Here is a 144,179-nt window from a genome sequence, read left to right on the forward strand (position 1 = left end):
ACTCACATACAGTGCGGGTATTTGGCTACGGCCCCCGCAATGTTTGAGATACTTTAAAGGATTGTAAAAGGTACTCAATGATACTACCAAAGATAATTATTAGCTGTTATAAACTTTCATTAGTTGGGAACACAGATAAGTGCTTCAAAATATTAATGCTCAAGAGCTTCTTGAATATTTTATTGCATTTCTGCAGACTAGCATTATATGCGTGGGCAAACCAAGTCAATGGTTCGATAAAAAATAATTAAAAAACAAGTAAATAACATATTTTTTATATTGCTACCAGTGACCAGGGTGGTAAAGATTGATTTATTGGGCACCATGGTCACAGTGCTGACTCTTCCGGTCACAGAAAAAAGCTCGGTCACTGCTGAGGACGACAGGACAACCGAGAAGACCGTACTAGAAAACCCAACATAAAACAAAAAGAAAAGTGGGTGGAGCCTAAAAAGAAGAAAAAATACAGAACGAGCACAAAACGATGGTTTGAGTAAAGTTGAGTAAACTTGATCAGGGTTGTACTCGCATGTTCTCTTCATGTTTGCTTATGGTTTATTGACTATCTTACATGTATGCCGATGTATATTTATTTATTTGAATATACCTTTGGAGTTTCACACTCTGTGTTATTGCTTGAATGTCTTGGGGAGAGTAAATAGAACCATAAGTTTCATTTACAATGTTTTCTTTTTTATGCTTTTCAATATCTTTATTTTTATAATATTTCTAATAGCAGAACTCTGTTGACTTAACATGTTTACAATAAGAATTTTCCTTTTGTCAATAGCCTCAATCTGTAAGAAATATTAATATACAATTTCAATATTCAATAAAAATATACAATCCATATCTCAATGATTGTCACCTAAATTGCTGCACCTCAACCTTTCTTCAAACATCATTGCAATGCGCACAGTTTGGTTTTACAAAAATGATTTATTATACTATAGTAGTTTCTTGGCAATAATTTAATTTCAAACAGAAACGTTTTTCAATTTATGCCATACAGCAACAATAAATCAAAAAAAAAGAAAAAAGGGCAACGGTTAACCATTAAAATAAAATAAATAGCTTGACAAATAGGGTTTAAAATACCTTTCTCTGCTACGAGAACGGATATTACATTGTAGATAGAAGATTGTTAAAGCAGCTGGCGATGATATTTTCAAAATAATTGTTAGAGACTGTATGCAATTTTTATGTCGCATGAGTTGAAATTATGCGAACAAAGTTCTAACTGTCATGTAAACAACGAGGACACAAACCTTGAAAAATCTTGAAACCTAAAATTGAAGTATAATAAACATTTAGCATAAGCAGAGTAAGAAGGTGGAAAAAATTTGGAAATATCATTCGTTGGAATAATTATGCTAAAACACGGATATAGATTTTTTAAAAGTCAAAATGCTTTTTTGCAACAAAAATAAATCCTTTTTGATATATCTTGGACTAGATTATAATGAATGTGCTTTGTATAAAAATGTTACCTGTAAGATACTCCTGGAGGAAATACAGACATTTATTAGCATCACTGATGCTTTCAATAATTATACTAGATTGAATAGTACAAATCCTTAATTCAACAAAATCTACTTTTGTTTATACATCTTTCACGACTCTGTCAAGATTTGCAGTTCTAAATTTGTAATTTAAAATTCTATACTAGTTTTCTGTAAGGCACATATTTGTATTGTAATTTATATGTGTGTTGATGATTATTATTCTCATGATAAAAAAATCTAATAAAGCGCATGTACATAATTATGAATTGACATGAAATCAACCTAAAAGCAACAGAAATATGCAACTAAACTTACTAAATTGCAAAAATGGAACCACTGTTAAGCCTAAAAAGATTTAGTATCAATGAATAGCTTTGGTTTGTAAGTTGTCTGTTCTTGAGCTAAATTTAAGCTAACAATTTTATAAGTTTTACAATGTGGTTATGTGATATATATATATATATATATTTATATATATATATATATACATTTTATTATATAATTTAGTCTTACATTGTAGTATATTATAGTAGACTTTACTATATTAATTTACATTGAATTATATAGTGTTGCAGTATTTTTTTCTATCTTATCCGGTACTATATTATATTTTATTGTATTATGATATTTTATATGATACTCTTTTATATTTACATAACTTTTTTAAACAAAAAATTAAACTGTAAGAATATAACACCAAAAGATTTTAGTAAAACTAAGATAGTGTAGCAATTAATTAAAGTAAGCCAAAGGGCTTGTCATGAACCACCCGTTTTATCTCAATAAATGGAACACAGCTGAGTTAGGTTTACTGTTTACTTAGGCTGAGTTAGGTGTACTAGGCTATATGGGTTGGGAAGATTGGCAATGCTTCATAGTTCATTTGACAAGCTTCTTCAATTTGACTAACCAATGAGAAGTCAACACTTTGTAAGAATATAAAGTTTTGAAATAAGCTATGTTCATATTCCAAGAAAGAGCTGATAGATTGCGATCACATTTAATGCAGGTAAAGTTTATTGAAGCTGCACTAAAGTGAAACTAACTTTTGATATAATGAGCACCCACTTTGTTATTTTATTTGGTAAAATCATAATTTATTAGTCAGTCATACTTTATCGTTACAGTACTCATTGTAGAATATATGTTACTCTGTTCATTTCTTAATATTATCATTTTAATAATACAATAAATAACTAATAACTAGGCATCTAGCTTCTTATAAACTAAACAAAACTTGTTTTTACCCTATTTTGGAGTATTTAACTGTTTGCAAAGAGTTTTTGGCATTGTTAAAGTAAAGACAATTACATTTTTTTGATTAGTATAGCACTTTGATGTCACTTATCTGCTCAATTTATTCTTTAACTTTAGGAGTTTTTTTAGAACTTGTATTATACTGATTATAGTAATTATACTTCTTCTTCAGCCAGTTTGTAGCCTAAATCAAAAGTTTCAACTACTCTACTCCTCATTAAAGTATTGATATAAATTTTATAGCAGTAACTGAATCAAATGTCGCAAAACATTTAAACCAAGTAAAATAATGTTCAATTTAAATTAATACTCACAACAAGCTTAAACAAAAAAAAACGTTAGTTTTGTATTCATTCTATTTCTGTGTTTTTTATTAATAAAATCAAAGGATATTTTTCTGTTTTGTTTTTTATAAAGATCAATCATTAACATCCAATTTCAACTCAGTCATTGTTATAACAAGTTTTGCTTGCTTCTCTAACACATAATTTTTCATAAAATCTTTTTACAGAGTTTAAAATTGAAGAAAAAAACTCAGCTTGTTATACAAATAGACTTACGGTAACTTGAGCCGTGATGCAAAGTAGATAACACAACATTTTTTTCAATTTTAAATAAATTATGTATATACACAATCATATCTGTTGTCTTTTATATCAAACCGATTTTTGTGTATTTGCTTGATTATTGAAAGTTCAGTGCAATACTGTATTTTGGCAAATAGCCTTTGATGAAATCACTAACAGTTGCTGTGATAAATTTGTTATTATAAAAAATTGGTTTCTTAATAAATTTTTAAAGCAGTAAATCAATCTTTTGTATTTGCTAAGTTAAATGTGAGCTTACCAAATGTTTCTGTTTTTCATCATTTGCAAATGTTTTTAATGTTTGAGGCAATCGTGCTGCCAGGACTTTTCAAAATTAAAACTGATAAAACTTAATTGCGGTTTAAATGCTCAGATCAAGCAAAAACACAATTATGACATCTATGGTTCCAAAGAATTAGACCATCTCAAACATCAAAAACCATTGTAAATGATAGAAAACTACCGATACTTTCGGATAAGATCTACCAAAATTGTATGTGAGTTCATCTTTAAATGAGGATTAGATGTAAAGCGTATGAGCAATCTAAAACAAGCCATTTATAAAACCTTGATAATTCATTAAAACATTATAACATTAACAAAAAGCTATACCATAGCTAAAGTGACTCAGTAAGTTTGTTTTATGATATACAAATTTCCTTATGTGCATGTTTTGGTCTCAGGCTGTGCGGTCATAGAGAGATGTTAGTCGATATAAAGAAGTACAAAGTGGGCTGAATTACAGGAATTGTCTAACTAGAAAATTACTGAAACATTATTTTATTCTTCTGTCATGTTATTATTGCTTGACTAGTTGGTTTTTTTTGTTCTCACATTTACTAGTAGTCTTGGCAGTTCCGGTCACTGTGAGAGATTGTCATGAGCAATCGGTATGTTCATGATTCATTTGTAAAGTGGCATGGCAATCGAGTGGTCTAGGAGTTACTGCATCAATTGGTGAAATGGAATGTCCCAGTTCAATTCCTGTGCAAGGGAATTGTTTTCCTAACGCTCTTAGCGTGGCTTCGGACAGATGGACATATAGACGGACAAAGACAAGTAACTCTGCAACTTCAATGCATTAGCTGATATCAACTATCACAACGATAACAGCTTGTGATGTCATTTTGAATGTATTTTTTCGGATCATTGTAACTGCAATAAAGTTTTATGGATTTTAATCTTGACACATTCTGGCAGTTAGAGCTCCTTAAACTTGAAAAGTTATTGTAAATGATAAAAAATACCGCTGCTTTCTGATAAAATCTAATAAAACCTTGTGGAACTTCATCTTTAAAATTTTTTTTTACTAAATTTGGTCAAAAGTTATTTAAGCTGATAGCTACTACTTTCATGAAGTATACATCTCCTTTATTTTAAACACATTGACCACTTAGAATCAGGCAGTCATAAAGAAGGTGACTCAGCAGTACTTTCAGCCTATTTTCAAGTGTTCAAAAATTCCTTTTCTCTTGCTAGCTTTTATCGGCAGCGCTTTTCAACTGTATGCCTTCTGAGTGTCACGGTTTTATTGAAGTTTAGGCTTATCAGATGTGCTTGGCGAATGTTGTTAGTTATCAAAGGCTTATCAGTGACTAACCATTTACGTTGTTAGATTTAAACTTACCATATGAGGTTAATGATAAGAAGGGGTTGAGTCCAGTTTCGTTGGCATTCAAGAGCTATGCAGGATGTACGTGACATTCAAATTTGGCATAGAAGCAATTTTGACCTTGACTGTAACTTTGATTTTAAACCGAATCATCCGGATAGAGTTATTCGACATACGAATTAGCTCAAAGTCTAGAAGGTCAACTTATACATTCATTTGTAAAGGTCTTATCGTTGAATATCCTGAACTGAAAGTTGAACTAGTTAAGAAAGTTCTTCAAGCTTCAATAAGAACTTGATTAGAGTTAAAGATAAACTTACGCAAAATTTTAGTAGATTTTATCAGAAAGTATCAATATTGTCTAATATACGCAATTATTTTTTATGTTTGAGGTGGTCTGACTGCAAGGATGTTTCAAGATTGCAAGCGCCAAAAGTTAAAATACTCAGGTCAAGCAAAAAATCAACTATCATATCCATGGTTTCAAAGAGACCAACAGAATAGAGACGCGTAATGCTGTAACTTGAACACAATAGCCAGTGGCAACTATCACAACGATAACAACCAGCGATGTCATTTTGCAAGTATTTTTTCCTGGCCATTTCAGCAGCGATCAAGTTTTATTGATTTTAATCTTGAAACATCTTGCCAGTCAGATCACCTCAAACATCACAAACAGTCCCAAATGGTTGAAAAACACAAAACCTTCTGACAAAACTTGCTAAAATTCTGTGCAAGTTTATCTTTAAGTGTTGTTAGCAACCAAGTAGGATCTGTGGTAGGTTATGAGTCAGAATTTTAAGGAAAGAAAGATTTATTGAAATCAAGGGCAGATAAAGTGATTTCAGTTTTTTGTTTCAACTCCATCTTGTTTATTAAAATTGATCTATATTGGTAAATACTACTTTGTCATTATGTCTGTCTGTTAGTCTGCATAAACACTGTTCCCTGTGCCTTCCACCAGCTAGATAAAAATATTTGGTTTCAACACACCGTCTGGGTCTTAAGAACCAACCTATTAAACACCCACCTGCTGCAGGATGTCTGATTGAAAATGAAAGGAATTCAGGCATCGTTACTCTTACTGCCAGTAGTAAATATTTCAATGTAGCTAGTTTTTCAAACCGTCAGAAACTATTTTCTGTCAGCAATTACTGTCATACAAGATGTCTGTAGCCACAAAAATAGGTAAAAGTTCAATGGTTCACTCAAAACTTTGGAAAACTTGTGTGTACAATTTATTTTTATGAACTTGTTTGTTACAGGTATACTAAGAGAACAAGCTACCAGCTGCCATTCTTTAATTCAACATGGATTTAAGAATCATTCTCCTTGTCTCTGGTAAGTTTCTGAAACAATGATATTTCATTAAACTTGCGCTATTTGCTGCTGTCATTTTTTATTTAGTTCTAAAAAGATTTCAGCAGATGGAAAATAGCCAGAAGGGAACTAGAAAGTGACCAGCTAGCAATTGCGTATACAAATTGTAGTACCGCGGATTAATTGAATAGACTTTTAAATTGTTGGTACCCAGAGTTATGCTAAAAAACTAATAAAGTTCATAGCTTTTGTGTATTGCAATAGCGAATTTAAACAGTGGAACGTATATTGAAATTTTCGAATGCATGACTAGGTGTAACAAAATTATCTTAATTGTTTTTCAATTGTTTGTTTTATAAATATTTTGATAAACAAAACTGGTTGACTTATTTACCTTTGTTGAGTCAACTAAAGGATTCCTCTTCCACTCAATTGTAAATTTTAGCATCTTTGGAATGGCACTAGTCAGTGTTTCACAAGTCGATACCTTTAGCCAAACAGTCATTAAAGAAATAAATAATGTTGTGAGTGTTTGTGTTTATGTGTGCAGGAGTGCATGGGTGTGTGAGTGTGTGCAAGAGTGCATGGGTGTGTGAGTGTGTTTGTCTGTGCAGAGGTGCATAGATGCCAGGAGTGTGAACGCATGGATGCATCCATGCATGGACGCATGGATGTGCAGGTGTGCATTGGTGTGTGCGCGTGTATAAGGGCATTTGTGTAAGTGTGCGTGCGTGCGTGCGTGCGTGCGTGTGTGTGTGTGTGTGTGTGTGTGTGTGTGTGTGTGTGTGTGTGTGAACTTGTAAATGCATGCAATTGGGGACTCACACCAGAATTTAACAGACAAATTGGGGACGTTCGGAAATTGGGGACGTCCCCAATCTTTTAAACCCTTTTTTCTTATAAAAAACTAAAAAATATATAGTTTAATCCAACTCCCGACAAAATCTGAGCACTGTCCCCAATTGCCTGCATTTGTACGAGAACATCTGTGAGTGTGGGTGTGTGAAAAAATATGTAAGTCCCCGTAAAGTTTGTTAAATTCTTACACACATTTGACCTGTTTCCATTTGTTAGTAGGCAAATATTTTCGGAGTTTTCTTCTCATAGAAACTTTTTACCTAACAATTGGGGACATTATATCTTATTGGGGAGCTAATTTCTACCTTGTAAAAACTCAAAATATTTGCGAGTAGCTACAAGAATGAAATTACAAGAGATGAAAACTCACAATATTTGTGAGTGAAAAGTCACAATATTTGTGAGTTTTTTTTTAAATGTAGCTTCGGAAGCAAATTGAGCGTTTACATTATTTTTGAACTTATGTTTAGCTAAAGGCTATATTTGCTCTTCTGCATTACAAATGTATTTTGTAGTTTAGCATTTGCAGAGTTTTTTTTACAATATAATGTATTTGGTCAGCAGTTATACACGCTCAGCAGACATTTGAAAGTGTGTCTCGTTTGCTTCCTTCAATAGCTCAGGCCTTTAATAATCCTTGAGAGCTCTTGTACTTTTTCAAATATTCTCACATATGCATCCTTCTTTACTTACTAGCTTTTATTTTTAGTATGGTTGTAGTTTATACGCAATTAAAAAAAATTGCGCTTTATTATTCAAAAGATTTGTTTGAATTCATTACATACATTTCTTACATAGGTTATAGCTGCATAAAATCTCAGGTTAATTTCACATAGTCTTAAGCATAAGATCTCTGTATATGTACTTTATTGACTTCAAATCTTGATCCATTGTATGTTTTTGCAAGAAATTTACTACATCATCATTCCTTGATACTTTTAGACTGAATAAAATATTAAAATAAAACATGTAGCCTCCAATGCTTTCTCTAACTTGTTACATTTTTCCTATATCTATGAATAATAATGGTCAAAATTCTGATTTAAAATATATTTTAAAAGCTAACTTGAATGTCTGATAATTTTGGTTCAAAACATTTAAAACAAACATTATTAAACCAATTTCAAGTGTCTCTGCAAATTTGTAATCTGAGATCTGTATGTTGTTAGAATTCAATGAAATTTTTTGTTTTTTTCTTTCTCAGACCAATGGTCCATCATTGAACTTTTTTACTATGTAGTATTCTTTCATCAGCTCTACTAAAAAACTTTCGTTGCTGTTTGACATGGTAGTATATCTTTAGAGAATGAAACAGCTAGATGGAAAATTCTGCCATACATTTATCGCTCCTTATTGAAAATACTTATAGTTGTTTTAGAAAATATAAATATTTCATCAAGTTTATATTGAGTATGTTAACAATACCAATCTTTTTATCTAAAGCTTGATTGTAATTTAACTCTTATGTCCCTATGCTTGCTTTTTATGTATGGCTTGAAAACAATGGAATTATACAAGTTTCAAGTTTAATCAATTGCGGTTATCAGTGTGTAAAACTAAGCAGCAGTGTCAACATTTAATGAATATATTTAATTCCTTTTGGCTTTTGGATTTTTGAAAAAGTGCTTGTCATCACCTCACTTGTTCTTTTTACTTTTGTTTATAATAGTTAACTCATGCTGACGCAATGTAAATATGTTGATGACTGGCATTGCTAGCAGTATAAAATGAGATACGGCAACAAAATTAATTCAGTAACATAATTAAATTTGTTGTCTGTTTATGTCATTCGCTAATGGCCTAACGCTGAGTTATCCTTTGTACATCATACATGTGTATCATCATTAATAGTTCCTAAAAGTAAATTAAAAAAGTGTCATAATATGTATATTTATTACTCAACAAAAATTTCATAGACAACTATAGAACTTTTGAACTGAGTTTGAAGTAGAAATGAAGTCATGCAAAACTTTTAATAGCATAATTGTGAAAGTGTGCACATGAGATTGCACATGAAATTGTCCACCAAGCACATGAAATTGGCAAAAAAATAAGTATGCAAAAAAGCAAAGTGTTTTTGCATACTCGCAAACAATAAAAAGATTTTTTTTGGGTGTTAAATGGTTGTGAAATACTGACCGCAAATAATCTTCAACATGAATGATTTTTTTAATGTTTATTTTTACTTCGTTCATGGGAATGCAACAGATTAAAATTTTTTTAATTTTATTGTAGTATTCATCATATATAATTTTAGCTGGATTTCAGTAGTGTATATATGTAAGAGCCTAATACGGTTCAGTGAATGCATGAAACTTTGTTTGTTATACGATACAAAGCCAAATGCGCTTAGCTAACGTCTCAGCAAATAAGCAATGCACACTGAAAATCTACATATAACTATCAGTGTCTTTTTGTCTTTTATTGTATGTTCATTTATAATAAGTATGCATTGTTTTAACATAACAATGCATAACTTATATGACTCTCTCATAAGCTTGATTGATATGATAAGCAAGAATATTGCAATCAGTAGAGAGCTGTAGTAAAACTGAAACAGGCACAGTATAAATTACACAAATATATAAAAAGTACACAAAAATAAATGCAGTACGCAGAAATAAAAAAAACACCTTCATTTGAAACCGTCATTTTTATTACCCGTGCAAAATCGGGCAATCTGCTTGTTTTATATAAAGCAAGAGAGGCTGCTACCTATTTGTAAAAATTCACAACAATAAAAAATCTAAAGAAGTTAGACCAATATAAAGAAAAACATTTTTTATAATTAAAACACAAAATGAAACCAAAACTTCTGTTGATCACCAAAAAATACCAAATAGTAGATCCTTGGTCAAAGATTTTCAAAATCACACTGGCAAAACTGCTAGCAATTTCTTGTTAACTGTTTTTTTAATTATTCTTGACAAAGTTATTACTTGCGCTGTTTTAATTAAAAAAGTTTACAGATAAACGTTTGTTATTTTGCTATTTTTAATTTTGTTCCAAAAACTTTGCAATTATTTTTTATAGATTGCATTGTAACAAACTAATTTTAGATATCAATAGCGATAGGGCAATAAATTAATTATGGTGCTGTTGTTATTGTGATTCCTAATTTGAAGTAAACAGTTTTATGAGAATTATTCTATAGCGCGCCATTGACTACTTCTGTTGGAAAGCTTACCTACAGTTTTAATGTTTGAAAAACCGACTCATTTAACTTTTTGTTGGTCATAGTTGCTTGGTTTTCTAATAGTTACTTTAAAAAACTCTCACAGCATTGGTAAAATTTTCGTGCTATTTGAGATTTGTTTGAGCCAACATGTTATCGCTTCTCAACCTTTGCCTGTCATACATTTAGCCTGTAGTGTCTTGCTTATGATTATGTAACACCGCAGAACCACAAGTTAAATATAGAGAACAAAGAAACTTATTCAGTACTGCTGGTCATCTGTAATAACAAGATTATAACATCGGATGCTTTACACACCAAATCAAAGACAAATAAGATGTTTACTTCCATAAAATTTGTGCTATGCAATTTACAAATATTCAATGAGTTTATTATTTTCCATTTACTCTATTCTATAATATTCTGTGAGTGAGACATGTTTTTAATAAAATAGTAGGTTGTAAATTTCACAGACACTGCAAATAATTTGTCAATAATTTACCTAGGCGCGAGATTTTAAACTTCATTTGCAATATCACCCAGTTAGCCTCAAACAGAACAAATTGTATTTGTTTTGTATTAATGATACTCATGTCCACATTCACTTTAAATCACATTGTTTTTACTATGCCAATCTTTTTAAGAAAATGCGTACTTATTTGCCAATATAAATAGCTTTCAAAATGCATCAAATTACTGCTCAGGCACCAAAGAGTAATGTTATATGTTTTAAATAGAGAAAATAAAGTGAACCACCTGTAATAATCAAGCCGGATCATATTTTCAAAATATTACATCTGAATTGATGTTGCTCACAAAGATCACTGTTATCATAAACTATACAGTCATAGATCAATGTTGTCAAATATTTCCCATGGAAACATCCTATTTGACATTCGCAAGAATATTTTATAGATTGCAGTGTAGCAAACTAATTTTAGATATCAATAGTGCAATAATTTACTTATTGTTCTATTGTTATTGTGATTGCTAATTTGAACTAATCAGTTTTATGAGAATTATTTTATAACTGGTCATTGACAACTTCGGTTGTAAATTTTATCTACAGTTTCAATGTTTGGAAAACCCATCTAATTGTACTTTGTGTTACTGATAGTTGCTCTTTTTTCCATAATTACTTTGAAAAAGTCTCACGGCATTAGTGAATATTTGATGCTGTATGCGATTTGTCTGACCCAACATGTTATCGCTTCTCAATCTTTGCCTGTCATACCTTGAGCCTGTAGTGTCTTGCTTATGATTATGTAATATCGAAGAATCAGGGGTTAAATCTGGAGAACAAAGAAACTTATTCAGTACTGCTGGTCATATACAATAACAAGATTATAACGTTTGATGCTTTATACACCAATCAAAGACAAATCAAATGTTTACTCTCATAAAGTTTGCTCTTGCTAGCATATATAATTTACAAATATTTGATGAATTTAGTATTTTTTGTCTACTTTGCTCTACAGTATTCTATTCTGCACAAAGCTTTATGGTTAGCTAAAATGCAAGCAGACTAAGCAAGTGAGACATGTTGTAAATGCTATGGTGGCTTCAAAATCCCCAGACACTGCAAATAGTTTTTAAGAATCTACCCAGGTGCCAGGTTTTAAACTTTATTTGCAACATCACCTAGCTAGCCTCAAACAGGAAATATTACATTTGTTTTTGATTAATGATAGTCATGCTCACGCTCATTTCAGATCACATGATTTTCACTAAGCCCATTTTTTAAGGAAATGCGTACACATTTGCCTATCTAAACAGCTTTCGCAGTGCATCAAATCACTGCATAGTTTCCGAAGAGTTATCACATGCATCTTAAATAGAAAAAATAAAATGAACAAAAGCTAACAATCAAGACAAATCATATTTTTAAAATATTTCATCTAAACTGATGTTGTTCCCATAGACTACTATTATCATACGCTATACTGACATAGGGCAATATTGTCAAATGATTTATTTGATAACATTATGAAAAACAAAACGTAATATGGAACACAAATTAATTCTTTAATTGGACTATCAAATTTACAAAGAGTTTAACAGTTATATTTTAAAACAAATATGAAGGGTATTTCTTATAAAACCTTTTTCAATTTCTCAAGAGAAATTTAGTAATTTGACAATTTTAATGCAATTTAACCATGAGCAACTTATACCAGAAGAAAATTATGATAGACAATAGAATTATATCACCCCAACTATGGAAGGTTTGAAGTCATGTATTTACTGATTTGCTTTAGTTTTTAATTTAAATTGCAATTGGAAAAAAATCTTTTAAACCCAAAATGCATGATTCTCAAAGTTGATTGTTGGAATATCACACTTCCAAAGTTTTTTTCTTTTGCATCACATTAGATAGTTCGGTTGATGTACCGGCTTGCACAGCAAGAACTTTAATAGTGAGTGATTATTGCAAAGTTGTTTTCTAGTGTCGTTGTTTTTGTAATAATTTTTGTTTAATATCCGTCGTTTTGGTATACTTTCAGTGTTGGTAGAGAATCTCCTGAACCAAGTAAATATTATTACTTTCCACTTATTTTCTGCTAAACATTAAGCAGCAAGGGTCCAGGTAATCATGATGCAACATCAAACAGCAACAAGATCTATTAATAGAACAAAGGAAATTATGCAATACGGTTACTTGCAGGCAATAATAAGATCATATGGTTTGCGACTTTTACACAGTCTCTCATCCAGAGAAGAAATTTTTTCTTTAAAGATATGCTCTCCATAACATACTACACTTAAAAATATTTAACGGTTTTAATTACAATGCTAATTTTATATGAAGCAAGAGAGGCTGATAATTGCTTATAAAATTCACAATAATAAAAAGTCTGCAGGAATGATACCAATTTGCAAAAGTATTTCTGATAATTTAGACACGAAGTTAAACAAAAACTTGTGTTGAGCACTAATAATTACCAACTGGTAGATTCCTTGTTGAAAATTCGCAAAAGCACACTTGCAAAATTACCTGAAGATCCTTGTCAACCGTTTGTTATTACTGCTGACAAAGTTATTACTTTTGGTCTTTTACTCAAGGAAGGTCACAAGCCAAAACTCCTGTTTTGTTAATTTGTAATTTGGTTTGAAAAACTACACAAGTCTTTTTAGAAATTGCATTGTAACAAAATAATTTTAGATATCAATAGCAATAGTGCAATAACCTACTTATTGTTCTATTGTGATTGCTAATGTGAACTAAACATTTTTTTTAGAATTATTCTATAGCTGGCCATTCACTACCTTTGTTGAAAAGCTTACCTATAGTTTTAAAGATTGGAAAACTCATCTCACTTTACTTTGCGTAGCTCATACATGTATATAGCCACCCCTTTTTATTAATAATTGCTTTGAAAAAGTCTCACAGCATTGATAAACTTTCTGCTCTGTTTGAGAGTTTTCTGAGCCAACATGTTTATCACTGTTGAAACTTTGCCTGTCATACATTGAACATGTCTTGTTCTGCTTATGATTATGTAATATTGAAGAAGGATCAATTAAACTTAGGGAACAAAGAGACTTATTCAATACTGCAATCAGTAAAATTCAGCGCTGCTCATGCACAATGACAAGATTATAACATTTTCTGCTTGTACACTAAATCAAAGACAAATAAGATCCTAAACTCTTATAAAGTTTGTGCTCAATAGCATATACGCTTTACAAATATTAAATGAACTTAACATTTTCCGTCTACGCAGTTCTATAATATTCTATTATGTGCGCGGCTTTATGGTTAGCTAAAATGTTGTTAATGAAATGGTAGCTTGTAAATCTCACAGACACTACAAATAGTTTGTCAAAAATCTACCTAGGCACAAGATTTTAAACTTTATTTGCAACATCAGATAGTCATGCTCACTTTTATTTTATATCACATGGTTTCCACTATGCCCATTTTGTAAAGACATGCGTACATATTTGCCAATCTAAACAGCTTTCACAATCTATCAACTTACTGCTCAGTTGCCAAAGAGTTATGCCATGCGTTTTGAATTGAAAAAGTAAAGTGAACAACAGTTAACGGTAAAGACGAATCACCTTTTCAAAATATTTCATATTATTGGATGTTGCTCACATAGATGATTATTATCATAAACAATACTGACTTAGTAAAATATTGCCGAAGGCTTCACACTGAAATGTTATACTTAAAATTTATTAAATACTTAAAGAATTTGATAGCTACTGTCTATTTTTATTTTTAAGAACTTCAATATGAATTAAAAGCCAAACAGGCATAGCAAGTGAAATGTGTTTGAAAGGTTGTATTCTGTTTCACAGATTCTGAAGATAATCTGGCAAATACCTACTTAGCGGACAGCAAATTACCTTTAGTTGCAATATTGTCTTTTAGCTGTACACAAATTATATTATATTTGTATTGCATTAGTGTTGTTGTCTTGTTTATGTGTGTCAATTATAGGCTCAATAGTTTCTATCATGCAAATATTTGAAAGAAAATAAATATATTTCAATACACCTAATAGTTTTCGTACAAGAATTGGTAAAAATCCCAAACTAATAGGTTAAATGTCATATCATACACACCCATGATAATAATTCCAAAACCAAAATGAGGATATATTATCGCAATGATATTTCTATTATTTGGTTAAACTAATGTTTGCAAAATTAATCGTTGAAACAACAAACACACCTCCGATTACTAAATGTTCCATGAATTTTTTATGGATGAAAGTATACTTAATTAATTCATTAATATTCTAAAAGTAATGGTTTTATTTTAATTAACGGTGTTGATAATATTCGTAGTTATTGAAACAGCATTGAGAAATTTTATGACTGTATGTACAGTTATGATATTTGCTTTAGGTTTTCAAACCAATGGCCATACAAGCAAATGTTCATGCACTGATATTTTTACCATCAATTTGGGAACATCTTATTACAAATGTTTTGAGATCGGTGGCGACTAATTGTGCTCTAATAATCATTGTGTATTGTTCCAAACTAATGGTTGTAATATAATAAGTATTTGTTGTGGTCTTCATCTTTCCAAAATAGAAATATTTTATTCTTTGTCATCAACTGTAACAACAAACTGAAAGAAACTTTTTGTAACATCCTTGATATGAATTAATACTATGTATGCACCAGTAAATTTTGACAATTATTTCAAACCAATGGTTAAAAGATCATGCAAACTCGTGGTTATATTTGAAGCCTCAAATTAGCAACAACATAGCACAATGGCGTTGAGATGCTATATCACTCAAACTGCTTTTGTAATAATTGCTCAATATCCCCAAGCAAATGGTTAAAAAATCATACAAGCTTTGTGGAGATAATGAAACGAGCATTAGGGACATTTTATTACAGATATTTTGAGCTGTTGTACGACTGTGAGCGGAGTTGCATATTGGCCAACTTCCCAGAATAGTTACATAATTATAAACACTGGTGATGGTATTTTAGCATCTATTTGGGGACATCTTGTCACAATAGCTATGAGATGCTTGATCACTGCGTGTAGATTGGTAATAATTGATCAATGTTTCAAACTAATGGAAGCAATATCATTCACAGTTGCAATAATAGTTTTAGCACAAAATTGGTCAAGTCTCACACATTCGCTTTAAGATGGTTGGCGAATAAGTGTGCACTTACAATTATAGATCAATTTTTTCAAGCTAATGGTTCAAATATAACTAAAACTTGCTGTGATATTTGTGCCATTAAATTAGAGAGATTTTCCCACAGCCCAGATGCTTTGAAATGATTAGTGACTGTAAGTGAACTTACAAAAATTTGTAAAGTCATATGCATATATGATAATAGTTCTGTGATCAGATTGAGACATCTTGGCATGATGAATTTACATGGCTTAAAACTGCACATTATTTTATCATAATTGGTAAATGCGACCATACAAATGTTTAAAATAGCGTAAACATGTCTGAGATATTTGGCTGTTAAATAACGGCCATCTTACAGCAACGGTTTTTAGATTGTTCATGACTGTGATTTCAAATAAAATAATCAGTCAATGTCCCCAAATCAATGGTTAAAATATCATACACACCTATGAGAATAATTTTACCATCAAATTGGGGACATATTGTTGCAATGGTGTTGACATTGTCTATGACTGACTGTGTTCTTTTGTTCTAATTGGTCAATGTGCTCAGGAAACTGCTTAAAAAGCATATTCATTGGAGTTGGTATTTTGGCATTAAACTTGGAACATCTTGCAGCAATGGTATTAGGAATGATGATGACTGTGATTTCAAATAAAATAATCAGTCAATGTCCCCAAATCAATGGTTAAAATATCATACACACCTGTGAGAATAATTTTACCATCAAATTGGGGACATATTGCTGCAATGGTGTTGGCATATTCTATGACTGACTGTGTTCTTTTGTTATAATTGATCAATGTGCTCAGGAAACTGCTTAAGAAGCATAATTATTGGGATTGATATTTTGGCATTAAATTTGGAACATCTTGCAGCAATGGTATTAGGAATGATGATGACTGTGATTTCAAATAAAATAATCAGTCATTGTCCCCAAATCAATGGTTAAAATATCATACACACCTGTGAGAATAATTTTACCATCAAATTGGGGACATATTGTTGCAATGGTGTTGACATTGTCTATGTCTGACTGAGTTATTTTGTTGTAATTGGTCAATGTGCTCAGGAAACTGCTTAAAAAGCATATTTGTTGGGATTGATATTTTGGCATTAAATTTGGAACATCGAGCAGCAATGGTATTAGGAATGATGATGACTGTGATTTCAAAAAAAATAATCAGTCAATGTCCCCAAATCAATGGTTAAAATATCATACACACCTGTGAGAATAATTTTACCACCAAATTGGGGACATATTGTTGCAATGGTGTTCACATATTCTATGACTGACTGTGTTCTTTTGTTATAATTGGTCAATGTGCTCAGGAAACTGCTTAATAAGCATATTTATTGGGGTTGGTATTTTGGCATTAAATTCGGAACTCTAGCAGCAATGGTATTAGGAATATTCATGACTGTGATATCAAATAAGATAATCAGTGAATGTCCCCAAATCAATGGTTAAAATATCATGCACATCTGTGAGAATAATTTTACCATCAAATTGGGGACATTTTGTTGCAATGGAGTTGACATTGTCTATGACTGACTGAGTTATTTTGTTGTAATTGGTCAATGTGCTCAGGAAACTGCTTAAGAAGCATATTTGTTGGGATTGATATTTTGGCATTAAATTTGGAACATCGAGCAGCAATGGTATTAGGAATGATGATGACTGTGATTTCAAATAAAATAATCAGTCAATGTCCCCAAATCAATGGTTAAAATATCATACACACCTGTGAGAATAATTTTACCATCAAATTGGGGACATATTGTTGCAATGGTGTTCACATATTCTATGACTGACTGTGTTCTTTTGTTATAATTGGTCAATGTGCTCAGGAAACTGCTTAATAAGCATATTTATTGGGGTTGGTATTTTGGCATTAAATTTGGAACTCTAGCAGCAATGGTATTAGGAATATTCATGACTGTGATATCAAATAGGATAATCAGTGAATGTCCCCAAATCAATGGTTAAAATATCATGCACATCCGTGAGAATAATTTTACCATCAAATTGGGGACATTTTGTTGCAATGGAGTTGACATTGTCTATGACTGACTGTGTTCTTTTCTTATAATTGTTCAATGTGCTCAGGAAACTGCTTAAGAAGTATATTCATTAGGGTTAATATTTTGGCATTAAATTTGGAACATCGAGCAGCAATGGTATTAGGAATGATGATGACTGTGATATCAAATAAAATAATCAGTCAGTGTCCCCAAATCAATGGTAAAAATATCATACACACCTGCGATAATTTTTCTACAACCAATATGGGGATATCTTTTCATGATAAGATTTCTACTAATTTGTTAAACTAATGGTTACAAACTTGCTGATTAAAATACCAAACATTCCCTTGTGTTCATATTGCCCTCTAAATAGTTGATGGTGAAAGTACAGACTCCCCATTAGACTAGCATTGAGCGAATTTATGATATCGTGTGCATTTGTAATAGTTTGTCAATTGTACCTAAATAACGAATATACTTGTATATTAATACAAACACACTTTTTTATGTTTACATCATACATCAGAAAAATTGTATGACAACATATTTGAGACTATATTGTACGGTTTGCAGTTACAATAACTGGCCAATTACTTCAAAAAACCTTGACTGTAGTATCATACATAATTTGGATGACGTACACGCCTTCAAATGGAACAAAGTTTATTTCAATAGCACCGGGATAGCTCAAATCATTGTGTGCAGTGATAGTATTTATTTAACACTCCCAAGCTGATGGTTAAAATATTTTGCGTACTTTTGGTCATATCTGCACTAAAAATTGAGTCAATCTTGTTATTAAACATTTGAATAGATTGCAATTAAATGTATGGTTTTTGCAAAAATGGGCAACTCAATATATTTTTAGGAAAATGTAATAGAAGGCAAATTTTTGGTACGGATAACACGTTTTATTAAACATAATGATATTTTTATAAGGTTAAAGTTATTGGGCTTACATTAGGCATATTGGAGATACCAATGCTTCATTTCCAAAGCTTGATTCTAATATGTCTCTGCCTATGCTTGGCTTTTCATGCATGGCTTACAAACAAAGGAATTGCACAAAAGTTTAAATTAAAAGTGGTTATCATTGTGTGCAACCAAACAAAAAAGTACGACTAAAATTAACTGTATTCAAATTTATTTGGCTTCCTGATTTAAAAAAAATTACTCACATTTGCTTGCCTGGTTATTTTTACTTTTTAAAAAAAAAGTTAACTCATGATCGCGCAATGTAAATTTTCTGATAGCTGCTTTTGGTAGTGATAAAATGAGATGTAGCAAAATACTTTATCTATTATAGTAATTAAATTTCTTGCCTATTCAGGGCTTAAGAGTTCTATGAAAACTATGTTAAAATGTTTACCTTGAACATACTCGCGTTAAATGTTGAAAAGTTTTAAATCTAGATAGACATCAGCCTGCAACCCAGGCCTGGCTGTTTGCACTTCAAAACCTTAACTTGAACAGATCACCGTAAATTCTGTGAAGCACTTGATTACACTGAATTTATTACTAAACATAAAAAGTCTAAGGTCGATTCAACCTTTGCGCACCATACATATGTAGAATTAGTACTTTAAATAGGTTTAATAAAGAACTATTAAACTTCTAAGTTGACATTTGGGGAAAAATTTAGTGATGGAAAACTTTTACAAGTACATTTACGAAAGTGTGGGAAAAGTATCACATACCGACAACTCCAAAATGGTTGAAAAAAACAAAAATAAGCCAGGGTTATCTTCTCTACGCAAAAGTCCCCGTTTATTAGATAAAAAATTCATACATGTGTGTGATGTGATGTCCCCAAAGTTAGTGTTAAATTCTCATGAGCTATAACTGAAAAACGGATAAGATGACAGCTCCAAAAATCAGTGCATTTGTAAACCCAACAAAAACTGTTTTAATATGTTATTTTTTAAAGCTCTTAATGATAGATGAAAAATGTCCTCAAAGTGATGGTAAAAATATCGCGTCCCCAATTGCATGCGTTTACAAGACTGTGTGTGTGTGTGTGTGTGTGTGTGTGTGTGTGCTGGGGTGCATTGGTATGTGAGTGTGCAGATTGGTATGTGTGTATGTGTGTGGCTGAGTATGTGTGTCGTTGAGTGAGGGTGCATGCATGTGAGTAATGGCACGTGTGTGAGCGTGTGTATACCGGCGTGTGTGCAGGTGTGCGTGCAGGCGTATACGCAGGTGTGTGCACATGTGTGTGCATGCATGAGAGTGTGCGCATGTGTGTATGTGTGTGTTTATGTGTGTTTGTGCATGTGTGTAGGTATATGCTTGAGTGTGTGGGTTGGTGTCTGCGTGAACCTTTACTCATGTGTGTTTTATGTTCATAAAACTTGCCAAATAAACTTATAGAGATGCTACAAAGATAATGTTTTTCTCTTTTTAAACACAGTTTATTGTTGTCTTTAACTATTTTAGTTATATTTGTACATCTACCAAGATAAAATTAAGTCTGTAATACTGGTATGAGCTCTGTAATTAAATTGAATAAGTGTGCCATACATTTATTTATCAGACTAGGTGCATGCAGCTATATATGCTTTCATCATATTAAATTGACTGGTGGTTATATAGAACCTTCCCTCAAACACTTTATAAACTACAATGTTTTTGGTTAACACATGCAAAATAAGGTAAGGTAGGTTTGATCTCCTGTGTCATGTTCTGCTATTTATTGTGTTTATTTGTAGTCATGCTTGTTGGAAGAAGCTACGCTATTTCCTGCTATTCCTGTAGCCCCTGTGGAACAACCTCTAATGAGAAAGTGGACTGCTCTAGCTATTTTAGCAGCGATTCTTGCTATGTGGCAAAGCAAGCAGGAACTGGTTAGTAACTTGTCAAACACAATTTTCCTTGGTCATTATGTTACACAAAGAAATGCAGCACCCTTCTTGAAGATATGAATCAAGGAAAATTTTAAATTTGTGCAATGTAAAATGTTTATTTTTAAAATGTGATAAAATAAAAAGCATAAATTTTGTGCTAAATTTTTAATCTAATTAATTTTTAATTTGATTAACTTTAAATTTAATTAAAAATCAGTCTTTAATTTTTTTGTTCTGATTTCTAATCAAAACTAATACACAAATGGATGTTTTATTTGTAAGCTATGAGCAATTATTTCAATCATAAATGTAAATTTCTTTCCACTAATAATTGATCTAAAAATGACAGACGGCCCTTAAGAGAAACTTTTTATTAATTTGATTCATTTGTAAATTATTAGAAGCTTTTGAAATTGTTGGAGAGCATTCTACTATTTGTAACTGCTATCATGGTTTTTCTTTAATCAAAATCATATGAGAAAAAAGGCAGCAAATTAGTGTGCTTGCATTTTTATGAATACAACTAATTCAGCTCAAAACACTGATTTGTTGTAAGCCCTTAAGCATTTTCAAACACTCAGTATAAGTAAACATTTCAGTTTCAGCATAACACATTTAATTAGTATCACCAGCTTATACTAGCAGATTACAAGGCTGGCCACAAATAAAAAGTGGCCCTCGGAGACAAAATATTTGTTTAAAGTAAATATTTTTTGAGTTCTTATATCTGTATACTTTCGTCTTGCAGACACCAAAACCTTTTAACAGTTTTGTAACTAACTATCTCAAACTTGTAAATCTTTAACCGCAATGACCGCAACAGTTAACCTGCAATGATATTATAGCATACATCCTGTTTTGCAATTTGTTAGAGTTTTCAATTTCTATTTTATTCTAGGTTTGAAGTCATGTTTTCATTTAATATATATATTTACCAATTTTGGATAATAGCTCATTGCACTCATTGATACATTTGCTGCAGTTTGCAATCAAACTTAGCTTTTTAAGTGCAATAGAAGAGGAAGTACGAGCGTCGAACAATTGTAAGATCGGATTACCTCAATGATGCTATCGAATAATATGCTATAAATCTGCAAATTTGTTAGTTATACAGTGACGATTTATCAAATGCTACAAATATATACTCATGAACAAGTGACATAAACAAACCATATTTATATTACATGCAGATACATGTACAAAAATTAACGTTTTATAAAGAAAAATATTTACATCGTTTGCTCAGATAGCTGCATTCTGATGGTTGCTTTCAATGGAACGAACCTTTTCTAGTTGTCCAATACTTTTCACGATGTTTTCTTACCTCAACTCTTCTTATGCACTGCTGAACTAGTCAATAATAGCGTCGGAACAATGTTTTGGCAGAGCAAAACTTTACTGCGTTGCATTTAGCACAAATGCAACAAGTAAAAGCTTTGCTTGCTAAACGTAACCTTTGGCCTAAAACTAGTCGTTTATTTACCATTGTAAATGTAAACCAGTTTTTATATACCAGTACTTTGAAGTATCAAGACCTAGTTAAACAAGGAATTACTATTAGTTTGAGACAGTTCTTAATTATTTGTATAAAGTTGCTTTCAAAGTTTTAATGAAAAAAGCGAGAAGCTTTGTCGTTGTCACTTGACATTATGGGTTCATAACATCAAAGATTGTCAAAGTGGCGACCAAACGGTGATGGCGTTCACATAGACGGTGGTACTCTATTTTTCAACCATTCTCTCATAGTGGTGGTTACATAGAGATGGCATTCAAATAGAGGTGGCGTTCAATTGGAGGCTTCACGGTGTTTTTGAAACTATTGTGACATGCCTGCAGGCAGTTGATTTGCAAGAGCGTTAGAGTGTTAGTCTACCAAGCTGATTGTCACGAGTTTGAATCTTATTTGAAGTAGTATTTTATCTCAACATTTATCAATGTCTTAGGGCAGATAAACAGAAGGTATGGTAAACATCAGGCCAATCATGCTAGGCATGTCGTTTGTCAACTACGACAGTGTAGATAAGGGAAGCATGAAAGTGATAAAGTGACCTAGATCCTACATTCTTGGGAGCAAATTGTGGACCTGAGAGGGTCGTGCTATAAGCTGACTAGGTCTTTTCTGAGCAGCAGTGATGGCAGCAGCAGTGGCAAATTGCAAAAAATATTTTGGCATTTTTACCCATCTATATTTATCCGCTGTTGTTCATCATTATACATGACATGGTGATGGTAATGATGGCGATGATGATGATGATGATGATGATGATGATGATGGTGATGATGTCATGTGATTCTGAACAAATGAGTAACAGTTCCCTATATTTATGGTTTTTCCAGTGTCCATGTCATGCGGGATGGACTTACTAGACAGCACTAGACTTTCCAATGGATGTCATAGTGCAAATGGGATTACTGTTTGTCGGTGCAAGACTGACTACTGCAACACCCAAGAACTTCTGGATAGTTCTGGAAAGGGAGTTGCTGCTAGTTTTTTTGTTACCCTTGTTGCTCTTCTGTTTCCCAAATTTTTCTAGTAACAAAAGTACTTGATGGTCATTAGATTTGCTTTGAATTGTTCTCTTGCTATTTTCAACCCAGTTGGAGATGAGTAAATGGAGCAGTACTAATTAACCAGTGTGTATCTTTTAGCAAACTCTCTATCTTTCTCTCAGACTACTTCTAATGATGACTGTAACTAGAGTCAGGCAATCATTGTATGTACTCTTTCAGTACTTCTATACACTTCCATAGTTTTAATATTAATATTTAGAAGCATTCTTTTTTCAAACTTTAATAAACTATTTCCTAAATATAACCTGATTGCTCTTATTTCGGCAGAAAATATACCAACATGATACACTTAGTAGGGTGACTGCATAATGAACATGACGTCTCAGGATCGATCCATGTATATTACACACTTTTTTGGGGATACCTGAACAAGACCCTTGCTTATATATTGGTATAACATCTATGACCTTTCTGAAGAGTGCAAAAACTAATGGCATGTCGACTTGGATGAAGCCCGGCTGGCTGAACAAGGTCCACGCTTGAATCATAAAAAATGGGCTACTTGTTTAAAGTGTATGAAATGACTCAGAATCATGATAAAAGCATCATTTAGAGCAACTTCATGATTGAACCATACAAGTTGGGATACATTGCAGTGATGCAAGAACTGTGATTAGAGATACATTTGAATTGCCTCTAACTACTAAACAATTTGTTGCGCAGAAAAGCAATTATAGTCAGAAACTTGCGGGTATTAAAATTGGAAGTAGATGAACCAAGTGACTTCTACCACTTACACACTAGTGTCTAAACACACCATCAAAAGAGCACACAGGACATCTTGTGGTGACTCCACTGATGATGAAGACATGTACATGTACTTGAGGTACGTGAGTAGCATTAAGCACCTCATTCTTAAAATTGATAGTTTAGACTCAAGGATGAAAGAGCTTAGAGGTTGGACCATCAACAAGCTCTCAGCTGCCTCTGGCCATGAAGGCGGGATAATGATCATGCTGTTCATTATCTTAACCATAATTATTCATATCGTTACAAAGAGTCATCGATGCAGGATGGCATTTGGCGCATCCTTTCAGTCTTCAGACTTTTTGTCTGTTTATGCAAACTAACCTGCATAGATGTCTGCATACTACTTGTCTACTAGTAGAATGCAGTAGTCTAGTACTACTGATTACTACATTCTGCTAGACTGTTATTTTAGTTAGACTGCAGTCAGACTATAGTCAGCCTGCAGTCAGATTGCAGGCTGACTGCAGTTTGACATCAAGCTGTCTGCAATACTGACTGCCTAGACACTGACACTAGACTACAACACTAGACTGCAGTCTGTTGCAATAGATTTGTGTTCAGAGTTGCCTGGTTGAGAGCACTTGATGTCATAGTTTGCAATGTTGCATTGGCTATTTGGTTAGCTTTGTTCAGTTTCAAGTATGTTTAGAGAAAGTCGCCGACTTCAGATGTTCACTGCCTGCTCCACACTTTTGAATTCTTTAGTATCATCTTCCCTACTAAGTAGGTTCTTCTGGCTTTAGTTAGAGTGCTCCATGCATAGTCAGCATATGTATACATGCACTACCCAAATGCCCTTCTAGTGCCTCATAAGCTTAGTCTAAATATTTACTAAACAATAGCAGTATTTTAAACCTGCTTAATAATTGTTACATTACGCTTAACGATCAACTGTGCTAGTTAATAGCCTCAAGTGTTTTAAGTTTGAGTATTTTACCCAATGTAATTAATGTAGTCACAATCATTAATCATTAATCCTTACCTTGAACTAAATAAGGTTTGTCGCTAAGGACCTAGGCTCATGATCATAAACTAAGTCATTGCTTCCATTGTAAAGTCAAAAGTATGAATTACAGGTTCTCTCTTTTTTGGGGGTTTTCCGCTCACGGATGTTAGATGATTTCAAGTTTTCAGTTTTTAGATCTGTTCCTGTCTAAAACATTCAATTTTGAGATTTCTATTAGAAAAATCTTCTAGAGCACAAGGCCAAACTAGCTGAATCATCATTTTTCATAAGCTGGATCAGTATTTGGAGACATTTGGCTATATTCCCAATATTCGCAGTTGCCAGATTTTAAACTTGAATTGCATCTGCTCTAATAATTGTATGACTTGAAATATTTTATATACCCATACACAATTAGCTTGTTTTCATTGTTCAATAGTTGGCTGGCATAAAAAACATGAGGTAAAACCACAGCTGTTAAGATTTTCCTAGATGAATCTGCCGTCATTTTTACATAGACCAACGGTTTTCACAAATTCCATTTCCTCTTTGGCGAGTTAATAGCCCATTCTGTTTGAGCAGTAAAGTTCATTTTAGAGTCAATTACTATTCACACAACTACATTTATTTGAGGTTACATTAATGGTTTCTCCATTAATAGTGAATCCTTGAATATTAATTGTAAAATCAACTAGGCCAGTCTGGGAACAATTCACTTTTATCATCAATTTCTTCATCTAATTTGAGGAGATTTGACAATTCTTCTAAATAATGATTTCCAGCAACTGTTCTTTTTTGTCCCATGTCATGAGTTTACAATTATTAGCAAAATGAAGTGGCATTGCTGAAGTGTTTCTTACAAATATTACTAGCTAAATGACCGACATTTGATGAGTAATTAAAATGTTTTTGCACAAAAAATTAATTTTCAATCACCATTTTTAATTATCATTCTAACTTTTAAATTAAGGGCTTTTTTATTGTTGTGTGTGTCTGATCAACACATAATTAAAAGATTTGAACGCACGAGGCATAGCTAAAGCAGATTGTTGATAAACATTTCTTATGCTTTATGCTATACATTAAGTTTACTCTTTATGGTAAAAAAAGCTCATAAAGTAGCAGATAATGTAGTTGCCATTGGCTAAGTTTATTTACACATTTAGTGTGAGTAACTTAAGCTAGTCTAAACCTTTACTATAATAAGAACCGGGTCTGTGCCGGTGTACAATTCAGCATTAACTTTGCCATGGCTTGTAATAATTGTCTGTATAATCAGTATGCATCATGATCTTTTATGCAATCATGATATTCAAATACGCAAGATTATTAGCATGCTGAGAAAAGCGTTGTTATGTCTCTGTAGAGCAAATAGGCTATGTAGTGTGATAAATAGCACGCTTGTCTGCCAAACTGAGGTTTCCATGTTCAATTCATTGCCAAGTTTTATCATTGCTAAAAATTTATCTCTATAACTTTGCGCATCTACATTTTTGACCGATTTAGTCCAAACTTTACACGAATTTGCTTTATGCTTTTTACCAGAGCTTCAAAAATTTTTGGTTTTCAAACTTTATCTGATTTCTGAAAACCAGCCTCATAAACATAGATTACAAATTCAAGAATGCATTAAGGACAATTGCCCACAATAACCCTATTCATCAATTGTTATCATAACAGCAGTGTAGCAACTTCTGTTGAAAATTTACGTACGTGCAGCAAGCTATCTGATTGAAAAAGAAACAACTTGAAGATTTTTAAAAATGAGAAATATATAAAAGATTGAAAACTTCGAGCAAAGCCGGGCCTACTGCTAGTTGCAACTAGAGATTACCTAAAAACTGTTACCATCACTCTTCAGGTAATTGGATGCTTTTTTAAACCAAGCGTATATTTTTTTAATACGACCTATTTGTCAGTATTTTAGCTTTTTATTTTGGATAGCTAAATCTTTAATTTGACCGTACATGTAAAAAGTATTTTAAAATGTAGTTTAGTTTGAACCTAAAATAGTTCCTAATATAAACAAGTCAAGTCCGTTAATATTGCGATATTTTTAATATTTTTGTTCATTACATGATTTCTGTCAGAATCAACGAAAAAATTAGCATGTGTGGCTATACCTTCACACCATCAACCAATACAGCACTCAGTCACTTTGCCACTGAAAGAAGTTGTTTTGCTCATGCTGATTACTCATGAAAATCTCTCAAGGTGAACAGGACTGCCAAGTATACTAACACTGATAAGAGTTATCATATTTTATGTATGAAACACACAAAACAAAGGGCACTCACTACCTCTTATAACATTTCATCATCTTGCAAAAGGTAAAGTAGGAGATAATATAAACACTTCAGGTCTGTTAGTATTGCACAACTCACATACAGTGCGGGTTTTGGCTACGAGCCCGCAATGTTTGGGATACTTTAAAGAATTGCGAAAGGTACTCAATGATACTACCAAATATAATTATTAGCTGTTATAAACTTTTATAACTAAATGCGTCTGCATGGCTAAAAGACTTTGAAACCTAGCCGAAAAAATTCAACTGATAAACATGGGCATGTTTGTGTATTGATGGAACAACGCACACAATAATAGGCAAAATCTATAATAAAATTAAACCAAGCAGAGAGACAGCACCCATGGTTCTTTTTCTGGTCTGTTGCCTTAGTATTATAAAGGTTACCATGGCAACTAATTGTTTCACATCATACTTTCTTTGATGTAATTACATTATTTACAGAGCAGTCGTAGCTTAGTAGTTTAGTGGTTTAGACTGTCTGGCTTGCAAACAACAGGTTGAGGTTGAACTCCTAGAAAAGGCAACTGATATTAACTACAAAAAGCCATTGGTAGAATGGTATCCACCATTAAATTGCTCTCAGCAACTAGTCATGTCTCCAGCCATCGAGGTTCCCTTGACACAAGATACAGGCATGTCATCCAAGATAATGGAGCCATTGTATGCGCAACAAAGCTCTTAATAAAAACAAACACTGTAAGATAAGCTTGCACATAAGGAGTTCACAAAGCATATGAGTCTCTGTCATCATAGAATTATAAGAATACAACCTATTTGCTTTTCTATCGCACCCTACATTTCCAGTCAACCCCGTTTCTCGTTATTATTTGCTGCACACTATTTACCAAATCCACTTTTTCCATCTTTAGCATAATCATGTTTTTAAATCGGTTTTTTTTTCTGGTTTTGTTTTCTTTTAACTAGAGTACAATAGTTCTCAGAATTGGCAGCCACCATTGATTCCCCAACTTAATAGCAATTGAATAAGGATGGCTTTAATGGTTGTATTTTGTCTCCCATTAAAAAGTCGGTGTTCTTTTATGTTTTTCTATAGTTTGTTCTAACTGTTGGAGTCCTCTTTTCTCTTTTCAAGCACATCAAGGAAGTTTGTTTTTCTTCGTTTCTGGTGTCAGGTGCACATCATGCTAGTATCAGCATTTCCTATCTTAATTTTATCTCACATCATTGGAAGGTGATCAGAACGATTTCTAATTCTGCTCTGAATCAATTTCCTCATCTTTTCTTCAAGTTCATTTTTCTAGATGAGGTATTACTGTGTAACCATGTTTAGTGTTTGGGTGCATCTGGTACACGGGTTCTTGTAGGTTAGACTAAGGTTTTAATTATTAATGGTCTGTTCCACAGTATGCTCTAAGCTTATAGCTTCAAGCATGGCAAAGGCGTTATCCAATTAGTGTCAGTGTGTTATTTTGCACCTAAAGATAGGTGAGGCGCAGTTTTGTCTTTCTCTAATCAGATGCATGTAGGAGAGAATGATTGTTCAGAAAGATAACTGTGTAGAGTGAGTTTGCAGTAGCTGACGAGGATTGAGAAGACTTTCCAGAACAGCCTCGTTCTTACCTTGAGCTGAATAAAGTTTGTCACCAAGAAACTAGGCTCATGTTTATAAACCAAGCCATTGCTTCCATTGTAAATAAAAAATGAGAAAAAAGAATTACAGCTTCTCCATTTTTTTCGGCTTTCTATTTACGGATGTTAGAAAAGTTCAAGTTCTTAAATTTTAGATATTTTACTCTCCAAGACTTCCAATTTTGATAAATCTGTCAGAAAAAGGTTCTAAAGCCCAAGGCCAAACTGGCTAAATCTTCATTTTTCATAATCTGTGTCAGTATTCTGAGACATTTGGCTATATTCTCAATATTCATAGTTGCTAGATTTTCAAACATCACTAGCATCTGCTCCAATAGTTTGTATGGTAGCCGTATGCATTATTTTATGTACAGGGAGCGCCATGTTGTTACACTATCAGCCACTACAGCACTCAGTCACCTTGCCACCACACGTACTAACACTGATAAGAGTTATTATATTTTATGTTTAAGGCTCACAAAGCAAAGGGCACTCACTACCTCTTATGACATTTTATCATCTTGCAAAAGGCAAAGTAGGAGATAATATAAACACTTCAGGTCTGGTAGCATGGCACAACTCACATACAGTGCGGGTATTTGGCTACGGCCCCCGCAATGTTTGAGATACTTTAAAGGATTGTAAAAGGTACTCAATGATACTACCAAAGATAATTATTAGCTGTTATAAACTTTCATTAGTTGGGAACACAGATAAGTGCTTCAAAATATTAATGCTCAAGAGCTTCTTGAATATTTTATTGCATTTCTGCAGACTAGCATTATATGCGTGGGCAAACCAAGTCAATGGTTCGATAAAAAATAATTAAAAAACAAGTAAATAACATATTTTTTATATTGCTACCAGTGACCAGGGTGGTAAAGATTGATTTATTGGGCACCATGGTCACAGTGCTGACTCTTCCGGTCACAGAAAAAAGCTCGGTCACTGCTGAGGACGACAGGACAACCGAGAAGACCGTACTAGAAAACCCAACATAAAACAAAAAGAAAAGTGGGTGGAGCCTAAAAAGAAGAAAAAATACAGAACGAGCACAAAACGATGGTTTGAGTAAAGTTGAGTAAACTTGATCAGGGTTGTACTCGCATGTTCTCTTCATGTTTGCTTATGGTTTATTGACTATCTTACATGTATGCCGATGTATATTTATTTATTTGAATATACCTTTGGAGTTTCACACTCTGTGTTATTGCTTGAATGTCTTGGGGAGAGTAAATAGAACCATAAGTTTCGTTTACAATGTTTTCTTTTTTATGCTTTTCAATATCTTTATTTTTATAATATTTCTAATAGCAGAACTCTGTTGACTTAACATGTTTACAATAAGAATTTTCCTTTTGTCAATAGCCTCAATCTGTAAGAAATATTAATATACAATTTCAATATTCAATGAAAATATACAATCCATATCTCAATGATTGTCACCTAAATTGCTGCACCTCAACCTTTCTTCAAACATCATTGCAATGCGCACAGTTTGGTTTTACAAAAATGAATTATTATACTATAGTAGTTTCTTGGCAATAATTTAATTTCAAACAGAAACGTTTTTCAACTTATGCCATACAGCAACAATAAATCAAAAAAAAAGAAAAAAGGGCAACGGTTAACCATTAAAATAAAATAAATAGCTTGACAAATAGGTTTTAAAATACCTTTCTCTGCTACGAGAACGGATATTACATTGTAGATAGAAGATTGTTAAAGCAGCTGGCGATGATATCTTCAAAATAATTGTTAGTGATTGTATGCAATTTTTATGTCGCATAAGTTGAAATTATGCGAACAAAGTTCTAACTGTCATGTAAACAACGAGGACACAAACCTTGAAAAATCTTGAAACCTAAAATTGAAGTAAAATAAACATTTAGCATAAGCAGAGTAAGAAGGTGGAAAAAATTTGGAAATATCATTCGTTGGAATAATTATGCTAGAACACGGATATAGATTTTTTATAAGTCAAAATGCTTTTTTGCAACAAAAATAAATCCTTTTTGACATATCTTGGACTAGATTATAATAAATGTGCTTTGTATAAAAATGTTACCTGTAAGATACTCCTGGAGGAAATACAGACATTTATTAGCATCACTGATGCTTTCAATAATTATACTAGATTGAATAGTACAAATCCTTAATTCAACAAAATCTACTTTTGTTTATACATCTTTCACGACTCTGTCAAGATTTGCAGTTCTAAATTTGTAATTTAAAATTCTATACTAGCTTTCTTTAAGGCACATATTTGTATTGTAATTTATATGTGTGTTGATGATTATTATTCTCATGATAAAAAAATCTAATAAAGCGCATGTACATAGTTATGAATTGACATGAAATCAACCTAAAAGCAACAGAAATATGCAACTAAACTTACTAAATTGCAAAAATGGAACCACTGTTAAGCCTAAAAAGGTTTAGTATCAATGAATAGCTTTGGTTTGTAAGTTGTCTGTTCTTGAGCTAAATTTAAGCTAACAATTTTATAAGTTTTACAATGTGGTTATGTGATATATATATATATATACATATATATATATATATATATATATATATATATATATATATATGTATATATATAAATGTATATATATATATATATATATATATATTCCTATATATATATATATATATATATATATACATTTTATTATATAATTTAGTCTTACATTGTAGTATATTATAGTAGACTTTACTATATTAATTTACATTGAATTATATAGTGTTGCAGTATTTTGTTCTATCTTATCCGGTACTATATTATATTTTATTGTATTATGATATTTTATATGATACTCTTTTATATTTACATAACTTTTTTAAACAAAAAATTAAACTGTAAGAATATAACACCAAAAGATTTTAGTAAAACTAAGATAGTGTAGCAATTAATTAAAGTAAGCCAAAGGGCTAGTCATGACCCATCCACCTTATCTCAATAAATGGAACACAGCTGAGTTAGGTTTACTGTTTACTTAGGCTGAGTTAGGTGTACTAGGCTATATGGGGTGGGAAGATTGGCAATGCTTCATAGTTCATTTGACAAGCTTCTTCAATTTGACTAGCCAATGATAAGTCAACACTTTGTAAGAGTATAAAGTTTTGAAATAAGCTATGTTCATATTCCAAGCAAGAGCTGATAGATCACCTTTAACACAGGTAAAGTTTATTGAAGCTGCACTAAAGTGAAACTAACTTTTGATATAATGAGCACCCACTTTGTTATTTTATTTGGTAAAATCATAATTTATTAGTCAGTCATACTTTATCGTTACAGTACTCATTGTAGAATATATGTTACTCTGTTCATTTCTTAATATTATCATTTTAATAATACAATAAATAACTAATAACTAGGCATCTAGCTTCTTATAAACTAAACTTGTTTTTACCCTATTTTGGAGTATTTAACTGTTTGCAAAGAGTTTTTGGCATTGTTAAAGTAAAGACAATTACATTTTTTTGATTAGTATAGCACTTTGATGTCACTTATCTGCTCAATTTATTCTTTAACTTTAGGAGTTTTTTTAGAACTTGAATTATACTGATTATAGTAATTATACTTCTTCAGCCAGTTTGTAGCCTAAATCAAAAGTTTCAACTACTCTACTCCTCATTAAAGTATTGATACAAATTTCATAGCAGTAACTGAATCAAATGTCGCAAAACATTTAAACCAAGTAAAATAATGTTCAATTTAAATTAATACTCACAACAAACTTAAACAAAAAAAAGTTAGTTGTGTATTCATTCTATTTTTGTGTTTTTTATTAATAAAATCAAAGAATATTTTTCTGTTTTGTTTTTTTACAAAGATTAATCATTAACATCCAATTTCAACTCAGTCATTGTTATAACAAGTTTTGCTTGCTTATTTAACACATAATTTTTCATAAAATCTTTTTACAGAGTTTAAAATTGAAGAAACAAACTCAGCTTGTTATACAAATAGACTTACGGTAACTTGAGCCGTGATGCAAAGTAGATAACACAACATTTTTTTTCAATTTTAAATAAATTATGTATATACACAATCATATCTGTTGTCTTTTATATCGAACCGATTTTTGTGTATTTGCTTGATTATTGAAAGTTCAGTGCAATACTGTATTTTGGCAAATAGCCTTTGATGAAATCACTAACAGTTGCTGTGATAAATTTGTTATTATAAAAAATTGGTTTCTTAATAAATTTTTAAAGCAGTAAATCAATCTTTTGTATTTGCTAAGTTAAATGTGAGCTTACCAAATGTTTCTGTTTTTCATCATTTGCAAATGTTTTTAATGTTTGAGGCAATCGTGCTGCCAGGACTTTTCAAAATTAAAACTGATAAAACTTAATTGTGGTTTAAATGCTCAGATCAAGCAAAAACACAATTATGACATCAATGGTTCCAAAGAATTAGACCATCTCAAACATCAAAAACCATTGTAAATGATAGAAAACTACCGATACCTTCGGATAAGATCTACCAAAATTGTATGTGAGTTCATCTTTAAATGAGGATTAGATGTAAAGCGTATGAGCAATCTAAAACAAGCCATTTATAAAACCTTGATAATTCATTAAAACATTATAACATTAACAAAAAGCTATACCATAGCTAAAGTGACTCAGTAAGTTTGTTTTATGATATACAAATTTCCTTATGTGCATGTTTTGGTCTCAGGCTGTGCGGTCATAGAGAGATGTTAGTCGATATAAAGAAGTACAAAGTGGGCTGAATTACAAGAATTGTCTAACTAGAAAATTACTGAAACATTATTTTATTCTTCTGTCATGTTATTATTGCTTGACTAGTTGGTTTTTTTGTTCTCACATTTACTAGTAGTCTTGGCAGTTTCGGTCACTGTGAGAGATTGTCATGAGCAATCGGTATGTTCATGATTCATTTGTGAAGTGGCATGGCAGTCGAGTGGTCTAGGGGTTACTGCATCAATTGGTGAAATGGAATGTCCCAGTTCAATTCCTGTGCAAGGGAATTGTTTTCCTAACGCTCTTAGCAAGGCTTCGGACAGACGGACATATAGACGGACAAAGACAAGTAACACTGCAACTTCAGTGCATTAGCTGATATCAACTATCACAACGATAACAGCTTGTGATGTCATTTTGAATGTATTTTTTTCGGATCATTGTAACTGCAATAAAGTTTAATGGATATAATCTTGACACATTCTGGCAGTTAGAGCTCATCAAACATCAAAAGTTATTGTAAATGATAAAAAATACCGCTGCTTTTTGATAAAATACAATAAAATCTTAGGAAACTTTATGTTTAAAAAAGAAAATTTTTATTAAATTTGGTCAAAAGTTATTAAAGCTGTTAGCTACTACTTTCATGAAGTATACTTCTCCTTTATTTTAAACACATTGACCACTTAGAATCAGGCAGTCATAAAGAAGGTGGCTCAACAGTACTTTCAGCCTATTTTCAAGTGTTCAAAAATTCCTTTTCTCTTGCTAGCTTTTATCGGCAGCGCTTTTCAACTGTATGCCTTCTGATTGTCACGGTTTTATTGAGGTTTAGGCTTATCATATGTGCTTGGCGTGTGTTGTTAGTTACCAAAGGCTTATCAGTGACTAGCCATTTACATTGTTAGCTTTAAACTTACCATCCGAGGTTCGGGATAAGGAGGGGTTGAGTCCAGTTTCGTTGGCTTTCAAGAGCTATACAGGATGTACGTGACATTCAAATTTGGCATAGAAGCAGTTTTGACCTTGACTGTAACTTTGATTTTAAACCGAATAATCCGGATAGAGTTTTAATTTTTATGATCTTGAATGAAAAAGCCCTGTTAGCAGTTACAAATAGTAGAATGCTCTGCAACAATTTCAAAAGCTTCTAATAATTTACAAATGAATTAAATTAATAAAAAGTTTCTCTTAAAGCCGTCTGCCATTCTTAGATCAATTATTAGTGGAAAGAAATTTACATTTATGATAGAAATGATTGCTCATAGCTTACAAATGAAACATCCATTTGTGTATTAGTTTTGATTAGAAATCAGAACAAAAAAATTAAAGACTGATTTTTAATTAAATTTAAAGTTAATCAAATTAAAAATTAATTAGATTAAAAATTTTGCACAAAAGTTATGCTTTTTGTTTTATCACATTTTAAAAATAAACATTTTACATTGCACAAATTAAAAATTTTCCTTGATCCATATCTTCAAGAAGGGCGCTGCATTTCTTTGTGTAACATATTGACCAAGGAATATTGTGTTTGACAAGTTACTAACCAGTTCCTGCTTGCTTTGTCACATAGCAAGAATCGGTGCTAAAATAGCTAGAGCAGTCCACTTTCTCATTAGAGGTTGTTCTACAGGGGCTACAGGAGTAGCAGGAAATAGCGTAGCTTCTTCCAACAAGCATGACTACAAATAAACACAATAAATAGCAGAACATGACACAGGAGATCAAACCAGTGAAACACCTTGTTTTTCATGTATTAACTAAAAACATTGTAGTTTATAAAGTGTTTGAGGGAAGGTTCTATATAACCACTAGCCAATTTAATATGATGAAAGCATATATAGCTGCATGCACCTAGTCTGATAAATAAATGTATGGCACACTTATTCAATTTAATTACAGAGCTCATACCAGTATTACAGACTTAATTTTATCTTGGTAGATGTACAAATATAACTAACATAGTTAAAGACAACAATAAACTGTGTTTAAAAAGAGAAAAACATCATCTTTGTAGCATCTCTATAAGTTTATTTGGCAAGTTTTATGAACATAAAACACACATAAGTAAAGGTTCATGCAGACACCAACCCACACACTCAAGCATATACCTACACACATGCACAAACAAACATAAACACACACATACACACATGCGCACACTCTCATGCATGCACACACATGTGCACACACCTGCGTATACGCCTGCACGCACACCTGCACACACGCCGGTATACACACGCTCACACACGTGCTATTACTCACATGCATGCACCCTCACTCAACGACACACATACTCAGCCACACACATACACACATACCAATCTGCACACTCACATACCAATGCACCCCTGCACACACACACACACACACACACACACGCACGCACGCACGCACGCACGCACGCACGCACGCACACACACTTACACAAATGCCCTTATACACGCGCACACACCAATGCACACCTGCACATCCATGCGTCCATGCATGGATGCATCCATGCGTTCACACTCCTGGCATCTATGCACCTCTGCACAGACAAACACACTCACACACCCATGCACTTTTGCACACACTCACACACCCATGCACTCTTGCACACATAAACACAAACGCTCACAACATTATTTATTTCTTTAATGACTGTTTGGCTAAAGGTATCGACTTGTGAAACACTGACTAGTGCCATTCCAAAGATGCTAAAATTTACCATTGAGTGGAAGAGGAATCCTTTAGTTGACTCAACAAAGGTAAATAAGTCAACCAGTTTTGTTTATCAAAATATTTATAAAACAAACAATTGAAAAACAATTAAGATAATTTTGTTACACCTAGTCATGCATTCGAAAATTTCAATATACGTTTCACTGTTTTCCATTTCAGTGCGATTTATTTCATTCTCACATCTTTCCCACCTTTTCTTCATATTAGTAAATTTGCTATTGCAATACACAAAAGCTATGAACTTTATTAGTTTTTTAGCATAACTCTGGGTACCAACAATTTAAAAGTCTATTCAATTAATCCGCGGTACTACAAGTTGTATACGCAATTGCTAGCTGGTCACTTTCTAGTTTCCCAATAAAAATCAAAAGTTAAAATCTTAACAACAATTGGTGAAATGGAATGTCCCAGTTCAATTCCTGTGCAAGGGAATTGTTTTCCTAACGCTCTTAGCGTGGCTTCGGACAGACGGACATATAGACGGACAAAGACAAGTAACACTGCAACTTCAATGCATTAGCCAATATCAACTATCACAACGATAACAGCTTGTGATGTCATTTTGAATGTATTTTTTCGGATCATTGTAACTGCGATAAAGTTTTATGGATTTTAATCTTGACACATTCTGGCAGTTAGAGCTCCTTAAACTTGAAAAGTTATTGTAAATGATAAAAAATACCGCTGCTTTCTGATAAAATCTAATAAAACCTTGTGGAACTTCATCTTTAAAATTTTTTTTTACTAAATTTGGTCAAAAGTTATTTAAGCTGATAGCTACTACTTTCATGAAGTATACATCTCCTTTATTTTAAACACATTGACCACTTAGAATCAGGCAGTCATAAAGAAGGTGACTCAGCAGTACTTTCAGCCTATTTTCAAGTGTTCAAAAATTCCTTTTCTCTTGCTAGCTTTTATCGGCAGCGCTTTTCAACTGTATGCCTTCTGAGTGTCACGGTTTTATTGAAGTTTAGGCTTATCAGATGTGCTTGGCGAATGTTGTTAGTTATCAAAGGCTTATCAGTGACTAACCATTTACGTTGTTAGATTTAAACTTACCATATGAGGTTAATGATAAGAAGGGGTTGAGTCCAGTTTCGTTGGCATTCAAGAGCTATGCAGGATGTACGTGACATTCAAATTTGGCATAGAAGCAATTTTGACCTTGACTGTAACTTTGATTTTAAACCGAATCATCCGGATAGAGTTATTCGACATACGAATTAGCTCAAAGTCTAGAAGGTCAACTTATACATTCATTTGTAAAGGTCTTATCGTTGAATATCCTGAACTGAAAGTTGAACTAGTTAAGAAAGTTCTTCAAGCTTCAATAAGAACTTGATTAGAGTTAAAGATAAACTTACACAAAATTTTAGTAGATTTTATCAGAAAACATCAATATTGTCTAATATACGCAATTATTTTTTATGTTTGAGGTGGTCTGACTGCAAGGATGTTTCAAGATTGCAAGCGCCAAAAGTTAAAATACTCAGGTCAAGCAAAAAATCAACTATCATATCCATGGTTTCAAAGATACCAAAAGAATAGAGACACGTAATGCTGTAACTTGAACACAATAGCCAGTGGCAACTATCACAACGATAACAACCAGCGATGTCATCTTGCAAGTATTTTTTTCTGGCCATTTCAGCAGCGATCAAGTTTTATTGATTTTAATCTTGAAACATCTTGCCAGTCAGATCACCTCAAACATCACAAACAGTCCCAAATGGTTGAAAAACACAAAAACTTTCTGATAAAACTTGCTAAAATTTTGTGCAAGTTCATCTTTAAGTGTTGTTAGCAACCAAGTAGGATCTGTGGTAGGTTATGAGTCAGAATTTTAAGGAAAGAAAGATTTATTGAAATCAAGGGCAGATAAAGTGATTTCAGTTTTTTGTTTCAACTCCATCTTGTTTATTAAAATTGATCTATATTGGTAAATACTACTTTGTCATTATGTCTGTCTGTTAGTCTGCATAAACACTGTTCCCTGTGCCTTCCACCAGCTAGATAAAAATATTTGGTTTCAACACACCGTCTGGGTCTTAAGAACCAACCTATTAAACACCCACCTGCTGCAGGATGTCTGATTGAAAATGAAAGGAATTCAGGCATCGTTACTCTTACTGCCAGTAGTAAATATTTCAATGTAGCTAGTTTTTCAAACCGTCAGAAACTATTTTCTGTCAGCAATTACTGTCATACAAGATGTCGTAGCCACAAAAATAGGTAAAAGTTCAATGGTTCACTCAAAACTTTGGAAAACTTGTGTGTACAATTTATTTCTATGAACTTGTTTGTTACAGGTATACTAAGAGAACAAGCTACCAGCTGCCATTATTTAATTCAACATGGATTTAAGAATCATTCTCCTTGTCTCTGGTAAGTTTCTGAAACAATGATATTTCATTAAACTTGCGCTATTTGCTGCTGTCATTTTTTATTTAGTTCTAAAAAGATTTCAGCAGATGGAAAATAGCCAGAAGGGAACTAGAAAGTGACCAGCTAGCAATTGCGTATACAATTTGTAGTACCGCAGATTAATTGAATAGACTTTTAAATTGTTGGTACCCAGAGTTATGCTAAAAAACTAATAAAGTTCATAGCTTTTGTGTATTGCAATAGCGAATTTAAACAGTGGAACGTATATTGAAATTTTCGAATGCATGACTAGGTGTAACAAAATTATCTTAATTGTTTTTCAATTGTTTGTTTTATAAATATTTTGATAAACAAAACTGGTTGACTTATTTACCTTTGTTGAGTCAACTAAAGGATTCCTCTTCCACTCAATTGTAAATTTTAGCATCTTTGGAATGGCACTAGTCAGTGTTTCACAAGTCGATACCTTTAGCCAAACAGTCATTAAAGAAATAAATAATGTTGTGAGTGTTTGTGTTTATGTGTGCAGGAGTGCATGGGTGTGTGAGTGTGTGCAAGAGTGCATGGGTGTGTGAGTGTGTTTGTCTGTGCAGAGGTGCATAGATGCCAGGAGTGTGAACGCATGGATGCATCCATGCATGGACGCATGGATGTGCAGGTGTGCATTGGTGTGTGCGCGTGTATAAGGGCATTTGTGTAAGTGTGCGTGCGTGCGTGCGTGTGTGTGTGTGTGTGTGTGCTGGGGTGCATTGGTATGTGAGTGTGCAGATTGGTATGTGTGTATGTGTGTGGCTGAGTATGTGTGTCGTTGAGTGAGGGTGCATGCATGTGAGTAATGGCACGTGTGTGAGCGTGTGTATACCGGCGTGTGTGCAGGTGTGCGTGCAGGCGTATACGCAGGTGTGTGCACATGTGTGTGCATGCATGAGAGTGTGCGCATGTGTGTATGTGTGTGTTTATGTGTGTTTGTGCATGTGTGTAGGTATATGCTTGAGTGTGTGGGTTGGTGTCTGCGTGAACCTTTACTCATGTGTGTTTTATGTTCATAAAACTTGCCAAATAAACTTATAGAGATGCTACAAAGATAATGTTTTTCTCTTTTTAAACACAGTTTATTGTTGTCTTTAACTATTTTAGTTATATTTGTACATCTACCAAGATAAAATTAAGTCTGTAATACTGGTATGAGCTCTGTAATTAAATTGAATAAGTGTGCCATACATTTATTTATCAGACTAGGTGCATGCAGCTATATATGCTTTCATCATATTAAATTGACTGGTGGTTATATAGAACCTTCCCTCAAACACTTTATAAACTACAATGTTTTTGGTTAACACATGCAAAATAAGGTAAGGTAGGTTTGATCTCCTGTGTCATGTTCTGCTATTTATTGTGTTTATTTGTAGTCATGCTTGTTGGAAGAAGCTACGCTATTTCCTGCTATTCCTGTAGCCCCTGTGGAACAACCTCTAATGAGAAAGTGGACTGCTCTAGCTATTTTAGCAGCGATTCTTGCTATGTGGCAAAGCAAGCAGGAACTGGTTAGTAACTTGTCAAACACAATTTTCCTTGGTCATTATGTTACACAAAGAAATGCAGCACCCTTCTTGAAGATATGAATCAAGGAAAATTTTAAATTTGTGCAATGTAAAATGTTTATTTTTAAAATGTGATAAAATAAAAAGCATAAATTTTGTGCTAAATTTTTAATCTAATTAATTTTTAATTTGATTAACTTTAAATTTAATTAAAAATCAGTCTTTAATTTTTTTGTTCTGATTTCTAATCAAAACTAATACACAAATGGATGTTTTATTTGTAAGCTATGAGCAATCATTTCAATCATAAATGTAAATTTCTTTCCACTAATAATTGATCTAAAAATGACAGACGGCCCTTAAGAGAAACTTTTTATTAATTTAATTCATTTGTAAATTATTAGAAGCTTTTGAAATTGTTGGAGAGCATTCTACTATTTGTAACTGCTATCATGGTTTTTCTTTAATCAAAATCATATGAGAAAAAAGGCAGCAAATTAGTGTGCTTGCATTTTTATGAATACAACTAATTCAGCTCAAAACACTGATTTGTTGTAAGCCCTTAAGCATTTTCAAACACTCAGTATAAGTAAACATTTCAGTTTCAGCATAACACATTTAATTAGTATCACCAGCTTATACTAGCAGATTACAAGGCTGGCCACAAATAAAAAGTGGCCCTCGGAGACAAAATATTTGTTTAAAGTAAATATTTTTTGAGTTCTTATATCTGTATACTTTCGTCTTGCAGACACCAAAACCTTTTAACAGTTTTGTAACTAACTATCTCAAACTTGTAAATCTTTAACCGCAATGACCGCAACAGTTAACCTGCAATGATATTATAGCATACATCCTGTTTTGCAATTTGTTAGAGTTTTCAATTTCTATTTTATTCTAGGTTTGAAGTCATGTTTTCATTTAATATATATATTTACCAATTTTGGATAATAGCTCATTGCACTCATTGATACATTTGCTGCAGTTTGCAATCAAACTTAGCTTTTTAAGTGCAATAGAAGAGGAAGTACGAGCGTCGAACAATTGTAAGATCGGATTACCTCAATGATGCTATCGAATAATATGCTATAAATCTGCAAATTTGTTAGTTATACAGTGACGATTTATCAAATGCTACAAATATATACTCATGAACAAGTGACATAAACAAACCATATTTATATTACATGCAGATACATGTACAAAAATTAACGTTTTATAAAGAAAAATATTTACATCGTTTGCTCAGATAGCTGCATTCTGATGGTTGCTTTCAATGGAACGAACCTTTTCTAGTTGTCCAATACTTTTCACGATGTTTTCTTACCTCAACTCTTCTTATGCACTGCTGAACTAGTCAATAATAGCGTCGGAACAATGTTTTGGCAGAGCAAAACTTTACTGCGTTGCATTTAGCACAAATGCAACAAGTAAAAGCTTTGCTTGCTAAACGTAACCTTTGGCCTAAAACTAGTCGTTTATTTACCATCGTAAATGTAAACCAGTTTTTATATACCAGTACTTTGAAGTATCAAGACCTAGTTAAACAAGGAATTACTATTAGTTTGAGACAGTTCTTAATTATTTGTATAAAGTTGCTTTCAAAGTTTTAATGAAAAAAGCGAGAAGCTTTGTCGTTGTCACTTGACATTATGGGTTCATAACATCAAAGATTGTCAAAGTGGCGACCAAACGGTGATGGCGTTCACATAGACGGTGGTACTCTATTTTTCAACCATTCTCTCATAGTGGTGGTTACATAGAGATGGCATTCAAATAGAGGTGGCGTTCAATTGGAGGCTTCACGGTGTTTTTGAAACTATTGTGACATGCCTGCAGGCAGTTGATTTGCAAGAGCGTTAGAGTGTTAGTCTACCAAGCTGATTGTCACGAGTTTGAATCTTATTTGAAGTAGTATTTTATCTCAACATTTATCAGTGTCTTAGGGCAGATAAACAGAAGGTATGGTAAACATCAGGCCAATCATGCTAGGCATGTCGTTTGTCAACTACGACAGTGTAGATAAGGGAAGCATGAAAGTGATAAAGTGACCTAGATCCTACATTCTTGGGAGCAAATTGTGGACCTGAGAGGGTCGTGCTATAAGCTGACTAGGTCTTTTCTGAGCAGCAGTGATGGCAGCAGCAGTGGCAAATTGCAAAAAATATTTTGGCATTTTTACCCATCTATATTTATCCGCTGTTGTTCATCATTATACATGACATGGTGATGGTAATGATGGCGATGATGATGATGATGATGATGATGATGATGATGATGGTGATGATGTCATGTGATTCTGAACAAATGAGTAACAGTTCCCTATATTTATGGTTTTTCCAGTGTCCATGTCATGCGGGATGGACTTACTAGACAGCACTAGACTTTCCAATGGATGTCATAGTGCAAATGGGATTACTGTTTGTCGGTGCAAGACTGACTACTGCAACACCCAAGAACTTCTGGATAGTTCTGGAAAGGGAGTTGCTGCTAGTTTTTTTGTTACCCTTGTTGCTCTTCTGTTTCCCAAATTTTTCTAGTAACAAAAGTACTTGATGGTCATTAGATTTGCTTTGAATTGTTCTCTTGCTATTTTCAACCCAGTTGGAGATGAGTAAATGGAGCAGTACTAATTAACCAGTGTGTATCTTTTAGCAAACTCTCTATCTTTCTCTCAGACTACTTCTAATGATGACTGTAACTAGAGTCAGGCAATCATTGTATGTACTCTTTCAGTACTTCTATACACTTCCATAGTTTTAATATTAATATTTAGAAGCATTCTTTTTTCAAACTTTAATAAACTATTTCCTAAATATAACCTGATTGCTCTTATTCCGGCAGAAAATATACCAACATGATACACTTAGTAGGGTGACTGCATAATGAACATGACGTCTCAGGATCGATCCATGTATATTACACACTTTTTTGGGGATACCTGAACAAGACCCTTGCTTATATATTGGTATAACATCTATGACCTTTCTGAAGAGTGCAAAAACTAATGGCATGTCGACTTGGATGAAGCCCGGCTGGCTGAACAAGGTCCACGCTTGAATCATAAAAAATGGGCTACTTGTTTAAAGTGTATGAAATGACTCAGAATCATGATAAAAGCATCATTTAGAGCAACTTCATGATTGAACCATACAAGTTGGGATACATTGCAGTGATGCAAGAACTGTGATTAGAGATACATTTGAATTGCCTCTAACTACTAAACAATTTGTTGCGCAGAAAAGCAATTATAGTCAGAAACTTGCGGGTATTAAAATTGGAAGTAGATGAACCAAGTGACTTCTACCACTTACACACTAGTGTCTAAACACACCATCAAAAGAGCACACAGGACATCTTGTGGTGACTCCACTGATGATGAAGACATGTACATGTACTTGAGGTACGTGAGTAGCATTAAGCACCTCATTCTTAAAATTGATAGTTTAGACTCAAGGATGAAAGAGCTTAGAGGTTGGACCATCAACAAGCTCTCAGCTGCCTCTGGCCATGAAGGCGGGATAATGATCATGCTGTTCATTATCTTAACCATAATTATTCATATCGTTACAAAGAGTCATCGATGCAGGATGGCATTTGGCGCATCCTTTCAGTCTTCAGACTTTTTGTCTGTTTATGCAAACTAACCTGCATAGATGTCTGCATACTACTTGTCTACTAGTAGAATGCAGTAGTCTAGTACTACTGATTACTACATTCTGCTAGACTGTTATTTTAGTTAGACTGCAGTCAGACTATAGTCAGCCTGCAGTCAGATTGCAGGCTGACTGCAGTTTGACATCAAGCTGTCTGCAATACTGACTGCCTAGACACTGACACTAGACTACAACACTAGACTGCAGTCTGTTGCAATAGATTTGTGTTCAGAGTTGCCTGGTTGAGAGCACTTGATGTCATAGTTTGCAATGTTGCATTGGCTATTTGGTTAGCTTTGTTCAGTTTCAAGTATGTTTAGAGAAAGTCGCCGACTTCAGATGTTCACTGCCTGCTCCACACTTTTGAATTCTTTAGTATCATCTTCCCTACTAAGTAGGTTCTTCTGGCTTTAGTTAGAGTGCTCCATGCATAGTCAGCATATGTATACATGCACTACCCAAATGCCCTTCTAGTGCCTCATAAGCTTAGTCTAAATATTTACTAAACAATAGCAGTATTTTAAACCTGCTTAATAATTGTTACATTACGCTTAACGATCAACTGTGCTAGTTAATAGCCTCAAGTGTTTTAAGTTTGAGTATTTTACCCAATGTAATTAATGTAGTCACAATCATTAATCATTAATCCTTACCTTGAACTAAATAAGGTTTGTCGCTAAGGACCTAGGCTCATGATCATAAACTAAGTCATTGCTTCCATTGTAAAGTCAAAAGTATGAATTACAGGTTCTCTCTTTTTTGGGGGTTTTCCGCTCACGGATGTTAGATGATTTCAAGTTTTCAGTTTTTAGATCTGTTCCTGTCTAAAACATTCAATTTTGAGATTTCTACTAGAAAAATCTTCTAGAGCACAAGGCCAAACTAGCTGAATCATCATTTTTCATAAGCTGGATCAGTATTTGGAGACATTTGGCTATATTCCCAATATTCGCAGTTGCCAGATTTTAAACTTGAATTGCATCTGCTCTAATAATTGTATGACTTGAAATATTTTATATACCTATACACAATTAGCTTGTTTTCATTGTTCAATAGTTGGCTGGCATAAAAAACATGAGGTAAAACCACAGCTGTTAAGATTTTCCTAGATGAATCTGCCGTCATTTTTACATAGACCAACGGTTTTCACAAATTCCATTTCCTCTTTGGCGAGTTAATAGCCCATTCTGTTTGAGCAGTAAAGTTCATTTTAGAGTCAATTACTATTCACACAACTACATTTATTTGAGGTTACATTAATGGTTTCTCCATTAATAGTGAATCCTTGAATATTAATTGTAAAATCAACTAGGCCAGTCTGGGAACAATTCACTTTTATCATCAATTTCTTCATCTAATTTGAGGAGATTTGACAATTCTTCTAAATAATGATTTCCAGCAACTGTTCTTTTTTGTCCCATGTCATGAGTTTACAATTATTAGCAAAATGAAGTGGCATTGCTGAAGTGTTTCTTACAAATATTACTAGCTAAATGACCGACATTTGATGAGTAATTAAAATGTTTTTGCACAAAAAATTAATTTTCAATCACCATTTTTAATTATCATTCTAACTTTTAAATTAAGGGCTTTTTTATTGTTGTGTGTGTCTGATCAACACATAATTAAAAGATTTGAACGCACGAGGCATAGCTAAAGCAGATTGTTGATAAACATTTCTTATGCTTTATGCTATACATTAAGTTTACTCTTTATGGTAAAAAAAGCTCATAAAGTAGCAGATAATGTAGTTGCCATTGGCTAAGTTTATTTACACATTTAGTGTGAGTAACTTAAGCTAGTCTAAACCTTTACTATAATAAGAACCGGGTCTGTGCCGGTGTACAATTCAGCATTAACTTTGCCATGGCTTGTAATAATTGTCTGTATAATCAGTATGCATCATGATCTTTTATGCAATCATGATATTCAAATACGCAAGATTATTAGCATGCTTAGAAAAGCGTTGTTATGTCTCTGTAGAGCAAATAGGCTATGTAGTGTGATAAATAGCACGCTTGTCTGCCAAACTGAGGTTTCCATGTTCAATTCATTGCCAAGTTTTATCATTGCTAAAAATTTATCTCTATAACTTTGCGCATCTACATTTTTGACCGATTTAGTCCAAACTTTACACGAATTTGCTTTATGCTTTTTACCAGAGCTTCAAAAATTTTTGGTTTTCAAACTTTATCTGATTTCTGAAAACCAGCCTCATAAACATAGATTACAAATTCAAGAATGCATTAAGGACAATTGCCCACAATAACCCTATTCATCAATTGTTATCATAACAGCAGTGTAGCAACTTCTGTTGAAAATTTACGTACGTGCAGCAAGCTATCTGATTGAAAAAGAAACAACTTGAAGATTTTTAAAAATGAGAAATATATAAAAGATTGAAAACTTCGAGCAAAGCCGGGCCTACTGCTAGTTGCAACTAGAGATTACCTAAAAACTGTTACCATCACTCTTCAGGTAATTGGATGCTTTTTTAAACCAAGCGTATATTTTTTTAATACGACCTATTTGTCAGTATTTTAGCTTTTTATTTTGGATAGCTAAATCTTTAATTTGACCGTACATGTAAAAAGTATTTTAAAATGTAGTTTAGTTTGAACCTAAAATAGTTCCTAATATAAACAAGTCAAGTCCGTTAATATTGCGATATTTTTAATATTTTTGTTCATTACATGATTTCTGTCAGAATCAACGAAAAAATTAGCATGTGTGGCTATACCTTCACACCATCAACCAATACAGCACTCAGTCACTTTGCCACTGAAAGAAGTTGTTTTGCTCATGCTGATTACTCATGAAAATCTCTCAAGGTGAACAGGACTGCCAAGTATACTAACACTGATAAGAGTTATCATATTTTATGTATGAAACACACAAAACAAAGGGCACTCACTACCTCTTATAACATTTCATCATCTTGCAAAAGGTAAAGTAGGAGATAATATAAACACTTCAGGTCTGTTAGTATTGCACAACTCACATACAGTGCGGGTTTTGGCTACGAGCCCGCAATGTTTGGGATACTTTAAAGAATTGCGAAAGGTACTCAATGATACTACCAAATATAATTATTAGCTGTTATAAACTTTTATAACTAAATGCGTCTGCATGGCTAAAAGACTTTGAAACCTAGCCGAAAAAATTCAACTGATAAACATGGGCATGTTTGTGTATTGATGGAACAACGCACACAATAATAGGCAAAATCTATAATAAAATTAAACCAAGCAGAGAGACAGCACCCATGGTTCTTTTTCTGGTCTGTTGCCTTAGTATTATAAAGGTTACCATGGCAACTAATTGTTTCACATCATACTTTCTTTGATGTAATTACATTATTTACAGAGCAGTCGTAGCTTAGTAGTTTAGTGGTTTAGACTGTCTGGCTTGCAAACAACAGGTTGAGGTTGAACTCCTAGAAAAGGCAACTGATATTAACTACAAAAAGCCATTGGTAGAATGGTATCCACCATTAAATTGCTCTCAGCAACTAGTCATGTCTCCAGCCATCGAGGTTCCCTTGACACAAGATACAGGCATGTCATCCAAGATAATGGAGCCATTGTATGCGCAACAAAGCTCTTAATAAAAACAAACACTGTAAGATAAGCTTGCACATAAGGAGTTCACAAAGCATATGAGTCTCTGTCATCATAGAATTATAAGAATACAACCTATTTGCTTTTCTATCGCACCCTACATTTCCAGTCAACCCCGTTTCTCGTTATTATTTGCTGCACACTATTTACCAAATCCACTTTTTCCATCTTTAGCATAATCATGTTTTTAAATCGGGTTTTTTTTTTGGTTTTGTTTTCTTTTAACTAGAGTACAATAGTTCTCAGAATTGGCAGCCACCATTGATTCCCCAACTTAATAGCAATTGAATAAGGATGGCTTTAATGGTTGTATTTTGTCTCCCATTAAAAAGTCGGTGTTCTTTTATGTTTTTCTATAGTTTGTTCTAACTGTTGGAGTCCTCTTTTCTCTTTTCAAGCACATCAAGGAAGTTTGTTTTTCTTCGTTTCTGGTGTCAGGTGCACATCATGCTAGTATCAGCATTTCCTATCTTAATTTTATCTCACATCATTGGAAGGTGATCAGAACGATTTCTAATTCTGCTCTGAATCAATTTCCTCATCTTTTCTTCAAGTTCATTTTTCTAGATGAGGTATTACTGTGTAACCATGTTTAGTGTTTGGGTGCATCTGGTACACGGGTTCTTGTAGGTTAGACTAAGGTTTTAATTATTAATGGTCTGTTCCAAAGTATGCTCTAAGCTTATAGCTTCAAGCATGGCAAAGGCGTTATCCAATTAGTGTCAGTGTGTTATTTTGCACCTAAAGATAGGTGAGGCGCAGTTTTGTCTTTCTCTAATCAGATGCATGTAGGAGAGAATGATTGTTCAGAAAGATAACTGTGTAGAGTGAGTTTGCAGTAGCTGACGAGGATTGAGAAGACTTTCCAGAACAGCCTCGTTCTTACCTTGAGCTGAATAAAGTTTGTCACCAAGAAACTAGGCTCATGTTTATAAACCAAGCCATTGCTTCCATTGTAAATAAAAAATGAGAAAAAAGAATTACAGCTTCTCCATTTTTTTCGGCTTTCTATTTACGGATGTTAGAAAAGTTCAAGTTCTTAAATTTTAGATATTTTACTCTCCAAGACTTCCAATTTTGATAAATCTGTCAGAAAAAGGTTCTAAAGCCCAAGGCCAAACTGGCTAAATCTTCATTTTTCATAATCTGTGTCAGTATTCTGAGACATTTGGCTATATTCTCAATATTCATAGTTGCTAGATTTTCAAACATCACTAGCATCTGCTCCAATAGTTTGTATGGTAGCCGTATGCATTATTTTATGTACAGGGAGCGCCATGTTGTTACACTATCAGCCACTACAGCACTCAGTCACCTTGCCACCACATGTACTAACACTGATAAGAGTTATTATATTTTATGTTTAAGGCTCACAAAGCAAAGGGCACTCACTACCTCTTATGACATTTTATCATCTTGCAAAAGGCAAAGTAGGAGATAATATAAACACTTCAGGTCTGGTAGCATGGCACAACTCACATACAGTGCGGGTATTTGGCTACGGCCCCCGCAATGTTTGAGATACTTTAAAGGATTGTAAAAGGTACTCAATGATACTACCAAAGATAATTATTAGCTGTTATAAACTTTCATTAGTTGGGAACACAGATAAGTGCTTCAAAATATTAATGCTCAAGAGCTTCTTGAATATTTTATTGCATTTCTGCAGACTAGCATTATATGCGTGGGCAAACCAAGTCAATGGTTCGATAAAAAATAATTAAAAAACAAGTAAATAACATATTTTTTATATTGCTACCAGTGACCAGGGTGGTAAAGATTGATTTATTGGGCACCATGGTCACAGTGCTGACTCTTCCGGTCACAGAAAAAAGCTCGGTCACTGCTGAGGACGACAGGACAACCGAGAAGACCGTACTAGAAAACCCAACATAAAACAAAAAGAAAAGTGGGTGGAGCCTAAAAAGAAGAAAAAATACAGAACGAGCACAAAACGATGGTTTGAGTAAAGTTGAGTAAACTTGATCAGGGTTGTACTCGCATGTTCTCTTCATGTTTGCTTATGGTTTATTGACTATCTTACATGTATGCCGATGTATATTTATTTATTTGAATATACCTTTGGAGTTTCACACTCTGTGTTATTGCTTGAATGTCTTGGGGAGAGTAAATAGAACCATAAGTTTCGTTTACAATGTTTTCTTTTTTATGCTTTTCAATATCTTTATTTTTATAATATTTCTAATAGCAGAACTCTGTTGACTTAACATGTTTACAATAAGAATTTTCCTTTTGTCAATAGCCTCAATCTGTAAGAAATATTAATATACAATTTCAATATTCAATGAAAATATACAATCCATATCTCAATGATTGTCACCTAAATTGCTGCACCTCAACCTTTTTTCAAACATCATTGCAATGCGCACAGTTTGGTTTTACAAAAATGAATTATTATACTATAGTAGTTTCTTGGCAATAATTTAATTTCAAACAGAAACGTTTTTCAACTTATGCCATACAGCAACAATAAATCAAAAAAAAAGAAAAAAGGGCAACGGTTAACCATTAAAATAAAATAAATAGCTTGACAAATAGGTTTTAAAATACCTTTCTCTGCTACGAGAACGGATATTACATTGTAGATAGAAGATTGTTAAAGCAGCTGGCGATGATATCTTCAAAATAATTGTTAGTGATTGTATGCAATTTTTATGTCGCATAAGTTGAAATTATGCGAACAAAGTTCTAACTGTCATGTAAACAACGAGGACACAAACCTTGAAAAATCTTGAAACCTAAAATTGAAGTAAAATAAACATTTAGCATAAGCAGAGTAAGAAGGTGGAAAAAATTTGGAAATATCATTCGTTGGAATAATTATGCTAGAACACGGATATAGATTTTTTATAAGTCAAAATGCTTTTTTGCAACAAAAATAAATCCTTTTTGACATATCTTGGACTAGATTATAATAAATGTGCTTTGTATAAAAATGTTACCTGTAAGATACTCCTGGAGGAAATACAGACATTTATTAGCATCACTGATGCTTTCAATAATTATACTAGATTGAATAGTACAAATCCTTAATTCAACAAAATCTACTTTTGTTTATACATCTTTCATGACTCTGTCAAGATTTGCAGTTCTAAATTTGTAATTTAAAATTCTATACTAGCTTTCTTTAAGGCACATATTTGTATTGTAATTTATATGTGTGTTGATGATTATTATTCTCATGATAAAAAAATCTAATAAAGCGCATGTACATAGTTATGAATTGACATGAAATCAACCTAAAAGCAACAGAAATATGCAACTAAACTTACTAAATTGCAAAAATGGAACCACTGTTAAGCCTAAAAAGGTTTAGTATCAATGAATAGCTTTGGTTTGTAAGTTGTCTGTTCTTGAGCTAAATTTAAGCTAACAATTTTATAAGTTTTACAATGTGGTTATGTGATATATATATATATATATACATTTATATATATATATATATATATATATATATATATATATATATATATATATATATATATATATATATATATATATATATATATATATATATATATATATATATGTATATATAAATGTATATATATATATATATATATATATATATATACATTTTATTATATAATTTAGTCTTACATTGTAGTATATTATAGTAGACTTTACTATATTAATTTACATTGAATTATATAGTGTTGCAGTATTTTGTTCTATCTTATCCGGTACTATATTATATTTTATTGTATTATGATATTTTATATGATACTCTTTTATATTTACATAACTTTTTTAAACAAAAAATTAAACTGTAAGAATATAACACCAAAAGATTTTAGTAAAACTAAGATAGTGTAGCAATTAATTAAAGTAAGCCAAAGGGCTAGTCATGACCCATCCACCTGATCTCAATAAATGGAACACAGCTGAGTTAGGTTTACTGTTTACTTAGGCTGAGTTAGGTGTACTAGGCTATATGGGGTGGGAAGATTGGCAATGCTTCATAGTTCATTTGACAAGCTTCTTCAATTTGACTAGCCAATGATAAGTCAACACTTTGTAAGAGTATAAAGTTTTGAAATAAGCTATGTTCATATTCCAAGCAAGAGCTGATAGATCACCTTTAACACAGGTAAAGTTTATTGAAGCTGCACTAAAGTGAAACTAACTTTTGATATAATGAGCACCCACTTTGTTATTTTATTTGGTAAAATCATAATTTATTAGTCAGTCATACTTTATCGTTACAGTACTCATTGTAGAATATATGTTACTCTGTTCATTTCTTAATATTATCATTTTAATAATACAATAAATAACTAATAACTAGGCATCTAGCTTCTTATAAACTAAACTTGTTTTTACCCTATTTTGGAGTATTTAACTGTTTGCAAAGAGTTTTTGGCATTGTTAAAGTAAAGACAATTACATTTTTTTGATTAGTATAGCACTTTGATGTCACTTATCTGCTCAATTTATTCTTTAACTTTAGGAGTTTTTTTAGAACTTGTATTATACTGATTATAGTAATTATACTTCTTCAGCCAGTTTGTAGCCTAAATCAAAAGTTTCAACTACTCTACTCCTCATTAAAGTATTGATACAAATTTCATAGCAGTAACTGAATCAAATGTCGCAAAACATTTAAACCAAGTAAAATAATGTTCAATTTAAATTAATACTCACAACAAACTTAAACAAAAAAAAGTTAGTTGTGTATTCATTCTATTTTTGTGTTTTTTATTAATAAAATCAAAGAATATTTTTCTGTTTTGTTTTTTTACAAAGATTAATCATTAACATCCAATTTCAACTCAGTCATTGTTATAACAAGTTTTGCTTGCTTATTTAACACATAATTTTTCATAAAATCTTTTTACAGAGTTTAAAATTGAAGAAACAAACTCAGCTTGTTATACAAATAGACTTACGGTAACTTGAGCCGTGATGCAAAGTAGATAACACAACATTTTTTTTCAATTTTAAATAAATTATGTATATACACAATCATATCTGTTGTCTTTTATATCGAACCGATTTTTGTGTATTTGCTTGATTATTGAAAGTTCAGTGCAATACTGTATTTTGGCAAATAGCCTTTGATGAAATCACTAACAGTTGCTGTGATAAATTTGTTATTATAAAAAATTGGTTTCTTAATAAATTTTTAAAGCAGTAAATCAATCTTTTGTATTTGCTAAGTTAAATGTGAGCTTACCAAATGTTTCTGTTTTTCATCATTTGCAAATGTTTTTAATGTTTGAGGCAATCGTGCTGCCAGGACTTTTCAAAATTAAAACTGATAAAACTTAATTGTGGTTTAAATGCTCAGATCAAGCAAAAACACAATTATGACATCTATGGTTCCAAAGAATTAGACCATCTCAAACATCAAAAACCATTGTAAATGATAGAAAACTACCGATACCTTCGGATAAGATCTACCAAAATTGTATGTGAGTTCATCTTTAAATGAGGATTAGATGTAAAGCGTATGAGCAATCTAAAACAAGCCATTTATAAAACCTTGATAATTCATTAAAACATTATAACATTAACAAAAAGCTATACCATAGCTAAAGTGACTCAGTAAGTTTGTTTTATGATATACAAATTTCCTTATGTGCATGTTTTGGTCTCAGGCTGTGCGGTCATAGAGAGATGTTAGTCGATATAAAGAAGTACAAAGTGGGCTGAATTACAAGAATTGTCTAACTAGAAAATTACCGAAACATTATTTTATTCTTCTGTCATGTTATTATTGCTTGACTAGTTGGTTTTTTTGTTCTCACATTTACTAGTAGTCTTGGCAGTTTCGGTCACTGTGAGAGATTGTCATGAGCAATCGGTATGTTCATGATTCATTTGTGAAGTGGCATGGCAGTCGAGTGGTCTAGGGGTTACTGCATCAATTGGTGAAATGGAATGTCCCAGTTCAATTCCTGTGCAAGGGAATTGTTTTCCTAACGCTCTTAGCAAGGCTTCGGACAGACGGACATATAGACGGACAAAGACAAGTAACACTGCAACTTCAGTGCATTAGCTGATATCAACTATCACAACGATAACAGCTTGTGATGTCATTTTGAATGTATTTTTTTCGGATCATTGTAACTGCAATAAAGTTTAATGGATATAATCTTGACACATTCTGGCAGTTAGAGCTCATCAAACATCAAAAGTTATTGTAAATGATAAAAAATACCGCTGCTTTTTGATAAAATACAATAAAATCTTAGGAAACTTTATGTTTAAAAAAGAAAATTTTTATTAAATTTGGTCAAAAGTTATTAAAGCTGTTAGCTACTACTTTCATGAAGTATACTTCTCCTTTATTTTAAACACATTGACCACTTAGAATCAGGCAGTCATAAAGAAGGTGGCTCAACAGTACTTTCAGCCTATTTTCAAGTGTTCAAAAATTCCTTTTCTCTTGCTAGCTTTTATCGGCAGCGCTTTTCAACTGTATGCCTTCTGATTGTCACGGTTTTATTGAGGTTTAGGCTTATCATATGTGCTTGGCGTGTGTTGTTAGTTACCAAAGGCTTATCAGTGACTAGCCATTTACATTGTTAGCTTTAAACTTACCATCCGAGGTTCGGGATAAGGAGGGGTTGAGTCCAGTTTCGTTGGCTTTCAAGAGCTATACAGGATGTACGTGACATTCAAATTTGGCATAGAAGCAGTTTTGACCTTGACTGTAACTTTGATTTTAAACCGAATAATCCGGATAGAGTTTTAATTTTTATGATCTTGAATGAAAAAGCCCTGTTAGCAGTTACAAATAGTAGAATGCTCTGCAACAATTTCAAAAGCTTCTAATAATTTACAAATGAATTAAATTAATAAAAAGTTTCTCTTAAAGCCGTCTGCCATTCTTAGATCAATTATTAGTGGAAAGAAATTTACATTTATGATAGAAATGATTGCTCATAGCTTACAAATGAAACATCCATTTGTGTATTAGTTTTGATTAGAAATCAGAACAAAAAAATTAAAGACTGATTTTTAATTAAATTTAAAGTTAATCAAATTAAAAATTAATTAGATTAAAAATTTTGCACAAAAGTTATGCTTTTTGTTTTATCACATTTTAAAAATAAACATTTTACATTGCACAAATTACAAATTTTCCTTGATCCATATCTTCAAGAAGGGCGCTGCATTTCTTTGTGTAACATATTGACCAAGGAATATTGTGTTTGACAAGTTACTAACCAGTTCCTGCTTGCTTTGTCACATAGCAAGAATCGGTGCTAAAATAGCTAGAGCAGTCCACTTTCTCATTAGAGGTTGTTCCACAGGGGCTACAGGAGTAGCAGGAAATAGCGTAGCTTCTTCCAACAAGCATGACTACAAATAAACACAATAAATAGCAGAACATGACACAGGAGATCAAACCAGTGAAACACCTTGTTTTTCATGTATTAACTAAAAACATTGTAGTTTATAAAGTGTTTGAGGGAAGGTTCTATATAACCACTAGCCAATTTAATATGATGAAAGCATATATAGCTGCATGCACCTAGTCTGATAAATAAATGTATGGCACACTTATTCAATTTAATTACAGAGCTCATACCAGTATTACAGACTTAATTTTATCTTGGTAGATGTACAAATATAACTAACATAGTTAAAGACAACAATAAACTGTGTTTAAAAAGAGAAAAACATCATCTTTGTAGCATCTCTATAAGTTTATTTGGCAAGTTTTATGAACATAAAACACACATAAGTAAAGGTTCATGCAGACACCAACCCACACACTCAAGCATATACCTACACACATGCACAAACAAACATAAACACACACATACACACATGCGCACACTCTCATGCATGCACACACATGTGCACACACCTGCGTATACGCCTGCACGCACACCTGCACACACGCCGGTATACACACGCTCACACACGTGCTATTACTCACATGCATGCACCCTCACTCAACGACACACATACTCAGCCACACACATACACACATACCAATCTGCACACTCACATACCAATGCACCCCTGCACACACACACACACACACACACACACACACACACGCACGCACGCACGCACGCACGCACGCACGCACACACACTTACACAAATGCCCTTATACACGCGCACACACCAATGCACACCTGCACATCCATGCGTCCATGCATGGATGCATCCATGCGTTCACACTCCTGGCATCTATGCACCTCTGCACAGACAAACACACTCACACACCCATGCACTTTTGCACACACACACACACCCATGCACTCTTGCACACATAAACACAAACGCTCACAACATTATTTATTTCTTTAATGACTGTTTGGCTAAAGGTATCGACTTGTGAAACACTGACTAGTGCCATTCCAAAGATGCTAAAATTTACCATTGAGTGGAAGAGGAATCCTTTAGTTGACTCAACAAAGGTAAATAAGTCAACCAGTTTTGTTTATCAAAATATTTATAAAACAAACAATTGAAAAACAATTAAGATAATTTTGTTACACCTAGTCATGCATTCGAAAATTTCAATATACGTTTCACTGTTTTCCATTTCAGTGCGATTTATTTCATTCTCACATCTTTCCCACCTTTTCTTCATATTAGTAAATTTGCTATTGCAATACACAAAAGCTATGAACTTTATTAGTTTTTTAGCATAACTCTGGGTACCAACAATTTAAAAGTCTATTCAATTAATCCGCGGTACTACAAGTTGTATACGCAATTGCTAGCTGGTCACTTTCTAGTTTCCCAATAAAAGTCAAAAGTTAAAATCTTAACAACAATTGGTGAAATGGAATGTCCCAGTTCAATTCCTGTGCAAGGGAATTGTTTTCCTAACGCTCTTAGCGTGGCTTCGGACAGACGGACATATAGACGGACAAAGACAAGTAACACTGCAACTTCAATGCATTAGCCAATATCAACTATCACAACGATAACAGCTTGTGATGTCATTTTGAATGTATTTTTTCGGATCATTGTAACTGCGATAAAGTTTTATGGATTTTAATCTTGACACATTCTGGCAGTTAGAGCTCCTTAAACTTGAAAAGTTATTGTAAATGATAAAAAATACCGCTGCTTTCTGATAAAATCTAATAAAACCTTGTGGAACTTCATCTTTAAAATTTTTTTTTACTAAATTTGGTCAAAAGTTATTTAAGCTGATAGCTACTACTTTCATGAAGTATACATCTCCTTTATTTTAAACACATTGACCACTTAGAATCAGGCAGTCATAAAGAAGGTGACTCAGCAGTACTTTCAGCCTATTTTCAAGTGTTCAAAAATTCCTTTTCTCTTGCTAGCTTTTATCGGCAGCGCTTTTCAACTGTATGCCTTCTGAGTGTCACGGTTTTATTGAAGTTTAGGCTTATCAGATGTGCTTGGCGAATGTTGTTAGTTATCAAAGGCTTATCAGTGACTAACCATTTACGTTGTTAGATTTAAACTTACCATATGAGGTTAATGATAAGAAGGGGTTGAGTCCAGTTTCGTTGGCATTCAAGAGCTATGCAGGATGTACGTGACATTCAAATTTGGCATAGAAGCAATTTTGACCTTGACTGTAACTTTGATTTTAAACCGAATCATCCGGATAGAGTTATTCGACATACGAATTAGCTCAAAGTCTAGAAGGTCAACTTATACATTCATTTGTAAAGGTCTTATCGTTGAATATCCTGAACTGAAAGTTGAACTAGTTAAGAAAGTTCTTCAAGCTTCAATATGAACTGGATTAGAGTTAAAGATAAACTTACGCAAAATTTTAGTAGATTTTATCAGAAAACATCAATATTGTCTAATATACGCAATTATTTTTTATGTTTGAGGTGGTCTGACTGCAAGGATGTTTCAAGATTGCAAGCGCCAAAAGTTAAAATACTCAGGTCAAGCAAAAAATCAACTATCATATCCATGGTTTCAAAGAGACCAACAGAATAGAGACGCGTAATGCTGTAACTTGAACACAATAGCCAGTGGCAACTATCACAACGATAACAACCAGCGATGTCATTTTGCAAGTATTTTTTTCTGGCCATTTCAGCAGCGATCAAGTTTTATTGATTTTAATCTTGAAACATCTTGCCAGTCAGATCACCTCAAACATCACAAACAGTCCCAAATGGTTGAAAAACACAAAACCTTCTGACAAAACTTGCTAAAATTCTGTGCAAGTTTATCTTTAAGTGTTGTTAGCAACCAAGTAGGATCTGTGGTAGGTTATGAGTCAGAATTTTAAGGAAAGAAAGATTTATTGAAATCAAGGGCAGATAAAGTGATTTCAGTTTTTTGTTTCAACTACATCTTGTTTATTAAAATTGATCTATATTGGTAAATACTACTTTGTCATTATGTCTGTCTGTTAGTCTGCATAAACACTGTTCCCTGTGCCTTCCACCAGCTAGATAAAAATATTTGGTTTCAACACACCGTCTGGGTCTTAAGAACCAACCTATTAAACACCCACCTGCTGCAGGATGTCTGATTGAAAATGAAAGGAATTCAGGCATCGTTACTCTTACTGCCAGTAGTAAATATTTCAATGTAGCTAGTTTTTCAAACCGTCAGAAACTATTTTCTGTCAGCAATTACTGTCATACAAGATGTCTGTAGCCACAAAAATAGGTAAAAGTTCAATGGTTCACTCAAAACTTTGGAAAACTTGTGTGTACAATTTATTTTTATGAACTTGTTTGTTACAGGTATACTAAGAGAACAAGCTACCAGCTGCCATTCTTTAATTCAACATGGATTTAAGAATCATTCTCCTTGTCTCTGGTAAGTTTCTGAAACAATGATATTTCATTAAACTTGCGCTATTTGCTGCTGTCATTTTTTATTTAGTTCTAAAAAGATTTCAGCAGATGGAAAATAGCCAGAAGGGAACTAGAAAGTGACCAGCTAGCAATTGCGTATACAATTTGTAGTACCGCGGATTAATTGAATAGACTTTTAAATTGTTGGTACCCAGAGTTATGCTAAAAAACTAATAAAGTTCATAGCTTTTGTGTATTGCAATAGCGAATTTAAACAGTGGAACGTATATTGAAATTTTCGAATGCATGACTAGGTGTAACAAAATTACCTTAATTGTTTTTCAATTGTTTGTTTTATAAATATTTTGAAAAACAAAACTGGTTGACTTATTTACCTTTGTTGAGTCAACTAAAGGATTCCTCTTCCACTCAATTGTAAATTTTAGCATCTTTGGAATGGCACTAGTCAGTGTTTCACAAGTCGATACCTTTAGCCAAACAGTCATTAAAGAAATAAATAATGTTGTGAGCGTTTGTGTTTATGTATGCAAGAGTGCATGGGTGTGTGAGTGTGTGCAAGAGTGCATGGGTGTGTGAGTGTGTTTGTCTGTGCAGAGGTGCATAGATGCCAGGAGTGTGAACGCATGAATGCATCCATGCATGGACGCATGGATGTGCAGGTGTGCATTGGTGTGTGCGCGTGTATAAGGGCATTTGTGTAAGTGTGCGTGCGTGCGTGTGTGTGTGTGTGCAGGGGTGCATTGGTATGTGAGTGTGCAGATTGGTATGTGTGTATGTGTGTGGCTGAGTATGTGTGTCATTGAGTGAGGGTGCATGCATGTGAGTAATGGCACGTGTGTGAGCGTGTGTAGACCGGCGTGTGTGCAGGTGTGCGTGCAGGCGTATACGCAGGTGTGTGCACATGTGTGTGCATGCATGAGAGTGTGCGCATGTGTGTATGTGTGTGTTTATGTGTGTTTGTGCATGTGTGTAGGTATATGCTTGAGTGTGTGGGTTGGTGTCTGCGTGAACCTTTACTCATGTGTGTTTTATGTTCATAAAACTTGCCAAATAAACTTATAGAGATGCTACAAAGATAATGTTTTTCTCTTTTTAAACACAGTTTATTGTTGTCTTTAACTATGTTAGTTATATTTGTACATCTACCAAGATAAAATCAAGCCTGTAATACTGGCATGAGCACTGCAATTAAATTGAATAAATGTGCCATACATTTATTCATCAAACTAAGTACATACACTATAGATGCTTTCATCATATTAGATAGATGGGTGGTTATATATAACCTTTCCTCCAACACTTTATAAACTACAATGTTTTTGGTTAACACATGCAAAATAAGGTAAGGTAGGTTTGATATCCTGTGTCATGTTCTGCTATTTCTTGTGTCTATTTGTAGTCATGCTTGTTGGAAGAAGCTACGCTATTTCCTGCTACTCCTGTAGCCCCTGTGGAACAACCTCTAATGAGAAGTTCGACTGCTCTAGCTATTCTAGCAGCGATTCTTGCTATGTGACAAAGCAAGCAGGAACTGGTTAGTAACTTGTCAAACGCAATTTTCCTTGGTCATTATGTTACACAAAGAAATGCAGCACCCTTCTTGAAGATATGGATCAAGGAAAATTTTAAATTTGTGCAATGTAAAATGTTTATTTTTAAAATGTATTAAAATAAAAAGCATAACTTTTGTGCTAAATTTTTAATCTAATTAATTTTTAATTTGATTAACTTTAAATTTAATTAAAAATCAGTCTTTAATTTTTTTGTTCTGATTTCTAATCAAAACTAATACACAAATGGATGTTTCATTTGTAAGCTATGAGCAATCATTTCTATCATAAATGTAAATTTCTTTCCACTAATAATTGATCTAAAAATGGCAGACGGCCTTAAGAGAAACTTTTTATTAATTTAATTCATTTGTAAATTATTAGAAGCTTTTGAAATTGTTGCAGAGCATTCTACTATTTGTAACTGCTAACATGGCTATTTTATTCAAGATCATATGAGAAAAAGGGCAGCAAATTAGTGTGCTTGCATTTTTATGAATACAACAAATTCAGCTCAAAACACTGATTTGCTGTAAGCCCTTAAGCATTTTCAAACACTCGGTATAAGTAAACATTCCAGTTTCAGCATAACACATTTAATTAGCATCACCAGCTTATACTAGCAGATTACTAGGCTGGCCGCAAATAAAAAGTGGCCCTTGGAGACAAAATATTTGTTTAAAGTAAATATTTTTTGAGTTCTTATATCTGTATACTTTCATCTTACAGACACCAAAACCTCTTAAAAGTTTTGTAACCAACTATCTCAAACTAGCAGGAATCTTTAAAGAGTTCTGTTATTACATGTAGTTGACACTTATACATTAGTCATTTAGAAATCTTTCAAGTAGCACTTAACGATACAAATTGCATATGCTCATACTAGTTAGTCACTTCTGCTATCTGTGAGATAAGACAACTTTTTATCATTCTTCCACGTAGGTAAGTATGACTTGAGGTTTTCAAAAAATACATGAAGTTTGAAGTGTAACACAAAATAGCTCAACTTACTTTTATAACTATTACGACCATGACAGTCTAGTGTGTCATGAGAAATGATGAGGTCTGTTAATCAAGTACAGAAAATATCTACTGAAATCGAACGCTCTATTTTTCAACCTTTCTTCTATAGTGACAGTCAATTGGAGGCTGCGTTCAAATAGAGGATGGCCTTGTATTTTTCAAATAGCTCGTCAGAATTTGGGAAGCTAAATTTAGCCCTTTTACGGGCAAAGCGAACTTAACTTATATTTTGCCCTCGCTTTCTGGGGGAGTGATATTAAACCTTTTGGATGCAATAAATCTACTAACTTACCTCGAAATTGTTAAAGATCTTATAATAAATACGCATTAAAAACCGAAAATATCTTTACCAGTTGATATTGATTGCTTGCAGTTAACCTGCAATGATATTATAGCATACACCCTGCTTTGCAATTTGTTGGAGTTTTCAATTTCTATTTTATTCTAGGTTTGAAGTCATATTTTCTTTTAATATCTATATTTACCAATTTTGGATAAAGGCTCATTGCACTCATTGATACATTTGCTACAGTTTGTAATCAAACTTAGCTTTTTATGTGCAATAAAAGAGGAATTACTAGCGTCCATCAATTGTAAGATCAGATTACCTCAATGATGCTATCAAGTAATATGCTATAAATCTGCAAATTTGTTAGTTATACAATGATGATTTATCAAATGCTACAAATATATACTCATGAACAAGTGACATAAACAAACTATACATATACTACATGCAGATACAAAAATTAAGGTTTTATAAAGCAAAGTATTTACATCGTTTGCTAAGATAGCTGCATTCTGATGGTTGCTTTCAATGGAACAAACATCTTCTGGTTATCCAAGACTTTTCACGATGCTTTCTTACCTCAAATTTTCTTACGCACTGCTGAACTAGTCAATAATAGCATCGGAACAATGTTTTGGTAGAGCAAAGTTTTACTGTGCTCTACCAAAACATATGCATTCACTTATTGCATTTGTGCTAAATGCAGTAAGCTTTCACTTATTGCATTTAGCACAAATGCAACAAGTGAAAGCTTTGCTCACTAAACGTAACCTTTGGCCTAAACTAGTTGTTTATTTACTATCGTAAATGTAAACTAGTTTTTATATACAAGTACTTTGCAGTATCAAAACCTAGTTAAACAAGGAATTACTATTAGCTTGAGACAGTTCTTAATTATTTGTATAAAGTTGCTTTCAAAGTTTTAATGAAAAAAGCGAGAAGCTTTGTCATTGTCACTTGACATTATGGGTTCATAACATCAAATATTGTCAAAGTGGCGGTCAAATGGTGTTGGCGATCACATAGATGGTGGCACTCTATTTTTCAACTTTTCTCTCGTAGTGGTGGTTAAATAGAGATGGCATTCAAATAGAGGTAGCGTTCAATTAGAGGCTTCACAGTGTTTTCGAAACTGTTGTAAAATGCCTGCAGGCAGTTGATTAGCAAAGGTGTTAGAGTGTTGATCTACCAAGCTAAATGTCACGAGTTCGAATTTTATTTGAAGAAGTATTTTATCTCAACATTTATCAGTGTCTTAGGGCAGATAAACAGAAGGTATGGTAAATATCAGGCCATTCATGCCAAGCATGTCGTTTGTCAACTACGACAGTGTAGATAAGGGAACCATGAAGGTGATAAAGTGAACTAGATCCTACATTCTTGGAAACAGATTGTGGACCTGAGAGGGTCGTGCTATAAGCTGACTAGGTCTTTCCTGAGCAGCAGTGACGGCAGCAGCAGTGGCAAATTGCAAAAAATATTTTGGCATTTTTACTCATCTATATTTATCCACTCTTCTTCATCATTATACATGACATGGTGATGGTAATGATGGCGGTGATGATGATGATGGTGATGATGTCATGTGATTCTGAATAAATGAGTAACAGTTCACTATATTTATTGTTTTTCCAGTGTCCATGTCATGCGGGACTGACTTACTAGACAGCGCTAGACTTTCCAATGGATGTCATAGTACAAATGGGGTTACTGCTTGTCGGTGCAAGACTGACTACTGCAACACCCAAGAATTTCTGGATAGTTCTGGAAAGGCAGTTACTGCCAGTTTTTTTGTTACCCTTGTTGCTCTTCTGTTTCCCAAATTTTTCTAGTAACAAAACTACTTGATGGTCATTAGGTTTGCTTTGAATTGTTTTCTTGCTATTTTGACTCCAGTTGGAGATGAGTAAATGGAGCAGTACTAATTAACTAGTGTGCATCCTTTAGCAAAATCTTTCTCTTAGACTACTTCTAATGATGACTGTGGCTAGAGTCAGGAAATCATTGTATGTACTCTTTTAGTACTTCTATACACTTCCATAGTTTTATTATTAATATTTAAAAGCATTCTTTTTTCAAACTTTAATAAACTATTTCTTAAATATAACCTGAATGTTCTTATTTTGGCAGAAAATACACCAACATGATACACTTAGCAGGGTGACTGCATAGTAAACATGATGTCCCAGGATCGATCCATCGTTACTACACACTTTTCTGGTGATACCTGAACAAGACCCTTGCTTATATATTGGTATAACATCTATGACTATTCTGAAAAGTGCAAAAACTAACGGCATGCCGACTTGGATGAAGCCAGGCTGAACAAGGTCTACGCTTGAATCATAAAAAATGGGCTACTTGTTTAAAGTGTATGAAATGGACTCAGAATCATGATAAAAAGCATCCTTTAGAGCAACTTCATGATTGAACCATACAAGTTGGGATACATGGCAGTGATGCAAGAACTGTGATTAGAGATAAACTTTAAATTGCCTCTAACTACTAAACAATTTGTTGCGCAGAAAAGCAACTATAGTCAGAAACTTGCGGGCATTAAAATTGGAAGTAGATGAACCAAGTGACTTCTACCACTTACACACTCGTGTCTAAAAACACCATCAAAAGAGCACACAGGACATCTTGTGGTGACTCCACTGTTGATGAAGACATGTACATGTACTTGAGGTATGCGAGTAGCATTAAGCACCTCATACTTGAATTTGATAGTTTAGACTCAAGAATGAAAGAGCTTAGAGGTTGGACCATCAACAAGCTCTCGGCTGACTCTGGCCATGAATGCGAGATAATGACTATGCTGTTCATTATCTTAGCCATAATTATTCATATCGTTATAAAGAGTCATTGAAGCAGGATGGTATTTGGTGCATTCTTGCAGTCTGCAGACTGTCTGTCTGTTTATGCATACTAACCTGCATAGATGTCTGCATACTACTTGTCTACTAGCAGAATGCAATAGTCTAGTACTATAACTGGGTACTACACTCTGCTAGACTATTATTTTAGTGAGACTGCAGTCAAACTATAGTCAGCCTGCAGTCAGATTGCGGTCAAACTGCAGTTAGACTGCAGGCTGACTACAATAATGACTGCCTAGACACTGACACTAGACTATAACACTAGACTGCAACTTAGTGCAATAGATTTGTGTTTAGAGTTGCCTGGTTAGGAGCACTTCCTGTCATGGTTAGCAATGTTGCATTGGCTATTAAGTTAGCTTTGTAAGTCTCAAGTATGTTTAGAGAAACTCGCCGACTTCAGATGTTCACTGCCTGATCTACACTTTTGAATTCTCTAGTATCATCTTTCCTACTAAGTAGGTTCTTCCGGCTTTGGTTAGAGTGCTTCATGCATAATCAGCATATGTATACATGCACTACCCAAATGCCCATCTAGTGCCTCATAAGCTTAGTCTAAATATTTAATAAACAATAGCAGTATTTTAAACCTGCTTAATAATTGTTACATTACGCTTAACGATCAACTGTGCTAGTTAATAGCCTCAACTGTTTCAAGTTTGAGTATTTTACCAAATGTAATTAATGTAGTCACAATCATTAATCATTAATCCTTACCATCAATTTCTTCATCTAATTCGAGGATATTTGACAGTTCTTTTAAATAATGATTTCCAGCAACTGATTTTTTTGGTCCCATGTCATGAGTTTACAATCATTAGCAAAATGAAGTGGCATTGCTGAAGCGTTTCTTACAAATATTACTAGCTAAATGATCAAAATTTGATGAGTAATTAAAATGTTTTTGCACAAAAAATTAATTTTCAATCACAATTTTTAATTATCATTCTAACTTTTAAATGAAGGGATTTTTTGTTATTGTTTGTGTCTGATCAACACATAATTAAAAGATTTGAACGAACGAGGCATAGCTAAAGCAGCTTGTTAAAAAACATTTCTTATGTTTTATGCTATACATTAAGTTTGCTCTTTATACTAAAAAAGCTCATAAAGTAGCAGATAATGTAGTTGCCATTGGCTAAGTTTATTTACACATTTAGTGTGAGTAATTCAAGCTAGTCTAAACCTTTACTATAATAAGAACCGGGTCTGTACCGGTGTACACTTCAGCACTAACTTTGCCATGGCTTGTAATAATTGTCTGTATAATCAGTACGCATCATGATCTCTTATGCAATCATGATATTCAAACACGCAAGATTATTAGCATGCTTAGAAAAGCGTCGTTATGTCTTTGTAGAGCAAATAGGCTATGTAGTGTGATGAATAGCACGCTTGTCTGCCAAACTGAGGTGTCCAAGTTCAATTCATTGTCAAGTTTTTTCATTGTTAAAAATTTATCTCTATAACTTTGCGCATCTACTTTTTTGACCGATTTTGTCCAAACTTTACACGAATTTGCTTTATGCTTTTTACCAGAGTTTCAAAAAATTTTGGTTTTCAAACTTTATCTAATTCTTGAAAACCAGTCTCTTAAACATGGATTACAAATTCATAAATGCACCAAGGACAATTGCCCACAATAATCCCATTTATCTATTGTTGTCATAACAGCAGTGTAGCAACTTCTGTTGGAAATTTATGTGCGTGCAGCAAGCTACATTATCTGATTGAAAATGGAAAAACTTGAAGGTTTTTGAAAATGAAAAATATAAAAATAGTTGAAAACTTTGAGCAAAGCCAGGCCTACTGCTAGCTGCAACTAAAGATTACTTAAAAACTGTTACCATCAATCTTGAGGTAGTCGGATGCATTTTTAAACCAAGTGTATATATTTTTTAATACAACCTATTTGTCAATATTTTAGCTTTTTATTTTGGATATCTAAATCTTTAATTTGATCATACCTGTAAAAAGTATTTTAAAATGTAGTTTTGCTTGAACCTAAAATAGTTCCTAAAATAAACAAGTCAAGTCTGTTAGTATTGCGATATTTTTAATATTTTTGTTCGTTTCATGATTTCGGTCAGAATCAACCAAAAAGTCAGTGCGTGTGGCTATACCTTCACACCATCAACCAATACAGCACTCAGCTACTTTGCCACTGAAAGAAGTTGTTTTGCTCATGCTGATTACTCATGACTATCTCTCACGGTGAAGAGGACCGCCAAGCATACTAACACTGATAAGAGTTATTATATTTTATGTATGAAGCACACAAAACAAAAGGCATTCACTATCTCATGGCATTTCATCATCTTGCAAAAGGCAAAGTAGGAGATAATATAAACACTTCAGGTCTGTTAATATTGCACAACTCATATACAGTGCGGGTATTTGCCTACACCCCCCCCCCCCCCCCCGCAATGTTTGAGATACTTTAAAGGGTTGTGAAAGGTACTCGATGATACTGCCAAAGATAATTAGCTGTTATCAACTATTATTAGTTGAGAAATCAATTGAGTGCATCAAAATATTAATGCTCAAAAGCTTCTTGAAGATTTTATTTCATTTCTGCAGACAAGAATTATATGCGTAAACAAACCAAATCTATGGCTCAATAGAAATTAATTAAAAACAAGTAAATAACATATTTTCTATGTTGCTACCAGTGAACAGAGCCAGAGATCGACCTCATGACCACTGCGGTCACAGAGCTGAACCTTCTGGTCACAGGAGAAGGTTTGGTCACTGCTGCGGATGCACGGACAACTGAGGAGACCATACTAGAAGACCTAACATCAAACAAAGGAGAAAAGATATAAAAGGAACACGAAATGATTGTTTGAGCAGAGTTGTATGCGCACACTTTTTGTACGTTTGGATATGGTTTATTGCCTATTTTAACTGTACGCTGATGTATAATTGTTTACTTACATGTATTTAAATATATTGTTGGAGTGTAACACCGAGTGTTAGTGCTTGACTGTCTTGTGGAGAGTATAAGAAACTGGGAGTTTTCTCTACAATATTTTCTTTTTATATTTTTTGATGTATCTATTTTTTGTACTACTTCTAATAGCAGTACCCTGTTGACTTGACACGCTTAAACTAAAATTTGGGTTTCAGGCAATAGCGTCAATCCGTAAGAAAAATCAATATGCAATATACAATGCATGTCACACTGATTTTCATTTAAGTTCTCACAACTAACCCTGAGTTCAAACATCATTGCAATGTGTACAGTATGGTTTTACAAAAATGGATTATCATATTATAATACTTTATTGGCAATAACTTCATTTCAAACAGAAATATTTTTCGATTTATGCCATACAACAATATTAAATAGTAAAACAAGAAAAGGAAATTAAAAGGGCAACGGTTAGCCATTAAAATCGGATAAATAGTTTGACAAATAGTGTTTAAAATCCCTTTTTCTGCTAAAAGAACGGGTATTAGGTGGAAGATTGTTAAAGCAGCTGGCAATGATATTTTTAAAATAACTGGTAGTGTTTGTATGCAATTTGTTCATATCACGTACGGTGAAATGAGTTGAGAACCTGTAACTGTCAGGTAAACAACGAGGACCCAGACCATGAGAACTTTTGAAATATAAAATTGAAGTAAAATAAACATTTAGCATATACAGATTAAGAAGATTCAAAAATTTAAAAAGATCATTTGTTGGAATAATTATGCTGGAACAGGATGTAGATTTTCTATTAGTCCAATTGCTTTTTTGCAACAAAAATAAATACTTTTAGAAATATCTTAGAGCTAGATTATAATAAATGTGCATCCCATAAATAATTTGGCAACCTATTAACAAAATGGATGCTTTGTATAAACGATTTGCCATCAATATACTCCTGGAAGTGATACAGGCATTGATTAGCATCACTGATGTTTCTAATAATTCTAGTAGATTGAATAGTACAGTCTTTAGTTCAGCAAAAGCTACTTTCTTGACTCTGTCAAGATTTGCAGTTCTAAATTTGTAATATATAATGCAATACTAGCTCTCTTTAAAGCACATAGTTTTATTGTAAAATGTGTGTGTAATAAAATGAAAATTGAATAAAGTGCATAATTAGGAATTGTCATAAAATCAACCTGGAAAACAGCAAAAATATGCACATAAAGATACTAAATCGCAAAAATGGACCCAGTGTTAAGCTTACAAAGATTTAGTATCAATGAACACTTTTGGTTTGGAAGTTGTCTATTTTTGAGCTAAACTTAAGCTAACAATTTTTTACATCTTACAATTTAGTTATGTGATATATATAAAATTTATTATATCATTTTGTTTTATTTTGTAGTACATTATAACAATTTTTATTATATTAATTTACACTGCATTATATTATATAATGTTGCAGTATTTTATTCCATATTATCCTCTATTGTATTATATTTTATTGTATTATAATCCCACGACCACACGAGCGGAGCGGAAGTGTGGGAGTTTTATGATAAATGCATGCGCACACAACTTACGAAAATTATTCATCAACAATGAGACGAACCCTCGTCAAGAAATTTCATCAAAAAATTTAAGCATCGGAATTTAAAGTCGTTAAAGTATAATAACGATACAAAACACATTTAAACTTATTTAAATATGTTACTAAGTCTTTGTAAACCAACGATAACATCTTAAAACTTACCCATCTGATCGGATTATACACAAATAGACAGATTAATTTGAACGTAAATTGCCACAAAAAGCTTGAAAAGCTCGGTTTAATAAAAGTTAAGACCGAAAATTGAAACGCCAATAAAGCCGTGCGACCGATTGTAGAACTATTTAGCAGTGCGTATTTCACGATAAAACCGTGCTCATTTCATCAGTCTATGGCATTTCTCACTTGTAATCGAATTTATTCGAAGGTTTCTGTAATAAACGTAGACCGTTTGAGGCGTAGACCGATTTACAGGTACGAAATTGTGGTACACAGTTTATCAGCCTGTGTTTTTTGTCCAATCACCGAAGGTTTCATTATTTGAAACGTTAACCGAAATTCTTTACAACTTATGTACAAGCTAGGGCCGAACTACAACGCTCCTTCATGACGAGAACATTTTTTATTTTGCTACAGTTTTATACGCGTGAATACTCTTATTCGCTTTCTGTTAAAGATCGCTTATCAAAACCATTCCACATTCAACGCAACCAACTTTCAAATTGTGTATAGTACACAGTAGCTTGCCATTTTACTTCTAATTTTGCATTTCAGAGTTATAATAAACATATTTCTTTATTGTTGTTGAATTACATACATTACAGTAAATTAGGCCTACAGCTTTATAACACTTTAATAACAGCTTTTATTTTGCTGCAGTTTGCAGAAATCTTCGAGACGCATGAACGCTCATAGGTTTTCTATTATTGCTGTATTACTATATTAACTATATTGGTTATTTTAATAATATCAGTGCATTTTACTTATAATATTGGCCAACATTGCATTTCTCCTATTGCAAGGGAGAGATATAAACGTGTAATATTTTCCTTTCATTGTTGTTGTTTGTCATGACCAAACACTTTTTAAATAAATTTTCTAAAAACCTATATAAATACCACAACTTCTCGATATTGCTACCTATGACGTTTTGAAATGTAAACAAAATTGTGTATTGTTTTTCTATTATTACTATATTAATAAAATTGATTATTCTAAGAATATCAGTGCATTTTACTTCTAATATTGGCCAATATTGCATTTCTCCTATTGCAGGGGGAAAATATAAACATCTTTTCCATTCATTATTGCTTATTGTTGTATATAATAACACCCACACCCAGTACATTACAGCTACCATTGCAGTTATCCTATTGCACTGCAGAGCCATTTGATTGCTAATGTTGCATTTCTCAACCATCAGTACCCTTTATTTTTTTGCCAGTATCTCTGGCCATCTCTTTGGTCGTGGGCTGTATGACAGTGGAATTTCTAGTATCTTATATGATACTGTTTTATATTTACATAACTTCTTTAAACAAGAAATTAAACTATAAGAATATTACACCAAAAGATTTTGCTAAAGACTAAATAGTGTAGCAACTATTTAAGGCAAGCCAAAACACTTGTCATGACCAACCCGTCTTATCTCAATAAATGGAACTCAGCCGAGTTAGGTTTACTACGCTATGAGGGGCGGGAGAAGGATTGGCAATGAATTATAGTTATAGTCTGTTTGACACGCTCCTTATATTTGACTAGCCTATGAGAAGTCAGCATTTTGTAAGAGTATAAAGTTTTGAACTAAGTGATGTTCATATTCCAAGCAAGAGCTGATAGATCACCTTTAACGCAGGTAAAGTTTATTGAATCTGCACTAAAGTGAAACTAACTTTTAATATAATGAGCATTTACTTTGTTATTTTATTCTGTAGAATCTTAATAGAATAGTCAGTCATAATTTATTGTTACATTATCTATTGTAGCATTTATGTTATTCTGTTCATTTCTTAATATTATTGTTTCAATGATACAATAAATAACTAATAACTAGTCATTTAGCTTTTTTTAAACTAAACAAAACCTGGTTGTTTATGCTGTTTCGGAATATTTTACTGTTTGCAAAGATTGTTTGGCATTTTTAATTTAGAGACAATTATATTTCTCTGTCTAGTATAGCACTTTAATGTTGCAAAAATTTTTGATTTTCAATGTATAAAAGGAGAAACGCCTGTTTCTACTCAAGTATTGTTTAATTTTAAGAGTTTTTGTAGAACTTGATATTATAAACTATTATTATTGCAATTCTCAACAACAAAGTTCAACTCAGTTACTGTTATAGCAAGTTTAACTCGCTTATGTAACACGTAATTTTTCATCAAGTCTTATCACAGAGTTTAAAATTGTGGAAACAACTTAGCTTGTCATACAAATAGATTTACAGCTCCTTGAGCCGGGATGCTAAATGGCTAACATAAAAAAATATTTTCTAACTTTCAATAAATTACGTGGACATCGAATATATCTTTTGTCTTTTTTACCCGACCGATTTTTTGTGCATTGGCATGATTAATGAAGTTTCGCTGCAATATTCAATTGATATATATTGTAAAGGTCTGGCCCCGGTAGCTGAGCCAGCTTTACTTTCCTAGCAAGGCAGCGCAGTCTGAACACTGGGCCTTCCTCTCGTCGGCCTGCCTGACACACCTAGTGGTCTGATCAGGCCGCGGCTAGTCGCCCTCAGTTCAGGCTTACTTGGAACACTAGCACGGCCTGCTCGCTGAGACCCTATTTTGGCTAATCTAGGTCTCGGCTAGCTTACTGGAGGGCTTGATCTCCAATGCTATCGCATTTCTGATCAGGTCCGGTCGTAACGCAGCCAACCCCTAGCCTTCCTTAGGTGTCTCCCAAAGCAGTTCGTACTCGAAACCAGATCAGTTCTGGCAGAAGGATCCTCACTAAGCCAACCAGGCAGGCATCAAACATAGGCAGTTCGTAAGAATAATTATAGTCTATTTAATGTATATAAGCACATATGCAACTTTGTGTTAACAGCATCAAATTCGTAAGAGTAATCCCAAAGAGTTGGCCTATGCCTTCTCCTTATATACCATTTACCCCCTCCCCCCTCCCCCCTCCCCCGCCCACAATTATGCAACATCCATTGTATCGTGTCAGGCTTGTGAGGCAGGCCTAGACAATAGATATAAGTGTGTGCTGGCAGGCCTGCGGAGCAGGCCCAAAAATACAGTATTACATAACAGGGTCTGAAAGGGTACACACAAGAGTATTATATAACTAGGTAAAGAAAATACACATAAAGCTATCAAGGAATAGCGTTGTCACAAGCACAGTGGGACACTAACCATATTCTTTGGACTAGTGTTGTCCAAAGAATATGGCTAGTATTTGTCCCGTCCTCCACATTCTCCACCCCAATTGTTTAGCCTGGGGTCAACAATTACAAGAGGTGGAGTCGAAGGTGGCTACTCATACTGGCTGGCAGAGCTTCGTAGGCGCTGTGCTCCTTGGTAGCTGGCTCGGGCTAACCGTCGGTATCGCTGATGTTCTCTCTCCTCTCGGTCGGCACGGTGGAGATAGCTCTCCCTCTTGTTGGTGTGGCGAGGCTTTTTCTCTCCGCCGGTTGGCATGTGGGTTTTGGTGATTGGGTCTGCCACTATCCCTTCCTTATCCGCCGCGCTGGCGTGTATTTCCAATATTGGCTCCTCTTGTTGGGTGTCCATTCGTCTAACCTATTTTGGAATAGTATATCCCGAGAGGAAGGATCGGTTTGGTTCCTCCTTGTCTGTGGTAGCCTGATGATTTCTTACTTAGACTGTCAGGTTTGGGAGGTCTGTCCATTGGTCTAGTGCAGTTGTTGGTTTTCGGGTTCCCGTTTTCTCTGTCTGTGCGTATTCCTGTCTCTTCCGATTTGTTTTTCTATTTGCAGTCCATCCTTTTCCATCCTTGACCGGCAGGCAGGTGCCGAAAGGAGGGCGGTTCTCCCACCCGACGTGTTGACAAAATTCATGGAAGGATTCTTCATCTACTTGGAATACCACGCACGGGTGGTTCTCGATGTCTCTCTCCGTTGGTGTTTATAAATTGAGAAAAAGGATGATGAACTTTTCTGGCACTGGCACCAAAACCGCCAGAAATGTTGCCTAATGTGGCGTCGCACTACCCGGCTCTCTTTATTCTGGAACCCACACAGGCGGCATTCCCCCTTCTCTTTATCCTCAGCGGCCTCCATCTTTTTGTATGATTCGGGAGTATACCAGATATTCTTGGGGGAGTCCTTTCGTTTGGCCTGGGTCTGACTCCGTGTCGGCTTTTCTTTGACTGGTGTTGCTGCTAGTTGGATAACTCGTACAGTTATCGTATCGTCCTGGTTGGGTTTAGTCCCTTTGTATGCCATCGGTGTTATTTTTGAATTTTTTGAAGACACGATGGCTCGATGTTCCTGATCCATATCTGTCTGTGTGGCTGTTACCTCCGTTTCTTCTAGTATCCCATCGATTTCAGTTAGCAGTTGTTGCAACTCCTCATCCTCGTAGCTGGCACTTCTTGGATCCATGCGGCTAATGTAGTTCTAAACTGGTTGGAGCAGAGAGCTATCTTGAAGTGACGTGTGGATGAATTTGCTAAGAGCAGCGCGGTAGTTGACTGAGTGTGATGGCGGCCAGTTTCCGGTGGAGCCTCGTCCTTGACCCGGGTCAACTGTGTCGCCGGTGTTCATCGGCCCAGATCGTCCCTGGCCGGAAAATCTCTCTCTCTCCGAGATTTCTATGGCCTCTGCGATCTTCGCCCCTTCGTTCAAGATCGTTTGCCCTTTCTCGCTAGCTCTTGCAGTTTGGCTCTCGGTGGCCATCACCCTCTCTAACTCCTCTATAGAGTCCTTCCGCGTTTGATACTGCAGCTCTCCTTCCTCGTCGAGGATAATGCTCCCTCCTTTAAGTAGCTCCTCTATGTTTTCCAACCGGTTCCTCAACACCTCGTACCTTTCTCTGGCTGCTAGGTTACTCCTCACCTCTTCTGAGAGCTGGAAGCTTTCCATTTGCTCCTCTTCTCCTGCTCCGGTGTTTTGGCTCTTGGTGGTCAGTGTCCTCTCTAATTCCTTCAATGAGTCCCTCAACGTTTGGTACTGTAACTCTCCTTCTTCGTCGAGGCTAATGCTCCCTCCCTCGAGTAGCTTCTCTATGTCCTCCACCCGGGCTCTCAATATCTCGTACCTTTCTCTGGTCTCTCGGTTGTTCCTAATCTCTTCTGAGTGCCGGAAACATTCCACGTCTTTACTCTCGGGGTCGACGTGGTGACACACTGCCTGCCCATACCGTATGGGTAGTCCTGTGGTTCGTCGAGGCCTTCCATCTTTTCTAAGTTCTGCGGGTCTTTCGGTTCCAGCGGGTTCCACCTCCACCTGAGTCTCTCCCTCGGTCGGAACCAGTCTAGAGTCCATGGAGGGGGTCGGTTCCACCTGTTCGGTCCCCGTACGGGCCTGGGGTTCTGTTATCGTTTCCTCTCCCAGTTCATTTCCCCTTGAACCCAGCCTGTTAGGTTCGACGAGGGCTATTGGGTTGGACTCGGTTCTCAGGTCGTCCTGCTCTAACTCTGAGGTGTCTGTGGGTCCTAGCACGTCGTCGTGCTCCCCCCAACACTGCTGTCTACTGGGAGGAGATTCTCCCCCTCTGCCAGGGCCTCCAGTATTTGTCTTCGGAGCATTTCCCTATTACTTATTGCGGGGAGAAGATCCATGTCTCTATGCCGCAGGGGTGGTTGGGAGACAGGTTCTCTCTCGTGGAACTCCAGGGTAGGCAACACTCCATCAGTTCTTCCTTTCTTCTCTTCCTATTACCGGTAGCTCCTCTCATGTTGGGGCGCCGAGCCGGCACCCTGGTGGCCGGGGCCCTACCATCCGCCTCTGGGCATGCAACATATGGTTTCAGGCGTTCCTCATTCTGAACGGATACCTGACCCTGCCGCTCCACTTGATAGGTATTGTTGGAGTGACACTCGGTAACCGTATATAGCCCCACATATTTGGGTTAGAGTTTGGGATTTTCACCCCTCCTTCGCCTCTTGTTTACTAGCAACACCAGATCTCCCACTTCAAACAGGGGCGGCTCTTCCTCATCCTCTATCCTGACTTTCATCTGCCGCTCCCGGAGAATCTCGTGTGTTTCCTCTAGTCGACTGGCCAACTCCAACACGTAGCGCTGGATGGCTTGGCTGTCCGTGGCCACTGGTTCGGAGAGCTGGTCGGGCAGACGTACCTCCCTACCCATCATCATAAAGTTTGCGGTTTCTCCCGTGGCTGAGTGGGGTGTGCCTCGAAACGCCCTCATAATTTGGGGTAGCAACAGATCCCATTCTGTTGGTCCTCGGCGGAGAAGTAGGGCCCTCAACGAGTCACCTAGGCTCCGGTTGTTCTGCTCTATGACTCCATTTCCTTGGGGGTGGTACGGGGTGGTCCGTGTCTTGTTTATATTCCATAATCCACACAACTCGCTCATGAGTTTAGATTCAAACTGGGCTCCTTGGTCCAAATGCAACTCTTCCGGCAGGCCAAAGTAGCAGAACACCCTCTCATCAAGGGTCGAGGCCACTACCGGAGCAGTTGCATCCGGAATTGCTATGGCATCTTGCCATCTCGAGAAGTGATCGCTGATTACGAGAATCTACTTGTTCTCTCTATCCGTTTCTGGCATTGGTCCCACAAGATCCACCGCCAACTTCTGCCAAGGTTGCCCGGCATATAGCCGGTGCCGGCTCTTGGTGGCGTGGTTTCCTCCGGCCTTGGCTACCAGGCAAACCTCACACGTCTTGATCAGGCGGCGTATGTCCTCGCTTAGTCTCGGCCAGTACCAATTCGGTAGGACTCTTTTCGTTGTCTTGTGCACTCCTGCATGAGCCAGTCTATGTGTCTCCCAGATTACCTAGTTCCGGTCTGCTCGGGGGCATAGGGTGCACCATCGAGGGTGGCCGTTCACTACTAGCCTGACCTCCAGGACACCGTTAGTTGATAACCGCATGGCTTCCCGCCTTCTGTGCAGGATTCGGAGCTCATTGCTCCCCAAGGGTTATTCTTCTTCCGACAATTCCTGATCATTTTGTATGACCCAGTACATTCGGGCCACGACCTGGTGTCCTTCCATCTGGCTTTGTACCAATTGACGGAAGTTTCGCTCCCCGGGCAATTTGATGGCGGCCACCTGGGTAGAATCTTCCTTCATTATAGCCTGCTTGATTGGACCCCCATATCTCTCTTCTATTCGTGTGCATTGCCGGCAGTACTCTGGGCAGGCTTGCCGACTCAATCCGTCAGCGTTCCCGTGTTTGACCCCGGGTCGGTGCTCCAATTGATAGGTGAATTCCGACAGGATCTCCAACCACCGGGCCACCTGAGCCGACGATTCCCTTCTTTGACACAGCCATCTCAAGGAGGCATGGTCCGTTCGGAGTAGGAAGCGCTGCCCATATATATAAGGTCGGAAGTGTTTTACGGCCTTTACTACCGCCAAGAGTTCCTTAGGGTTACACAATAGTTCAGTTCTGCGGGGCTGAGTGTTTTACTGTAGTAAGCTACTACTGTTTCCCTACCATTCTGGTTCTGAGACAATACCGCCCCCACTCCCACATTGCTAGCATCGGTATTCAAGATATACTGGTTCTTGGGGTTGGGATAGCCCAAGACCGGTGCCGTGATCAACCCACGTCGAAGTGTCTCGAATGCCGCTTGCTCCTCGTTACCCCACTGCCAGGCTTTCCCTTTTCCTGTCAGAACAGTGATTGGCTTGGTGGTAGTGGCGTAGTCCTTCAAATATTGCCGATAATACCCAGTTGTCCCCAAAAATGCTTGTCATGGTTTCACATTTCGTGGGACTCGCCATTCCGCCACTGCCTTGATCTTCTCTGGATCCATGGATACTCCTTGTGGGCTCACCACATATCCGAGATATCTCACCTTCTCCTGGAGGAGCTCAGACTTTGAAGGTTTTAGCTTCAGCCTGGCCATTGCCAGTCTCTGGAAGACTTCCTCCAAGCCAGCCAGGTGCGTTTCGAAATCGGGGGCAATGATGATAATGTCATCTAGGTAGAGCAAGAGAGTTTTCCAATGGAGTTCTTGCAACACCGACTCCATCAATCTCTGAAAGGTGGCGGGAGCCGATGTTAGCCCGAACGGAAGTACTTTCCACTTCCATAGTCCACTCCGGGTTGTGAAGGCAGATCTTTCCTGGGCTTCCTGGTTCATTGGCACTTGCCAGTACCCGCTGGTCAGGTCTAGTGGGCTAAAGAATCGACTTCCCACCAGGACATCCAAGCTCTCGTCGATTCTTGGGATTGGATAAGCGTCTTGTTGTGTGATGGCATTCAGTTGCCGGTAGTCCACGCAGAACCGCCCCCCGCCATCCTTTTTTCGAACCATCACCACTGGTGAGCTCCAAGCCCCATTTGCAGGTTCGATCAGGCCCTTTTCCAACAAGTCGGTCACCTGTCTGTCCGCCTCCTTGAGGGGTCCCAACCTATGGAGAGGTTGTCTAATGGGTCTGGCTCCTTCTATCAGCGGTATGCTATGCTTTACCAGATCAGTTCGCCCTACATCACCCTCGTATTTACTGAATACATTCTGGTATTTAGCCAGCAGGGTGGCTAACTTTCGTCTTTCCTGGTCGTGACAGCAACCCCAGACGGCCTGATTGTAGAGCTCGACTAGATGCTCAGGCACTGCTTTCCCGGCATATACAGCTGTACACCCTACTCCGGTCACCTTGGTGTCGAAGTCTTCTTGTTCCGCCCAGAGCTCGGCCTGCATATCCTCTGCCCTGATGGCGGTGTACAAGCCTATCACTTGTCCAGCTGCCAGTTCGATGGGGTGGTTATCCGGGTTCAAGCATTGTACGGCCACATCGCCGGTCTCCGGGCTGATTCAGGCTACGTGCCACAGGAAGGTGCGGGTCAGATCCCTCTATTACGCCTATGGGTACATAATTTCGGGCTGATATTTTTCCCGCCACTGTTATTTCAGACAATGGCGAAATGGTGACCTTCTTCCAGGTGTGTACTGTCGACACCATCAGTCTGCCGTATTTATCGTTGCAGGTGAGTTTTCTATCCCCGATGGAGATGACTGGTTGGTCGAATTCCATGTGGCATCGGTGCGAGATCAGGAAGGGCATTCCCAGAATGGCGTCCTCGCTGATTTGACTCACAATGAAGTTCTGCTCGATCGGCACATCGCGGACTCTCCCGGTTAGTCGGATTAGTCCGTAGAATTAGAGCTTACTTCCGTCCGCCATCAGTCCGTACCGATCATTTTCTTCCAGTTGGGCTTTGATCCTTTCCGGCATCCGGTCAAACACCTTCTTAGACAACAGGTTTGTGTTGCAGCCGGTATCTATGAGAAAGAGCAGGTCCTGTCTCTCCATTTTCCCGGGCAGGAAGTAGCTGGATTTGTGGGGCTTTTCCAAGGCTCCGATTCTTGGTAACTCCCTCATTTCGCAGGTGTTGTTATGCGCCTCTTCAGAATATCTTTTTCGTGGCAGACGCCGAGGCCTGTCCGGTGGTGGACTCTCATCGAACTGGTCCGCCAGGCTTTCCTCGGGAGCAGCTGGCCTTGTGCTCTCCCCGTACCGGCCTGTCGGACCCGACACCGGACTCGGGCGTTGGCCTGGGTCTGCACTCCGGAACGGGTGGACTTGGTTCGACTTTCGTCCTTCATCCACTCCTGATTTTGGGGGGCAGTAGGCTCGATCCCAGCCCCACCCATTTCTGGATCTGCGACCCCCTGGTCTCTGGAATTGCTCCACCATAGCTGGTTCCTCTTCCACTCCCGATCTGGGAGGTCTAGATCTCTGGAGAAGCTCAGCTCCGGATGAGCTGGCTCTCACTCCCAATCTACCCTGTCCAAATCTCTGGGAAGGATCAGCGCTGGCTGGGCCTTCTTCCCCCGACCCAGGTCGTCCTGGTTCCTGGAAGCTATCGACCGAGATTACCTTCTCCCTCCTTCCCGATCTGCACTTAGGTCTCTCGAGAGCTCCAGCTGATGCTGGATCAGCTCTCTGTATTGACCTTCGCGGTCCAGATCTCTTGGAGTAGCTTCTCCCGATCGTACTTTCCTCTAGACTGCCGAGATTTCCCGATGTCGCTTTTGGTCTAGCCCGCCTTTGGAGTTGGTGGACATAACGCCTCTGGGCCTGTTGGGCCGCCTGTGGCGATTCTCCTCCATCCTGTGGGATCCACCTTCATGTCCCCTTCGTCTCTGTCTAGGCCTTTTAGGCTCTGGTATGGGTTGTAGGTGTGAACCTTCTCCATGGGAAACCTCTGCGTGAGAGCTTCCGAGTTCGTGGGATGAAACCAGCCTTCCGGGTCCACCTCTGTCTTCCTTTAGCCTTCCCCTCTCATCTTTTTGTGATTATTAGTTCTTGGCGCCTTATTGCAGCCAGCAGGTCGCCCTACTGCTGTGGGCGGTAGGCGTTTCCTTGGTTCTGTCCCTGGGCGGCGCGGCTACTGGGTTGGTTCTTAGGGCAGTTCCTCCTCCAGTGACCTGCCTGATCACACCCCCAGCACCTCCTTACTCCTTTCTCCCGAGTCACCTGCTGTGGAAGACTCTGTGGTTGGACGATTTGCCTCTTCAGATCTGCCATCTCCTTTTTTAGACCTTTCCGTCATGGTCAGGAGTACACCCAGTGAGTCAGGGGCAGTACCGACCACTACGGCCTGCTCTACCTCCGCCTGCTCCTCCATGGTCTGCTCGAGCCCTTCTGGCTAAACTGCCCTTACCCCGGAATTCGTTGGGTGGTTCTGTCGGATGGTCATCTCGGGCCGCGTCTGTAGGTACTCATTTCCTGCTCTCACGGCGGTCTCCAGGGTGGGGGTGGGTACTGCCAAAAGGTGTCTTTGCAGGTATACGTTACCCAACAACCCACAGAATGTGTCCACCGCCATCTTCTCCCTCATTCGATCGGACAACTCCTCAAACGCAATGCTCGTAAGCCTTTCTATTCGAGTAGCGTGCTCAACCAATGTAGTGTGGGTTTCCTTCCTCAGATCCTGCAGCTCCGACCTTGCCTCCTTGGGGGTCATGCCGAACCTTGCCCGAAGGGTGTTGAACACCGCCTGCAGTGTATGCCCATGCCCACATTCCTTGGCCTGCTCTTTCAGCTTTCCTCGAATGTGTAATAGGGCGGATCTGGCTCCCCAGTCATTGGCGACAGCCACATCATTGAACTGCCTTATGAAGGCCTCCACATCACCGTCCCCATTGTACTCAGGAGCCGTGAATGTCTCTCTGGGTACCGGTGGCCCCTGATTCCTTTGCGCCTTTTGGTTAACAATCATCCTCTCTAACGCATTCGTTAATCGCTCTAGACCCTCTAGTCCTTCCCTTTGGGGGACTCCCGGTCGTTCCGCGCTACGAGTGCGTCTTGCCATGATTGTGCCTTGCTAGTTATCTTTGTGGATTGATTAGATCTCACCGCTGCCACCAGTGTAAAGGTCTGGCCCCGGTAACTGAGCCAGCTTTACTTTCCTAGCAAGGCAGTGCAGTCTGAACACTGGGCCTTCCTCTCGTCGGCCTGCCTGACACACCTAGTGGTCTGATCAGGCCGCAGCTGGTCGCCCTCAGTTCAGGCTTACTTGGAACACTAGCACGGCCTGCTCGCTGAGACCCTATTTTGGCTAATCTAGGTCTCGGCTAGCTTACTGGAGGGCTTGATCTCCAATGCTATCGCATTTCTGATCAGGTCCGGTCGTAACGCAGCCAACCCCTAGCCTTCCTTAGGTGTCTCCCAAAGCAGTTCGTACTCGAAACCAGATCAGTTCTAGCAGAAGGATCCTCACTAAGCCAACCAGGCAGGCATCAAACGTAGGCAGTTCGTAAGAATATATATAGTCTATTTAATGTATATAAGCACATATGCAACTTTGTGTTAACAGCAACGAATTCGTAAGAGTAATCCCAAAGAGTTGGCCTATGCCTTCTCCTTATATACCATTTACCCCGCCCACAATTATGCAACATCCATTGTATCGTGTCAGGCTTGTGAGGCAGGCCTAGACAATAGATATAAGTGTGTGCTGGCAGGCCTGCGGAGCAGGCCCAAAAATACGGTATTACATAACAGAGTCTGAAAGGGTACACACAAGAGTATTATATAACTAGGTAAAGAAAATACACCTAAAGCTATCAAGGAATAGCGTTGTCACAAGCACAATGACTAGTGTTGTCCAAAAAATATGGCTAGTATTTGTCCCGTCCTCCACAATATGCAATATTCAATTGATACATATATGCAATATTCAATTGATATATATGCAATATTCAATTAGAGCACAAAACCTTTGATAAGTTTGCTAAACGCTGCTGTGATGAATTTGTTATTACAAAAATTAGTTTTAAAGACATTTCTGAAGCCAGAAATCAATCCTATGCAATTGCTAAATTGAAGGTGAGCTTACCCAAATATTTCGGTTTATTATCATTTGCAAAGGTTTTTAATGTTTGGGGTGATCTTGCTGCTAGGATGTTTTAAGATGAAAACCAAAAAAACTTTATTGCGTTTAATGCTCATATCAAACGTTAGTGCAATTATGACGTCTATGGTTGTAGGGAGATCAACAGAATAGAGACGGGTAACACTGCAACTGGAACGCAATAGTCGATATTAACTATAACCATGGTAACAACTAGTGACGATATTTTGCACGTATTTTTCTTCTGATCGTTTCAGTTGCAATCAAGTTTTATTAATGTTAATATTGAAACATTTTGTCAGTCAGATCACCTCAAACATCAAAAAAATTTTCAAATGGTGGAAAAAACACAGAAAATTTCTTATAAAACTTGTTAAAAGTTTTTGCATGTTCATCAAGTGTTGTTAGCAACCAAGTGGGGCCTGTGAGAAATTATGAGCCGGAATGTCAAAAAGACAAAATTTATTGAAATCAATGGAAGATAAAGTGATTTCACAGTTTTTTTGTTTCAACTTTTTTTTGGTGATCAAAATTGATCTACTTTTTCATTATGTCTGTCTGTTAATCTGCATAAACACTGTTCCCCGTGCCTTCCACCAGCTAAAGAAAAATATTTGGTTTCAATACACCGTCTGTTTTTTAGAACTAACCTATTAAACACTCACCTGCTGCAGGATGTCTGATTGAAAATGAAAGGAATCCTAAACAGTGTTAGTCTTACTGCCAAGAGTAAATATTTCAAAGTAGTTAATTTTGCTAACTATCAGAAATCTTTTTCTGTCAGCGCTTGCTGTCATATAAAATGTCTGTAGCTACAAAAATGTATAAAAGTTCATTAGTTCGCTCAAAACTATAGAAAACATGCGTGCACAATTTTTTTCATGAACTTATCTGTTATTGGTATACTAAAAGAACAAACTAAAAACTAAAATTTTTTAATTCAACATGGATTTAAGAGTCATTCTCCTTGTCTCTGGTAGGTTTCTGAAACATTACAATTTCATTAACTTTGCGCTATTTGCTACTGTCGTGTTTTACTTAGTTCAAAAAAGATTTCAGCATATGGAAAATAGCCAAAAGGGAATTAGAAAGGAACCAGCTAACATTTGCTTATACAGTTTGTAGTATTCCGAATTATTTGAATGGATTTGTAAATTGTTGGTACCCAGGGTTATGATAGTAAACTAATGAAGTTCATAGCTCTTGTGTACTGCAATAGCAAATTTACTCAGATGAGGAAAAAGTGGGAAAGATGTGAGAACTAAATAAATTGTACTGAAATGAAAAATGGCGGAACATACAATGAATTTTTTGACTGCATGACTAGGTGTAACAAAATTACCTTAAATGTTTTTCAAATGTTTGTTTTAGTAATATTTTGGTAAACAAAGCTAGTTGCTTTATTTACCTTTATTGAGTTGGCTAAAATATTCTTTCTCCACTCAATTATAAATGTCACCAGCTTTGGAATGGCCCTAGTCAATGTTTCACAGATCAATACCTTTAGCAAAACAGTCATAAAGAAATAAATAATGGTGCAAGTGTAGGAGTGCATGGGTGTGTGAGTGTGCGTGCGCGTGCGCGTGTGTGTGCAGAGGTAAGGTGCATGAGTGTGTGTGCGTGAACTTGTAAATGCATGCAATTGGGGACTCACACCGGAATTTAACAGACAAATTGGGGACGTTCGGAAATTGGGGACGTCCCCAATCTTTTAAACCCTTTTTTCTTATAAAAAACTAAAAAATATATAGTTTAATCCAACTCCCGACAAAATCTGAGCACTGTCCCCAATTACCTGCATTTGTACGAGAACATCTGTGAGTGTGGGTGTGTGTAAAAATATGTAAGTCCCCATTAAGTTTGTTAAATTCTTACACACATTTGACCTGTTTCCATTTGTGAGTAGGCAAATATTTTCGGAGTTTTCTTCTCATAGAAACTTTTTACCTAACAATTGGGGACATTATATCTTATTGGGGAGCTAATTTCTACCTTGTAAAAACTCACAATATTTGCGAGTTGCTACAAGAATGAAATTACAAGAGATGAAAACTCACAATATTTGTGAGTGAAAAGTCACAATATTTGTGAGTTTTTTTTAAAATGTAGCTTCAGAAGCAAATTGAGCGTTTACACTATTTTTGAACTTATGTTTAGCTAAAGGCTATATTTGCTCTTCTGCATTACAAATGTATTTTGTAGTTTAGCAGGTTTATAGTCCGAACCTCGACTGGTTTGAAACTCGACGAGTTTGTATATCGACAACGGTTGGTCCAATCTCGACAGCAGTTTTACTATTTTACCATCTACTATTTTCATAGTAAATGAGCGATTTATATGTAAAAGATTTATTTGCGCAAAAATATAATGTTATCCATTTGATGCAGCACTCCCCAGCTTATGTAGGCCTAACAATATTTTGCCCAACCTATATATAGAACGAATGCTAAAACAAGTAACAATCATATGGTTGACTGTTATGCTAGCAAAATGTTTTATTTGAAGACTAAACTTCAGTGAGTAGCTTTGGTTTTTATTTTTTGAAGTGAGGATAGAGCTGCAAAAAGACATTTATTATTTGTTGAAGATTAAATTATCGTAAAACTGCATCAGCCTTTGTCGATGTTCGGACCAACCTTTGTCGAGATTCGGACCAACCTCTGTCGAGATTGGGACTTGTCTAGGTTCGGACTTGTCGATGTTGGGACTGTTTCCCGTTTAGCATTTGCAGAGTTTTTTTTACAATATAATGTATTTGGTCAGCAGTTATACACGCTCAGAAGACATTTGAAAGTGTGTCTCGTTTGCTTCCTTTAATAGTTCAGGCCTTTAATAATCCTTGAGAGCTCTTGTACTTTTTCAAATATTCTCACATATGCATCCTTCTTTACTTACTAGCTTTTATTTTTAGTATGGTTGTAGTTTATACGCAATTAAAAAAAATTGTGCTTTATTATTCAAAAGATTTGTTTGAATTCATTACGTACATTTCTTACATAAGTTATAGCTGCATAAAATCTCAGGTTAATTTTACATAGTCTTAAGCATAAGATCTCTGTACATGTACTTTATTGACTTCAAATCTTGATCCATTGTATGTCTTTGCAAGAACTTTACTACATCATCCTTCCTTGATATTTTTAGACTGAATAAAATATTAAAATAAAACATGTAGCCTCCAATGCTTTCTCTAACTCGTTTACATTTTTCCTATATCTATGAATAATAATGGTCAAAATTCTGATTTAAAATATATTTTAAAAGTTAACTTGAATGTCTGATAATTTTGGTTTAAAACATTTAAAACAAACATTATTAAACCAATTTCAAGTGTCTCTGCAAATTTGTAATCTGAGATCTGTATGTTGTTAGAATTCAATGAAATTTTCTGTTTTTTCTTTCTCAGACCAACGGTCCATCATTGAACTTTTTTACTATGTAGTATTCTTTCATCAGCTCCACTAAAAAACTTTCGTTGCTGTTTGACAAGGTAGTATATCTTTAGAGAATGAAACAGCTAGATGGAAAATTCTGCCATACATTTATCGCTCCTCATTGAAAATACTTATAGTTGTTTTAGAAAATATATATATTTCATCAAGTTTATATTGAGTATGTTAACAATACCATTCTTTTATCTAAAGCTTGATTGTAAATTAACTGCTATGTCCCTTGGCTTGCTTTTCATGTATGGCTTGAAAACAATGGAATTATACAAGTTTCTAGTTTAATCAATTGCGGTTATCAATGTGTAAAACTAAGCAGCAGTGTCAACATTTAATGAATATATTTAATTCTTTTTGGCTTTTGGATTTTTGAAAAAGTGCTTGTCATCACCTCACCTGTTCTTTTTACTTTTGTTTATAATAGTTAACTCATGCTGACGCAATGTAAATATGTTGATAACTGGCATTGCTAGCAGTATAAAATGAGATACGGCAACAAAATTAATTCAGTAACGTAATTAAATTTGTTGTCTGTTTATGTCAATCGCTAATGGCCTAACGCTGAGTTATCCTTTGTACATCATACATGTGTATCATCATTAATAGTTCCTAAAAGTAAATTAAAAAAGTGTCATAATATGTATATTTATTACTCAACAAAGATTTCATAGGCAACTATAGAACTTTTGAACTGAGTTTGAAGTAGAAATGAAGTCATGCATAACTTTTAATAGCATAATTGTGAAAGTGTGCACATGAGATTGCACATGAAATTGTCCACCAAGCACATGAAATTGGCAAAAAATTAGGTATACAAAAAGGCAAAGTGTTTTTGCATACTCGCAAACAATAAAAATATTTTTTGGGGTGTTGAATGGGTGTGAAATACTGACCGCAAATAATCGTCAACATGAATGATTTTTTAATGTTTATTTTTACTTCGTTCATGGGAATGCAACAGATTAAAATTTTTTTAATTTTATTTTAGTATTCATCATATATAATTTTAGCTGGATTTCAGTAGTGTATATATGTAAAAGCCTAATACGGTTCAGTGAATGCATGAAACTTTGTTTGTTATACGATACAAAGCCAAATGCGCTTAGCTAACGTCTCAGCAAATAAGCAATGCATACTGAAAATCTATATATAAATATCAGTGTCTTTTTGTCTTTTATTGTATGTTCATTTATAATAAGTATGCATTGTCTTAACATAACAATGCATAACTTACATGACTCTCTCATAAGCTTGATTGATATGATGAGCAAGAATATTACAATCAGTAGAGAGCTGTAGTAGAACTGAAACAGGCACAGTATAAATTACACAAATATATAAAAAGTACACAGAAATAAATGCAGTACGCAGAAATAAAAAAAAAACACCTTCATTTGAAACCGTCATTTTTATTACCCGTGCAAAATCGGGCAATCTGCTTGTTTTATATAAAGCAAGAGAGGCTGCTACCTATTTGTTAAAATTCACAACAATAAAAAATCTAAAGAAGTTAGACCAATATAAAGAAAAACATTTTTTATAATTAAAACACAAAATGAAATCAAAACTTTTGTTGATCACCAAAAAATACCAAATAGTAGATCCCTGGTCAAAGATTTTCAAAATCACACTGGCAAAACTGCTAGCAATTTCTTGTTAACTGTTTTTTTAATTATTCTTGACAAAGTTATTACTTGCGCTGTTTTAATTAAAAAAGTTTACAGGTAAACGTTTGTTATTTTGCTATTTTTAATTTTGTTCCAAAAACTTTGCAATTATTTTTTATAGATTGCATTGTAACAAACTAATTTTAGATATCAATAGCGATAGGGCAATAAATTAATTATGGTGCTGTTGTTATTGTGATTCCTAATTTGAAGTAAACAGTTTTATGAGAATTATTCTATAGCGGGCCATTGACTACTTCTGTTGGAAAGCTTACCTACAGTTTTAATGCTTGAAAAACCGACTCATTTAACTTTTTGTTGGTCATAGTTGCTTGTTTTTCTAATAATTACTTTAAAAAACTCTCACAGCATTGGTAAAATTTTCGTGCTATTTGAGATTTGTTTGCCAACATATTATCGCTTCTCAACCTTTGCCTGTCATACCTTGAGCCTGTAGTGTCTTGCTTATGATTATGTAACATCGCAGAACCACAAGTTAAATATAGAGAACAAAGAAACTTATTCAGTACTGCTGGTCATCTGTAATAACAAGATTATAACATTGGATGCTTTACACACCAAATCAAAGACAAATAAGATGTTTACTTCCATAAAATTTGTGCTATACAATTTACAAATATTCAATGAGTTTATTATTTTCCATTTACTCCGTTCTATAATATTCTATTGGCACAAGGCTTTATTGTTAATTAAAAACCAAGCAGATGCAGTGAGTGAGACATGTTTTTAATAAAATAGTAGCTTGTAAATTTCACAGACACTGCAAATAATTTGTCAATAATTTACCTAGGCGCGAGATTTTGAACTTCATTTGCAATATCACCCAGTTAGCCTCAAACAGAACAAATTGTATTTGTTTTGTATTAATGATACTCATGTTCACATTCACTTTAAATGGTATTGTTTTTACTATGCCAATCTTTTTAAGAAAATGCGTACTTATTTGCCAATATAAGTAGCTTTCAAAATGCATCAAATTACTGCTCAGGCGCCAAAGAGTAATGTTATATGTTTTAAATAGAGAAAATAAAGTGAACCACCTGTAATAATCAAGCCGGATCATATTTTCAAAATATTACATCTGAATTGATGTTGCACACAAAGATCACTGTTAACATAAACTATACAGACATAGATCAATGTTGTCAAATATTTCCCATGGAAACATCCTATTTGACATTCGCAAGAATTTTTTATAGATTGCAGTGTAGCAAACTAATTTTAGATATCAATAGTGCAATAATTTACTTATTGTTCTATTGTTATTGTGATTGCTAATTTGAACTAATCAGTTTTATGAGAATTATTTTATAACTGGTCATTGACAACTTTGGTTGTAAATTTTATCTACAGTTTCAATGTTTGGAAAACCCATCTAATTGTACTTTGTGTTACTGATAGTTGCTCTTTTTTCCATAATTACTTTGAAAAAGTCTCACGGCATTAGTGAATATTTGATGCTGTTTGCGATTTGTCTGACCCAACATGTTATCGCTTCTCAATCTTTGCCTGTCATACCTTGAGCCTGTAGTGTCTTGCTTATGATTATGTAATATCGAAGAATCAGGAGTTAAATCTGGAGAACAAAGAAACTTATTCAGTACTGATGGTCATATACAATAACAAGATTATAACGTTTGATGCTTTATACACCAATCAAAGACAAATCAAATGTTTACTCTCATAAAGTTTGCTCTTGCTAGCATATACAATTTACAAATATTTGATGAATTTAGTATTTTCTATCTACTTTGCTCTACAGTATTCTATTCTGTGCAAAGCTTTATGGTTAGCTAAAATGCAAGCAGACTCAGCAAGTGAGACATGTTGTAAATGCTATGGTGGCTTCAAAATCCCCAGACACTGCAAATAGTTTTTAAGAATCTACCCAGGTGCCAGGTTTTAAACTTTATTTGCAACATCACCTAGCTAGCCTCAAACAGGAAATATTACATTTGTTTTGGATTAATGATAGTCGTGCTCACGTTCATTTCAGATCACATGATTTTCACTAAGCCCATTTTTTAAGGAAATGCGTACATATTTGCCTATCTAAACAGCTTTCGCAGTGCATCAAATCACTGCATAGTTTCTGAAGAGTTATCACATGCATCTTAAATAGAAAAATTAAAATGAACAAAAGCTAACAATCAAGACAAATCATATTTTTAAAATATTTTATCTAAATTGATGTTGTTCCCATAGACTACTATTATCATACGCTATACTGACATAGGGCAATATTGTCAAATGATTTATTTGATAACATTATGAAAAACAAAACGTAATATGGAACACAAATTAATTCTTTAATTGGACTCTCGAATTTACAAAGAGTTGAACAGTTACATTTTAAAACAAATATGAAGGGTATTTCTTATAAAACCTTTTTCAATTTCTCAAGAGAAATTTAGTATTTTGACAATTTTAATGCAATTTAACCATGAGCAACTTATACCAGAAGAAAATTATGATAGTCAATAGAATTATATCACCCTAACTATAGAAGGTTTGAAGTCATGTATTTACTGATTTGCTTTAGTTTTTAATTTAAATTGCAATTGGAAAAAATCTTTTAAACCCAAAATGCATGATTCTCAAAGTTGATTGCTGGAATATCACACTTTCAAAGTTTTTTTCTTTTGCATCACATTAGGTAGTTCGGTTGATGTACCGGCTTGCACAGCAAGAACTTTAATAGTGAGTGATTATTGCAAAGTTGTTTTCTAGTGTCGTTGTTTTTGTAATAATTTTTGTTTAATATCCGTCGTTTTGGTATACTTTCAGTGTTAGTAGAGAATCTCCTGAACCAAGTAAATATTAATACTTTCCACTTATTTTCTGCTAAACATTAAGCAGCAAGGGTCCAGGTAATCATGATGCAACATCAAACAGCAACAAGATCTATTAATAGAACAAAGGAAATTATGCAATACGGTTACTTGCAGGCAATAATAAGATCATATGGTTTGCGACTTTCACACAGCCTCTCATCCAGAGAAGAAATTTTTTCTTTAAAGATATGCTCTCCATAACATACTACACTTAAAAATATTTAACGGTTTTAATTACAATGCTAATTTTATATGAAGCAAGAGAGGCTGATAATTGCTTATAAAATTCACAATAATAAAAAGTCTGCAGGAATGATACCAATTTGCAAAAATATTTCTGATAATTTAGACACGAAGTTAAACAAAAACTTGTGTTGAGCACCAATAATTACCAACTGGTAGATCCCTTGTTAAAAATTCGCACAAGCACACTTGCAAAATTGCCTGAAGATCCTTGTCAACTGTTTGTTATTACTGCTGACAAAGTTATTACTTTTGGTCTTTTACTCAAGGAAGGTCACAAGCCAAAACTCTTGTTTTGTCATTTTGTAATTTTGTTTGAAAAACTACACAAGTCTTTTTAGAAATTGCATTGTAACAAAATAATTTTAGATATCAATAGCAATAGTGCAATAACCTACTTATTGTTCTATTGTGATTGCTAATTTGAATTAAACATTTTTTTTAGAATTATTCTATAGCTGGCCATTTACTACCTTTGTTGGAAAGCTTACCTATAGTTTTAAAGATTGGAAAACTCATCTCACTTTACTTTGCGTAGCTCATACATGTATATAGCCACCCCTTTTTATTAATAATTGCTTTGAAAAACTCTCACAGCATTAATAAACTTTCTGCTCTGTTTGAGAGTTTTCTGAGCCAACATGTTTATGACTGTTGAAACTTTGCCTGTCATACATTGAACATGTCTTGTTCTGCTTATGATTATGTAATATTGAAGAAGGATCAATTAAACTTAGGGAACAAAGAGACTTATTCAATACTGCAATCAGTAAAGTTCAGCGCTGCTCACGCACAATGACAAGATTATAACATTTTCTGCTTGTACACTAAATCAAAGACAAATAAGATCCTAAACTCTTATAAAGTTTGTGCTCAATAGCATAGACGCTTTACAAATATTAAATGAACTTAGCATTTTCTGTCTACGCAGTTCTATAATATTCTATTCTGTGCGCGGCTTTATGGTTAGCTAAAAACCAAGCAGATTCAGTGAGTGAGACATGTTGTTAATGAAATGGTAGCTTGTAAATCTCACAGACACTGCAAATAATTTGTCGAAAATCTACCTAGGCACAAGATTTTAAACTTTATTTGCAACATCTGATGGTCATGCTCACTTTTATTTTATATCACATGGTTTCCACTATGCCCATTTTTTTAAAGACATGCGTACATATTTGCCAATCTAAACAGCTTTCACAATTCATCAACTTACTGCACAGTTGCCAAAGAATTATGCCATGCGTTTTGAATCGAAAAAGTAAAGTGAACAACAGTTAGCGGTAAAGACGAATCACCTTTTCAAAATATTTCATATTATTGGATGTTGCTCACATAGATGATTATTATCATAAACAATACTGACTTAGTAAAATATTGCCAAAGGTTTCACTTTGAAATGTTATACTTAAAAAATTATTAAATACTCAAAGAATTTGATAGTTACTGTCTATTTTTATTTTTAAAAACTTCAATATGAATTAAAAGCCAAACAGGCATAGCAAGTGAAATGTGTTTGACAGGTTGTATTTTGTTTCACAGATTCTGAAGATAAATAATTCTGGCAAATACTTACTTAGCGGACAGCAAATCACCTTTAGTTGCAAAATTGTCTTTTAGCTGTACACAAATTATATTATATGTGTATTGCATTAGTGTTGTTGTCTTGTGTATCTGTGCCAATTATAGGCTCAATAGTTTCTATCATGCAAATATTTGAAAGAAAATAAATATTTTTAATACACCTAATAATTTCCGTACAAGAATTGGTAAAAATCCCAAACTAATAGGTTCAATGTCATACACACCCATGATAATAATTCCAAAACCGAAATGAGGATATATTATCGGAATGCTATTTCTATTATTTGGTTAAACTAATGTTTGCAAAATTAATCGTTGAAACAACAAACACACCTCCAATTTCTCAATGTTTCATGAATTTTTTATGGATGAAAGTATACTTAATTTATTCATTAATATTCTAAAAGTAATGGTTGTATTTTAATTAACGGTTTTGATAATATTCGTAGTTATTGAAACAGCATTGAGAAATTTTATGACTGTATGTACAGTTATGATATTTGCTTTATGTTTTTAAACCAATGGCCATACAAGCAAATGTTCATGCACTGATATTTTTACCATCAATTTGGGAACATCTTATTACAAATGTTTTGAGATTGGTGGCGACTAATTGTGCTCTTATAATCATTGTGTAATGTTCCAAACTAATGGTTGTAATATAATAAGTATTTGTTGTGGTATTCATCTTTCCAAATTAGAGATATTTTATTCTTTGTCATCAAATGTAACAACAAACTGAAGGAAACTTTTTGTAACATCCTTGATATGAATTAATACTATGTATGCACCAGTAAATTTTGACAATTATTTCAAACCAATGGTTAAAAGATCATGCAAACTCGTGGTTATATTTGAAGCCTCAAATTAGCAACAACATAGCACAATGGCGTTGAGATGCTATATCACTCAAACTGCTTTTGTAATAATTGCTCAATATCCCCAAGCAAATGGTTAAAAAATCATACAAGCTTTGTGGAGATAATGAAGCGAGCAATAGGGACATTTTATTACAGATACTTTGAGCTGTTGTACGACTGTGAGCAGAGTTGCATATTGGCCAACTTCCCAGAATAGTTACATAATTATAAACACTGGTGATGGTATTTTAGCATCTATTTGGGGACATCTTGTCACAATAGCTATGAGATGCTTGATCACTGTGTGTAGATTGGTAATAATTGATCAATGCTTCAAACTAATAAAAGCAAAATCATTCACAGTTGCAATATTAGTTTTAGCACAAAATTGGTGAAGTCTTCTCACACATTCGCTTTAAGATGGTTGGCGAATAAGTGTGCACTTACAATTATAGATCAATTTTTTTAAGCTAATGGTTCAAATATAACTAAAACTTCCTGTGATATTTGTGCTATTAAATTAGAGAAATTTTCCCACAGCCCAGATGCTTTGAAATGATTAGTGACTGTAAGTGAACTTACAAAAAATTGTAAAGTCATATGCATATGTGATAATAGTTCTGTGATCAAATTGAGACATCTTGGCATGATGAATTCACATGGCTTAAAACTGCACATTATTTGATCATGTTTGGTTAATGCGACCATGCAAATGTTTAAAATAGCGTAAACATGTCTGAGATATCTGGCTGTCAAATAACGGCCATCTTACAGCAACGGTTTTTTGATTGTTCATGACTGTGATTTCACACATAATAATTGTTCTATGTCCCCAAATATATGGTTAAAATATCATACACACCTGTGAGAATAATTTTACCATCAAATTGGGGACATATTGCTGCAATGGTGTTGACATTGTCTATGACTGACTGTGTTCTTTTGTTCTAATTGGTCAATGTGCTCAGAAAACTGCTTAAAAAGCATATTCATTGGAGTTGATATTTTGGCATTAAATTTGGAACATTGAGCAGCAATGGTATTAGGAATGATGATGACTGTGATTTCAAATAAAAATAATTAGTCAATGTCCCCAAATTAATGGTTAAAATATCATACACACCTGTGAGAATAATTTTACCATCAAATTGGGGACATATGGTTGCAATGGTGTTGACATATTCTATGACTGACTGTGTTCTTTTGTTATAATTGATCAATGTGCTCAGGAAACTGCTTAAGAAGCATAATTATTGGAATTGATATTTTGGCATTAAATTTGGAACATCGAGCAGCAATGGTATTAGGAATGATGATGACTGTGATTTCAAATAAAATAATCAGTCAATGTCCCCAAATTAATGGTTAAAATATCATACACACCTGTGAGAATAATTTTACCATCAAATTGGGGACATATTGTTGCAATGGTGTTGACATATTCTATGACTGACTGTGTTCTTTTGTTATAATTGATCAATGTGCTCAGGAAACTGCTTAAAAAGCATAATTATTGGGATTGATATTTTGGCATTAAATTTGGATCATCGAGCAGCAATGGTATTAGGAATGATGATGACTGTGATTTCAAATAAAATAATCAGTCAATGTCCCCAAATCAATGGTTAAAATATCATACACACCTGTGAGAATAATTTTACCATCAAATTGGGGACATATGGTTGCAATGGTGTTGACATATTCTATGACTGACTGTGTTCTTTTGTTATAATTGATCAATGTGCTCAGGAAACTGCTTAAAAAGCATAATTATTGGGATTGATATTTTGGCATTAAATTTGGATCATCGAGCAGCAATGGTATTAGGAATGATGATGACTGTGATTTCAAATAAAATAATCAGTCAATGTCCCCAAATCAATGGTTAAAATATCATACACACCTGTGAGAATAATTTTACCATCAAATTGGGGACATATGGTTGCAATGGTGTTGACATATTCTATGACTGACTGTGTTCTTTTGTTATAATTGATCAATGTGCTCAGGAAACTGCTTAAAAAGCATAATTATTGGGATTGATATTTTGGCATTAAATTTGGATCATCGAGCAGCAATGGTATTAGGAATGATGATGACTGTGATTTCAAATAAAATAATCAGTCAATGTCCCCAAATCAATGGTTAAAATATCATACACACCTGTGAGAATAATTTTACCATCAAATTGGGGACATATTGTTGCAATGGTGTTGACATATTCTATGACTGACTGTGTTCTTTTGTTATAATTGATCAATGTGCTCAGGAAACTGCTTAAGAAGCATAATTATTGGAATTGATATTTTGGCATTAAATTTGGAACATCGAGCAGCAATGGTATTAGGAATGATGATGACTGTGATTTCAAATAAAATAATCAGTCAATGTCCCCAAATCAATGGTTAAAATATCATACACACCTGTGAGAATAATTTTACCATCAAATTGGGGACATATTGTTGCAATGGTGTTGACATATTCTATGACTGACTGTGTTCTTTTGTTATAATTGATCAATGTGCTCAGGAAACTGCTTAAGAAGCATAATTATTGGAATTGATATTTTGGCATTAAATTTGGAACATCGAGCAGCAATGGTATTAGGAATGATGATGACTGTGATTTCAAATAAAATAATCAGTCAATGTCCCCAAATCAATGGTTAAAATATCATACACACCTGTGAGAATAATTTTACCATCAAATTGGGGACATATTGTTGCAATGGTGTTGACATATTCTATGACTGACTGAGTTATTGTGTTGTAATTGGTCAATGTGCTCAGGAAACTGCTTAAGAAGCATATTTATTGGGATTGATATTTTGGCATTAAATTTGGAACATTGAGCAGCAATGGTGTTAGGAATGATGATGACTGTGATTTCAAATAAAATAATTAGTCAATGTCCCCAAATTAATGGTTAAAATATCATACACACCTGTGAGAATAATTTTACCATCAAATTGGGGACATATGGTTGCAATGGTGTTGACATATTCTATGACTGACTGTGTTCTTTTGTTATAATTGATCAATGTGCTCAGGAAACTGCTTAAGAAGCATAATTATTGGAATTGATATTTTGGCATTAAATTTGGAACATCGAGCAGCAATGGTATTAGGAATGATGATGACTGTGATTTCAAATAAAATAATCAGTCAATGTCCCCAAATCAATGGTTAAAATATCATACACACCTGTGAGAATAATTTTACCATCAAATTGGGGACATATTGTTGCAATGGTGTTGACATATTCTATGACTGACTGAGTTATTGTGTTGTAATTGGTCAATGTGCTCAGGAAACTGCTTAAGAAGCATATTTATTGGGATTGATATTTTGGCATTAAATTTGGAACATTGAGCAGCAATGGTGTTAGGAATGATGATGACTGTGATTTCAAATAAAATAATTAGTCAATGTCCCCAAATTAATGGTTAAAATATCATACACACCTGTGAGAATAATTTTACCATCAAATTGGGGACATATGGTTGCAATGGTGTTGACATATTCTATGACTGACTGTGTTCTTTTGTTATAATTGATCAATGTGCTCAGGAAACTGCTTAAGAAGCATAATTATTGGAATTGATATTTTGGCATTAAATTTGGATCATCGAGCAGCAATGGCATTAGGAATGATGATGACTGTGATTTCAAATAAAATAATCAGTCAATGTCCCCAAATCAATGGTTAAAATATCATACACACCTGTGAGAATAATTTTACAATCAAATTGGCAACATATTGTTGCAATGGTGTTGACATACTCTATGAATGACTGTGCTCTTTTGTTATAGTTGGTCAATGTGCTCAGGAAACTGCTTAAGAAGTATATTCATTAGGGTTAATATTTTGGCATTAAATTTGGAACATCGAGCAGCAATGGCATTAGGAATGATGATGACTGTGATATCAAATAAAATAATCAGTAAGTGTCCCAAAATCAATGGTAAAAATATCATACACGCCTGCGATAATTTTTCTACAACCAATATTGGGATATATTTTCATGATAATATTTCTACTAATTTGTTAAACTAATGGTTACAAACTTGCTGATTAAAATACCAAACATTCCCTTGTGTTCATATTGACCTCTAAATATTTGATGGTGAAAAGTACAGACTCCCTATTTGACTAGCATTGAGCGAATTTATGATATCGTGTGCACTTCTAATAGTTTGTCAATTGTACCTAAATAACTAATATACCTGTATACTAATACAAACACACTTTTCTTTTATGTTTACATCATACATCAGAAAAATTGTATGACAACATATTTGAGACTATCTTTGACGGTTTGCAGTTACAATAACTGGCCAAGTACGTCAAAAAACATTGACTGTAGTATCATACATAATTTGAATGACGTACACGCCTTCAAATGGAACAAAGTTTATTTCAATAGTACCGAGATAGCTCAAATCAGTGTGTGCAGTGATAGTATTTATTTAACACTCCCAAGCTAATGGTTAAAATATTTTGCATACTTTTGGTCATATCTGCACTAAAAGTTCAGTCAATCTTGTTATTAAATATTTGAATAGATTACAACTATATGTATGTTTTTTGCAAAGATAGGCAACTCAATATATTTTTAAGAAAATGTAATAGAAGGCAAACTTTTGGTACGGATAACACGTTTCATTAAACATAATGATATTTTTATAAGGTAAAAGTTATTGGGCTTACATTAGGCATATTGGATATACCAATGCTTCATTTCCAAAGCTTGATTCTAATATGTCTCCGCCTATGCTTGGCTTTTCATGCATGGCTTACAAACAGAAGAATTGCACAAAAGTTTAAATTAAAAGTGGTAATCATCGTGTGCAACCAAACAGAAAAGTATGACTAAAATTAACTGTATCCAAATTTATTTGGCTTCCTGATTTAAAAAAAATTACTCACTTTTGCTTGCCTGGTTATTTTTACTTTTGTTTAAAAAAGTTAACTCATGATCGCGCAATGTAAATTTTCTGATAGCTGCTTTTGGTAGTGATAAAATGAGATGTAGTAAAATACTTTATCGATTATAGTAATTAAATTTCTTGCCTATTCAAGGCTTAAGAGTTCTATGAAAACTATGTTAAAATGTTTACCTTGAACATACTCGCGTTAAATGTTGAAAAGTCTTAAATCTAGATAGACATCAGCCTGCAACCCAGGCCTGGCTGTTTGCAATTCAAAACCTTAACTTGAACAGATCACCGTAAATTCTGTGAAGCACTTGATTACACTGAATTTATTACTAAACATAAAAAGTCTAAGGTCGATTCAACCTTTGCGCACCATACATATGTAGAATTAGTACTTTAAATAGGTTTAATAAAGAACTATTAAACTTCTAAGTTGACATTTGGGGAAAAATTTAGTGATGGATAACTTTTACAAGTACATTTACGAAAGTGTGGGAAAAGTATCACATACCGACAACTCCAAAATGGTTGAAAAAAACAAAAATAAGCCAGAGTTATCTTCTCTACGCAAAAGTCCCCGTTTATTAGATAAAAAATTCATACATGTGTGTGATGTGATGTCCCCAAAGTTAGTGTTAAATTCTCATGAGCTATAACTGAAAAACGGATAAGATGACAGCTCCAAAAATCAGTGCATTTGTAAACCCAACAAAAACTGTTTTAATATGTTATTTTTTAAAGCTCTTAATGATAGATGAAAAATGTCCTCAAAGTGATGGTAAAAATATCGCGTCCCCAATTGCATGCGTTTACAAGACTGCGTGCGTGCGTGCGTGCGTGCGTGTGTGTGTGTGTGTGTGTGCAGAGGTAAGGTGCATGAGTGCGGAGTGTGTGCAGAGGTGAGGTGCATGAGTGGGGAGTGTCTGCAGCGAGGAATGGGTGTATAAGTATGAGTGTGCGTGCGTGTGGTGTGTGTGGTGTGGTGTGTGTGGTGTGGTGTGTGTGGTGTGGTGTGTGTGGTGTGGTGTGTGTGGTGTGGTGAAATGTAGTGTGTGTGGTGTGGGGTGGTGTGTGTGGTGTGGTGTGTGTGTGTGTATGAGTGCATATGTGTGTGTGTTTGCGTGCATGAGAGAGCGCGCATGTGTGTATGTTCAGGCATGCGTTTGTATATGTGTGTCTGGGTGTGTGGGTTGGTGTTTGTGTGAACTTTTACTCATGCGTTTTTATGTTCATAATAATAACTAATGATAACTTGTCAAGTAAACTTAGGAATGTTACAACGATATTTAGTTTTCTCTTTGTAATTACAGTTTATTGTTGTCTCCAACTAAAGTAGTTATATTTATACATCTACCAAAATACAAATTAAGCCTGTACTACTGGTATGGCTCTGCAATTATTTTGAATAAATGTGCCATAGATGTAATTCATCAAGCTGAGTACATATGCGATAGATGTATTCATCAGCTGGGTACATATGCCATAGATGTATTCATAAAGCTGAGTGCATATGCTATATATGTATTTATCATGCTCAGTACATATGCCATAGGTGTATTCAATAAACTGAGTGCATATGCCAGAGATGTATTCATCGTCTGAGTACATATGCCATAGATGTATTCATCAAACTGAGTGCGTATACCCTAGATGTAATTCATCAAACTGAGTGCATGTGCCATAGATGTATTCATCAACCTGAGTGCATATGCCATAGATTTATTCATTAAGCTGAGTACATATGCCATAGATATATTCAACAAACTGAGCACATATGCCATAGGTGTATCTATCATGCTGAGTACATATGCCATAGATGTATTCATCAAGCTGAGTACATATGCCATTGATGCTTTCGTTGTATTAAATAAACCGGTTATTATTTAGAACTTTTCCTCAAACATTTTATAAACTGCAATGTTTTTATTTCATACATGCAAAATAAGGTAAGGTAAGTTTGATCTATTGTGTCATGTTCTGCTATTTCTTGTGTCTATTTGTAGTCATGCTTGTTGGAAAAAGCTATGCTATTTCCTGCTACTCCTGTAGCTCCTGTAGAACAACCTCTAATGTTAAACTGGACTGCCCAAGCTATCTTAGCAGCGATTCTTGCTATGTGTCAAAATTTAAGGGAACTGGTTAGTGACTTGTCAAACACAATTCTCCTTGGTCAATCTTTTACACAAAGAAATGCAGCACCCTCCATGAAAATGTGAATCAAGGAAAATATGATATGTGCGCATTGCAACGTGTTTATTCTCAATAAGTAATTAAAGGAAAAGCCAAATTGTTTATGCAAAACTTTTAACTTAATCAATTTTTATATTAATTAAATTAAAAATCTATTTGTTATTTATTGTACTGGTTTTCAATTAAAATTACTACGCAAATGAATGCTTCCTTTGCAAGCTGTAAAAAATCATTTCTATCATAAATGTAAATTTCTCTCCACTAATAATTGATCTCAAAATGGCTGACGGCCTTGAGAGAAACTTTTATTATTTTAATACAATTCTAAATTATTAGAAGCTTTGAAACTTGTTGAATAACATTCTACTATTTGTAACTGTTAACATGGCTTTTATTTAGTCAACATTATATACAAAATAGGGCAGCAAATTAGTGTGTTTGCATTTTATCAGCGGAAAAAATTCAGCTCAAAACACTAATTTGCTGTAAGCCTTTAAATGTTTTCAAACACTCGTTTCAAGTAAACATTCCAGTTTCAACATAACACATTTATTTAGCTTCACCAGCTTATACTAGCAGATTACAAGGCTGGCCGCAGATAAAAAGTGGCTCATAGATACTAAATTCTTGTTCACATTAAGTATTTTTGAATTCCTATGTCTGTATACTTTTGTCATACATATACCAAAACCTCTCAATAGTTTTGTAACCGATTATTTAAAGCTAGCAGGAATCTTTAGACAGTTCCGTTATTTGATGATACATGTACCTATACAAAAGCCATTTAAAAACCTTTGAAGTGGCGCTAAATGATACAAACTGCTCATGTTCATACTAGTTAGTCATTTCTGCTATCCGTGAGATAAGACAACTTTTCGTCAATCTTCCACTTGGGTAAGTATGACTTGAGGGTTTTAAAAGATAAATGAACTTTGAAGTGTAACACAAAAGAGCTTGACTCACTTTTATAACTACTAGGACCATGACAGTCTAGTGTGCCATGAGACGTCATCAGGTATGCTGATAAAGTACAGAAAATAACTACCATAAAACCATAAAATTGGTAGCCATTAGAGATGGCGTTTAATTAGAGGCTGGCGTGGTATTTTTCAAATGGCTTGCCAGAATTTTGGGAAAAAAGTATAGCTGATTTACGGGCAAAGCGAATGTGACAAAGTTAATGTCACAATAAACAAGTTAGCCGGAATTGATGTTATAAAATTTTGCAATTATTATTAAAAGCATTACTAAAACAAAATTGAACATTTCGTATATTTTGCTGTTAAACATAAACATTAAAGGTTAAGATACAATGACAAAAATGCAGAAATTGATAATAAAACAGAAAAAAATGCAACATCTCAGTAACATCAAAAGACGTAGGAAAAAGATCATATAAGCAGCAATGGCGCATTTACCTCACATATTTGAAAGAGAGTCCTCTTTCAAAACGATTTAGGGTAACTCGACTGGAAAGGTTATCTCCCTAGCAATTCTTTTTGTTGAAGAAGATGTCGCCCCAGATAGTTCCTCCTTTTTGTAGAAAATTTATGAAACATAAATTGCTTCTCTGTTTGTTAACGAATGTTTCCATGCTCTTTCCGGAGCTGTTCCAGTTTTAATGCACATGCTGTTTGCTCCGAATTTATGTTCGAGATCTGAGGTGAACACCTCTCAAAATTTTTGGTTGAAAACAGAGTTGGCCAAGAGCCAAAGCGCTCATGAGAACAAAGTTCCACTGCATGTAACCAGTACACAAATCGCCAAATTTTAAGTTCGAGATAAGTTATTGTCGACATCGTGGGCCGAATAAACTAGCACTAAAGAAAAAAGACAAAGAAGCTTTGCGCTGCATATACTTAGGTACCAGAATATTTCTAAAAGAGGCATTGCAACTCGTGAACGCAAGGCTAAAATAATTAGCACACGCATGGTGTTTGCGGTATATGACACCGAGTTAGGTCAGTATCCTGTTCTGGCACAGCGGTGGAGCGTCCGGATAAAAAGCTTGTCGATGCGTTGTGGTAATTGTCGCGAGTTTGAATCCATCAGAACGCAAAATTTCATTATCAAGATTTTAATAGCTATAGCTGGAGAGACACACATACTTTGAGAAATATATATATATAGAGATTTACCAATGTTGCATTAAAACTGATTGTACACGTTGATATGTTTGCTACAGCTTGCAGTCAAAATTAGCTTTTTATATGAAATAGAAGAGGAGTTACGACCATCAATCAATTGTGAAATAAGATTACCACATTGGTGCTATCAAATAATAGGCCATAAAGCTGCAAATTTATAAATTATATAATCTATCAAATGTTCCAAATATTTACTACATTTTTTAAACAAAATTATTTGCAACGTTTGCTCGGATAGCTGCCATCGGATTGGTGCTTTCGGTGAAACAAACATCTTCTGACTGTCCAGTACTTTCTGCGATGTTTTTTTGACCTCAAATCTTTATGCCCTGCTGAAATAATAGATATTGGCCACAAAAATTTTTTTTGGCCAAGCAAAGGTTCTACGTGTTGCATTTAGCACAAATGCAGCACATAAACGGTTTAAGTCGTAGATGTAAACCGTTTTTATATACATGTTCTTTGAAGTATCAAGACCGAGTAAAAGAAGAAACTACTATTAGCGTGAGACAGTTATAAATTATTTGTGTGAAGTTGCTTTCCAAATGTTAACGAACAAAAACAAAAAGCTTTAGCGTTGGACAACAAAGGAAATAATCGTTATTGATGTAAATGATTCAATATTAGTACAAATTTGTGGAAACTTTTCTACTGATCACTCAATACTACGGGTTCATAAGATCAAAGATTGTTAACATGGCAATCAAATGGTGGTGGTGTTCCAATAGATGGTGTCAGTCTAAATTTCAACTTTTCTATCATACTGGCGATCAAATAAAGGTGTCGTTCAAATAGAGGTGGCGTTCAATTAGAGGTTTTATAATATTTGCGTAACTATTGTAACATGCCTGCACGCAGTTGATTAGCACAGACATCAGAGTGTTGGTCTTCAAAGCTAATTGTTACGAGTTCAAATTCTGTTTGAAATAGTAATTTATTTCAACATTTATCTGGGTCTAAAGGCAGCTGAACAGATGAACCGAAATGAATCATTTTATTGTAAAGATCTGGACAACTTTGCCCGGCATGTTGTAGATCAACTACAATCGACAGTGTGGATAAGGGAAGGATGAAGGTGATAAAACAAATTAGACCCTAACATTTTTGAAAACAGATTGTGGACCTGAGAGGCTCGTGCTAGAAGCTGATTAGGTCTTTTCTGAGCAGCAGGGACTGTAGCAACAGTGGCAAATTGCAAAAAAATCTTGGCCTTTTTATTCATCTATATTTATCCAATATATTTCATCATTTTACATGACATGATGACGGTGATCATGTGATTCTGAATAAATGAGTAGCAGTTCACTATATTTATTGCTTTTCCAGTGTCCATGTCATGTGGGAGTGTCTCACTAGACAGCTCTATTTTTTTCAATGGCTGTCAGAGTGGAAATGGGGCTACTGTTTGTCGGTGCACAACTGACTACTGCAATACCCAAGAATTTCTAGATAGTTCTACAAAGGCCATTGCTGCCAGCTTTTTTGTCACCCTTGTTGCTCTTCTGTTTCCCAACATTTTCTAATAACAAAACTGCTTGATGGTCATCAGGTTTGCTTTGAATTGTTTTCTGGCTACTTTGAACTCAGTTGAAGATGAGTAAATTGAGCAGTACTAGTTAACTAGTGGGCATCCTTTAGCAAACTCTTTCTCCTTCTCTCAGACCATTTCTAATGGCTAATGTAACTAAAGTCAGACAATCATTGTATGTACTTAATAGTACCTCTATACAATTTGTGTAGTTTATGTTTATATTGATAAAAACATTCTTTCTTTAAACTGTAATAAACCATTTCTTATATACCATCTGAATGCTCTTATTTAGGCAGAAAATATACCAGCATGATACACTTAGTAGGGTGACTGAGTAGTGAACATGATGTCCCATGATCGATCCATGTTTATTAAACACTTTTCTGGTGATATCTGAACAAGACCCTTGCTTATATATTGGTATAACATCTATCACATTTCTTATGAGTACAAAAACTAATGACATGCCAAATTGGATAAAGCTCAGCTGAACAATGTCCTTGAATCATGAAAACTAGGCAACTAATTTAAAGAGTATGAAATAGACTCAGAATCATAATAAAAGCATCATTCAGAGCAACTTCATGATTGAACCATAAAAATGGGAATACATGGCAATGATGCAATAACTGTGATTAGAGATACACTCTGAATTGTCTCTAACTACTAAACAATTTGTTGCACAGAAAAACAATTAGTCAGGAACTTGCGGGTATTGAAACGTCAAGTAGATGAACTAAATGACTTCTACCAATGACGTAGTCATGCCTAAACTGCCATCAAAGGAGCGCACAGGGCATATTGTGTGGACTCCAGTGTTAACGAAGAAACATACATGTACTTGAGGTACATGAGTAACTTTAGACATATCATAATTGAATTTGATACTCTGGACTTGAGAGTGAAAAAGCTTAAAGGTTTGACCCTCAACAAGCGCTCAGCTGCCTCTGACCATGAATGCGAGATAATGATCATTATCATAATCATTCATATCGTTACTAAGAGTCATTGGTGCAGAAAGGTATTTGGTGCATCCTTGCAGACTGTCTGTCTGTTTATACAAACTAATATGCATAGATGTCTGCATACTACCTGTCTACTAGCGGTATGTAGTAGACTGGTACTACAGGGTACTACATTCCGCTCGACAAGTATTTTAGTTAGACTGCAGTCAGACTATTATACATTGTATAGTCAGCCTTCAGTCAGATTGCAGTCAAACTGCAGTCAGACTGCAGGCTGACTGCAGTTTGACTGCAGTCTGACTGCAATACTGATTGCCTATATACTGACACTAGACTATAACACTAGACTGCGGTCTAATGCAGTAGATTTGTGTTTAGATTTGTCTGGTTGGGACTACTTACTGTCATAGTTAGCAATGTTGCATTGGCTATTAGGTTAGCTTTGTTCAGTCATATGTATATTTAGAGAAAGTTGCCGACTGCAGATTCTCACTGCCCGCTCCACACTTTTGAATTCTTTAGTATCATTTTCCCTACTAAGTAGGTTCTTCTGGCTTTAGTTAGAGTGCTCCATGCATAGTCAGCATATGTATACATGCAGTACCCAAATGCCCAGCTAGTATCTCGTAAGCTAGTAGTCTAAATCTTTACTAAAACAAGAGCAGTATTTTAATCCTGCTTAATAATCGTTACATAACGCGTAATGATCAACTGTGCTAGTTAATAACCTCAAGTGCTTTAAGTATAAGTATTTTAACCAATGTAATTAATGTAATCACAATCATTAATCGCTATGGTCTTTTTTCAAAACAGACTCGTTCTTACCTTGAGCTGAAAATAATTCATTGCTAAAAAGCTAGGCTTATGTTCCTAAACTAATTCATTGCTTCCATTTTAAAGTCAGATATACGAATTACAGCTTCTCTCTTTTGATGGGCTTTCCGATCACGGGTGTTAGATGGTTTCAAGTCCGCAGTTTGTAGATCTGTTCCAGTCCAAAATATCCAATTTTGAGATTTCTGCTAGAAAAACTTTCTACAGCAAAAAGGCAAAACTGGCAAAATTCTCATTTTTCATGAGCTGGATCAGTATTTTGAGACATTTGGCTATATTCCCAATGCTCATAGTTGCCAGATTTTTAAACATGAATTGCATCTGCTCCAATAGTTTGTATGGTATGAATTATTTTACATACTCATACTCAATTAGCTTGTTTTCATTGTTCAATAGTTCTCTATAGTTGTCTGGCATAAAAAAATATGAGGTAAACCACAGCTGTGAGGAATTTTCTAGATGCACATGCGATCATTTTCACATAGACCAACAGTTTTCACATATTCCATTTTCTCTTTAGCAAGTTTATAGCCCACTCTGTTTGAACATTAAAGATTATTTTAGAGTCATTTACTTTCCACATAACTATCTGAGGTTACATTAATGGTTTCACCATCATTAGCGAGTCCTTGCATATTAGTTATGAAATCAACTAGGCCAGTCTTAGAACAATTCACCCGTATCATCAACTTATTCATCTAATTCAAAATTATTTGGCAGGTCTTCCAAATAATGAATTACAGCAAAAAGATTTTATTGTCCCATGCCATGATGTTACAATCATTGACAAATTGATTGTAACATTGCTGAAGTGTTTCTTACATACATTACTAGCTAAAAGCCTGAAATTTAATGGGTAATTAAAATGTTTTTGCACAGAAAATTAATTTTCAATCACTATATATAATTATCATTCTAACTTGTCAATGAAGGGCTTTGTTTCTTTTTGTGTGTATCTGATCAACACATAATTAAAAGATTTGAAAGCATGAAACGTAGCAAAAGCAGATTGCTGATAAACATTTCTCACGTCTTATACTATACATTATTACTATACAGCTTACATATTATGGGTAAAAAGCTTATAATGTAGCAGATAATGCACTTGCCATTGGCTAATTTTCTTTACACATTTAGTGTGAGTAACTTAAGCTAGTCTAAAATTTCACTATAATAAGAACTGTGTCTTATATTGGTATACAATTCAGCATTAGGTTTGCCATAGTTAGGAATGATTGTACGTTTAAATCATTACCCATCATGAACTCTTACGTAATCATGATCTTCCAACACGATCGATATTAGCATTGGAACAATTTTTTGGCAGAGCAAAATGTAGTGTTGTCAATAAAACTGAATCATTTTATGTGTTTTTTATTTATCTTGTCAGCATACCTTCCTTATGCAAATGATTCATTGTTTACTACTCCATGATGTCACCTTACTATTTATAAATACTTCCTGTTATACTGCCATCGATATATAAGTGCTGCTCTGTGCTGATAAAATATAATTATTCCTACGACCAGACCGACATGCTAAGCTCTCTGCAAATATAGTAATTAATACCTATAACACGAGTATAACACAAAACTTTTATGCGCTGCATTTAGCCCAAATGCGACACGTAAAAGTTATGACCGCAAAGTGTGACCTTTGGCCTACTTCGAAGTACCAAAACGGAGTTAAACAAAAAAACTACTATTGGCTTGAGGCAGTTGTTCATTATTTTTAACAGGTTCCTTTAAAAATTGTAACGAAAAAAGTGAAAAGCTTTGGCGTTGGACAACAAGAGAAGTGATTATTATTGATGTAAACAATTCGTTATTAATACGATTTTGTGGACACTTTTCTACTGATCTTTTGATATTATGAGTTCATAGGATCAAAGATTGTTAAAGTGGCGGTCAAATGGTGTTGGCGTTCAAATAGAGGGTGAAGCTCCGTTTTTCAACCCTCCTATCATAGTAGCATCAGGTAGAGGTGGCATTCAAATAGAGGTGATGTTCAATTAGAGGTGTTTGCGAAACTATTGTAAAATGCTTGCAGGCAGTTGATTAGCACAGGCGTTTAAGTAGCAGTCAAATGGTGGTGGCATTCAAATAAAAACTGGCGCTCTATGTTTCAACTTGTCTATCATAGTGGTGTCAAGTAGAGGTGATGGTCAAATAGAGGCGGCGTTCAATTAGAGGATTTGTGAAACTATTGTGACACACCTGCAGGCAGTTGATTAGCAGAGGCGTTAGAGTGTTGATCTACCAAGCTGAATGTCATGAGTTTGAATTTTATTTGAAGAAGTATTTTATCTATCAGGGTTTTAGGGTAGATAAAGGAAAAGATGAACTCGGCTCTTATTTCGGTAAAGATCAGGGCAATTATGACAGGCATATTGTTTGTCAACTAAAAAATTGTAGATAAGGGAAGCATGAGGGCAATAAAATCAATTTGATTGTAATATTTTAAACAATATTTTTTTAATTTCATTTACTGAATTATACGTTATTATTGTGCCAGATTGCTTTTATTTATATAATTTACTTAGTTACACGTTGTTGTTTTGTAAAACGTTTTTTTAGAATTTGCCGATTTTAAACCTCCATCTTCATTTACAAAAATATTTTTAAATTGAAATTTTAGATGAAGCTTTATTGATTAAATTTTGAGATTTGCTCAATGATTTTCTGTTTAAATAATCATATACAGTAAATGTTCACACAGACACTGTACTGTACATATACAGTACAGTATATGTGTTCATATACAGTGCAGTATATATCTGAGAGTTTAATTTTTGCTAAATTTATTTCCGAAGATTTTATTAAAGAAGTGAATATGCCTGCTGTTTTGCTTCAACAGCAAAATTAACAGTTACATCAATACATAGAACTAAACAATTTGAGAACTTGTTTTTTGAGTTTACCAGAGAATATATAAAATATGTTTCTAATTATGTATGCATGTGTTTTTTGCAAAAAAGCACTCATGAAATTATATAAATAGCATTTCATTGCCAAATCCATTTGCTTATGCAATTCATCAAATTCATGGTAATTTGACCAAGTATACAAACCTGAATTCAAAATGAGGAAAATACTTAGTGTCATGATGCATATTGAGAACGTGGGTCTACTCAACGCCTGTGTTTACTCTATTTCATAATCTTATCAGAATTTGTCATTCTGAAAAGATTTCAAAACAGAGTAAACACAGGCGTTAAGTAGACTTACATTCTCCATATGCATCATGACACTAAGTATTTTCCTCATTTTGAATTCACGCTCGTATACTTGGTCAAATTACCCTGAATTTGATGAATTGCATAAGCAAATGGATTTGACAATGAAATGCTATTTATATAATTTCATGAGTGCTTTTTGCAAAAAACACATGCATACATAATTCAAAACGTTTTTTATACATTCTCTGGTAAACTCAAAAAAACAAGTTCTCACATTGTTTAATTCTACGTATGGTTGTAACTGTTAATTTTGCTGTTGAAGCAAAACAGCAAGCATATTCACGTTTTTAATAAAATCTTCACAAACGATTTTGGCAAAGTTAAACTACCAGATATATAAAATAATGAAAGTTTATTTTCAAGTCAGGAATGTACCTTTTAAACTATTGCTCAAAATAATTTTTCGATTACTAGTTTAAAGTTAACGTAGTTGCGCTAACATCTCGCATATGTACTGTATATGATTATTTAAACAGAAAATCACCGAGCATATCTCAAATTTTGATCAATAAAGCTTCATCTAAAGTTTTAATTTAGAAATATTTTTGGAAATGAAGATGAAGATTTAACATGAGCAAATTTTAAAAGGACATTTTACAAAACAACAACCTGTGACTAAGTAAATTAGATAAATAAAAACAATATAGTACAATGATAATGTATAATTTAATAAATGAAATAAAAACAGAATTATGATCATAGATTCTAACATTTTTGGGAGCAGATTGTGGACATGAGGGGTTCACGCTAGTAGCTGACTAGGTCTTTTGTGAGCAGCAGCGACCACAGCAGCAGTGGCAAGTTGCAAAATTATCTTGGCCTTTTTATCCATCTATATTTATCCAATCTTTTTCATCATTTTACATGACGTGATGATGATGGTTATGATGTTGATGATCACAATGGTGATAATAAGCTGTGATTCTAAATAAATGAATGGCAGCTCAATATATTTATTGCCTTTTCAGTGTCAATGACATGTGGGACTGCCTCACTAGATACTAGCTCTGGCCTTTCCAAGGGCTGCCGGAGTATTTCTAGTTAGTTCTGCGAAGGCAGTTGCTGCCAGTTTTTTTGTCACTCTTGTTCGTCTTATGTTTCCCAAATCTTTTTAATTACAAAACTACTTCATAGTCATTAGGTTTGAATAGTTTTCTTACTATTTTGAATTCAGTTGGAAATGAGTAAATGGAGCAGCAGTACAAGTTAACTAGTGTGCATCCCTTAGCAAACTCTCCATCCTTCTCTTAGACTATTTCTAATAATGACGTTAACTAGAGTCAGGTAATCATTGTATGTACTTTAATAATACATCTATACACTTCCATAGTTTTAATATTTATGTTTAGAAACATTCTTCCATTTAACTTTAATAAAATACTTTAAATATAATCTGAATCCTTTTATTTTTGCCAGGCAATATACTAGCGTGATACATTTAGTAGAGTGTCTGCATAGTGAGCATGATGTCCCAGGTTCGATCCCTGCTTAATATTCACTTTTCTGGTGATACATGAACAAGAACCTTGCTTATATATTGGTATAACATCTATGACCTTTCGGATGGTGCAAAAACTAATGACATGCTGACTTGGATGTTGCCCCGTTGAAAAAAGTTTACACTTGAACCATGACAAATGGGCTACTAGTTTAAAGTGTATGAAATGGACTCAGAATCATTATAAGAGCATCATTCAGCGATACTTCATGAGTGAACCATACAAGTTGGGATACATGGCAATAATGCAAAAACTTTGATTAGCGATACACTCTGAATTGCCTTTAACTGCTAAACAATTTGTTGCACAGAAAATAAACTATAGTCAGAAACTTTTGGGTATTGAAACTTGAGGTAGATAAACCAAGTGACCTCTACCAATGACACACTTATGCCTAAACACACCATTAAAGGAGCACACAGAACATCTTGTGTGGACTCCACTGTCGATGAAGGCATGTACGTGTGCTTGAGGTACATGAGTAGCATTAAGCACATCAGACATGTATTTGAATTTGATCCTCTAGACTCGAGAGTGAAAAATCTTAAAGGTTTGACTATCAACAAGCTCTCAGCTGCATCTGATCATGAATGCAAGATAATAATCATACTGTTCATTACTATAACCATAATTATTCATACAGCTATAAAAAGACGTTGATGCAGGATGGTATTTGGTGCATCCTTGCAGTTTGCAGACTGTCTGTCTGTTTATACCAACTAACCTGCATAGATGTCTGCATACTACTTGTCTACTAGCATTATGTAGTAGACGGGTACCACAGGGTACTACATTCTGCTAGACTATTACGTTAGTTAGACTGCATTCAGACTATAGCCAGCCTGCAGTCAGTCTGCAGTCAAACAGCAGTCTGACAGCAGACTGACTGCAATACTGACTGCCTAAATACTGATACTAGACTATAACATTAGACTGCAGTTTAGTGCAAAAGGTTTCTGTTTAGAGTTGCCTGGTTGGGAGCACTTGATGTCATGGTTAGCAACGTTGCATTGACTATTAGGTTAGCTTTTTTCAGTTTCAATTATGTTTAGAGAAAGTCGCCAACTTCAGATTTTCACTGCCTGCTCTACACTTTTGAATTATTTCTCAACATAATTACAATGCAATCAATTTAAGACTGGCAGTGTATTCACTACTAGGACACAGCATTCAATTTTGTTGTGTACTTCGTGCTGGGAGGTAGCTGGTTATTGAGCTGAACATTGAACCTGTTTTCTATCTATATGTATAAGGTATGTTTCATTTATTTTTCTTTTATGTGGCTTTGGAAAATAAAATTGATTAAATCACTTTTAACCAGCTAATATAACCTGAGCTAAAGGTATAGATTTGAACCGAAAATTGTGATGGTTTTGTTCTTGGTTGAGTGAAAATCAAGCTTTAGTTTCAAGTCTGCATGAAAATTTTACTCAGACAATCTATGTGATTGCAGGTGGGTGCTTGTAATCCTACCTTACCACGGTTCTGTGCCATGATGCCATGCAGCCAATAGACTTTTCCATTGTTTCTGGGTCGCATGCTGCAGGTTGCCTGACAGAAATTGAATACATGTGTAATTCTTCCATGCCCACCAATCCAGTAAAGAGGGGTATGTTGGACAACATTGCACTGAACCATTGCACTATTGGCTTGTTGTTCCTGTCAATGCTATATCTTTGATCAGAATCTTATGCACATGTATATTATACTAATACAGTCATACTTCGACTTACGAGCTTAATGCGTTCCGAGACTGAGCCCGTATGTCAATTTACTAGCATGTTGGTGCAATTTATTTATATATAGAACAACTAAATATATATTGATTAGTGTCCATAATCTAAAAATGCAAATAAAACACGCAAAACAAGATATTGTAACAGAAAGAACAGGTTGGTTAGTGTCCTAATTTACCACAAGCTTTTAAAAAGCAACAAATAAAGTATAATGAAAGGAAATGTGATTAATTAAAATGTAAAATTAAATACATACAATAGCAGCTAACGCTAGCATTTGCCAGAGAGGGCAGGGCCGTATCCTCCTATAATGCAGCTACTGCCATAGCAGTACCATTTTTTGAGGCTCAAAATCCCGGAATTCACATCATTTGTGCTTGATTGTAACAATTTGGCTGGGAAAATGACCAAAATGTCATTTATCGGTTGCGTGGGGAAACGGCACTTATGTAGCTTTCGGTAGACGTTTATAAAGCTGCCATCTCGTATGGATATGAATGCTAGTAAGTTTAAAATATCATCAACAAGATGTTAGCCGATAAATTCCAATATGAAACGATTATTCGAATGGCGTTTCTTCGTGCTCAAGCAATCGCGCCTCCTTGGAAAAGAATAAAAGCTGGAAATACCAGTCAACGTCGGCTCGACTTTCAAAACGGTAAAATAAAATATTATTTGAACCTCCGATCGTAAGTAGCTTTTGGTGTGATTAGAATAACAATAATTCAGATGATAGAAGTGATGTAAACTTTTTAGACTTTTATTATGCTTGGAATATACAGAGAAAAACTATCGTTATGGTAGCTCGCACGGCAACGTTATAGCGACGGACTCTAACGAAAGGAATGCTTCCAAGCATTTCGTACAGAGACAATTGTACATGGTTGTATTTTTGTAGTAGTAGATATGTAAATGAATGCTTATGTACAAAAGATTTTGTTCATAGAAATAAATTTAAGTTTGAGCTATGCATGTAACATGCATAGCTCAAACTTAAATCCACTACTACTTGATCAGTATTATAAACTATAGTATAAGTGCATTATTTTTAACATGGTGCTCTATTAATTTTACTTTTTAACTCTACAATATTATTTAATTGAATTATATCATAGGAGACTACTCCTCTCCTACACCATTCAGCATTGTACCTGGTGATAATTCTACCTCATGCTAGCTGTGGCCAACCCTTTTAGCAGTTCTCATTCACATTATATTTTTAAAAAGCGCTGTTAAAGACAATCTCAATAAACAGTTTTATATTTAGAAACCTGGATTATAATGTCAAATTTGCTGTTGCTGTATTATGGGATTTGTTAAGCTCAGGCTATATTGGTGTCTGAGCTCAAGGCAGTGCAGGTGGTCTTGGTAATTACGGTGAGTGCATAAAGCTGGATAAAGCTAGTGGGAAAGCTAGTAGATAAGCTAGTGTAAGGCAGTATAGGGGAGGATATAAGGAAGTGTAACGAAAGACAGAGGCTCTTCTTTATCTTCACACCAGTACATGTAAGTACATTGATTTATACAACATGGCGCAGTTGACAAAATTCTGATTTTTTTTCTTTGTGTGTTATCATTAGCGATAATTTTTCTGGTTACGGGGTTAAGTTTACACGGTTGATTAGACCCTTTCACGGGCGTGCAGGTGAGGTGACGTGAGGTAGGGTGGTGTTGTGAGGCTGTGAGGTGTCGTAGCGGTGAAGCATCGGTGTTGGAGAGGTGTAGATATTTACTATGTGTTCGGAGGTGAGAATTATATTAAACTTATACGAGTGGGGTAGAGTAGATTTGTGGCGAGAGATATATTGTGTTGAGTGGGGATGGAGAGGGGTTTTCCGAAGCTGGTGTTCGGTGAGCACGGTGATGGTTCGTGGGAAAGATTTATAGAGGAGATGAATTTGTGTATTGAGAGTGCTGTCAAGAGGAGAGGTTATGTAAATAATGAAGATGGCAATAGAGTACCTATTATGAGAGGTAGAGCTAGGCTAGTGCCACTATTGAGAGCTATTGGGCACAGTGGTAGAGAAGTATTGAGGGGTGCAGGATTTAACGTAGATGGTGTAAATTCTACTTATGAAGGGGCAGTGGAGGTTTTGCAGGATTATTATGGTAGACAAGAGAGTATGTTCGTAAAGGGGCATACGTTTCTGACGGCTAAGCAGGCACTTGGAGAAAGTGATAGAAAATATTTACAACGGGTAGAGAGTTTGAGCAGATATGCAGAGGTGGCTAACAATAATGATAGGGTAAGGTTTGCCCTTATAGTGGCGGTAAACGGGTTGAGAGATAGAGAAGTAAGTAGAGACTTGATGAAGAATGCCAATTTGACCTGGGTGACGTTGAATGAGGCATTGAGGGCTCGTGAGATGGCGAGTCATTCAGACAGGTTTGTGAGAGCAAATAGTAGAGGCAGCGATTTAAAAAGTGAGATTAAAAAAGAGGTAGCAAGGGTATCAGAGTGCGACAGTCATGCGCCGTACCGGAGTAATGGTAGAGATGGAAGCTATGATTCAGTGGGTAGACCTTCCCCTAGAGGTAACCCTAGGAGTAGTAGAAGGTATTATAGTAGTGAGGAGCATGATACTAGTAAATATGGAACAAGAGGCCGGGAGTATAACAAGGACAGTGACAGTAGGAAGTATAGAGATAATAGCAGGGAGAGGCATGTCTCTAGATATAGAGCAAATAGTAGAGAAGGCAGTGAAAATAGAGTATGCTATAATTGCAGACACAGTGGCCATGAGATGAGGAGTTGTCCCTCCATTAAATGTTTTTCTTGTGGAGTGCGAGGACATGTATCTCATTATTGTAGGGATAAGGGAGGAGATGTAGGTTATGACAGACGAGGTAGCAGCAGGAGGTCAGGAGGTAGTTGAGATAATAGCTATGAGCGATATGGTAGCAGGGACAGTAATAGGGAGATGTACAGGGGCCGAGAAAGCCCCCACGAGATGAGAGACAAGCCTAGTAGGTCCGGGGACAAAATTATGGATAGGTGTGAAGAGGAGAAGTATAAGGAGAGGCACGAGACGAGCCGGTATGATGAAGGGTACCGGGATAATAGTAAGGGCAGAAGTGTTAGATTCTCTGGTTATAGAGATAAATATAGTGAAAATCAATGAATAGGCTAGGGAATTGTGCAGTATTTAGAAGTTAATGGAGTAAATGTAGAGTTTACGTTTGATACTGGGGCTGAGGTGTCTATGGTAACCGATGCAACAGCCAATAAGTTGAACCTACGGTTAAAGAAACCGTCGACAGTTTTAGAAACTACTGATGGTAGAGAGTTAAAAGTGGTTGGAAGTGTAATAGTTCATTTGGAAAGTGAAGACAGGCATATGGATGCTGAAGTTCATGTGGTGAAAGGATTGAGAACGAGCTTCTTGGGCATAACTGAGTTGAGGCAGCTTAAATTATTTGCTGTTGTAAATGCGTTATGCGAAAGCAAGTTTGAGGCTGTTAAGGAGTGTAGAATTATTAAGCCAGTTGAGCCGTTTTCGTCGAGAACCATTATTGCTGGGTCAAGCTATGTCTCAGATGATGTCGAGTTGCAAAACCTAACAAATAAATCTGACAGAGAGAGCGAAGTTAAGAAAGGTCACACAGGTCAAGATTGGTGAACTTGTAAAACCAAGGGAGTGAAGAGTAGTCAGGTAACGAGCAACACAAGTAAGGTAAGTTACTACGTCTGCTTGTTGGTAGTGATGGAGTGGCCCAAAACAAAAAGAAAAAAAGAAAGGGCATGTTGTATTATGGGATTTGTTAGGCTCAGGCTATATTGGTGTCTAAGCTCAAGGCAGTGCAGGTGGTCTTGGTAATTACGGTGAGTGCATAAATCTGGATAAAGCTAGTGGGTAAGGCTAGTAGATCAGCTAGTGTAAGGCAGTATAGGGGAGGATATAAGGAAGTGTAACGAAAGACAAAGGCTCTTCTTCATCTTCACATCAGTACATGTAAGTACATTGATTTATACAACAGCTGTTAGAACATGTGCCCCATCAGGAGCCAAGTGTGCTAGATTTGCACCATTTTGACTAGTTATACTAAAAAATTTTCCGGGGGAGAACCCCCGAACCCCCTCCCCCCACCGAGAGGGCGCTCGGCACTTCTCTTGGACTTATCTCTGCAGTACCATTTTCAAACAGGTAGATACTGCCCTGAGAGAGGGAGATATCCTAGGGAGTTATAGCGAGTTACCCTTTATTACAACAGTTGACTTTGATAAATTTGGATTTTATCAGTCTTAAAAGACAAACTTAGAAGCAAACCTAAAAGCAAACTTTCATTTTCAACTTGACGTAATTAAAATTTCTTCGGCATTCATAGTTACATAGAAGCTTCTCGCTGGTTAGCTAATTTTCCTTAGTTTCGCTTTCACGACTAGCCAGCCGTTTTAAGATAAACCTATCTGAGGACGTTTGCCGTTATCGCCTTTTCAACATGTTGACTAGGACAAACACGATGTCGTCACAAACGGTTAATGTACGACCACTAGCCAACTTGTCCGAATGTTTATTGTTTTGATAGGTAGCACCGGCCTTTTCACATAGCATCGTTCAGTTACGCTGTCACCGGCCAATTGTTTATCTTTTATCCAATGCCTGAGCAGTTTCTCCATCAGCGGTCGTGAAGATCGCTGCGCCGTTTAGAAACTATGGTTAGTCCTTTTGCGAACTAAATGAATGCCCTGAATATAATCCTTCTGTTTGATAATTGTGGATGTATTTCTGTCATATTGCAGAGCTAGCTCAATCACGCATACACATTTCGCATATTTTTCAATAACTTTCTGTTTAATATTAATTGTTATCATTTGCTTTTTCTTTGCATTTCATCTTTCATTTTACTGGCAAGCTTTCGGTTTGCGCACAGTACTTTTAGTTCACATAATTCTGCCCTGAAAATCGCGCACAGAAAAAACGGTGCAAAAGTATAACCTGAGCAGTGGAAAAAATACAGAGTGATGCTGTTCTCATAAAACACCTCTGGCATACTTGGCAACTGACTCACGTGCTCATATCTCAAACATGGCTTGTATATTGGTGCTAAAACTTGCTTAAAAGCTGGCTCGTATCTCAAGTTTCTCGTACGTTGGAGCACTCGTAAGTTGAAGTATTGCTGTATATGCATTTTGTTTGCAGTGTCGATGTCTGATGTTAGTGATGTTGAGAGACCTCCAGCTTGCCATGAGAAGGAAAATGATGTGACAAAAAATGGCACCAATGATGGTGCCATCATTGGTGCCATCATATAAACCAGCAAATAAACCCAATTTAATCTTGATACACTCATACACCATCTCTTAGAGAAATCAGATAGTCTTTAGTTTTACAGAGCCACCGTTTGAATGCTTTAAAATGTGTCATTTACGGCTGGGAGACACACCGGTAGAGACAGTCAGCTTTGCGAACCTCACTGACCCTGTATTGCAACATGATAAATGTTTCTGGCAATTAGAGCTTGTCATAGCAAGCATAGCACTAGATATTTTATAGGGCATGACTTCACTCTTTAGCTTAGAAGGCAGTTTTTTGACAAACTTATGTTAGTTTATGTTCCTAATCCTGAATAAAAAACTAGCTATACAATAACTAAAATAAACCGCAAAAGTAAAGATGCTATGTTACTGTCATAAAAAGCAAGCTAAGGCGTACTGACCCACAAAATGTAACCCTTACAATAAGAACAGCTCTTTGGCTCTGCGTCATTCTTATGATACGCTTAACGTTAATAGTGGCCAGCATCAAGACTTCCTCCCCTGCCGCTCCTCTAACTATAAACTTTCCTTTCAACAACAAATCCCGAAGAAGACATGAAATGATACGATTGGATTCCCTTGCGCAAATAATACACCCAGTAGCTAAACCTTCTACATACAATACAACCCTTGACCTTGACATAGCTAATATGTGAATAAGCCAATTGAATCTTTGGTTTTGTCTATTAATTTTCACTTTGATGAATGGTAGACCAGCAGACAGATCATAATATATGTATAAATCTCAGTGTCTGTGATCACATCTGTGATTCTGTTTGTTCAGCTGTAGCTAATAAAATCTTAGAGCGAAGAATCTGTTATGCAGAAGATTTGATCTCAGAACCTCCCATTTCTAGGCAATATGCTGGCTCATTGATGTATTCATTGGGTGATATGATGGGCTATCTGAGTGAAAAAACTCGTAGCGCTTGTAACATCCTAGACATTAGAATTGTCTTCCCTATTGCTGGGTTTGTAAACAAATTAATCACCATTGATATGACAGGATACAAGCCTTATTTTGAAGTGAAAGTCAGCAAATCAGGTAGTCTTATTATTTGAACAACCTTTTTGAATTGCCGATGCCGAGCTGTCGAGTTGCATATTCTTGAATCTTATTATTGTGTGAATAAATACATACATCCTACACTTATATAATTACAACAATGTTATAACGCTAGGCGATACACAATGTCACTAAAGCCTTGCTCTAATGGCTCTTATTAGCAAGTTTAGCAATATGGATACTACCTCACCTAAATTAGCCACTAGCCATGTGCCAGACTAATGGTAAGTGGCAGGCAATTACAACTGCCACTGTTTATAAGCTGTTTTTTAATACCCGTGCAACATCGAGCATTTGGCTAGTCATGATATATCTTTAAGTCCATCGATAGTAGCAGTAGATACGTACATGGCCAGTACTTACCTTGCTCATTGGTGTAGAGCACACTTGCTCATGCAAAGTCCAGCTAGTGCAAGTAACATTGACTTGGAACAATCTCAATCATTTCGCTTCATACTGTGTCTGAATAGGTCCTTCGTTAGGGGAAAGCCTTAGAAACAGGTAAACATTCTAGTACTGTGGGCTGGAGATTACGAGCAGCACTGATATTGATGAGAATATTTGAAAAAGTTTTGAAAAGGTATAAAGTGAATTATGCTCTGCTTGGATATGCAAATAATGGCTTGTTTTCTTATAAGTCAGCAGCCAAGGCATTTGTGACTATGCAATTGTTCTTCCTAATTGTTAACTGTTTATAATTGTGTTTATATAAACTGGACAAACAATCATTCACAAAGATCTATAGGGGTGTTTACACAAAGTTATAAAATTGTGACTACTGCATAGCGCTCTGAAATATGCCTTGAAAAAGAAAACAGTTTGTTTCGTTTGCAGATTTTATATAAATATATATGCATATATATGTATAAATATTAAAATATTCATAATATACATCATATTGCTACCTTATATTCATAATAAATATATATATATATATATATATTTATTATGAATATAAGGTAAAAATATGATGTATATTATGAATATTTTAATATTTATACATATATATGCATATATATTTATATAAAATCTGCAAACGAAACAAACTGTTTTCTTTTTCAAGGCATATATATACATAGATATACATATATCTATGTATATATATATATATATATATATATATATATATATATATATATATATATATATATATATATATATATATATATATATAGACACTATAATATATATATTATAGTTTTGCTGTATATATATAGCAAAACTATAAGACACCATATATATGATTGTCCACTAAAAGTATATATGTATACACTTATTGGACAGTCCATAATCATTCAGGATTATGAGTGAGTAGTATGTTTTTTTGTGTGAATCATATTACTGACTCATAAAGGTGTCTCTGTGCATAGTAAAGGAGAGTAAAAGTAAATAAGCCATAGTAAAAGTTACCAGAATTAAAACCTAATTTAACTTCTAACAAGAAGTTAAATTAGGTTATAATTAAACTTCAACAAAGTTGGTCCATTATTGCTTACTTTGGTTGCATGTTTAGTACAAAATCTGCAGGCTGAAAATTTGTGCTAAGTTTGTGTGTCAAGCCATTCAGGTTCAACATCGTAAATACACGGGTATAATAGATGATCTCCTTAGTTACAGAGATCATAACAATCACAACATGGCTGTCCACAGCCAGACTAGACAACATTTTGTTGTTTCAATAAAATAAAGAAGATGATAATAAGATAACTAAAAACTAGCAGAAAACTGCTTTGAATCAACCGATCAGAACAAATGGTGGTTCAAGAGGTCAGTATAACAACCCATTATTTAACTGTCAAAAAAGCCCAATGGCTGTATGGCTGCCTGCAAGATATTAGGCGCCAGAAAACTACTCAGGAGAAGTTACCGACACTGGTGAAATAGTCCACTGTGACAAAATTGAAGAAAAATAAAAAACTTAGGCTGCCAGCGACGATGAAGGTTTTGTAGTAAATTTGTCACTTCTAACTGTTTATGATTATTAGCTGCATGCTGCCAATCATAGAACAAATAAATAACAACAAATAAATAAAATAAAAAGTAAATACTTGATAGAGTAATTTTCTAAGATAAGTTTTCAGATAAAGTAAAATCTATAAAATAAGTATCCAGATAAAGCAAAGCTCCAAAAAATAATTATTTCAATGAAGTAAAGTTCCTAAAATAAATATTCAGGCAAATTAAAATTTATAAAAATAAATATTCAGATAAAATAAAAATTCCTAAAAATAAGTATTCAGATAAAGTTAACTTCTAAAATATACATTCAGATAGAATAAGGCTGACTCTTATTCTCGTGCTCATATTTGGTAGAGTGATAAGCAGTGATAAGGCTATCACTAACGAGAGTTGCTTGAGTTTAACGAAAAGTGACTGCTCGTCCAAAATTTGGTTTTAGCTTAAAAAAACTGTAATTTGAAGCCATGAAACAAAAACACTAAAATTTGCAGTAAAACAACTGAGCATGTGTCAAAAAACTTCTTTGCAGAAATTAATTCCATCAAAACAAACAAAACGGATTCATAGCCAAAATGTAGAAAGGGATTTGAGATTTGTGCTTCCAGAAAATGACACTTAAGGTTAACAGGGAAAACAACTCCAAGTGCTCTTTTTAAACATTTACCAGTTCCACCCTTCCAGCAGTAACACAATGTTAGCAAAGCTGATTTGAGAAGTTGCTTTCCCTTAGCATAGGAGTGCTTATTGTTAAACACAACTTATGCCCAAAACAACAGTGATATATATGTATATATAGTGGCCAAAATGTTTCAACACTGCAATTTCAACTTTACCAGTAACTAATTTTCAAGAATATTCTGTTTCAAGCTTTTACTGTTCATTATTGAATTTTCAATTGAATTAAACTGGTAGTATGATAATTGCAGTTTGATTATTGCATAAATAAGTTTTAGCTAGACATGAAAAAATGATTATTATAGGAAACAAGGTCAGTGTACCCTGAGAGATCGTCATGTAGGCTAATAAATCACAAAGAATAAGCACCTGCATAATTATTATACGACGTCTGATGGCAGTCAATTGATGCAGATTTAAGTGTGTCAGTCTAGTGAGCTGAATGCTATGAGTTCTAGCCGAGTTGAAAGTAATCTTTTACCCAAACCTTCAATCATGGCTTCAATAGACAGATGTACAGACAAATGCAGCTCTTCACTCACTGTAAAGATAATTCCTACCTTAAAAGATAGCAATAGAGCCCACGCATATTGCGTAAAAATGACTGTTGACCAGGGTCAATAAATGGAATGGTCAAGTCATGTGTGAGTGCACTGACCTGTATTGATTATAGAAGAGGTTCTATGTTGAACACCTGTTGAAATGCCTATTAATTTAACGCAGACATCTATGAAAGCTGACTAAAAAGGACAATTTGTAATCACATGTTTTATGTTTATACTTACGTGTAGGAGGTAAGTGACAACATGAAAAGTATCTGAACTAAATTAAACTTGCGCTAATTTTTATGCTGTTAAAATGATGACACTATCACTAGATTTTAAAACAGTTGGGTGGTCTTGTAACTACGACTGAATAGAGCTCATTTGAAGCCCTGTACATGTATATAAGATGCTACACTTTTGCACACACTTTTATAGTTTCAAAATGTATGCAGAAATATTTAAATCTAAGAGAAAAGAGCATTCAAAAAACGTGCACCAGTTTAGCTTTATACTTTCGTTGATGTAAAGAACAATTTTTCACAAAGCTAAGCTAATGGTGGTTTCAAAAACTGAAATAAAAGACTACAAAATTACAATTTTACGAAATCATTATGTATCGTATTTTGAGTAAAAAAAATAAATATTTTTAGCTTCTGAGATAAAACTAAACTTTTTACCCTGCCTCAGCCGTGCTAAAAAAAAATAAAAGCTCCAGCCGTGCTAAACAAACATCAAAGTGGTTTTCTTATTGAAAGTTAGCTGGTAAAATAGGAGAAATAATGCTGTACTCTGGAACATCCTATAATGTCTGACCACAGGTTCCAGCCTCAAGTTACCTCATATTAGTACATATAGACTGTATAAAATTATTAAAGGTACATTCATTCAATAATAGTTATATTTATTATTCATGCTGTTTTGATGTCACATTGCCAATAGGACTATAACAGTATTGTCTATAAAACTATTGCGAGAGCTATAAACGAACTTTACTTTGACATTTTTCAAAGTAAAGTTGTTATATATACATTGATACATTTGTATCAATGGATATATTACAAATAATATAACATTGATACAAATGTATCAATGTATATATTTTTCAGAGTTGGTTGTGTCCAGCCCTAAGTTTTTTGTCCAACCGCTCTGCCACTGAGCTACACAAGCCATATTGATCTAACTCGATAGCATATAAAGTAATGCACACGCTAACTAATTCAGCATTATGCCCATGCCTTATGATGCTACTGCTACAAAATGCTTTTCATAAGGTTTAATTTCTATATCTGGGGTCAAGGCCGAATCTTCTCACGCAGACAATTGTATTATCTCCATGGGAAAAGCCTCGACATTCTCTCTTCGTTCCGTATAACGAAGACAGTACGATATCTCATTTTTACATTTGTACAAGTATTGAAAGGTACCAGTATCAAGAGGTACCAGTATAGACAGGTATCAGTGTCAAGAGGTACCAGTATCGAGACGTACCAGTATCATTGATTGTATTCAAAGTTATGATGGATAGTTTCTGGTGGATCAGTAACTTTTTTTTATACACACACACTTCTATGCAAGAATTGTTATTATTAATTCAACATATTCAGGATTTTTATTTTGTTTTCTCAGTTCGTATTAATTGTATCATTATCGAATCAATCGATTTCGATTACAATCTTTAATTGTAATCGTAGCAAAACCGAAGTAATTTAGTTATTACTTGCTAATTATTTCACACTGATATTTAACCCCTTTTATAGTTTTATTTTTTTTTTATAGTTTATCTGACCTGCACCAAGCATTTTCCTCAAGATATGAAGTTTGAAAGTTGCAGTTGTTAGTCAAAGTTTTAAAACCTCTACAATCGTTTTTATTTTCTCTTAAATCGTTTCAACTACAATAGTTTGAAAGTTACAATGGAAAATATTGTTATATGTTAAATACAAATCAATTTTCTGTACAAATAACTTTTTATCACCTGGTCAGTGCTGGGTAGTACAGCTAGTATATGTATATATTGAAAGAATTACCAGTGTTGCAGGGGTATTAAAAATCAGCTTATAAATTTTAATAGCAATGCCACACTTATAAACTCAGCTTATAAACAATACCACTTGTCATTAGCCTGGGACATTTCCATTGGCTGATTTAAGCAAGCTACTTATCTACAGCTTTTACTAATACATAGAATGACGTTGCCCCGTAACGGAGAGCGGCAGTGCTTTTCACCCACATAGCGACATATCTCGCCCAGTAGATCCATCAATCTTGCGTAGCGCAATGGTTTAGCATATCATCCGCAAAAAGAGAGGTTCTGAAATCAAATCTTCCGCAATACGCACTGTTCGTTTAAAAATTTTAGTAGCTATAACTGGACATACATAATCTCAAAATTTGTGTGTGAGAACACAAGTACAAACAGACAAACTTTGAGATTTATACATGTAAATGTATATACTAGGTGAATGCCTGGCATTGCATAGGTAATAAAAGGTTTTTGCATAGTCAATTTGTGTTCAATCAATATATACAGCATTTACCATTCTAATTTTTAAATAAAGGTATACATGTATACTGTATATATATATATATTTATTTTGGTGTGTCAGCCAATGCATAGTTAAAATAATCGAAAGATCTCATACTTTATATTATGAGATAAAGAATTTGGTTTGCAAACATGTTTGAATATTAATCTGTAGTCAAAGGTCTCATGAAGTTTATCTCATCCTTCCAAACTAAAAACACATGTAACCAATTGTAAAAGAATAATAATAAGAATGTTTTTTCTAGACTAAAAAACAAAGCAGCACCGCAATCAAGAGATACCGTGAGAGACATTTTGTAATTAAATTACGTATAGACCGGAATAGAAATTTGTACCTTATGCTCCCTTTAAAGAGTTGCTCAACTGTTCAATTCCTAGAATTCTACCCGCTATGACAGGAATGTAACGAGACCTTAAAGTGAATCTCCTCATATTAATTGGCACTCTGGCAGGCTGCCGTCTAATTGAGTTTAGTGTGTAAACTGACAGCAGGCTCTGAGTGAGTGTGATTGCTAGCATTATACACTGAAGTATTAAATGTTAGGCGCGCTAAAATCATTGAATTTCTTACTTTTGCAGAATCGGCTAGGCAAATGGTGTATGTGTTACACCATTGTGTTTGTGTGTTCGTTTAGGCGTTAGTTTAGGTGTATATGTGAGTGTTTGTGTGAGTGTTTGTGTGAGTGTTTTGTCTGGTAGCCTGAATAAACGCTAAACCTTTTTACAATTTTACAATTTTACAATATTACAATGATGATTTACTTAACTCTAAGTTTATTCAAGTAAATCTAAGTCAGTCGAGTAAACATGCTTAAGTTTTTTACTATAATTAAGCCCTCACTTGACAACACTTGAGATCAGTTAGCACATTATTATTGGCAATATTGACTTGAAATAAATCATCTTATCTGTGTTTCTAGAATCTAATGATGCATGAATTTAATAGAAATTTAATAGATTTCATTTCATAAAAGGGTGAGATAATGTTAAATAAACCTTTAAAAATATAAAGGATTCAAATGTAAAATAATTGAGTAAATAGGCTATAAGTGTAATAACGTGTACAAACATGATGTAATAGGAATAATAATATAATAAAAATAACACAATAATTTGAAAAATGTGGTATAGCCCACATGCTGCATGTAATGAAAATACTATATTAATTCCTCTACTTCAAAAAGCTCCCATTTAACTCCAAGTTCATTCAAGTAAATCAAAGTCAGTTAAGTAAGCATGCAAAAAGTAAGATTTCCAAAATAAGCGAACATCCATTAGAGCTGTTAATTTAACATGAAGGATGCTGAAAAAATACTGAATTCCATGAGCCGATTTGACAGAGAGAATCTTCTCTTTTATGGTATTTATGAAGAACTGTCTGTCTTTCACTGGTTTACATTTATCAACAGTCACTTTAACAATGATTACAAATACCTAGTGGTTTATTACCTAATATTGCTGTGTGACTCATTACCTAATACTGCTGTGTGACTCATTAAATAATATAACTGCTGTGTGACTCATTACCTAAAACTGCTGTGTGACTCATTACCTAATACTTCTGTGTGACTCATTACCTAATACTTCTGTGTGATAACACCTGCAGAAACAGTATTTGGCCTCACTGACACCGAATTACTAGGGCCTAGCAAATATTCTATTTGCCTCAATACAAATATACAAAACAGGTTATTATATTTTGATAAACAGTTCTCCAGTGCCATTTATAAACTAACTTTTATTTTAATGGATCTCGATCAGGTCTGATAAGTATCTGATATATTCTATTTTAACTCAAATAATTTATTACCTGTTGATATTCCGTCAAGGTGCAAAGATACTAGTCTTTGTAGAACATTTGAGAGTGGATGGTATTTTGAGGTTCCATGGGTTCAGTTTGATCATTTGTAACCATTACCACCAACAAACAATATTTTCCTTTAATCTTCTGATCAGTGTGATGTTTATTCTTTGTTAATATTTGCCTCACTTTTTTTACCATCTTCTCCAGCAATATTGAATTTTTTAAAATTGAAATTAAATTTTATTAGTATCTATTATTTATGATTTACTATCTGTACTTTTCTTATTGAAACAATCAAATTGTATTTTGATAAACAAACATAATGTTTAATGCTTGACTATAATATATTGTAAAATAATATAATTTATTGGGATGACCAAACCCTGGGAATCTCTCGACTTAGTCCACACCTCCATTCTGCTTTTTCTCTTTTTAAAATATTAGAATTGACATGATTGAACAGTGTTAATAATCATATCAGAGGAATAGACAGAATAAGCACATGCAAAATATATATTCTAACTGTATCTGACCAAAAACAAGATGTACGGTTTTTTCTTGTAAAGTAGAAATGACACAACGCAGTGTAGCTTGAATCAGATTTAACAAAGATAAATTAAAATGAGTTTTGTATTTTTTAAATATATTTAATCATTTTTCTTTTATTGTCAGCCTTATTTACTATCTTTGTCATAATCTAACTTACGTAATAAGATTTTACAGTTGACTGGTATTTTAATCCCTAATTGACCTAGTCAAAACTGCAGGTGATCAACAAGTCCAGGTCTAGTACTTGATGGCTTAAATTGGCAACAAAGTGAGTCATCACAAATTGGAGAGATTACAGCAGGGTGACATTTTATGAAAAAAGTCCGCTGAAGTCCTTTAATAATAGATACAGTCAACCATAGATAACTCGCCCATGAATAGCTCAAACACATTGTTAACTCGAACGGATTTGCTTGGTCTGTTCCCATGCAATAATAAATTGCTTTAGATAACACAAACTTAGCATACTTAACTCAAACAGTTTTTTGCACAGCGGCTACCGGGACGGTTGTTATCACTTTAAAAGATTACTTCGATTTAACCTTAGAGATAAACATCAACTTTTAGTAGTTCTTTGGTGCCTTTATTACCACCATTGACAAAATACTTTTGTTAAGGAATTTTCTAAAGGTTTGCAAAATGTAAAATTTTACCAAACATCCGCTTGGAGATGGCATCTCAAAAGCAAGGGAAAGCGTAGACTCCTTCGGAAAAACTTAAAGTAAAATTGGCAAAGTTGATCTTGGTTAAAACGCTCAGATAAAAAAGATGTTTTTATTCTGAGCGTTCTAACGGCGATCAAGTTTTGCCAATTTCAATCTGAAAAAGTCCTGGCAGTCACAACACCTAAAACAACAAACAAATCTCATGTGATAGAAAAATATCTATACTTTCTGATAAAAAAGTTTAAAACTTTACCTGAGAGGCTCATGACTTGCAACAAGCAATCTATGCTTTTGATTTATATATAGTTTGTATATATACATGTATCTAATGATAAATATGTGCACTTGTAACAACGCTCTGATAACTTGAACGCTCTGAGAACTCCAACACTTTCGCTCGATCCCGTAAAGTTTGAGTTATCCATGTTTGTCTGTACATTGTAATAGTCATAGAAGATTTAGCTAAACTGGTTCAATCTATGCAGATTTTATTTTTTAAAATACATTATCCGAACAATTACATGGTGTTAGCTGTTATCTAATCTTGTTTACAAGAGACTAAAAGCTGTTTCAAGGTGAGTGCATCTTAATGTACACTCGGCAATACTTATAAATGTACGATAGCATTAAAATGTACCAGTTTGCAGTTGGCTTTATCCAATTTACTGCATCATTGCTAAAATGACTAAAATTTTAAAGTTTTTTCTTTATCACCTGATGGTTTCTTAATTTAATCATAAACACAAAACAGGTATTTTAGTATTGTAGAAATGCTTTTTTATTTAAGTCGTTTTGATTTAAAGTTGACATTCTAACTAAACTTCAGCACGTGCAGCAACCTATTTAATAACAAAAATATAAGTCAAGCAGAAATTTAAGATAACATCGTAAGCTTTAGTACAAGTTTTTGGCATTTCTCTTTATTGTTACAAAATGATAACATCTAAAACTTTAGATGTTATCAGTTGGTAACTTTAAAAAACTGCAAAACCTTCTACTTGAAGGCGTATCAAACCTAAAACTACAGTCCTTCTTTTCATTATTAGTATTTTTTTGGCGAGATGTATCGACTTAGACTGAGCTCAATGTAATATAATATGATTACTGTTTATGTCATTACAGCAAAACGAATTGATTTACAACAGCTCATTAGGGTGGACACAACTCCCTGGTTCAAAAATAAAAAATAGCTGCTATAGCTTACATAAGACTATTGTGGTTCAAGTGTCTCTCATTACGCATTATAAATACAAGACATGTGAAGAGTTGTATTTAATTTTACCTATACAGTAGACGCCCCTATACAGTAGACACCCCTATACAGTAGATGCCCCTATACAGTAGACGTCCCTATGCAGCAGACGTCCCTATACAGTGGATGCCCCTAAACAGTAGACGTCCCTAAACAGTAAATGTCCATATACAGTAGACAACCCTATACAGTAGACGTCATTATACAGTAGACGTCTTTATACAGTAGACGTCCCTATACAGTAGTTGTCCCTATACAGTAAATGTTTCTATACAGTAGACATCGCTATACAGTAAACGCCCCTATACAGTAGATGCCCTTATACAGCAGACGTTCCTATACAGTAGACGTCCCTATACAGTAGACGCCCCTATACAGTAGACGTCCCTGTAAAGTAGTCATCCTTATAGAGTAGATGCCCTATACAGTAGACCTTCCTATACAGTAGGCGTCGCTATACAGTAGACGCCCCTATACAGTAGACGTCCCTATACTGTAGACATCCCGATACAGTAGACGCCCCTATACAGTAGACCTTCCTATACAGTAGGCGTCGCTATACAGTAGACGCCCCTATAAAGTAGACATCCCGATACAGTAGATGCCCCTATACAGTAGACGCCCATATACAGTAGACATTCCTATACAGTAGACGCCCCAATACAGCAGACATTCCTATACAGTAGGCGTCCCTATACAGTAAACATCCCAATACAGTAGATGCCCCTGTACAGTAGACGCCCCTATACAGTAAACATTCCTATACAGTAGACGCCCCAATACAGCAGACATCCCTATACAGTAGGTGTCCCTATACAGTAGACGCCCCTATACAGTAGACCTTCCTATACAGTAAGCGTCGCTATACAGTAGACGCCCCTATAAAGTAGACATCCCGATACAGTAGATGCCCCTATACAGTAGACGCCCCTATACAGTAGACATTCCTATACAGTAGACGCCCCAATACAGCAGACATTCCTATACAGTAGGCGTCCCTATACAGTAAACATCCCGATACAGTAGATGCCCCTGTACAGTAGACGCCCCTATACAGTAGACATTCCTATACAGTAGACGCCCCAATACAGCAGACATCCCTATACAGTAGGTGTCCCTATACAGTAGACGCCCCTATACAGTAGACCTTCCTATACAGTAAGCGTCGCTATACAGTAGACGCCCCTATAAAGTAGACATCCCGATACAGTAGATGCCCCTATACAGTAGACGCCCCTATACAGTAGACATTCCTATACAGTAGACGCCCCAATACAGCAGACATCTCTATACAGTAGACGCCCCTATACAGTAGAGGCCCTGTTACAGTAGACATCCCTATACAGTAGACATCCCTATACAGTGTTTGTCCCTATACAGTAGAAGCCCTATACAGTAGACATCCCTATATGTAGACACTCTATACAGTAGACGTCCTTATACAGTAGAACCCCCTTTGCAGTAGATGTCCCTATACAGTAGACATGCCTATACAGTAGACGTCTCTATACAGTTGACGTCTCTATACAGTAGACGTCCCTATACAGTAGATGCCCCTACAGCATAAATAATCCATTCTGAGAACATTTACGTTAAATGGACTTCACTTTATATGAAAAGTAAAATGCATGTAAACAGCTTAATCCGTTCAAGATCTTCTGAAACATACTCCTATGGCGGTTTACCATGAGAAAAAAACTCAACTTCTTATTTTCAGGATTGCACGGTAACTGTGGTTTGACAATACAATTTATTAATACCGTTATTAATAGGCTAATGGTATTATTAATTTGTATTGTCAACATTTCTATTTTTTATCGCTTCCACTTAACGATAAAAATTAATAATACAATACTTTTTCGTTTTTATTTTCAGCATAGAATTGTTGTCAATAAAAAATTGATTTAAATTGACATTGAATGTGTGCAGTCCAATTAACTTACCGTAAAATCACTGTAATCGTGGATACTAAATTAAGTGTGAGCTATAAAAAGGAGAAATGTTGACGGTACAAATTAATAATACCATTATGAATAAATTAGTAATTTGCTATAATTAATTGTCATCTCTGTACCTTGCTTATTATTAATAAATCAATAATGGCATTATTAATCGTCCCCTCTGTACCATATATATATATATAAATATACCTGTAGCTTATATATGCTTGAGTATGCAGAAACTTCTAAATTTATTATTTGCTAAAATGAGTAAACTCCTTAAAAATTTTTACTTTTAGCCTATGAGTTGGCAAACTTACTTAAAAATCCTAGCGAATGTGAGTCCTTGCCAGTACATAATGATTACAATTATCTACCTGAATAGCAAGTTATTTTCACATAATAATAGTTAGTCTGTTTTATCAATTGTATGATTAACATAAGCCAAGTGTTGAAGTTTTGTCATCAATTCCATTGTTGCCAGTTTTTGACCCTGTATTTCATGGCCACTGCTAGGCCAAATGTTTGCAAAAGTCTTAACAAATCCAAGTGCAGAAAGTATATTTTATTTATATCATTTGTTATAAGTAATAGCTTCATAAAACTAAATCAGCAAACTTCTAATTTTTTAATCATTGAATTATCGTTATTCAAACCCACTTTGAGAACTTATTATACTAATATAAAATGTTTATGTAATACAAACACTATGGATACATTCTTTATATTCAGTGGAGTCTATATAAAAGGAAAATGACACTAAAGATGTGTCTTCTGTATATAATTTCAAACAAAACAACTTGTGATGGAAGAAGACAACTACGGCTAGAAATTTGTGTACTTACCTAACCTTTGCAAAAGTATAGATTCAACAAAGTCAAATTTTAAAACTAAAATCATTATATTATACTAAAATTAAACACAACAGTGCACAGGATTTTTTCCATTTTAACCCAAATTGGTACAATGCTTCATGACAACAATCCATGAACGTGTTCATGGAAAGCATTGTACTAAATGGGTGAGAAGCAGTATGTGAGTTTCTAATCAGACGGATCATGGTGCACTTATTAGGAAAAAACTTTCTTAAGTTGCCAAATGTGCCCAGAATTGCTTTGATTTCAAAACTTCCTCTGATTTTTGAGAGCCAACCTTTTAAACACCGACTTGCTGTCAGTTTGATTGAAAATAAAGGAAATCTGTGACATCAGTGGGCTTGAGCTAGTTTTCTAATTATATGGCTGTAAACTCTAAACAACATGGTGGTTTGCTAGCGGTAGACTAAGTGTTAGAATAAGATGAGATGATGTAGTTCAGCTCGTGAGATTCTGTCTTCTTGGGAGATTTACAACTTCATGAAGTTAACCACCTAAAGAAATTTTTCAGATTTCTTTTTCCAAGTCTAGACACACTCTAATAAAAAAGTTTAGTTATTGTCAGCTAAAAACTGCTACAAGACCTGCGAGAAATTAGAATCGTTTGTGGTTTAGTTGTATGAAGCTGTTACCTATAAGAGACAATATAAATTAGACTTTCTGCCTTTACATTTGCTAAGACTTTTACAAAAATACATATATGGCTTGACAAAAAGCCAATAAGATGCAGGGTCAAAAATTGACAACTTAACGGAATTGATAACAAAATTTCAACACGTAGCGCATGTTAATCATTCAATTGAAAAGACAGACTAGCTATTATAATGTGACAATAACTGACTATTCAGGTAGATAATTGTAACCATTATGTACTCGCGATGACTCACATTTGCTAGGATTTTTAGGTAAGTTTGCCAACTCATGGGTTAAAAATGAAATATTAAGGAACTTACTCATCTTAGCATATGATAAATTTAGAAGTTTTTTGCAAACTCAAACGTATATAAGCAAGGTACAGAGATGAGTTACTGTCAAACCTCTTGAAAGTTTATTAACTTATAGAAGCAACATAGCAATTTACAATCTTAACTTATGGGTAAGTTAAATCATGATTGATATTAAAGTAATATATACGAGTAATATAAGTAATATTGATATTTTGGATTTATATAATGAAAATGCATTAGTGGAATTCAGTCTATGTAAAAAAATTATATTTTTGAGTCGTACGGTGCAAAATGGGTACCGACTAAATCTAAAAGGTTTTAGAAAAATTAATTTCAAAATGAATGAAATATTAAAACAATATCTTTAAATGTAAAATATAATATGAATATTATTTCTAGTTGTTAAGTCTAATTTCTAGTCAGAATAATTTATGCTTGTAGCAACAAAGAACTAGTCTTACATACAATTACTTAGAAACACACAAAAAATTAGTTCAAAAAAATTTGGGTTTGGTTTCGCAGACTGAGTATTACAAAGTAAATTATAAAAATATGGTAGATTTAAAGGCAAATACCGTAAAACTTCTAATTGAACACCATGAAAACCATGGCGTTCAATTACAGGTTTTACAGTATTTGCTTTATATTTGGTTCTCAGTTACCCACCAAACTTATTTTAAACTTTTTGCTCAAAAAGTTTTTGTGAGCAAAAGGTTTTGCTGATTTAATATTTTTTCACTGCCAAATCAAATGAATTATTGATGCAATTCTATCAAACTATTTTATTTACAGATTTCTATCGCATTATACTTGTGGCTTTGGCTTACTTGTATATCGATGTAATAGATGGTTTGTTTCTCACCTCATCAATACCCAGGTTTGTATGATTTGATCTTAATGCCATTCCAGCATTTCAAACTGTTATGAGTTATCTAAAAGACTACAAAGCCACCAAATGATACGCTACAAGCTTATTATGCTGTCTACAGACATGACTTATCTTTGGCAAGAATAAGACGACAGAATGAAGAGTATTTCTTTAACAAACTAAACAGAAGTGACAAGAGGAAAGTTCTTAGATTAGTCAGTAGAATCCTTGGACAAATCACAGACGCTAAAGACAAATATGTGAGTAAATTATTACTTATAAATTAGTTTTTAGTTTAGATAAATGTAGGTATGTGCACATTTGAGATAACAGTCTTAGATGTATTTTTATGTAACTTTACAAAATGAATTGAGACATAGCTTGTATGCTATAAATTATTTTTGACTTAGTCAAATATGAGTTAGTTTGAACGAAATTTATTTGATCTTTTTATGGTTTTTTTGGATAAAAAAATTTGAAGATTAAAAGTCAAATTTTAACAGTGTGTGTCTCAGAATTTTAACAGAGTACAGTATTTGTAAACAGGTAGTTATGGTAGAAAAAACATGTCTATGTATGAAAAGGTAACTTGAGCACGTACTGAAAATATAAGTTTAACAATATAATTTAGTAAAATACACTAAAATATTTAGCAAAAACTTAAATATGGCTGTAAAATGATTTGCTCTTTTTGTGTCATGCAATGTGAATCTGTTACAAAGTTTCATTTAATATGTAACCTTTATTTTCTCCGTGCTTTAATACTATTTAAAATCACCAATTTTAAATAGTATTGAAAAATTTTCATAATTACTTCATGAGAGCTGACAGTGTGACTGACACTAGCCGTTAGTGCTATTGAATTCATGTACATGTACAGCAGCGCTGCCTGATACGTACCATTGCCATACGATCATGATTAACGTTAATTTCAACAAGCCTTTCAACGAATGAACCTGCAATGCACTGAAAACAATAATTCAGCATATCATAAAAATTGGGAGACCCTAAAATTACATTAAACAAGCTAAAATAAAAGTATTTTGATGCTACTAAACATGCATACTAAAGAGTGTGATGCCGCTTGCTTTGCCTAAAATCTGCTGACTTCAGCACAGTTGAACCTGGTGCATTTCTTTCAGGCAGAAGTTTTTTATACCAATCATATCACTATTATGTCACTCTTATGGCACCTACTAGGTAAATGCCCAGCATTGCCAGAGTAATAACAGTCTATGCACAGAAAATTATTTTTATTTAACATATAACGACAGTTAGCATTCTAACTTTCAAACTTCATATAATGAGAAATGGTTAAGAGCGTGAAATAGAAGATTGCGGTTGTAATCACTGTGAGTTCAAATACAGCAAACAGAGAGCTTTTAACCAGAGATTTTAATAGCTATAGCTATACACACACACACACACACGCACGCACGCACGCACGCACACACGCACACACACAAACAAACCTTGAGAACTATAATACAATATACTAGAAATTCTCATGTCATACAGCCCACAATCAAAGGGATATTAGAAAAGAGAAAAGATACTGATAGTTGAGAAATGCAATATTAGCAGTCAAATGGCACTGAAGTGCAATAGGATAACTGCAATGGTAGCTGTAATGTACTGGGTGTTATTATGTATAACAAACAGCAATAATGAAAGGAAAAGATTATATGTTCATATTTTCCCCCTGCAATAGGAGAAATGCAGTATTAGAAGTAAAAGGCACTGATATTATTAGAATAACCAATATTGGTAATATAGTAATACAGTAATAATAGAAAACCAATGCACAATTGTTTACATTTTAAAGCGTCATAACAACCAATATCAAGAAGTTGTAATATTTATCTAGATTTTTAGAAAGTTTATTTAACAGAATTATTTAGAAAAAATAATAACAGTAACATATTGCCCAACATTGGTCACTATATACTTCGATCTTGTAAATTTGATTGACTATTTTTATAATTGAACCTTATAAACTCGAATAGTTGTTCTTATACATTAATTAAACATCGTAATGATCTTATAAGATTCGTTGGAAAATTATCATCGTAATTCCCTTTACTTTCACTGCTCTGGACTTCAGTTGGAATACCAAAGTACTCATTATAAGTGTCCAAAACGTCAGTTACTTCCGTCAATTCCTAAAACTAACCCATCCGATCAGATGGGTTAGTTTTAGGAATTTGCGGTAACCTTTCAAAGACTTCGTAACATATTTAAATAGGTTTATACGGGTTTTGTATCATTACTATACTTATACGACTTTACAGAAAAAATGGTTAAATTTGTTGATGAGATTTCGTTACAAGGGTTTGCGACGGCTGTAAACGGATAATTTTTCGGGAGTTGTGTGCACATGTGCATTTATCGTAAATCTCCCAACCAATCGCTCCGCTCGTGTTTGGTCATGGGATTATATTAGCTGTGCTTCCCGGCATTGCTGGGTATTAAAAATCAACTTATAAACAGTGAGAATTAATGGGAGTTGCTACCACTTGCTATTAGCCTGGCAGGCTGCCTATGGAAACTTTTAGTAAGCTAACTAATGGCAATCACTTACTTGCGCAAACACCCTGCCTAGTACGTAAACCCGTTGGGTATTTGCTCACATAGCAACTTATATCGTCTAGCAAACAAATCAATCTCTGTGGCCTAATGGCTTCTGGTCAAACTGATGAATGGTAGGTTTTGAGATCAAATCTTTTTCGATACGGGTTCCTTATTCCATGATTTTAATAGCTGTAGCTGAATGCACCTACACACCAACACATAGAATTGTATATATAGGTAGATTACTGATTTTAACGCTTATCATCTTAAACATATATTTTAGGAAGACCAATATGGCACTATCCCTAAAGTCTATGAAGTCTGTGAGCACCCAGAACATGGATATACATCTGTAAGTGAAACTTAGTTGAGAGTGGTAGATAATGTAGGTATACACTTCACTTATTAATAGAGCATAGTATTACCATATTACATGTGCATATATCTTCATTCACTGTATAGTAAAGGTTATCTTCAGAGCACATATTGTGGGTGGAGCTCACAATGCTACCAAACAATGAATGACACCTAACGCTTCCTGTTGTTTCATAAAATAAAACTTCCTCACCTCATATTTTTTAATACTGACACCCTGGTTGTCCAATTCATTGCCAATAAAGCACAGGTAATAACTATGTGCTTCATAATTCCTAGTAATAATAATTAATAATAACATATTATAGCTAAAATAATAATTAATAACACAGCATAGTTTTTTAATATTTCATACCATTTAATACTAGTACCTTGGCATCCATTCGCACTGTTGAAGCTCGTCAGATAAGCCAATAAAGCACAGAGGCGCAATGTCCACAATTATTCAGCGATGTCAAAGTTTTGCCCCTCGAGCCATGAAGCTGAACGCTGAGAATTCAAATAACACATGAGGCAATTTTTTTCCTAAACTTTTGAAGTGGCTTTGGAAAAAGAGACAGACACAGCTCTTATTATAGTAAAGATTGTTCATAGATATAAAGTACTCTAAATTAACACTTAAAAAATTTAAATAGACTGAAATACTTGAAGTTGAAACTTCAACTTCAAAGTAAATATTTACCAGGCAGGATGAAAATTGAAATAAAAACAACATAAAATAAATGGAATGAGAGCAAGAGCTTGCCAAAAGATATGCACAAAATAGCTTTGAGAATTTGGAATATCGTTTTTATATCTGAGTCTACAGCAGAGGTTCAACTAGAGTTATGACATGCAATGCAAATCTTTACTGTAATAAAATATGATTTAATCAATGAATTGGAAGGCCTCTGTATAAATCTTCCACACAAAGGAACAATACCTATAAATTATTTTTTACAGTCGATAGGTCGTCCAATATGAGGGAGATGACTTCACCTGGATCCCGACTGACAGAGCTACAGAGATTGTCATCAAAACTATTTTTATACTAAATCAATAAAAAATCCCCAACAAATCACTTTATGGTATCTAATTGTTTCACAGGTGCTATTCTAACAACATCCGAGTAACTTTATTTGAAACAAAACCATGCATATATTATATCTATATGTATATCTTTTGTAGAGTGGAAATGGTAGAGATCTTGTAAGACGTATCAGAAACTTTAAATGTGAGATTGATACGACAGAAAACATCAGGTTTTTAGCTCTCAGAGGATTTGGGATGCAGAACCGAGTTGATCTCTCCAATGACTTGCAACTCTTTATAGAATATGTAGAGAAGACCTTTGATGATAGCTACACACCATCAAGTACTTGCACTAGTGTTAGTATGTCAACTTATCTATTGTGGAATATATTGTTTTTTATGTGTTTATCTGCAATTTGATAAGCAAAAAAGCTTTGTTAGTATCGAAACAAAACGCTGAAGGTTGCTTTGGCACAGTGAGTTTGGGAGTTGCAGTGTATTCTTGTATAGCTTTTTATCTCATCTGACTAAAGTTCTGTAATACTGATTAAATACATTTGATTGAAGTGTATATTCAATAGTAGAAGTTTAGAGAGTCCTATAACTACGGAACATAATATTCATGTTTTATTCACAATTTTAGCTAATCTTCAATTCTCAGAAATAATTCAATTCATGTCAAAATAGCCTAATTTGTTTGTATAATTTTGTTATAAGAATAAGTACACAGTCTAACAACTAGACAAGCTTGTACAAAAATCCCTAATTTAATAACTTTATATTTTTACAGAGAGAATTTTCAACTGAAGGAGACAGAATTTATGAACACCTGGACACATTTCATCTGCTCATGATTTGTACCAACAGCCACTTATACCAATGATTTGCAGAATACCTTCAATGTTATCATGTGACATCTTTCAATAAGCCAGCTAGCCATACAGAAAATTGTAGAGATTGCTAGAGTATAACTCTTACTGACACTTGCTCAATACTGTCTGAAAGTTCTACTTGCTGACAACTCAAGCACTTGCAGATGTAGTCAGAGTTAAACTTCTGACATTTAATTTAGTCTGCTAGGCAAGAGATCATTAATAATAATATTCTTTGCTAATGGAAATTCAAAAACAAACTAATATTTTTAATTATTGGAATCTACAGTTATATATTTTTATTATAGCTTAAAATCATTTAGCTAAACAGCTTTCGATTTGACTGGTTATTTGATGAAAGACAAAGAGATAGGCTGTTATGTATATGTAACTGTTTGCTTCCTAATGCAAGTCCGTTGATATTTACTTATATGTATATCTATACATATTTATATCAATGTACCTTTTTACTTTAATACTTAAAACGGTGAGATTTTACCTATTTACTAAATTAATTTGAACTCTAATTGTTAGTAAATAAATAGCCTAAATTTAAAATTATAATTTTTTGATTTCTGCAACCCTTAATAGTTTACTAAGTAGAAACCAATATCTTATTGTATAATTAGGCATTTATTCTTCAGGATTCACATGTTTCATCTACTAAGGACTAACTTATACACAGCAATCAACATGAATAAACTGCATGGCTCATGTAAGTCATTTCACCTCGCCATTTTCTTTTTGCAAACTTAAAAATAATCACAACTTTATATTGTGTCAAGGATGGAGCAAATTTAGGTTAGCAAAATAGTTTATCAAAGACTCTGAAAGACAGTACTGATAAAAATTACTTCATGAATGCACAACTTAAAAGCTGAATCATAACTTGTGTTATGAAAAAAAAGATTGAAAAATTCATCTTTGTTTTGATGAATTTTGGACAAATATTGAAACAAGCAATTATTTTGAGCAAAAAGGAGAAAAACTTTGAGAAAAAATATCAAAGTATTAACCAGAATAGTTGCTTGATCTGAGTTGAACAATATTTCACCAGCCAATGCTGACGCAAGCAAATCAAGGCATGCAAAAAAAACAGAATAAAATAAACAATATAATAACATGCAAATCCAATTGTATTTAAAAATTACTGTTACGCTTACAAAAGTTTACATAGTTTCATTATATTTCTGCTACCCTTTTAAAACAATTCATGAGTTTTGCAAAAAAATTAACTGTTTTAATCAGCATGGTAAATGTTTACCTTGCTGTTTAAAATTTGTTTGAAATCAATTTTTTCCATGCATGCAACAGTGGTATTTTGATTTGTTTTGAATCATAAAATAAGTAAAATATTAAAAGAATGTGTATGTATATAAAATAATACCGAACGACCAAGAAGGGTTGAACGGTGCTTGCGATCTTCCTTGGTGTTTTCTGACTCTTCTCAAATAGTTCAAACTCTAAAAATATTTTGGAACTCAGATGCACTTCTAGCTTAAATCATCTGGTTAAGGTGAAATAAGAAGGTCAAGTACTGAGGTATATATGATTTGTCCTGTTTTCATCTTTTGCTTAAGCTATTGTCGGAGTAATATTTGAGATTGAATTGTGGAACAGTAAAAAATAAGTGATTGCAAATAAATGCTTTAGTACTCAGTGTCCATTTATCTAATCAGCTGTCATTTTATAATCCACTCTTTCTCTATTCTAAATGATTTTTTGACTATTGTACCACAAAACCAGAAAACCTTATCCCAACAAATAGCCTATATCGTCAATTTAAATGTGCAAGCACTTTTTTTTGTTGTCTCTCAGTTTATTTATAGCTACACTTTCTACTATTTGTTAAGATGCATGCAGTTTTGTTAAATCATAGGTATTCAAAAATATTTAAATTAAACAATAACCTAGCAGTAAATCCTGTACATCGTGTTACCCTACCTATTATAAATGTTGACAAAACAAAAAATTGCCCCGGCTAATATTACTGGTAAAGCAGGTAGTAGGCAGGCCAACTTCTATGGCTATAAATACAGACGTAAAACTGGGTTGCAGCAGCACATGATAAAAAGGCTACATATCCGCAGACTACAAAGTAGGCTGTACGGCAATACAATTTTATAAAATATTAATAGTATAGATTGTGAAATGATCTCCTAAAAGTTGATGTTATTAAAAAATTTGGCAAATTATGGTTTCAAAATCTAATTTATCGAGTTGATTGTCAAATAATTATATATTTTAACAGCTGTAAGTTTTCTGCCTTTTTATGCAAAACTTGTTATAATGTTGAAACTGGGAATGTATTATTATTTTTACAAAATTTACCCACCTATTAAACAAACTGCTGACTTACCATGCCAGCGACACTTACTTACAGTTTTTGGCTATTTAAGTACGACTTTCTTGTCACCGCAGAAAGTGATTACCTGTTATTTGCTACTCAAAGACATAAAGAGAAAAAAGTCGATTTCTCTTTTTTTTGTATTTATTCTTATACCAGTATTTATTCCGAAAACACAACCGATTTTTGCTCACAAACACAAACATTTGCTAGCCTAATGAACAGGCTCTAATGCCAATTCTGGTAAAAATGAATGTAGTTGTGAGTTGATACAGTTCTGAATTTTACTGCAAAAAGTTACCTTTCGTATAAATATAAAAAAAATTCCAAATTTTGGGGCATATTTAATCATTGTGTAACAACAAATTAATATGTAATGGCTAATCTGATTGAGCCATTTTAATCAAGAGAATTTGCTTAAACTAAGAAATAAAAACTAAAATTATGTAATACCCTGATGCTAGATTTGTTAGGAATTTACTTAATCGACTGGTGACAGAGTGTGCAACTGCTTTAAAAAAGACTTAAACTTAAATGCTCTACCATCTGTATGACATGAAGTAAATAGAAAATATAGAGAAGATAATTCCCCTAACTTATGGTAATAGAAACACTGACTTACATAAACTAAGCTCGCTCTCAGGTGCATCAGAATAATCAAGTGCTGTCTACTCATATATGATGATACTAGCTGTGCCACCCGGCGTTGCCCGTGTAATAGAAGAGTATTTGGACAGAAAATTGATTTGTATTTAACATACAGTATTACAACATTTGCCATTCTAACTTTCAAACTACATATCATTAGAAAAGATTTGTGTCTTATAAACAATGAGAAGTAGTGAGAGCTTTGCTATTAGGCAGTTTAATAATGTGAGCGAACAGCTTCTTGTGACGTTATGCTATGACCCGCGTCATACGTAAAGCAGTTAGGTATTGCTCTGATATAATGCCTTATATTGGGAGACTAGTGATTTGACTTCCTTAGTCCAGTGGGCTAGGCAAAATACTTGTGAACGGCTTGGTCTGAGATCGAATCCTTTTCGGTACAGAATACTTGTTTCAAGATTTTAAGATCTATAGCCGAATTTAAGATACACGGACTTTGAGAAATATATGTACATGTATATAGATAAAACATCTTAACTGTGACTATAGTCTACCTTATTCCTAGCATCGAATATTATTTGTGGTATATGTTGCCTAACATCTGTGAAATGTTTCACATAGCCATTGCAGACAACTGCTTACACCACCAACAAAAAGTTTACCTAAAGAATTTTCCTTCTGCAAGAAAGCATAAACTGGAGAAATCAGATAATTTACCCTAAACTTATATCTATCAGCCATATGAAATAGCAACTAAGTAAAACTAATATAACATCTACACTGTGATTACTTATGAGAAAGTTTTCAAATTAAAATTGATTTTTTACTCAGCTTACTGTCAACACTTTTCCAATCCAACTTATTTTTGCTAATAAAAGTATTTGTGTTGTAAGTAAGTTAAAACCTTTTATATCAATCTTACGCAATAACAAATTTATTCCATACCATTAGGGTCAGTGGCATTTAGGTATACAAATAACATTTAATACAGCCACGTCATGTAGACAAACTCATTCCTACAATATATACGATTATTCTAGCAGTTTTGCTGCGTTGTGGCTGCTTAGTGCATGTAATTAAAATATAGTAGTTTCTTAGTGCTAAGCAAGTTGAAAGTGGAATAGATTGGTTTACCTACATCTAAAAAACACTAAGTGAAGTATTTATTTTATTTAAAAAACTTGAGATAAAATGACTTTTTTATAGCAAATCACAAAACGGCATTTAATTGTGTTTTTGAATTCTTTAACCCTTACTGTAACACTGAAAAGTCTCAAGTTAATTGAGAAAATTGAGCAGATCAACTCTATGATTAATATATACAGTCACACCTTAACATACGAGCCTAATGCATTTTGGGGCTGAACTCATATGTTAGTCTTTTCGTATCTCAAAGCAACATATCATATATAAAGTAACTAAATACAAATTAATCCATTCCCATACTATGAAAAATCATCTAAAACAGGATATTACAAAGGAAAAACATGTTATTAATATTTGTAATTCAGTACTTACAATCGCAAAATAACACAAACTTTTTAAGTGGTTATAGTTTGAACTTTTATTATCTGTTTCCGACTTGGAGCTTTTTGCCTCGCTTTCTTTATAACTTTTAGCCGAACCATTTAAAACCTTTTAAAACTTTTTAAAAATAACTTAACAAAAACGACTGAGCAATGCTCAGACGACATTCATGATTTCTTTGCCTATGATGTTAAATTTGAGATAGCTAAGACTCTTGAAGAAACAAGGTCAGCCAATTATTCAACCATTCTCAAAAAACATCAAAGGGCTTGATTCAAGAGTCTAGTTTATAACTTGGTTATAATTTGATTTGCTTCAATTTCATTTTTCTTTAACTTTAATTGGCTGGTTTTTATTATTTTTTTCCAGTTTTGTTTCTGGCTTTCCCTCACATTCACTATAACTGTAGCGGATCCCTTAGTTCATAATCACACACAGGTAATGAGGCACAGTGTATACACTAATCAGATTTAGTGTTTATGCTTGACAACACTGTGAAACTACAATGAAACAATAACTTTATTGTCGACAAAAGGTTATTGAAAGTATGTTAATTATAAAGTTGGTCATCTGCAAAGCCATTGTTAACATATAAAATAAAATACATAAAATGAAAGATATAACATTTACCGTAATAACACATCCAGAAGATTGCTGAATAGTTTTTGATTTGCTTTTTGGTTAATCTTTGGTTATAAATGTATATGAAATTTATGATGGTGTGATGAATCTAATAAAAGTAAAAGAAGGTATCAGCATTAAGATACATAGCTGAAAAACTGAATTTTTTTGACTCAAAGGCTGACAGAAAAATGACTTCAAGCACACCTAATCAAATGTATAACGCTATGGCAAGTCAGACAGACCACACAAGACCCGGAAACCACCCAAGATCAGCAGATCAACTGGCATTCATTCTGGGCAGGAGCAGTGAATCATACAGGGTGTCTAGATTGCGAAGTGCACTATTAAATTAGTAAGTTTAACAAAGACAAAAAACCTTAAAATAAATTTTAGCGAACCATTCATTAACTTTTTTCAAACTGATTCGAGGAGAAGGACTAGGCCTTTCAAATACTAGGACTACTAGGACTAGACCTTTCAAGGAAGGCCTTTCAAATACTCGGCCATATAATGGCCATCTAGAACCGGCTTGCATTTTAAAGATTATTATTCCTCAAGGAAAAAACTTGATCAAATGTTTGTTCGTGTTTCAAGTTTCTCACATGTTGGGACACTTGTATGTAGAGGTACATGTATGACTGTACTACCATTCCTGTACTAATTAACTTGCTACTAGTGACTGTCGCTGATGTTAGATTATGGTATATTATTACTCTCATCAGAGAAATATTTTCACAAAGTTACAAAAAAGAAAAGTATTGAAAACTAAATTTGCGAGTTTCAATGAACTCAATTTAACTGAATATACTCACGCTGACATTTACTGTTGCATACCCTAGGACACTTATGTATTCACCTCATCTAACTTTCGTGTTTTTTGCGGAGTCATCATCTCGCGAAAATTTTATGAGCAAAACTAAACTATCATAGCGAACGAGCAAAGATGCAAAATTAAATAGTTTGTTTATTGATACTGTAGAATGGAATTTTATTGTCATTTATTTTCACGTTTTTAACGACCACTATAGCATCGTTAAATTATAAACCAACAAAATAATTTGACTGTCAAATTTATTACTTTGTTATTTTGCAATTAATTATGATTATTTTCCCATTGATAATGATTTATAATGATAGGAATTTTATGTCAATGCACACGCATTAGTAGCGTTATTGTTTGTTGGGGACATCTATCAGTGCAGTGAGCACCGCGTGTTGAAAGAAAATAAAACGCACTGACTCACACAGTACTACACAAGCAGCATGGCTCTGGAAAAGTTTGGATTTACCACTGACACCTCTTCAATAACTTGTAATGATTCAGAAGATGAGGCCATAGAGAAAGAGCTAGCTCTGATAAATAACACTAATAAAAAAGGAAGAGAAGTTATAATAACTACACACTGCTAGTATCTGTAGCTGTAGTATTACTAGCAGCTGCATCAGGTATGTATTTTTATGCAACTTGTAATTACTGTAATAAAGATGTTCAGCAATTATTAGCAGCAGTTGAGTGTTTGGGAAAGCGTTAAAGTTAATACCTATACACAACACCGTTGATCGTTAAAATTAAAATACGTTAATATAAAAACAAGCTAAATTGTGACAAAAACGTTAAAATTTTCAGCGTAATTAAATTATATTCTACATTAGTTCAATAAACAAATGGCAGCAAGCGATCAAATTGCATTATCGATCTCGGCCATACAATTCTACCTGCGGTTCACAATTACAAACTAGTCCCAAACTGAAATTTCTTTTTACCGGCGAACCGAACCTGAGGAATATAATTATGTTTGTTCCACTGCATTTATTTTCACATCATTATATTTTCGCACTCATCAGAGTTGCGAAATTAAGTTGCAGCAAAATTTTGCTCCGTATGCTACTCACAAAACTAAATACTAGCAAAATATAAGTGTCCTAGGGTAACATAATTTTTCTGCTTGAACATTGCAAATAGAAGTTCTTAGTCAGAAATATCGTATTAGAAAAAAATTAATAGATCTTATAAAACTTTTTATCAACATTCATTTTAATTATATTTTAATTATATTATATAAATTTTGACTGTTCTATAATAATATCAAACTATTAAATTTAATGATCATGCTATTAAAATACTTACAATCTGTGTTATTTTATTGAGTTTTACAAAATTCATAGCAGAGCTCTATAATATTACATCAACAGTGAATCTTTGCATGAATTAATTAATAATTACGTTCTAGTAGTAGCTGATACTGTGAATAAGTTTGATTGTATTAGGAGTTGTCAGATCGATGTTGCTGCTCCTTACAAATAGATCCGACTACATTCTGTTAGATCAGCTTTATCCTTAAATATCTGTTTAATCTAAATATACTCAGAGGATTAGCTAAGAATGCTTAATAAGGGGATTAGGAAAATATCTTGCTGAAATAAATGTAATAATATTAGTTAAATAAAATTTTATTAATGATATTAATGTCAAAACTAAAATAAAAGCAAAATAAC

General features: G+C 34.4%; 2 protein-coding genes across 2 annotated transcripts; both read left to right on the forward strand.

The window, feature by feature from the left end:
- Positions 1–2,480: 2,480 nt before the first annotated feature.
- Positions 2,481–23,624, forward strand: LOC137400251 (CD59 glycoprotein-like). Its single transcript, XM_068086581.1, has 4 exons — positions 2,481–2,514; positions 6,227–6,302; positions 20,675–20,809; positions 23,147–23,624. Exons 2-4 carry the CDS (start codon positions 6,272–6,274, stop codon positions 23,341–23,343), a joined length of 363 nt encoding a protein of 120 aa, XP_067942682.1. The 5' UTR covers positions 2,481–2,514; positions 6,227–6,271; the 3' UTR covers positions 23,344–23,624.
- An 8,416-nt stretch (positions 23,625–32,040) lies between these two features.
- On the forward strand, positions 32,041–43,167 carry LOC137400316 (CD59 glycoprotein-like). Its single transcript, XM_068086644.1, has 4 exons — positions 32,041–32,154; positions 38,730–38,805; positions 40,215–40,349; positions 42,690–43,167. The coding sequence occupies exons 2-4, from the start codon at positions 38,775–38,777 to the stop codon at positions 42,884–42,886; spliced, it is 363 nt and encodes a 120-aa protein (XP_067942745.1). The 5' UTR covers positions 32,041–32,154; positions 38,730–38,774; the 3' UTR covers positions 42,887–43,167.
- The last annotated feature ends 101,012 nt before the right edge of the window (positions 43,168–144,179 follow it).

Source organism: Watersipora subatra, chromosome 7, assembly GCF_963576615.1.
Source record: "Watersipora subatra chromosome 7, tzWatSuba1.1, whole genome shotgun sequence".
In the NCBI taxonomy this organism is placed as follows: domain Eukaryota; kingdom Metazoa; phylum Bryozoa; class Gymnolaemata; order Cheilostomatida; family Watersiporidae; genus Watersipora; species Watersipora subatra.

Excerpts from the sequence above, each read along its gene's own strand:
- LOC137400251 (XM_068086581.1), top strand. The coding sequence starts at position 6,272 with ATGGATTTAAGAATCATTCTCCTTGTCTCTG. Across the intron at positions 6,303-20,674 it reads AATCATTCTCCTTGTCTCTG|TCATGCTTGTTGGAAGAAGC; the intron begins GTAAGTTTCTGA and ends GTTTATTTGTAG. Across the intron at positions 20,810-23,146 it reads GGCAAAGCAAGCAGGAACTG|TGTCCATGTCATGCGGGATG; the intron begins GTTAGTAACTTG and ends TGGTTTTTCCAG.
- LOC137400316 (XM_068086644.1), top strand. The coding sequence starts at position 38,775 with ATGGATTTAAGAATCATTCTCCTTGTCTCTG. Across the intron at positions 38,806-40,214 it reads AATCATTCTCCTTGTCTCTG|TCATGCTTGTTGGAAGAAGC; the intron begins GTAAGTTTCTGA and ends GTTTATTTGTAG. Across the intron at positions 40,350-42,689 it reads GGCAAAGCAAGCAGGAACTG|TGTCCATGTCATGCGGGATG; the intron begins GTTAGTAACTTG and ends TGGTTTTTCCAG.